Source organism: Vidua macroura, chromosome 15 (assembly GCF_024509145.1).
Source record: "Vidua macroura isolate BioBank_ID:100142 chromosome 15, ASM2450914v1, whole genome shotgun sequence".
In the NCBI taxonomy this organism is placed as follows: Eukaryota; Metazoa; Chordata; class Aves; order Passeriformes; family Viduidae; genus Vidua; species Vidua macroura.
The window spans coordinates 13,698,493-13,838,293 of NC_071585.1; the positions used below are offsets into that span (position 1 = coordinate 13,698,493).

The window sequence follows — 139,801 nt, forward strand, 5'->3', positions numbered from 1 at the left end:
TGCAGAGATGGCCAGGGCTGGCACATGAACTGCAGTGCCACGTGGAGCAGGATGGCTTGTGCCTGCTGGAGGCAGCATTTGGGAAAAACCCCATCCGGACCTCCTGGGAGGAGAAACAGGGCTGGATTTGGCAGGTGCAGGGAGGGAAAGATGTGTGTGCAGGGACACTGCCCTGGGTTTTCCCCTCTCTGGTGTCCTTGTCCCACTAGGCAGGAGAAAAAGTCCAAAGCAGCCACCAAGGTGGCTTTTGTGCAGTGTTGTCCTGGGGAGGTCTCCTGGCCCAGCAGCCTTAACCATCCCTGGCTGCTCTCCAGGCTCCAGCTGCCGTACTGCTCCAGGCTCTGGGCCACCATCACATGCTCCTCCCTGCTCAGATAAACTGCAGGGATGTTTTGGTTTGGCACGAGCCTTGGTTTTGCATCTTTAGGAGAGGAATTACAAAATAATAAGATAAGGCTGTAGACTGGAAGCAAGCTCAAGAAAAATCCCGTTTCAAGAGTAAAGATGTCTCTCCTGCTGGGTAGACTTAGGGGGTGAACTTGCTTTAGAACATAAATTGCTGTCAAGGTTTCTGGAGAGCAGGAAACACCACCTTGGGGTGGTCTTGTGCTGACCTTGTGCTGGCTCTACTGAAACAAAGGCAAGACTTCACAGTGAGAACAGGAGCTTAAGTAACTTGCCAGAGTGGAGAGGGGCAATATGTGCTTTTCTCCTTGTTCTTTTTCTGAGGAAGGAGAGGACCTGAAAGATGTCTCTCTCTCTCTGAAGAGGATAAACGCCTCTCTGGCTCCTTTTGTTTCCACTCTGAAGTCCTGGCCTTGCTTGCTGTCAGATGAAAATATGTTTAGGAACAAACAGTGTTAGCTGAAAAGCATGAAAATTGAACAAACTGAAATGCAGGCGAGAAATCCTGGCTCTGACTGCACATGGCTTCACTTTGCATTTATTTTGCTCATGATTGAACTTCAAAGTCCAACAACGAGCCTGGCAGGAGGACAGACTCCCTTACAGGTCAGCATTGTTCCTCTCACCAGACAAAGAAAAGCTCTTGTATCACTGCCAAATTGGGCAGCCAAAATATAACAAAATCCACCTGCAAATTCTGCACTTCTGGCCTGAGATTCTTTCACCAGCGTGGCTGGAGCTGGTCAGTCACTGTCACTCCTCCATCAATCTCCATCACCTAACATCCTCAGGACTTCTTCAATCACTGGATACAATTGATATTGCTTGATATAATTATAAAAATGAATGCATCGATGCAGAACCTGGCCACTGCATCCACAGATTTGCAGTTGAACTTCTCATCCCACGTTGATTTTCCCTGACAGCGTTGGAGACAGAGGATGTTTCAGGTCCCTGAGGTGGGTCTCTTTTCCCCTTGTTGCTTGTTCAGCTGTCAAGAACCTCAGGAGCTCATTGGGAAGTACAGGGGCAGAAGAGGCATAAAGTCATAAAGTCCAGTATCTTGAAGCCTGGGCTCCTGGTCCACTGGCTCTCTGTGGTCTGTGGACTCAGGATCCTCCTGGAAGCTTTACAAGAGTGTGTCCATGAGCATCCCATAGTCTTGCTTGCCCCCTGGAGTTGGGAAAGCAGACAAGCTATATCCTGGGGTTACTTAGAGATCCTCTGGTGAATGCCACTGCAGCTGCTGACTTCAATGACTCTTTCCTACATCAGCAGCTCTGGGCTGACTTTTTAAAACCACCGGTGGAACAATTCCTTTCCTTTGCTCCCATCTCCAGAACCAGGTGAGGTTCTCCAGCCCTCCTGAGGGCCACTACAGAGCCAGGGAGTTCCCTGCAACCTTCCAGGCACTACAGCATTATCTGCCATCCCCTGCCCGGCTCTCTGCAGGGAGGGGAGCTGGGGGACAGTCCCCTTGCCTGAGGCCAATCTCACTCTGCCATCCCCAGCCCCGTTCCTCCTCCGGCTGAGAGGACTGACACAGACACCGCATGTCCGTCCCTCCCCGACCCTTTCCCATCTCCAGCGACCTCCCTGGGGACAAAGCATGAACATGAGCCCTTTTAGCTGCTGTGTTTGTGTACACAGCCCACTGCTGACACAGATCTCTTAATCCCCCTGCCTGTGTCCCACAGGCTGTGCTTGTACAGCGGTGGCCAAGGCTGGCTGCTGGCACTGCACTTTGCTGAAGCCCTTTTACCTCTGACTCGCTGATCAGCTGCTGACAGCGTGTTATCAGGGGCCTGTGGTGGGTGCAGTGGCAATGCCAGCATCCTGGCTACTGGGGACTGTCCCCAGCTTGACTTGGTGGCACCAGGGCAGACTGCCAGGGGGTCAGGAGGACTGGTGTATGTTGCTCTACGCTTTGGCATTGCTTTGCTTCCAAGTTATCATCTCTCTCACTTCATGGGCTTCCGCTCAGAGGTGGAGGTGGCTCAGCTCACAACTCAGCTCACATCAGGTTTTTTTTTTTGCACCAGTAAAATATTTGGGAAAGCAAACACAAGGCTGGCGAGGCTGAGTGGGAGTTACAGCCAGAGGGCCTGGCTTGAGGCAGAGCACAAGTGAAGGGAAGAGATGCTTCCCATGTCCCCTCCATGCACCCTGGGTGCTGGCTGCATGGGACAGCTGTGCTGGCTGCTGGGGGAGCATCTGTGCAGGATGGAGCCTTCCCAAGTCATAGCATGGGGAGAAAAGGCAGGAAAACCTGTTCAGCACTGAAACTTCCCTGCAATGGAAGCAGGGATGGGAGCTCCATATGCAGTGGAGGAAGAACCTCGTGATACCAGGAGCACAACAGGCCCACACAGCACATCCCAAGGTTAAAGGAGCATCATTTAGTCATGCCTAGGGGTCAAGCAGAGTCAGGCATGGAGCTGCCCCTGCTCCAGCCCCTTTGTGCAGTGCAGCTCTTGGACACAGAGATGTGCTGTACCCTCCCGGGGTCCTTTGTCACTCACGGTGTGATGGCTGGTGCTCAGGGCAGGCAGCCAGGACCGGCTGGACAGGGAGTGGGTGTGTGCTGACCCTCTGCTGTGGGTCACAGGAGGAGACCTGAGCTCTGTGTGGGACAGCTGGCCAGGCAGCTCAGCTCCACCATTCCAGACTGGCTCGTGATGGGGTTCCTGCCTGGTTCCACCTCTGGTACCCCCATGAGGCCTGTTGGAGTCCAGGCTGCTGACTGCTCGTACCTGGCACCAGAGTCAACGTGGCTGCAAAAGTGGGAAGGAAAGCATTGGGGTAGGATGCCCAGTGCCCTCAAAAGTTGGGGGGGCAGAAATCTGAACTCTTGCACACAGAAGAGCAAAATTATTTTAACTTCTCACTATTTCTCAGTTCTCTGGCTATCCAAGGAGGAGAACAGCACCTGCTGGATCTGTACCTACTGGTGCAACACACAGATCCCAGCGTGCTGCCTGCCAGGGAAACACCCAGCAGTGCTGTGGGTCAGGCTAGGATTTGAATGGCAAAGCCCAGGGCTTTGCTTTGACTGCAGAGGGGTAAAACAAAATTTAAATAACTGCCAGCCACTGGAAGGAGCAGAAGTCCCAGGGGAAAAGAGAGAATTTGTGGCTGTGCGTGGCTGACGGCTTCATCGCGAATGTACAACCTGCAACGGGAGCGAGCGAAGCTGCTGGGAGCTGCCTCTGATTTAGTATTTCATAACTTTGGTGGTTGACTCCAAGCATTTTGGCTGTTAATTATCCTTAGGTGCTTAGAGGAAAATATCCCAGCAATTCCATCCATCAATCTTATTGATTCTCACCTTGAGTCTTTGGGAGCTTTTAGGGCACCTGCACAAGCTGCCAGTGCTGGAATTAATTGAGCTCTGTGGAGCAGCCGCTGGCTGGTGCCTCCCTGCACATCAGGCACAAGGCAGAAAGATGTATGACCCTGGCCAGTGCTGGTGCAAGGAGCTGATGGCAGGGAAACACAAATTCCTGGGAATCACAGCACATTGCCAGCATGCTTTGTTTCTCCATAGCAATGGCACATCCTTGGGTGGGCTGAGTCAGGGACCTCTGCCACTGCTGTGGGTGGTTGGGACCTGGGAAGGATGCAGGACATCTCATCTGAAGCATGTGGAGCTTAAGGCGTCTTGAACAAGGATAGTAGAGCTCTTATATCTCTTTTCTCTTTGTAGGAGGGTCTGAAATATTTCTGTTGAAATTCCTGATGGCAGAGGGGTGGCATGGAGGGTAAATATCCTTCAGAGAGAATATCAGGTTCAGTGGTCAACTTATGTCATGTTTTCACATGCTCCTGGAAATGGAAGTAGTTTAGGGGACGTAAGAAACCTTGGGTTAATATATCTCCAGCAAAATATACAAGGTGGGAAATTGTGTTCTAGAGGAGGTATTGCTTTCTAAAGCCCATGTCATCAATAACTAGGAAATGGGGGAATTTTTCTCAAGCAGTCGAGATTATTTACTGGCTTTGGGGGAGTCCTACAAGAACTGTGGCTTTTGGAGGGAAAAGCTGTGATGATAAAAGCAGTTATGTATCATTAGATATCCCCTCCTCCAACCCACTTATTAAAAACACGCAAAAGCTGCATAACAGGCTTCAGATTTTAATTACAGGATATTTGCTCACATTTCAATCTAACTTCCTAGCACCAGGAAAATCCATGGGGTGCACTCTCAGACATGAACACATCTGCAGCACCACTTCCCAGTGTGCAGAGCATGGGTGGAAGCAGCGAGGGGCTGGCAGCTTTGGGAGCTGGTTCCTACCCCAGGCATGGCAGAGTGCCCTGAGAGCACAGTGCCTTTGGCTGGGCTGCAGCACCAAACCACCAAGCCCCTGGGCTGTGGAGTCCTGCTAAGTGAAAGCACTTTTTAATGGGGATGTAATGGAACTCGCTAGTGTCTGCTGTTTTATTACGCAGGTTGAAAATTCCTTATTGGTGGGAATGCGCTCACTCTTCACGCTGATCCTTCATATGCTTTGCTGGAAGGGTCCAAGTGAATTAATCTCAGAGCCAGGGAGTGTCTTCCATCTCTCTGGATCACATGGCTGCAGATAGATATGGGACTGTCTGGGAGCACTCAGGGCACGCTCACCCCTGTGCCCTGGCAGCAGAAGTGCAGAAGCTGAGATAGCTGCTCTGGCTGTGCATTGTGCTTTAGTGCACGGTCCCCACTCCTGAGCAGGGGTGGAAGCTCTGGGGTTAAAAACATGAGGCAAGGAGAGGCTAAAATCTGGGTTAAACTGGGGGATGTTGGAGCTTTCTCTGGCAGAAACCTGCAGGAATAGGCACTGTCTTCTGGTTGTGAGCTAAAGCAGGTCGAAATGTGGATATTTTGAGTAGTAGAATAAAAGGTTTGGGTGTTTAATTTTAAAAGTACTCGAGTCCTTTGTGATGGCCACTATGTGCCATGCTGGTTGCAGGCACTTGCCATGGCAGGGTCACAGGGATTTGCTGGCAGCCTGCCCTCAGCCCCACTCACCAGTGGCACAGCAAATTGGGACTGGAATTTGGGCTTCCACTGTTTTGTGGGAAAGAATCTCACCCAGACTGAAAAGGTTGAGTCAGATTATCCTGATGAAGAACTTCAAGGCAAGCTGAGTATTTTTCTATGAGAAACTGTCAGGTTTTCTGAAATTAAAAATTCCCATTTCAATTTGAGGGTTGTAACTGTTGGCCCAGAGTCCTGAGAATGATTCTGCACCAGCATACCACCCTCTTCTCAGATCTTTCCTCTTCTAAGAATGTGCTGTGGGTGTCCTTTGGAAAGCTTTTCCCTGTGGGCACCAGCATTTGGATGGTCAGACTGCATTTGCAAGTCCATTGGGAGCAGGACTTTGACACCCCTTGGGGGCAGTTGGGTTTGCTGGAGGGCAGCATTGCAGGGCTGCTGCAGGAAAGTCAGCCCAACCTTGTGTGCATTGTCCCTGACAATGTTTCTGCCTGGCAGGGTTCACAGAGCAATAACAACCACATAAATAAATCAAAGCATATGACTCAGGATAGGAAGATTGGACTTTCCTGGAAAAATCCTCTTTTGCACAGCATTAAAGATGCCTGAGCCTTAATATTCTGCCATCCACGTGTAAAGCTTGGGCATCTCACCAGGGAACAGCGTGACCAGCACTGGCAGCAAGCAAACTGGTCTGGAGGTGCTGGGAAAAGAAAATTCCCTTGGGAAGCACACATCAAATCTGAGCTGACTGCGAGGTCTGCACAGCCCCTGGATGCAGGGAAAGGAGGTGTGATCAGGAGTGTGCTGCAGACACTGAGCTGCACTCAGGACCAGACTAGAGCAAAGGTGAAGCTGTAGGAAAGAAACACTTTTAACGGTGACCTTGTGGCCACAGCGCTGGACAAAATTAGGCAAGTGGAACCTGAGAAAGGAGCTGCACTACCAGCCAAACAGGATGGTGAAGTTAAGGAGCATATCAGTCACACTGGCTGCTTTGTGCTCCTTGCCATGCACAGGCCTTGCTCCAGGCCACTGAACTAAAGCTGTTCCCAAAGGGAAGGTTGGGCCCCTAGGTGAGCTTGCCAGACCAGCAGAAATGAAGCTGGGGATATTCCAGCCAAGCAAGACCCAGAGATGCTCAGAGACATTAATGGCCATCATCAAAGCATCTTTAAACCTCCAGGCCAGCACCAAAGCAGCCGGCTGTCTGTGATAAATATGCAAGCCACGCTTCAGTCGGGGAGAAATAAATAAGCTGTTGTACAGGGAGCAAGGGAGGTGGGGAGCTCCTGCCCAAATCACTGCTCAGCAGAGGAGTTTCCCTGGAGACTGCTTCCTCAGAGCCTGCGCAGGGCCAGCACAGGGCCAGGAGGCAGCACCCAGAGCTGCTTGATGTGGTCTGGGCAGGCACAGGGACACATCTGGGGTGAAGGATGAGGCAGAGAAGCAGGACTGGGGATGCTAGTCTGGTGCTTTTGTTGAATTTGGGGAAAGCAGAGATGGATTACTTCCCAGTGAATTGTGCTGCAGAAATGTGGAAACTCCTTGGCTGCTTCTCAGCAAGCTCCTGGAGGGAGGAGCAGAATATCCAAGTGGATGCTGGGCAGAGCAGGGGAAGATGGGTCCAGCAGAGGTGAGGACACCAAGGGAGGAGTGGAGCACACGGAGCTTGCTGGACATGGCCAGTGTGTTCACACCAGCTGGAGGTGGTGCACACCCAACTTCCCTTGCCATGAAGGATGGGTGCTTGAGAGCTGACCTGCCAAGGTGATGTTCCCTGTAGCTGATGCAAGAAGCTTGCAGGGCCACCTCTCTGTCCCCCACTCTTGCTCATGCATTTATTTTCTACCTCTGAAAACCTGCCAGGGTTTGGCCTGGCTGGGCACTGCGTGAGGGTGAGACTCGCCCAGCTCCCTCCTGCCTGGCAGCTCTGGAGCCAGGTTGGCTCTTGGCCACCGCGGGCTCGTTCCTGCTCACGTGGCAGCAGAGCAGCGTCCCAAAGAGCCCGAGCTGGAACGCTGCACCCTGGCTGGGGGACAGGTGAGGGACACCAACGGCCTGCAGGTCCCCTGGCTGCAGCCACCTTCCTCACCCAGCTGTGCTCCCCATGCCAGGACCTGCTCCTAGAGAGGGGTGTAGGTGGGAGACTGGCTGGGAGCTGTGCAGCTCCCAGGTCACACTCATGAGGAGCGCAGGGACCCCCCAGCACGTCAGGGACTGGGCACAGGAGCACAGGATGTGGCTTGGGTTACTGCAGCTCAGGTATTGAGCCAGCCAGGCCAGCAGACCTCTCCTCTGGAGTTATATTTAAACTTCCTTTTGGAATTTTACTGGCCAAATTCTTGAATGATTTGGGATAACTGCTGGTGATCCCTGAGGCTGTGGCACAGGAGGGTGTTCTCTGAGCCAAGAGCTTGGGCACACAATGAGCAGAGATGGTCTCAGTGGAGCATCCCTGACAGCCTGGGACTCCCTCTATGGATCCACCATGATGCTGTTGCCCTTCCAAATGTTGTGCTGAGCTCATGTTGTGTTTGTTTCTCACTTTCTTCTTTCCTTCCAACAGTGAAATCAGCTTTTCATCCTTCTCCATGCATCAGCAGCTGGCAGCTACATCTTCAGTGCCTTGTCATGCTGACGGGTCTCCTGCAGGGATTGCATAGATGTGTCCCTGGGGCTGCAGGACATGCTGGGACTTCCAGATGAACCTTTCCAGGCAGAAGCAGAGTGGTGAGCTCACTGTGATGAGGGAAGAGGCTGTGAGAGGCTTGCATTGAATAAAAAAAGGCATCATGTAAGGGCTGCTGTGAATTAGGCAGGTTGTGTTAAATGGTATCAGCAATGCAAGTTGCCTTTTAAATGTGTATAATTCATGTGCACATACACACACGGTCTGCAGTCGCTGTCTTGCTGGCTGCAAGAATTGAGGACAAATACCAGGAATATTAATGATGGTGATGAGCAAGTGACATGCTATCAGCTAGAGAGCAATTAAACATTTTAGCTTACTCAAACAAAGGTTTTGCTGGGCACAGGAGACGAGAGGTGGTCACACCCTCATCAATGTGTATAAATATCTAAAGGGGGAAGATGCAGATGGAGCAGGGCTCTTCTCGGTGGTGCTGAGCAATAGGACACAGGCAATGGGCAAAAATTGATGCACAGGATGTTCCACCTGAATATAAGGAAGAACTTGACTGTGCAGTGACCCACACTGGAACAGAGAGTAGAGAGGCTGCGGGTTCTCCCTCACTGGAGATATTCAAGAACCGTCTGGACGCAATCCCGCGCCATGTGCTCTGGGACAACCCTGTTTACACAGGGAGGTGGGACCAGACGGCCCAACCTGGCCGTTCCTGTGGTTCCGTGATCCCCCAGGACACGCACCGAGTCCCTTTCTCCACTTTCCAAGCACGTTATCCCCAGGCGCGGGTGACCGAGAACATCCCTATCCCTCGGCTCCTGGCTGATGCCGGCCGGGGAGACTCTGTCGAAGCCGGTTCGGGGACTCCGGGGCTGCACCGGTGCATTCGTTCCCGTAGTCCCCGAGCCGGCAGCGGTACCCCTGGCCGGAGCCCGGCCTCTCCCAGCCGGGCAGCGGGGCCGGGATGTCGGGAAGGGGCCGGGATGTCGGGAAGGGGCCGGTGCCCTTTAAACCCCCCCCGCTCCCGCCCCCCCCAGCTCAGCCGGGCGTTGCATCAGGCCCGTGCGCGCCGCCGGCCGCCCCGCGGGGGCGCGCCCCGCGCCGCCCCTCCCCTCGCCGGCGGCGCGCACGGGCGGGCGGTGCGCGCCCCCGCGGCAGTCGCGTGGTCCCCGCGCGGCTCCATATTGCGGCGGCACCGGGGTCGGGGGGTTCCCGGCGGGGCTCGGGGGCGCGCAGATGGCGACGCAGGTGGAGGCGCTGCTGCCCGGCACGGCCCCGCTGCTGCCCGCCGAGGAGCGCGCCCTGGTGCTGAAGCCGCCGCAGGACGGCGGCCGGGAGAAGGGCGAGCCGCCCATGGGCCCCGACGGCGGGCCGGCGGCGCCGAGGCCGCCCAGCGCCAAGCAGCAGAAGGAGGAGAGCAACAACCAGGAGAAGGAGAGCCTGCTGAGGGCCGGCGGCGAGGCGGAGGACGGCGGCGAGGCGGGCGGCGCGGGGCGCCGGGAGTTCATCGAGGCCCCGCCGCCCAAGGTGAACCCCTGGACGAAGAACGCGCCGGCCGTGAACGGGCAGTCGCCTCCCGGTGGGTGCTCGGGGGGTCGCTGGGAGCGGGGCGGGGGGGGCCGGGTGCGCCGCCGACCGCGCCCCGGGCGGCCGCGCCATGCGGCACACGCGGCGTGGGGCCGCGCCCGCGGCCTGCGGGGCCGCGGCGGGGCGGGGGGCGCGCTGGGAGCGGGGGGAGCGGCGGCGCCGGCCGCGGCCACGAGGCGGGGAGGGCAGCGCGGCCCGGCCATGCGGCGGAGGGCGCCGGGGGCCCGGCGGCGGCGGGCGGGCCCGGCGGCGGACACGCGGCCCCCCCCCCTCCTCCCCTCCCGCTCCCGGCATTCCGCCGCTGCAGCGCCGGCAACGTGGTCGGTCCCCGGCGTGCGGCTCCCCCGGGAGCGCGGCCCCGCCGCCCCCGCGGGGGCCCTTCCCCCGGGCCGCGGCCTGCGCTGCCCACGTGTGCGCGGCCGCGGCTCCCCCGCGCAGGCCGCGCCGCCTTTCTCTGCCGACTCATGGCGGCGGCGGGGCCGGGGGCCGCGGCCGAGCGCGGCTCTGCCCGGCGCGGTCGCTGCCGCGGGCTGGGGGCACGGCTGGGGAACGGGGGTCCCCGAAAAGGGAAGCGGAGGGGCTGCGCTGTCCAAATCGCGCTTGTAACCCGCTGCTGTCGTCAGCAAAGGCTGAAACGGCAGAACACCATTTCCTCGCCTGTCGGGATGGGTGTTGCGCTCCTCTCGTACCTGCTTCAAGTGAATCGGGAGTGGGAGAAAACCACAGAAGTTTGAACTAAGCGTCTTGTTTGGGAAAGACTTTTTCTACCTGTCTCTGTTAGCTCTGAAATCACGCTGCCAGATGTGCCATCAGATTCCCAATTACTGTACGTGCCGGTGTTTTGTAAGAACTGTTACTACCTAGCATGGCGATTCATCCGAGTTATTGATATTTGGGAGATGGACAGCTCTGCAATTTCCACCTGGAAAGCTGTCATCTTAATGGGAAGTATAGAGGACAAGTTAATCGTGCCGGGTAGAAGTCTGTGTTTGGATTGTTTGGTTTGTCACTGTAGTCATGGACATAAGCAAAGCTTAAGGAAATGCAGGACAGCGTCGCTGTCTGCATTCGCCTCATGCGTTATGACACAAAACTGGTCACATCGCTCCTTTGTGTGAAGGTTGCACTCTATTGTGATGCCTTCTCAGATAACGATCCCAAGAAATAAACCAAAAAATGCAAAACTGCAAGGTTGAGTGTTCCTGTTTGAGTGTCCAGATTCCTTACCAGCCTCATCCGTTGCAAAGGTGTGTGATTTGTCAGAGTCAGCACCAACGAGGCAGCTGCCCAACACAAGCAGGGGGCCCTTGCAACTCCTGGGACGATTATTTGAGGGAGAGAGTGAGGGTGTGTCATTAGCGTGTCCACGCAGTTGTAGGGTAAGGGAGTAATGCTGCAACACTCAGAATTGTCCTTGGGCCCAGCACAGTTGTCTCTGTATTCCCAAAGGCGTTTAAAAAATGGAATTTGTTAGTGGTGTGTTCTGGGACGCTTGGCAGCAGCGACTGGTTCCAGCAGTGCCCCCAGTGCTGCTGCCTGGCTCTCCTCTCTTGGGCCATTGATTCTTTTGCTTCGTGTTCATTACCAGAAGAGAAAATGTGTAAAATAAACACGGCTGGTGAGCTCCCACGAGAGGCAGGCTGGCAGCTGACCTTGCTTGGCAGCCCTGCACCCAGGTACCTTCTTGTAGATTTTGCAGGCTCATATTGTGTCTTCATTTCATTGGGTGGAGGATTTGTTTCGGCAGACACTTACCGAAAAAGATCTGGAGTGTGAATTTGTGTGAAAGAATCAGCTGGTGAGGTGAGTTGTCGTGTTGTGGTGTTGTAGTGACCTCCAGGAGGATGACCCAAGGAAAGCCACTCTTTTTCTATGCTTGAAGTGAATTGAGAGCTTCTGAACTCTGGAAAGTCACTGCTGTAAGTCTTTGGTTTCTCAGCAGAGCTTAACAAGGCCTTTGCTCATAATCCAGCAGTGTTCCCAGTGCAGTGCTTGTGTGCTGGAGATTCTAAATGTTTCCAGCCCTGATCTGCCAGAGGTAGTGAGGAGACCAGAGAGCGTAGTGCAGACAGCTCTCTGTAAAGATAAAGGGATCCCTCTATGACTTGTTTTACAGGCTTTGAAAGCCCTAATTTTTTTATAATGATTGTATTAATTATAGACCCACAGAGAAGATTTAATGGACAAGACCTTCTCCTTAGATGTCCATGCATTCTGTAATGGCCTGCGTTGGAATTGGTGCTTATAAAAGTAAAAGCACTGAGCTCAGGGAAAACAGCTGCCTGCAAGATCTTGGTGAGTTTCTGCTGTCCGTGTTGGAGTATGGATAGGGAAGAGTTTAACACCACTTCCAGGTGGTCAAAACACTAGCTTGTTTTGAGCTGTTTGACTCGCCATGGCTGGGCAAGTTGAGTGCGTTTGGGGCCTGACACAGGGACTGAAGAACAGGGTCGTTTTTTCATGGATTAGGATTTACCTTTAGAAGCTTGTGCCTTGCCTACCTGCTGCAGTATTTTTATGCTCAAAGTTGGCAGTAAAGCCTGTAATATAATAGGATGTTCGAGCAAACGTTTCTGCTTTTTCAGGAAGGAGGGCTCTTGAAGTGAAGCCTCTCCTTGCTTCTTAATCTGCCAAAAGCACAACGGCTTGGCAATAAGTGGGGCAACCATTAGGTCGAGTTAGACACCAGTGATACTGCTGATGCTGTGAGTGGAGGAGGCTGAGGCTCTTCTGGAACGTCACACCAGAAAATTTTCATGGTTTCTTGACAAGATGCACGTTACCTTTTTATTCATGTGTGTTTCTGTCAGAGGAGGGGGGGGATCCTTTGAGTCCTGAGTACACATGGTCCTGTCCCATGTGGCAAGGCTTGTCCTTGACACTGCTGACTGCTTGTGAGGAAGCTGCAGAGCTGTAATGATGCCTCGTTTTTACTCTCTAATGATCTAGTAGCAAGATCTGTGTGACCATGCCCTCGTTATTACATGTTCTCTTCTTATCATGTAAATAAATGCAGCCAGCAGCCTGACTGACACATGATGGTAGTGTATGTGTGTCTGTGGTAGTGAAGGAAACGTTTTCTGGCAAAACCAGCTTTGCACTACTGGCTATAAACCAAATTCAAAGTGTTTTCCTCAGTTCTTCTGTAGATGAGAAGTGTGGCTTGCAGTTAAAGCAGCTCGACCTTCTGGAACATGTTGTACTCCTCCGCTGTGCCCTGCACCAGGGCTGATGCTGATGCAAGCATTGGTGTGGACAGGTGTTAACAGCACCCCATTTTGAAAACCTGCTGGATGTATTTCAAGAAATGTTGCATCAAGGCACTTGGCACTTCTTTATTTTTAAAGCCATTTACATCTTGGAAGTAAGAACATGCAGGTTTTAATGACTGGTACTGCAATCGCTGAGCTTTGCCTGGGCTAACTTTTAAAATTCTCCTTGTAAGTGCTTGGCCAGGGAAAGCACTGTATTTCCTAGTGGAGATGCAGGAGATGCTTTGATTTCTTGAGGAGAGTTTCCTGCATGCTGTTTGGCAAACGTGCTGGGTGGATAAGCAGTACTTTCAAGAAGGCACACCTTAGTTGCTAGCAGCAGGCACCAGGGGTGAGCTGACTATTGTTGAGAGTGCGTGTTGCTTTATGCCTGAGCAGAGTCTGACTTGGCTACCGGTACTGAGGAGAAGGCAGGGGAAGATTCATTAGCATCTCACCCCTTGCTGACTAACTCCCCATAGGGCTTTCCTTGAAATCAGCCTTCAGTACAGGAGATAAGATGGATGGGAAGCCTGCTTTACCATTGGCATTTCTTCGTGTTCAGAGTAGGCACACACATCTGCTTGCTCAGGTATCCAGCTTGGTAGTCCTGCACACACCTATTTCCAAAGTGTTGGGCAATTCTCACTCTGTCGTGGCATGTAGTTGTGGAGCTCTTCTGGCTGTTGCAACAGAGCTGCTATCGCAGCAGGAGGCCTCCCCTCCACCGCCCCAAGTTTCCTCTCCAAACTCCTGTTTTCTTCCAATCCCACAACTCACGTTCGAGTAACTCTTCCCACCTTGTTGGGGAGGATGAGGGTAACTGGAACTTGTTGCTCCAAAAAAAAACCGCGAGGCTTAGTGTTTTCCCTCCCCCACATACCTTTGCCCTTTAGCTTTGTGCTGGACCTTTGCCCTGTTCTGCACTGTTTGTTTCGGGCAGAGAAGGCTGGGGAATGCAGCGCAGCTCCTGGGAGCTGACTCACTGGCCCTGGTTGCTGGGCTTCAGTGCCTGCTTCTGCTGCGACCTCCAGTTCCAGCTTGCCAGGTCCGAGGCGTCACTGAAGGATTCTCTCCAGCCATCTCCTTACCCTCACAGCTCTTCTTTTAAACTTTAATATTGCTCATTGTGCCATGGAGATTTCCACTGCGACTGGGGCAGCAGAAGGACTTCATTTGAATGTGAAGACAAATTGAGTCCAGAAAGCAGGACTGGAATTGGGGCACTGGGGCTGCAGTGCTCTGCTCTCCCTTCCAAATTATGACACCGGATCTTTTTACTGTGCTCGAACAGTGTGAAATTATCTTCAGGGCAATGCCAAATGCAGACTTGGATAGAGTTAGGTTGCTCTTTACATTCTCGAGACTATAATGAATCTCCAACACCATCTCTGTGGTTGTGCTTGTTTGCCAAAATAAGGAATGGGCGGGCATTTTAGTAGAAAGTTGTGCGTGCTGTTCAGGCCAGGCTGAATGTTTTAACCCTTACAGTTATTACAGGTGCTCTTTCCCTAGGTCCAGTTGGGTCAGAGGAGCTTTGTTCATTCCCAACTGCAATACACATTTACATTATGGTCTTTAATATGTTACTTATCCTTTGGTCATCTTAGCGTTATTGAAGCCTTTGTGACTTCCTACCAAGGGCCTGAGTCTCCACACTGCTGGCTCTGACAAATCCCTGGCTTGCTGTGTACACAGGGAAATTGGGGAAAGAGGTGATGCAACCTTGGTGATACCTGCTGAGCTCTCCCATGGTGATAGTGCTGTCTCGGTGGAGCTTTTCATGGCCAAGAAGTTGTCTCCAGGGGTTGGCTAAAGTTCTGGGTGGATCTCTGGATCCACTCTGTGGTCTCTGGCATGGCCAGCTCTGCATTTCTTCCTTTTCTCACTTGAAACTGGGCTTTGGTTCCACTTGTTCTGCAGATCCAGGTCCTTGTGAGGTCTGAATGGAGCTGGGAGACTTATCTCCTTGCATTGAAATAACTGGTTAATCTGAATATCGTGTATCAAATGATGCAGCTGCACGACTTGAGGTCAGAGGAAAAGGAAAATAAGGGTTTCAAAGAAGTTAGTGCAGTCCTGGGAGAACTTAAAGCTACTTGTGTATTTAGGTAATGCTAATGGGTGACCAGAACAAATGGCAATTTAATTTGGCCTTGAATAAATAAATTACAAGACTTCTGTGGGGGGAAAATTTTGGGTCAGGGTCGGTCTGGATTGCTTGGCAAACAGAGTACTGGGTGTGCACATTAATGTCACGCAGCTATGGAGCAAAAACTGGCACAAGGCATTTGGTGGAAATAGGTTTGCTGATAGCAATTCTAATGCTGTGCAAGATAAACTTTTGGTTTTGGGAAAGGTTGTGGAAACTGTGGTCAAGTGTCAACATGTTTCTAAAGGGAGGCTCATCCTGTAATTGGAGGTTCCCAGAAGATCCTCTTAATTGAACTTTAATCTATCAGAGCACACATTTGTACTGAAGTTTGGGGGGCCTCGTGGGTGGATTGCCTTTCCCGAGCAAACTGGTGTGTGATGTGTTGTGGCTCTGCTGGTTTCAGTGTTGCACAGGCTGATGGTGCTGATTGAGCTGCTGGAGCCATCCTTGGCAGATCATTTTGCCCAGCTTTGGTCTGACACTCGCTGTGGGTATTGCCAGGATCAAGAGCTCTTCCTGCAGCATTACAGCTACGTGTGCTGGGGGATGTTCTGCTGAGACGTGCAAGGAGAAGGGAGGAAGGGCTGGGAACTGGCTCATCTAATACCTGCTTTATCAGTGAGTTACCTTCACTGTCCTTCTGGAGCAAAGCTGACTTAGGAGCAGAAGCTTCCCTTCACACTTCCATGTGTTTCAGGGTTGTATGGGAACACGCAGCAGGGTTCAGTGCTCTACAGTGGTTGTGATTTTATTTTTTATTTTGTGGGTTTGAGTCCTTTGTTCCTTTGTGTGGTGACAAACCATAGGGTTTGGTAGAGCTCTCTGCTGCAGACTGATGGTGTGTTGGAGGTGACCATGGTGGCCCTGGCTGGGTTGGGTGCTCTGTCACAGCAGGCCAGGTGGAAACCTTAATTTCCTTTAGAAGTGGTCAGCGGGGTTGGTTGTTAGTGTGATGCCACTCAGTCTGATTGTGGTGACATTCAGAGGTGACACAAATGCCCTTTGCTCTTTTGATCTAGAAAATGTTTCTCTGGTTCCTCCAGAATACGTGTGACACTCTCAATGTGCTGACGGGCACGGCGTGCCCTGACCCGTGCTCCTGGGGAAGCGCGTTTGCTTCCTGCTGGACACCCCTTGAAGTGGCTGGGAACAGGTCTGCGACCTGCTGCTCTAGCAGGTGCTGCTCTCCACTCCCACTCGCTCCCCAGAGCAGCCCTGGCCGCTGATGGGGCCCAGGAGAGGCATCCCTGCCCCACGAGGGAGATGTTGGAGGAGAAGCATCTCTGGTGCTCCTCGGTGTCACTCGTTTGAGCTCTGTCAGGCTCTGCAGTGATCCCTTGGTGACCGTGGCAGCCGGGGGGCAACCGGGAGAAATGGGGGCTCAGCTGAGGCTTGTGAACCTCACACGTCCTTGACACACGAGGCAGAGTTAAAGCGCGATTGGGAAGCTGGAGAGGGGGCGGAAATGTGCTGTGTGTCCTTCCTGCTGGCCGGGAGGGCCTGCGGGAGCCCGAGGCGGGTCCGGCAGGTGGGACACGGGGGCTGCTCCGCTCTCCCGGCGCGGGTATGGGGGCACAGCTCGGGGCGGCGGAGCCTGTCCCGGGCACAGCGCTGAGCACAGCGCTGAGCACGTTTTTCCAGCTGAGCGGCGGCGTGTGCAGCTCCTGCAGAGTGACTCTGCAGTCTGCAGGGCACGGCTGCGCCGGAGGAGCCGCGGCCGGGCGCGGGGGGCTCCTATCGCTTCTCCTTTCCTGCTAGTCATTTGACTTCTTTGACTCGCCTGCAGCGTGAATGCATGGAGAGAACAGGGGGGTTTTCAGGGCTGGATAAGGTAGCTTTTAAAGAGTCTGAAAAAAACTGAGAGAAGAGGTGAGGTTTTTTTTTTTCCTGGCTAAATATGTGGGGAAACAAGTATGAAATTGGAAAAACCACAAAAATGAGGGAAGGGGTAGAGTTTTGTTGCTGGGAAAGTAAGAGAAAAGGTGTGTGGGGAGATTGATGTTTTACCTGCCTGGTAACTCAGAGGTGCTGCTAAATACTGAGCATTGTCTTTAAAGCAGATTATTTGTGATATATATTCAGCCTCCACACTAAATCACACAGTCTTTATTTTGTTTTTCTTTCTGACTGTGCTTTTGAAAGCATCTGGTCAGTGATGTAAATGAGTGATTATTTTACCAAGTCTTAGCTACCAAACTATCTGGTTTGCATATTTGCAGTTGATGAAGCTAGTGACAGAATAAAATAGTGAGAACTCACAGCTAATAAGCAACACTCAAATGTCTGATAAGCCAGCTTTCACTTAAACTACAGGAAATTAATTTCTTTGGATTCTCCAAGGTCACATCTTCCTTTTTTTTTTATTATATGCTGCTAAAGAAGCACTGAGTTTATTCCTGCAAGACCGTTGGGATTCTCTACAATTTTTGTGCCTTTGCTGTAACTGGAAAGGTTACACTTCCAAGTAGTAAAAAGTCTGTGTCAGCTCTCCTGACCTCACAGAACAAGCCTACTGAAAATAAAGACAACCACAATAACAAAAAGCAATTCTCTTGGCCTCATTCAGCACAAAAAGAGGCACCTAAAGGAGTGACTGAAGCACTTTACCATAGCTCTGTTACCTCCAGGTGGGCTCATGTTGGCAGGTCAGCTGCAAGGCTGTGCAGAGGGGAAAAACAGAATGAAGAATTAAGTAAGGAGAGACACCAGTGTGTGTGATGCTGAGAAATGATGTGTCTGTAGCAGCAGATACTGAAATGTGGAGAAGCACATCCCAAAAATGTGATCAGGAGGTTTTTACTGTGACTGAAACAGAAGAGTGATGGGATTTGTGCACAAGGTTCCACCCAGCAGTAGAGAAGAGCGAATCACGGAGGTGTCTCCACCATGTGCTCAGGTGACAAAGCATGAGACTTCACTGTAATCATATTGAATTTCACTTCCCAACTCCCAGCTCATCCTTGAGAGCTCGGGGGAATACTGGCTATGATCTGATGCATCTTCTGAGTGCTCAGAAATCCTCTGCCACTTCAGAGGGTCTTGCACTGAGCTGAAAAAAAAAGGGGACTTTTCTTTTGGTTTCCCAGTCTCAGGTGAGCTCTACAAGCTCACTGTTGCGAGTTTTTTGGGGGTTTTTATTTTTGGGGTTTTTTTTAACTGTGGAATGATGAATGTGACATTTGCATACTCTGTAGGGAGGAATTTGCTGTAAATGTGCCATGATTTTAAATTTTAAAATTAAACCTGTAAGGACAATTGTGGAGATGATTTGGAGGAGACATGGCAGGTTGCAGTAAGATAACCCTCTTAGCTTCAATTGGAGGTGAAATCTGAGTTGATGTAATTGTCAGCAGTGAGTGGAACCAAGCAAGCATGGAGTTTGGAGGGTGATTGGAATGGCTGTGCTTGATTAAAATCAAGCAGATAGCCTGGGCCAGAGGGAGGGAACACCTCAGACTGTGTCTGTGATGATTTTTAATTCAGTTAAGAGATTTAATTATGTTGTCTTCGCTGTGCTGCCTTGTGTATCCTACAGCCCCCTACAGAGGCTCTCTGCCTGCAGCCCAAAGGTGGAGAGAGCCTTGCAGTTTTCAGTTTCTGGGTTTTTCATAGGGATTTATGGTATCCTTGTCTGATGTTGTGGGGCTTTACCATGATACTGGTGCGTTTGAGGGGGTGGAGTGGGATCCTCTTTCATGGAGATGATGAATTTCTGGGTACATTAATGGATTCTCCTTTGTATGGAGATGTCCTGCCTGCTGCTTGCTAAGCTGTCCTGGAGTTTGGGTCTGTCCTTGATGTGCAAGCAGAAAAGTGTGTTGCAGCTCTGAGTGTGACAGCCCTGTCAGAGAGAAACACCATCCTGTATCAGTCTCCACAGTGTGGGATCCAGGTGGCTCCTGGGCCACACCAGAATGGCTCCTGTATTTAACCAAGAGTCTTTGAGGCGTGTATTTTACTTGATTGTGCCAGAAATTTTAGTGTCTGTTCAGTATCCAGTGGCTTAAAGAGCAGTTTGGGGAGGGTGACTGTGATCATTTGGACCAGAATCGTGTAGGGTTGCTCTCCTGGAAGGCCTAAGGCCTCCAGTGGTATCACTCCAGGCTTCCTGGTGATTAAAGGATATGACGCAGAGAGAGCTGGGTCACCAGCTGCTCCATGGGAAGAGTAATCAAGCACCTTTAAAGTTGCCTTGGACTTTCTCTGAAGCCCCTTGTTGAGTTCATGATTGGGAGTGTTGAGACTCATGCTCTGGAGCAGCAGCGCTTTGCTGCTTCTGCACTTTGGAGATGAGGGGAAGGGGTTAATGGGAGAGAGCACCCAGTGTTTGTTCTCCCCAGTGCAAGCACTGATAAGTGGATGGGAGAAACAGCAGCCTGTGACCTTCCAGTTATTCCTTGTGTGCCTGTGCATATGTGAGTGTTGAATTTGCAGGACTGTCTGTTTGGAGAGCTCTAATTCTTCTGGTCAGGTTTCCAAGAACCCCATTGGCATCTCTGGTACTTGGAGAAGAGACCTGGACCTTCTTCCATCCATGTGGATCTCTGAAAGGTGTTTTTGCCAGGCACAGTGCTGGTCCTGCTGGTGACTGTGTGTTCAGCTGGTTTCGAGGCCCTGCTGGGTCTGCACTGCTCCCTTTGGTCTGGAGGACACTGGACATCAGCACTGAGGTACTCATTTAGTGTGTGACGTGGAGTTAGTTAGGGACTTATCCCAGAAAACACTCTGATTTTGGAATAGGTGATTTTTTTTTCCCAGGGTTGTTCCTCTTGAAACTCTGTGATGCTGCAAGTCTTCATTACTTTTCAAGTACATGAAGATAGCAGGAGCACCACAGCTGAACTTCACCAAATGCACAGCTGTTTATACACTGAAAACCTATTTTGAGCATTTGTTTCTGTGTGGTTTGTGGGAAATTGATGTTAGAGCTCACACTGGCTGCAGCTCTTGAGCCAGTGTAGGTGATGGGGGTGCCTGAGAGTGAATCTAACCTTTCCTCTGGGCAGGGAACAGAAAACCCCTTAGCAGATACTGGTAAGTCTGGATACCCTTGCAGAGGAACTGATTTGGGATAAACTTTTTTGGTAGCTTTTTTCTCTTGCACAGGCCTTAGCAGTGTCTTGGGACCTAGCCAGCATCATGTTAGGATTGACCCATCTGTCTCATGCTTCAGGTTCTGTTTGGGGGGGGTAAATATCTTACAGTAAGTTGAGAGGCATGGGAGGTGTGTTAGCACGGACCTGGCAGCTGGAGAGGGCTGGAATGATCTGGGTGACTGAGAGGTGGACCCTCCCTGATCCTGCTCAGCAGGTAACAAAGGAGGGGAACAGGAAGCAAACAAGATCTCGGGAGGGATAAAATTGGCCATGCTAATCTTCGGGTTTAGGGTTTCTTGCTTTGCTGCTTTTCCCTAGCAGACCTCACCCCCTTCTCTGCTGAGTGTTGCTTTGAAGAGCCCTGTAACTGTCTCAGGAACCTGTGCAGGCACTGCCTTGGCCTGCGAGGGGGAGCCAGGTGACAGAGATGTGAACTGAAATGTTGCATAGGGCCAGAGAAGAGATTCAAGCAGCTCTGGTCTCTTTGCAGTATATGCTGGACTATGTAGTTTGGACCTTTTTCGTGCCTGGATCGTCCCTGCCGGGCAGCAGGTCAGGTTAGGAGGAGAGATACCAATCGATCCTGCCATCCGGCAGCACTTCCCTCCCCAGGCCCTCTCCTGGGCAGCCAGTGCAGCCCTGCAGCTTTCGAGCCATTGTGATCGAGTTCTGGTCACGTCCCTGCTGCGAGTCCCCCGTGACCTTGGCGAGGTCATTTTTTTTGCTGACATCCGAGTCTTTTGTCTGCAAAACGTGGAGGTTGATTTGGTTACAACTTCAGGGGTCGAAAGCCAGAACAAATCAGCTGGTGTCTTCCTGTGGCAGCGTGGATGAGCCCCATGTCCCACTGGGAGCCGCCGAGGAGCTGGCTGTCATCGCTGTGCTCGTACCTGTGTGTGCACAGCCCTCACCCAGAGCACACTGGCCAGCGTGCTCCACCAGTCAGTGCGCTTTGGTGTCTGGCAGGTGGCATAAAGCACTCTGAGGTCGTTTTTCCCCGTTGGGAGAGCAGAAGGGTAATAATGGGAGGTGGGGGCCAGCAGGGAGCTGGTTCCTGCTGGCACTCGGCCTGCGGCCGCGGCCCCTCGGCAGTTATGGCTGCAGGTTGCTGTAATAACGAGTCAGCGTTTCTCTTGCGTCAGGGATAATGAGCTGCTCTTCAGCCGCTGCCTCCCGGGCCCTGCAGGGAGGAAGCACTGTCCGTGCTGGAAAAGGGGGGCTGGGGACAGGCACTGCGTGGTGGAGGTCCCTTCCTGGCTCTAGCTCTGAGCTGGGAGAAGACAGGCTTCCTGTGCGGGTGTTTGGATTCAGCACTCCGAGTGTGGCTGGCAGAGGAGCGTGGTTGCTGTGTGTTTCCTCAGGGAGCAGCGGAGGGGAGATGGGGGCTCATAAATGGGGTGACTTTTTTGGACCTGTCCCAGATACCTGAATAGCAGCAGTAGCCAGATAGCCCATGGGAAAGTGGTATGTGTGTGGATGCATCAGCTTTTCTCTTTAAATGCCCCATTTTAATATACGGTCTTCTCCTTTGTGTAAAAATACCATCAGGCAAAAATTGAAATTGAGATCCACCCCCAGCACCACCTAAAATAAGGATGACTGCCCTCAATTTAGTTATATCTCCTGGGCTGTGTGCCACAGCTCTGGGTAGTGGTGCTCAGAGCAAGCACCCCTGTACCACATCTGCACCTTCACTTGATGGTCCTGAAAGGGATGCTCTGTGCCTGTCCCAATATCCTGCCAGCTGCCATGCACACCCCTGATCTCCTCCTCACTCTGTCCTCCACCCTGCTTTGCTGATAACAGGAAGATTCACAGAATGTGTTTTTCTGTTGAGATGTTGTAGGCTGCATGGATTCTGTACAGGGCTGAGAATGGTCAGGGGCTTGGGGAGTACCTGGTGCTGCAGTGAAGAGATCACTGGTTCCCGTGGTGACTGCGGGTCACTGGGTCCCTGTGATCAGACACCACTTCTTTCTGATTTTGGGTGCATGCTGAGAAACAAAAGTGTCTGTGTGCAAGGAGGAGGAAGTGTGAGACTGTAGGGTCCAAATCTCATTTGCATTGAGATACTGTTGTTTCTTGCTCCTTCCCACTGGGCTGCCTGGAGGGCAGGCTGGGCATGGCTGGTCGGGTGTTTGCAGGCAGGGGCAGGACTGCCTGGGTCCCGTGTAGGGATTGCCTGCTGCTGAGCAGGTGGCTGACAGGATGGTGGAGAGCTGCTGTGAAGCATTGTCCTGCAGCATCTGGCCAGTGCTGGGATACCTGGCATCAGGGTGCCTTGGGAGGTAGCAGGTGTGTGTGGTGGGAGGAATTGGTGGACCTGGTTTGCTGGCTTCACCTTTCTATGTTGGGAGTTCGAGCAAAAAACCCATCCCTGTGCCTCGTTCATTGTGTTTCAGTTTTAGCCTTGGGAGGGCTGGGGAGGGAGCTGACCTGGACAGGCAGCCTCAGTCCTGCAGCGTAGGAGATGGGCTCCTTGGAGAGCAGCCCAGGGTTTTACCTGCTGGCCACAGTCTTTCTGCCTGCTTCCCTACCATGGCTTTCTTGGGAAAAGAAAGTGCTGCCTGATTTAGACTTCTCTTGGGCACCTGAGGTGCTGCCCTTAATTGGCAGGCTAATTTTTAATTTAAGTCACTTGTGCTTGCAGGGGAAAAAGGTGTCCCAAAGGGTCGTTGTTCCTGCTGGTCCCTGACCAGCCCTGCCTCAGATGTATCCTCCCAGCAGCCCCATTTTTCAAAGCAAGTCCTACAGACTGCTCCGTGCTTGTTCGCAGCTCTGGGGAAAGCTGCCTGCAAGCCCAGTGTTCTCAGTGTGCTCTGGAGAGTTTGGAGTCAACTCTGTGTTAATTATAGGTGTGATGAATTGGACAAGGTCAGCCTCTCCCAGGCAAAGGGGCTGAGCCCTGGATGCAAGTGTCTTTCCGGGACAGGAGTTGCCCTGGCAAGCCTCTTCAGGTGAATGTGAGCTGTATCTGTCCTTAGCTGTCACACGTGGTCCTTGCTTTCTTCTGACCTCAGCCACTGAGTAGAGTCACTGCTTTTCTAGTAAAAGTAGTGACAAAGCTGCTCTAGAGTCGTGGCTGAGCTCAGGAGGAGCCAGGAGAGCCTTGCTGCACATCTAGAGCAGTGGGGAATACAGCAGTGAGCTGAGATGAGACCTTGAGGGAATGTTGAGTTTGGAGTTGTGGTGATGGCACATCTGATAAGAGATGTTGCTGAGGGGTCACCTGCAGCTGTGCCTGATTTGGTGGCATTAGAGCCTGGACCTGTTGTGAATGGCTGGTTCTGCTGTGGCATTTCTGATGAAGAGTTGGTGGGACAGCGTAGCAGGAATGCAGACTGGAGAACTGCATCCCTCAGGGTACAGCAAGGGGAACATATGCCAAAGCCTGGCTCTGCTAAATTCCTGGCTGGCACAAAGGAATTTATTTTATCAACCATTGTGGTGCTGTTATTTATTTTGGTTTTTGGTAGCATCTGGTACAGCTGATCCAAACAGGTGGGACACCAGTGTTACCACATTGTTCCTTTGCAGAGAAGCCCAAGTAGGGAAATAAATTATATCTTGTTTGAGATCTTAAAAGGTCTTTTCAAATCTTAACAATTGTATGTTTCTATGAAGTACAGGGTGCTTTGGCTTGCTAATGTAGAAGCCTCAGTGACCATACAGAAAGACAAAACTCCTCAGTGACCATACAGAAATACAAAATATTTAAATGCATTTGGGACATGGGCTGGTGGAGGATTGCAGTAGAACATGCAGCTTGCAAAGGATCAAAACTGTTGCTTGGAGGCTGTTCTGGATGTGATGGGCTGTCCTTGATATCATGCCTTCAAATGGCCACAGATCATAACTGTGTAATAATGGTAGAGAGAGTCTTGATTTAACTTCTGGGTATTTTTGCTCAGCTTGGCTCTTCCGGTTCCTATGTGGGATGAAAGCATCCCTGCCTGAGAATGCTTTGAACATGGTGCAAGTCAAAGGAAGAGAAATAGAAGTTATTCTGGCAGAGGAGTGTTTCTGCATGAGCCGAGCCCAGGCCAGAGAGCATTGCCCTGCCTGAGGGGTAGTCCTTGCTGTAACTCTTGTGACTTTCCAGCTGAATGTGTGTTTTGGGTAACTGATAAGCAGAAGCCAGGGGCCTGCCCCTGTCCCAGGAGGACCTTGCCTTGCTGGCAGTCTTCCTTCCCCCTCCTCTTCCAGGATCCTTGAAGAAAACAATGTATTGCTCTCTCAAAAGTACTGTTTTATATCTTCTGGGGAAGCCTTATCAACAGGGGTTTTCCACACACATTGTCCTGTGTGCTCCTTAAATTAGGTCTGGTCCTTCCAGCTGCTTAAATGAACATCTTCCCAGCAATACGTAAGGCCCTCCAAGAGAAGGGCTTGTACCTCTAACTGGAAAGAGCCTGGGGGCTGGGGAGGTTCAATAATCTGTTTTGGGGTCTGAACCCTCCAGACTCTGTCCTGTGCAGTGGCCTGTGCCTGCTGACAGAGACTCCTGAGCTGGGAAAGGGAAGGGGTTCTCCTGGTGTGATGGGTGATGTGCCAAGGCCCTCGGTGTCCTTTTGGTGATGGGGGTGTGTGTCTGGTGTAGATGCTGTGTTAGAGCCAGGCACAGCTGCTGATGTCTCTCATGGCTGCAAACAATCAGAAGAATGCTCACTTGGCTTTTGCCTTGGCTTCCACCTGTGCTCCTTGTTAGGTGTTCTCTGTAGACTTCCATCTGATGTTGCTGCACAGGGGAAGTGGGCTGCCACCAAGTAGCTCATTGTGTGGGTCTTTGTACATCTCAACAACCTTTTTTATTGCTCACTGCTGTCTGCTAGAAGCCAATACAGAAGGTTATTTATGAGAGCAGTACATTCAGGTAAACATAGACTCCTTCAAAATCTTTCTCACATCAAGTGGTTGAATTGAGGTGGGTTCCAAGCTGGATTGATGTTTAACTTGAGATTCTAAGAAAATACTTCCTCTGTTTAGCTAAAGCAAACAAATTGAGAGAGGAGACCTTTTAAATATGATTTGCACTCCAGCTGCAACCAATACTGATTTTTTTTTTTTTTCTTTTACAGATATATTTCCAACTGATGGCCAGTCTGGTATGTATTAAATAAAAATGAAGCTCTTCAAACTTCCTTCTCCCTTGCCTTCCCTGTACTTCTCTTCCTTCAGAGTCAGCGCTAACCAGATGTAGAAGACTGGTACATGCGATGTACAGTCTGGAATATGTAATGGACATTAATGTAAAAAAAACCAAAACCAAACCACAAACAAAACCCCAAAAAAACCCCACCCAAAAACCGAAGCAAAAGAACTTCCTAAACAAACTTCTAATATTTGGTCATTCCTGTATAGCAGTGACATCTTTTATGCTTTCATGTAGTGATGACTAAAGAGCTGGAAGGTTCTTTCCTCCCATACATTGTAGCATAGAAAATTTGGATGTCCAGGGTGAAGGAGTTTGGGAACTTGTAGGTCTTGCTCATCACACATAATTGAAAACACTGATGTGTCAAGATGCAAATGTAACTCAGATTGTTGTTGTTTATGTTACCTGAATACAGATGGATGTGTCTATGAACCTGAGGATGTATATTTGAATTTGCAGTACTTTGGGAAGACACAGACCTCCCCCGTGGCTTGTAGTCTGTGTGTTGCTGTTGAGTATTGCTGTTAAGGACAACCAAGTTGCTCACTGTGTTGCCATCCGTGCAAAGACAAAACTTCCTGGCCCCAGTCGTGTGTGCAGCCTTGCTGGGAGAGCAAGGTTGCTCTGGATGGAGGTTTCAAATCAGGAAAGTAATGTAGTTTTCAGAAGCAAATATTGATGATCTCAATTCCTGCCTTTCCCAAATTACCTTATCCAGGCTGATGTTGTGGAAGTGCCAAGACTGAAAGAAACATTTGTGTTTTAAGCAGTGATACCAGGATCAGTCAGTGAGAGCCTGTTGTTTCAGAGCTGTAGTGCCACGTGGGGATGTGCCATAGCAAAGGCACTGGGAAGGGAAGTCGGTGCCTGACTGGGCCTTGTGTCACCCCAGGCATGTCACTGTGTCCACCTCTGATGTCCGTCTTTGGCTTTGCATGGGATCCTATTTCACCAGTTCATGGATGGTGTGAGGATAAATCACTGTTGATGGTGGAGACACTGGAAGTATGGAAATCAGCTCTGGTGTCTTAAAGCTGATTTCAGGGAAAATAACTCACTGCTTTAGAGTGGTCTGGTGTGACACTGAAGTAATTCAGCCTGCTGAACTGAACAGAGGGGTGGAAGTTGTGGATGCATTTCCAGAGCTCTAGCCAGCTACCAATGCCATCGTGTAGAAATAGATGCACTGGATTGAGGCTTTGATTCCACATTTTTAAGTCCCTCATGATTTTCTTGCTTTCTTAACATGTAAGAATGAAATACTAGGGTTTTGAAGAGCAAAGATACATTCCCATCTGTTGAGTTTGTAGGAGGCTTTTCTCCACCTTGCTGAAGATATGTCTTCTTTGGGTATTGGGTTTTGTCTGCCTGTGCTGTGAACTCAGACATGTCCTTTGCTTGGCACTGCTCCATCCTCTGTTCTCCAGCTGGTTGGGGACCTTGCACAGCTGCCTCCAGGGTGGGGCATGAGTGTGTGTCTGCAGCAGATGATAGTGCTTCAGAAAGTGTTTGTTACATGTCAGCAGTGTTGCAGAAAACATTACCTACAGAGCTTGGGGCTTTTTTTTACAATTCTGTCTGTTTTTTAGAAGATAAGTTAAAGCTGAAACAGGATTCCTCTAAATGGTAGCTGCACAGGACACTGCAGTCTTTCTCATACCTTTCTCCAGAAATGCCTTAAAGTTGGTGCTGTGCTTTTCCTTCCCATGCACTAAGCTTATCTGGAAGCTGTGGTATCTCAAAACACAGCGAAGTGTAAATGCAGCAGGCAAAGGCAGAGTGTCACTGCTCCTACCACCAGAGCTGTTGTGCATTCCTGAGGCTTGGGTTTGACTCCCTCACCTCCTTTCCATTGCTGAGGTTATTGAATGAGTTAATTTACTCTGGTCACCAGAACTCCCACACATGTAATCAGGGGTCTGTTTTTTAAGTTTAATCTGCTGAAGTCAGTTGTGTCTGTATGGCTGGTTTCCCCTCTGGATGAGAAGTCTGTTGGTCCTCTCCCAAGGAGATGGTTAGCAGAGTGATGGAAGATGCTGAGTTGCAGTATCAGGGTTGGGAATTGCATAGGTGAGGGGTGCCTGAGCCAAAACTCAGCCATTTTGTAGGCACAGTAGCTGTAGTGCGCTCCAGAGCATGTTCCTGCTTGTTAGCATACGGATGCCGACGGCAGCCTGGATCCTGGGCCTGGATCCTCAGCCTGGATCATCTCCATGTCACGTGGGAGCACTGTGGAGGTGGAAGCACAGCAGTGTTTGCATCCCAGTTACCTAACAGTGTTTGCAAATAAGGCAGTTGTTGAAGAGAGGCCTCACTTTCCTTCTGTCTGGCACAGCAGTGCCTCAGTCCTCTCCTCTCCCGCATCCCACAACCAGGATTTGGCAGCTGTAGGGTGCTTTTCAGAAGGAGCCATTTCAAACCATGTGATCTGGAGTTCAGATGGAAAGCTGAGAGACTTCAACACCCCTAAGAGATGCAGAGTTGGGCTTGGTGGGCCGAGGGACACACTCTCACATTCCCACTGCTGCTGAGGAGGATGGGAGGGCACATTTGCAGCTGGATGTCTGTGGATGACTTTACTCTGAACACTAAACTCTTCTGCCAAGCAGCTGGTGCTGTTCAGCTCCAAGGACTTGCTACTATGTGAAATTTGCTGCCTGCTCTGGAAGGGAATACTTCTGCCACTTCAAGTGGATCTCCTGCTACTTAGTGTGCTGTGCCTGTGCCCTCCTGGCCTCCTGCATGCTGCAGCCAGCCCTCCTTCTCTCCATGGTGGAGGATCCCAGCCTTTTTAGTCTCACCTCTCAAGGAGCTGCCTCTGGGTGGTTTAATTGCTTTTCTTTGAGCAGCTGTAACAGCCCTGTGCCCTTGTTGAATTCCAGAGACCAGAGCTGACTGCGGGATGCAGTTGTGGATGCGCTGGTGTTCAACAGAGCAGCAAGCGATGCTCTGTCTTGGTTTCACCACTCCTGATGACTTTTTTTCATCTGCTGCACCCTGACCTGATCATTTTGTACAACTGTCAGCAGTGTCTGAGATATCTTTCTTGAGTTCATAAATGCCTTTTTGAATTAAACACTGTGAAGTTTTCCATAAAGAGATGAGGGTGATACTACCACTGCAAGGAAGTGGTTTTTAATCCTTTAGAAATAAAAGGAGGGGAGATGGATTTTTAAATTAGGAAACTGCTATGTTGCACTCTTTTGTAATTGGGTATTCCTGACTCCTTTGGGAAGACTTAGTCTGATTAGAGTGTTGTACTCTTTTATGTTATGTATTGACATGGGAGGCAGCCACCTGTAGCACAGGAATTAGCTTTATTAGAGAGAGTGGTTTATGCAGCAGGATTCATGTGATTGTGAACCCAGGAAGTTCAGAGTTACTATATCAGAGTTATTTAGAAAAACCTGGAATGTCTCTGCATCTTGCTTAATGTGGGGGGCATAAGTGAGGATGGTGTATCTTCTGCTTGTAAAAGCATGCCTTGAAATCAGCTCAGCTGAGGTGCAGTAATCCTGAAGTAGCACAAAAAGCAGCCCTTCTGCTTGCTCTCAAAGATCACAGGGATATTTGAGTGCCTTGTCATGATTTTAATGCTCTGGATTCACTAACAGGAGGAAGCCACCATACCTGTGCTCAGTTTAATCCAGGTGGTTATGAGACTGTAAGATTTCTTTAGCACATTTACAGAGACATCCTGCTTAGTGGGAGACCTAGGTATGACTTCCCTAAATTCCTGGGAAAGTTTGCTGCACCTGCTCCTACCACCAAATCACTGTTACTTTCCCCTGCCCCAGGAGCTGGATTTCTACTCGGTGCTGGCTTTGTGTTCCTTGACCTCACAAGCTGAGCTGCTGCTCAGTCTCTTCTTGTTCTGTGCAGTCAGGGAGGCGGGTTTGCAGCTGTGCAGGCTGAGGGTGAGGTTAAGTGGTCACTTAGCAGGTGGCCACTGCTCAGGGGACACTCTGGTTCTGCAGGGATGCCTCTGCCAAAGTAGCCAGGAAGGTCCAGGAATCACAGCGGGAGGAACTCAGAATGATGCTGTTTGAATTACATCACAGTCTCCTTTCTGGAAACCCATTCTGTTCTTTGAGATGACAGGTTTTCCAGAGGCATATTTTGTGCAGAGTTCACACTTTTGCCTTGTACAACCCCTCTCCCCCTCCACTGGCACAGTGGGAGCTGCACAGTCTCCTCCTAGACAGTGTGAACGCTTGGAGCTGGAGGGTCTCTGCAGGCACTTGGCTCTCAATTCCTGTCTTTTTGTTGTTAAATATTTACAGTGAGATGTACCAGATGCTTCCTAGGAAGGGTTTTGTCAGCTTCCAAGTCCCCAGATGCAGCTGCAGAAGAGGCTGACGGCCATGAAAGGGATGGTGTCAGCACGGGTTCGGCAGCGATGCAGTGACCTCCTGTCACTCGTGCCTCGGGTGCTGCTGGCTGAGCTGGCTCGTCGGCCACAGCAGGATCCAGGCAGAGAGGACCCTTCTGCTGATGTCAAGAGATTAATGATGTCTGTTCCTCAGGCTTTTTGGTTTTTTTCTGCTTTGAAGCTCTTTCCCTGCAGAGGGAGCAGGTGATGCTCTTGGATTTTGTTGTTGCACCTTTTTTCTAGGGCCATATCTCCGTGGCAGTGGTGGTGCCTTGGCTCTCATTCCGTTCTCAGCACACTGGTGTCTATCTTGGTCACCCAGGCCTGAGGAGAGAGGGGTAGACTGATCCAGGGGGTCAAACTCCTGTCACCAGCTCTGGGCATCACCAGCCCTGGGTATGGAGAAGCCAGCAGCTGGAGCGTTGCCGCTGAATGCGTCTCCTATGCTTGGTCACACTGGTCAGGTTCCCAGTGTGCCTCCTGCTTTCAAGATAAGGTCCAGGACCTTGGGCTAGGCCCCTGTTTGTTGCTCTTGGTGCTTATCAGCTTTTGCTGCTGACAAGGTGACCTGCTGCAGAGCACTGAGGATGGGGAGGGGGGGTCCCCCCAGCTGGGGCTGTGTGCTGGCCTGGCCCCTCTGCCCGGGATAGCCTGACGTGCACACAGGGCTTGCTCCCGTGCCAGGTGTCCCTGTTTTATGTATTACAACTCCTGCTGGATGAGGATCTTCCCGGGTGCCATGGAGGTAGGATACTGGGAGGTGGCAGGTTGGCCCCTCTGAGGGGGGGCCAGGGAGGAGCAGGCTCGCTAGGTCATCGTTTTTCCAACTAAATATAGTTGCCTGTGCTTTCATAAGGTCGGGATTTTTGCATCACGTGACTGCCTTATCCCTCCCAGCCGGCAGTCAGAGTAGGGGATCGTGTGTCTGAATGGGTAATAATTAACTGTTAACTAGCTTTTCATTAGAGCCTGGCAGAACAGGCAGAACGGTAGAGCAGAGGTAAACGGGAGCAGAGGAAACTGGGAAACTGTTCCTGATCCCTCCTGGAGGGTGGACACCCCCTTTTAATTTGCAAATCAGTTGTCCCCAGGTGAGTGGGCTGGGTTGGGTGTTTTTTTTTTTGTTGTTGTTTTGTTTTATAAGGAGTTGTGAGTCCTGCCTGGTGTCTGCCCTTGCTGTTCTGTAGTTCTTGTCCATGTCAGCCCTCCCTCTCCCCCACCACTGATTTTAGTTTTTAGGTCATGAACTATCAGCTGGTCTCTGAGCTGGCTGGGAGGAGGGCCTGACCCTCCATCTCCTCCACGATTTGGCTCACTTGCATACCCTGGGCCGCTGCAGCCTTGCCTCAGGTGGCCTCCTGTCCTAGCACTGAGGCGTCCTTGCTGTGCCTCGTGCCCAGAGCGGCAGCTGGATCAACTCGTGCCTTTTCTCAGGGGCCCAGACTGACACGGCATTTTCCCTGCAGCACCGCCGGCTTTTCCAGCCCCTGTCCCTGAACCATTTAACCTGACTGTGTTTGCAGGTGTCCTTGAAGGCTTTTCTGCCTTCCATGCTGGCAGGGGAATTACTGGTGACATGCTCTTCCAGCTGGAGATGTGTCTGCACCAGATGTACTGGGTCAGGCGCTGGTTCTGGAGTAGCTTTTCCTGCAGAGGTGGTGGGTACCTTTTCCCTGCTCAAAGAGAACAGGGTGGCTCAGCAGCTGTGGGGGCCTGAGCCAGCTCAGCTTCCTCTTTTTGAGAGTTTCTGAAGTCTGGTCAGCTGGTGACTTTGGCTGTGTTCCCTGTGCCATGCTTCTTGGTTTCTGGGAGCCATTGGTTTTTCCCTGGAGAGAATCCTTAGTTTAGGATTTTTTTTTTTTTTAGAAAACTGGGTGGGAGGTGCTTCATGTGCCATCTCATTCTGTGTGTGCCTGGCATTTCAGGGATCGTGTGCAGGGCTGTGAGCATGGATTGTATGTCAGGAGTTTCCTAGAAATCCTCTTCAGGGAAGAGGTTTGCTTGAAAAGGTGGTGGAAAGATGTCACTTGCCCTTGAGAGTGAGTTCATTTGCTACCTTTAATAGTAGCTGTCTGTGCCAGGAGGAATCCAGGCAGCCCTCACTGACAGTGTTAATGTTAGAAATGCTCGTCGGCGTTTCCTAACCCGCTCCTCCTGGAGTGTAGCTGGTCACAAGCTGAAGCGTTTCTGTCTTGGACTGAGAGGCTGCCGTGAAGATGATCGTGCATTTTTGGTAAGTCCAGACCCTTCCTGCCCCTTATTTGCTCTGGAAATAAATGTCAGACCCTGCAGATAATGCATGTGTGTAGAGCTTGTAGCAGCTTTGTGCATTTAAAGGAGCAATGCTGTTCCTCAGCTCCCTGAGGAGGGCTGTGGTCTGACTGAAGCCCCTGCTCACTGTGAGGATCTGTGCTGCCCGTTTGTGCTGTCAGCAGAGGTGGGCTCCGCACATGTCTTGAGCTGCTCCTCCTCTTCCGGGGCTTTCAGGACTATCAGTTGAGGGATGTGAGGGCTTGGAGAGCTGGGATTATAACTCAGATGCCCACACTCAGCCTGTGACAGTGCTGTCCTGGCTCTACCTCCCTGCACTCTTCCAGGTCAAACTCCTGAGCTCCTGGAGCTGCCTAGGACACCCTGGTGGGAGTGTTCTCATGCTCTCCATGGAGCTGTCAGATGCCCTTTTTGAAGTTATTTTTAGAGAGTGATCTTTGCAGCAGTTGCAGAGCTTACATTGCAGAGAGGTGTAGGCAGCTCCTTGCTTCCACTGCAGTTACAGTACGGCTTGTACAGTGGAGCTTCTGCTGAGGAGCTGTGGAAAATTGCTTGGAAGGCTTTGAGCCATGGTACCTGCAGTTTATCTCCTGCTTCAGCTGTGCTTTACAAGCCTGAATCTTGCTCAACCATCCACCTTAAGGATCCAGTCTTCTGCTTGGTCCTGACCTTGGCCAGTCTTCTGCAGTTTTTCTTGCACATACAGGAAACTTCTGATATTGCTGAGGTGTTGCAGATACTCCTCTTACCTTAGTAAGCAAGGCCAAGCACTGCCCACTGGGAGCTGTGAGACCACGTGCTGCGAGTGATGGGGCTGGCTGTGGTTCTCTGCAGTCCCCAGGAGCAGGTGGGAGCCCCTGTTGTGGAGGCACCAACCCATTTGTGCTGGGAGATGTCCTTGTGATAACATCTCATTTAAAGCTGTCAGAGAACTCCATCCAGTGCTCCCTTGTTTCCAGTGCTCCCTTGTTTCCCCCTCCATTCACTCATGTGCCACTGCGATTTGGTGGGAGGTAGAGCTGTAAAACATTGCAAACCTCCTAGAGGAGGTGCAGTCTGTGGGCTGAGCCTGTCCTGGACCTTTCTGGCTTTGTGTGCCTTCAGCAAAATGAGAGCATGCCAAGCAGTCAGGGCTATAAATCCCAGGCTTTTCCGCTCGCGTGTGGAGCTGCAGCGACAAGTGTTTCCCATCTCAGCTCTGGCACAAGGCTGAGGCCATGCTGGGAGCAGCTCCTTGGGAGGCAGAGCAGGGTGGATGTGCTGATTGGTCTCTATATCTGCACCTCTCTGCACACAGGGGTGCTACCAGATGGCTCCCTAGGGAGGCTGAGGTCCCCTCCCATCTGCTGATGCTTCCCAGTCCCTTTACAGTAAGGGTGTGTTGCCCACCACAGCCTCTTGCTAATGCAGAAATGGGTGCAGCACCCACAAAAGGGGCATAAAGTGTTTGCCCATCCCCCAAGGCTTCTCTGCCTGTAACTTCAGGGGGTGCTCTTTGGTATGGACTCAAAAAGAGCTTTGTCACTGTCTGCAAGAGGCAGGCTGCTGCTGGGAGCAGGGACTGTTGGCTTGCAGGTCACATCTGGCCTGCAGGACTGGTCCTAAAAATGTCCCTGTGTGCTGTTGGTGGACATGAAGCTCGCCAGCTGTGTCCTCTGATGGCTTGGGCAGGCTCAGACTGCAAGTCCTGCACTGAGTGCATGGACAGTGGTGAGTGCCACAGGAGAGTCTCCAAATCCATGTCATGCCCCTGCTGCTGTGCAGGTCAGGTCACCCTGGGAGAGAGATTCCTTGAGGCCTGGAGCAAGGACAGGGACAGGGTTGGTGGCCTGAGTTTCTTCTCATGTTGGGAAGGTGGGGATGCACCTTTGGAGCTGTTGTCTGTTGGCTCCCTAGGTATTCTTTTAGGCCAGGAATGGGATTCCTGCAGCCACAGTGGGGTCCTGGCCTGCCTGCCTGTGGCAGGTTGCCTGCTGGGTCTGTCTTACAGGAATTTCTTTGAGGGTTGGTGCTGTTTCACCACATCTTTCCTGTGTGTCAGCACCCCAGGAGGGACTCTCTTGCCCTCACAAAATGACTCTGAAGGAGCTATATGTCTCCTGGGAAAACAGATAATCCCACGCAGAAGCATTTTTAAGTATTTTTCTCAGCTCACCCTTGCCCAAGCTGCACTTGCTCTTTCTCACCTAAAAACCTCAATGCCAGAGCAGGTGTCCTGTTGTGTGGGTTATGACTTAGTCTTCACATGTGCCACGAGTGTTGTGTGGACTGTGGGAAGGAGGGAGGATTGTTTGGAGACTGAAGAGTGAAGTGGATCCTGGTGGACTGCTGAGCACGTGGCTGTCTGTCTCATACAGCACCCTCGAGCTCCTGCTAGGGCTCTGAGGAAACTGGGGATACTGGTTTGGCTCCTGCAGCCCCATCAGGACCTGCATCACAGAGCATGCTCCCCTGCCTCAGCCTCTTCAGCACAAAGTCCAGGCTCTTGGCTTGGAACCACCTTTATCAGCAGTTTCTGGTAGGTGCCAGGCTGTGGAGCAGGATGGCTCCGTTCTGTCGACCTGGCTGCTGGGTAAGGAGGAGATGCTGTGTCAGGGACAGTGTGCCAGAGCTGAGGACTCTGCATTCCTGCTGGGAGCCTGGGCTGCCTTCTGAGGCTGTCCACCTGCTGCTGGAGCCCTTGTCTGCTTTGCACATGAGTGGTACACCTGGAGCAGCCATCACAGCATTCTTGATATAGGTACAAGTATTTCTCCAGTAATGTCAGGTCTCTGCCCAGCACTGCAGATTTATTCCCTCTCTTCATTGACCTTATCTAAAATTCCATTAGAAATTCCATTGGATGCAAGGAAAGGTAGAAAATCAGTTGCTGGGTGTTTGGTTTCATTTTCCCAGATAAGGTAGTAGATATGTCTCCTTGGCTGAGTTCAGTGGTTCTACATCAGATGTCCCTGTAGAGGTGGAGGGACATTTAACTGTGGATCTGCTGTCACTCTGGCTATCTGGTCCTTGTGCAAGGATAAGAGGCATTTGCTCACCGGGATGCATGCCCCTGTGAGCTTCCCACCCCAGGGCTCTGTGCCCCAGCCAGGTGTGGCTGCAGGAAAGCACGAGGTGTCTGCACAGCTCTGCCCTTGGTGTTTGTCAGGTGCATTTGGGAGTGAGTGTCCACAGCCGGCGAGTACTCTGGCTGTGGCACAGCCTCGGGAAGGGTTTGGCTGTGATAGCTGCTGTGGGTGCTCCCACCTGTGCCTCGTCCCCTTGGTTGCTAAGAAATAATCTCCTCGTGGCTGGGCAACCCCTTGGCTGGACAAATGATCAGGTTCTGGCTGCAGGCAGCAGATCAAAACTCAAGACCTGGTTTTCTGTTCTTGGCTGTGCCGGCATCTGCTCTGTGGCCACAGGCAAAGCTGCTCCTTGCTTCCCTGCCCGCTGTCCCCGTGCCAGCCTCACACCACTAAAGCCCTGGCTCCTGCTGCAGCTGTTTTGTCTGTCCCCTGACACAGAGAGGCCCTGTTCCTCAGGAGGTGGTCAGGCACTGCTAGTGCAACTGAAATTACTTACTGCCACCAAACAGAGGCAGGAGGAGGGTTGTGAGACTCCCGCAGGTCTGAGACATCTGTCAGCAGCTTTTAAAGGCTCGGCTGTGAACCAAGGCAGTATCCAGTGTCCCTCACTGCTCGTGCTGAGCTCCTGCGTGGGATGAGCAGCACTCACTTGCTCTCCCCTTGCCCAGCTGATGCCATGAGGTTTTCCTGCAGGGGGTCTTCTCAGCTGAAGACCACAAGATGCGTTGCTGGTGCCTTTGGTTATGTTGCTGTGCCCTGGAGGGTGCCAGGCATGCATGGCCTCTGCCAGCCCTGATCTTGGCTCAGCAAATGCTGTGTCTGGCCACGTGTCCACCAGCACAGTCACACCCTCTCCATCTCCTAGTTTGGTCTCCATGAATTGCTGGATCTCGGCTCCATCCATGCTCCACAGCCTCCCTCCCTGCTGGACTGCAGCCCTTTGCTTTGTGTTTTGTCTTCCCCAGTGCTCTGCAAATGCTAATTAGTCTTCTCAGCACCTCAGCGAGATAAGGGATCCCTGTTCATATCTTGCAGATAAGGAAAGCAGCAGAACTTGTTTCAAACAATCTCCTCCCTCTCCCACAGAGATGATGGAGTCTGCAGCACCTGCCCCTGCAGCCCGTGCCCCTTCGTTCTCTTTCACTGCTGCTTGTGAGGCCCCTCTCTTTGACTGGTTCCCAAAAAAAGCACAAGAACATCTATGGCCTTGAGGGCTCCTGAGGTGAAGCAGCTGGAGGAAAGGGCTGGATGCCTTTGCTGTGAGCACTGGGGCTGTGCTGTGGAGGGAGCAGGCACCTGGGTGGGATCCTTGCAGGGAGAGAGCTGTCCCTGCTGTCCCCCAGCCCCAGGGATCAGCCTGATCAGGCTGTGCCAGTCCCATCAGTACTGTTGGAGCAGGCAGGGTGCTCTGTGTCTGTGGAAAACCGGGCTGGCTGTGGGTTTGTGTTGTAGCTCCTGGTGCTTTTTGAAGCTATATTTAGTTGGTGACATCTGTGGGTGTTGAGTGGAGGATTTTGGAGGCTGTTTTAAAAGCGGTGGCTCTTCCTACACTGGCTTCCTAGCAGGGAAGTTTAAAAGCCCTGTGGCAAGCTTTGTGCCGTGGAGCCAGGATTCTCAATGAAGTGCACATGGAGTAAATGAGGGACACGTGGGACTGCTGCTGCTCATGAAGGGAGGCACTGCAGGTGGGTTGGGGAGGTCCTGGGGGAAAAGGGGAGGGTTCAGGGATCCAGCTGAGAGCTTGGACTCTTCTGGACTTGAAATCCCCATGCAGGAGCCATGGAGATAGGAATTGGGGAAGGAGAGTGCACATGGCTCTGTCCTGCCATGTCTGACTCTGCCTTATTGACACTTCAAAGCCTCCAGCTCTGAGCAAGGCCAGGATGAATCACTGGTTTCGAGGCTCAGAAGGGGACCGGTTTTGATCATCCAGGCAAAGTTGTCCAGCCTTGTGAAGAAGATCAAAGGCAGCTTTGAGCAGAGCTGAATAGGCTACTCAGGGTGTTTCCCGGGGCATCCCCAGATAGCCTGTGCTCCCACCCTCACCCTACCCCAGTCAGGGCTGCTTTTCTTCTAAACAAAGCCAGTGAGTCAGCAGAAATCCTTGCTGCAGGAGCCTGGCACAGGCTGCCATTTGGGGCAGAGCCCAATGGGCTCTGCTCCCCTGTGGAGCACCAGTGTCCTGGAGGAGACCCTCATCCGTGTGGGGCTGGTTTGTGTTGGGCAGAGTTGTGCTGCTCTGTTGCTCAGACTCTGTGTGCCCTGTGTGAGCCTGATCAGAGACCTTGCAGCCAGACCTGAGGGACAAAGCAAGTTGAATTCCTTTTTCTGCTTGTAAGAAGGTGGTGTGTGAGCTGGAGCCAAGATGGGCCATGGTGAGGTTGAGATCTTGACTTGCTGTGAGGTCTGTGGTGGTGTGAACCCCAACAGTCTCACTCTGATGTGCTAAAACACCCCACAGGTGCTTCAGTGCCTAAATACTTTCAGCTGTAGCAGATTTAGGAGCTTGATGTGTCTGGCTCATTCTCTCTGTACATTTCCTCCTTGAACTTACTGTCCCTGCTGGGATACCTGACTTCAAACCAGGATTCAGCAGCCACAGACTTTTGCATCTCTCTGTCAGAGCCCTGCTCTGCTCCCTGGGAATACCGGCCTCACGGTGCCGTGATGGGTCTTGACTTTTCAAGGGCACGTTTGTTTTGCTGTTCTGTGGGTGCTTTGCTGTTCTGTGGGAGCTGAGCTCCTTGCCAACCCTGCTCCCTGGCTAGGGAGGGCAGAGCTAAGGCAGGGACTGCCATCCTGCAGCAGGATGGGTTAAAAGTCCATCTCTGGGCCACCTGGATTGGTCAGGAGTTTTCTGATCTTCATGTGGCAGTTCTGAGACTCGAGTCAGAAGCTGGCTGGTTTCTGTTTACCTTTTCCTGTTAGCCCTCCTTTGCTCAAGGGGGAGCTGCTTTGCTTCCTACCCACTTCTCTCCAGAGCCAACACTCCCACTCACAGCCCTCAGCTGTGTTTTAACACTTTTGTTGTCCTTCTCTTGCAGAACTTACAACTCCAGCGAAAGTGGTGAGGGCTGCCAACCCGAGGCAGAGGAAAGGAAGCAAGGTAAGGCTGTGCCTGCTCTCCTCGCTGGCCCCCAGTTTCTGGTGTAGTTGTCAGTGCTGCATGAACCTCTCGAGGGTCTGGGGAGCAGAGCTCTTCCTTCACAAGCTTGGTTGTGGAGAGGCTGATGTGCTGGCCTTGTTCTCGATCTCCTCTTCAACATTTTAGGGGTCTTGCATGCTGCTGTGACTGGTTTTCTGCCCAGCTAGGTCAGGGGAGACCTTCTCACCTCCCCTCTAACAGGGAGGCACCTGGAGGAGTCCTGGATGTGGAAAACCTCTCACCCTGCTCTGAGGGCATCCCAAATTCCTTGTGGGCCCAGCCCTGCAGTGCAGGCAGGGTGTGACAGTGGTGTGTCTGCAGCTCTGTCTTTCCTTGTGCAGTCTGTTCCTCCCTGGCACACAGAGAGCCAGGGAAATTGTCACACAAAGCAACTCCTCTGGAGGAACCAGGGCAGTTTGTTCCAGGGACTCAGTGGTGATGGAGGGACAGTTTCTTCTGGGGCACAGCTGGGGACAGGGGCTGTTGGTGTTGGCACCCAGCAGCAGTAGAGATGTATCTGCAACTTGATAGGACTTCTCTGTTCCATTTTGGAGAAAGGAAGGCCTTGGGATGGTTGGTGCTCCTCTCTGTGAAACAGGCATGGCCCTGCGCTGGAATTGGTTTTCCCAGGAAACTTGCCTCCTGGGCAGAGGAGCATGGCACCTGCATGTAAAGATGTGATCTCCTGAGGGATAAAAAAATTCCTTTGACTCCAAATTAATTCAGAAATACCAATCCCACAAGGACAAGGAGGAGTTTCTGTGCCCAGATAAACTCAAGTGACCAGCCATGATTCTTTTGGTGCCTGGACAGTTGTTTGGCTTCTTTCCTGTGTCCTGCAGGTCCTCTGAAACCTGAAAGAGATAGAAACGATGGTAGTGAGCAGGTCACTTATTCAGCAGGGAAGTGGTTGATGTTCCCCGGTGTGCCCATGGGTGACTGGAAAGAGGGAGTTCTCTTTACGTGCTTGAATTTTCTCACCCACTCTGAGACCATGCCCTTGCTTTGTTGGCAGCACATGGTGGTTGTAGTTGGGCACTTGACTGGGGCTGTGCCTGGCTGTGGCTGCCACTAGCTGGAAGGGCTTCTTCAGTGGAATGCAGTTGCATCAGGTGTATTTAGAATGCTGTAAGCTGAGTGCTTTCCCTGTCCAGGGTGCCTGTAATTGAGTCAGTTACTCTGGGCAACTTGCTGCCAAATGCTGCTGCTGCTGGGGCAGAATATTTAGTGAGAGGCTGGGAGCTTGCAGCTTGCAGGAGTGGTGGCAGCCTCATTACAATGTCTGATGGACATAAACTTGTCTGCAGCTATTTGGAATTAGTTCAGGGTTCCTGCTTTGGTGGGGAGAGGGGTGGTATATGTGCAGTGTGGGTGTCCCCCTCCAGCCTCCTGGGGACAGCTGTTTGTGGGACAGTGGTGGGTGGAAAGCGTTCGTCCCTGCTGCAGGGAACACCTGCAGCTTCGTGCACTAACAGGACCTTTCTCTTTGGTACAAGGTTGGTGACTTTGGTGATGCCACAAATTGGCCAACACCTGGAGAAATAGCCCACAAGAGCGTCCAGGTAAGAGCACAGAACCATTGTGATGGGCAGGATATGGCCCTTGCAGACCTCCCTAGCCCTCTGGAAGCACTGGCTGAGCCAGGCCATTTGGGGTGCTGAGTGTCAGTGCGGAGGCAGCCAGGAGTAGCGTGCAGGGAATTTCCTTTTAGGGCTGCCTCCCTCCCTCAGTGCTATTCTGGGAACCTGGAGCCCATTCTAAAGCCTGGGCTGGCTGAAGCAGGTAGGCCTGCTCTCCTCAGGGCTGCTCTGTGCAGGAAGGGACTTGGCCAAGGTCAGGAGTTCCACAGGAGGAACTGAAAATGCATGAGAAAGGTTTGGTGTGCTGAAGGGGCTCAGCCCTTCCTCCCTACTGAGGACATGGGTGTCATTGAAACCTTTCTATTTTTGGATGCTGCTCTGCTAGCTCCTGGCTGTCTGTCAGGTCAAGGTGGTCACTCACCCTTTTGTCACTGGGGCAGTCTGGTCCTTTACAGGACAAACCCGTCCATGAGCACGAGGTCTCCCTGTCAGCCCATCTTGGTGTCTCAATGAGCCCTTGTCCTGCTCAGCCACAAGCCCTTCCCTAGGAGCAGGACAGCTCTGGGAGGTACAGAGCAGGGATGCACCCAGCCTAGAGTCTTCCTGTTCCTGTTCCTGCTGGGACAGCTGGGCTCTGCCTCTAGCTCCTCACTACTCCCACCTCTCACATTTTCCTGCACTGGTGTGTCCCCAGCAGCCGCACAAAGCACCCTCCCTTCGGAAGCTGCCTGTCAAGAAAGACATGAAAGAGCAGGAAAAGGGGGATGGGAGTGATGGCAAAGAGAGCCTGAAAACCAAATCGGATGAGTCTGGGGAGGAGAAGAATGGTGATGATGACAACCAGAAGTCAGCCCAGAAGAAGAAAGGTAAGGCAGGAGCTGGTGGGGACAATCCTCCAGGCTCAGCTTGTCTTCCCCTTCCCAACCCCCAGGCAGCTGGAAGCATCCTCTGCCTTCCTGGGGGCCTTGCTGCAGGACATGATCCCAGTGCAGGGACAGCTGTGGGAAAAGGTGTTTGCAGGTTTCAGGTATCATTTTGGTGGGAGCAGGTGGAGCAGGGCCCAACTAGGGGCAGGGCAGGAGCCTGCCTTCCTGTGTGGTCAGTGGTGGCACAGAACAGCCCCTTGCTGTGGGTTGTATCAGCTGTGGTTGACATGTGGGCTCAGTCTGGCCTGAGCCTGGGCAGGCAGAAAGGGGCAGAGGAAGGACAAGTGCTGTGACAGTTGCCACAGGCAAGTTCTGACTCATGTCCCTCCATGTCTCAGAGTCCTGGTCAGAGCTTTTCTGCATCCAGTGAGGCCTTGAGGGATGTCAGAGGACAGTCTGTCCAAAAGGCCCTGCTGCTTTCTCCCCTCCACGTGTGGGGGCTGTGGGGGAGGAAGCAGACTTGCTCTGAACCTGTGTCACCCCCAAACCCTGTCCTTTTGCAGGCAACAAACACAAGTGGGTCCCTCTGCAGATAGACATGAAGTCAGAGGTGCCTAGGGACAAAACGGCCTCTCGGAACAACCGGCAGAACGAGCAGCACAGGCACCCCTCCAACAACCGCAGCGAGCTCAAAGGTGGGGGCTCGGGCTGGGGAGCCGCTCCCGGCCCGGCCGCGGGGCAGAGCAAGCCCTGGTGCCCAACTGTCCTGCACTCAGAGGGCTCAGAGTGCAGCAGGCTTGCCCCAGGAGCTGCTGCCATGCCCTAACTCCCCTCCTGCCTCTCCTTCCCCTGCTGCAGGCTGGCACCCCGACAACAAGCACGAGCGCAGCTGGCAGGACCACGATGAGACCTCCAGCGTGAAGAGCGAGGGAGGGGCCGTGCGAGGAACCTTCCGGGGCCGAGGCCGCGGCCGGGGCAGGGGCCGTGGCCGTGGCAGAGGAGGTGATCATCGTGTGTGTGCCCGTGTGACTGCAGGGAGAGTGACACAGCAGGCAGAGCTCTGTGTCTGTGTGCCTGAGAGATATGGGGCTCTGAAGTGGGCTGGGGAGGGCAGAGCACTCCAGGGATACAGGGGAGTATTGTGGCTGGTCATTCCAGCTGGTAAGTTGAGCTGCTGTTAACAAAGCAAATAATTCATACCAGTATTTTTATAAAAGCAGATGTCTTCCTGCTACTCAGGCTAAGCTCTTTTTCATGTTTTCTGCCCCTTGCAATAGCTCTGTGAGCAGGAATTGAAGCATGTTGATAGTCTGTGAAGGCTTTATGCTATTTGAGAGCCAAGCAGGGTCATGGATTGGGTGAGAAAGAGCACCTGCCCTGGCATTTGGCTGGGCAGCGTCCGTGCTAGCACTATGCAGCTTCACTGTAGGGCCTTTGTGTGTCAGCTGGGCTGCCCAGTTACCCTTGGGTAAGAGGGTTCCTGGCCTCTTGTGTGGCACAGGCAGAGAGCAGGAGGATGAGGGATGTGGGTGTGGGCTTTCAGGGGTTCCTCAGGAAGAGGGAAGTATTTGTGCAGGAGTCCACCCCAGTCTGGCAGGGTAGACTCCAGGGGCTCTGTGCTGACCCTGGTGTCCCCCAGGGCACTTTGACTACCAGTATGGATACCGGAAATTTGAGGGCTCGGACGGCTCCCGCACCCAGAAGTACGCCAGCAACATCACCTACTACTTCGACAACATCAGCAGTGCTGAGCTCTACAGCGTGGACCAGGAGCTACTCAAGGACTACATCAAGAGGCAGATGTAAGTACTACCCCCTGTCCTTGTTGGGTGGTGGGGACTGCAGCCAATCCCATGGGAAGGGTTAGAGCTGAGGTGTTGACTGTGCTTTGCTTCCAGCACCAGGCACGTCTGTGCTCCCCAGGCTTGCTCCCCTCAGTGTGTGGGGGGGTTATTTCTTTGGGGGTGCTCAGAGAATGGTGGTTTGGGGCTTCCTCTCACTGACACATTGTCCATGCAGAGAATATTACTTCAGCGTGGACAACCTGGAACGGGACTTCTTCCTGCGGCGCAAGATGGACTCGGACGGCTTCCTGCCCATCACGCTGATCGCCAGCTTCCACCGCGTGCAGGCGCTGACCACCGACATCAGCCTCATCATCAAGGTGAGGGCAAGGAAGGGTGACCTTTCCTCCTTGTTCTGCTTCTCATCGCCCCTGTGCAGTGCCTGCTCACTCTGGATGAGGTGCAAGTGGAGCCTTCCCTTGTCCTTGACTTGCTCCTGCCTCCTATTAGTCCTCCCAGGGAGGAATGGCTTGGGCTGAGCCCCTCAGTATGCCAAAGCAAGGCCCTAAGTTGACCAAATACTGCTTGGTTCCAGGCTCTGAAGGACAGCAAGGTGGTGGAAATCGTGGATGAGAAGATAAGGAGAAAAGAGCAGCCAGAAAAATGGGCTCTGCCTGGCCCTCCTATGGCAGACTACACACAGACAGACTTCTCACAGTTCATCAATTGCCCTGAGTTTGTGCCCCGGCAGAGCTTCCAGAAGGAGACTGGTGAGCACTGGGGGAATGTGGAGGGAGGTGTGGGATGCAGTGCTGGGACTGCAGCATGACTGAGACCCTGAGAGTCAGGAGTGTTCCCAGGGCAGGGTTCTGCCAGTGGCTTTCTGCTTGGTGGTGGGAGCTGGTGTGGGCTCTGTCCTTGGACCCCCAGAATGCTGCTGCCTTCAGACATGGGGTAATGTGAGAGACTGCATGTAGCTTGTCCTCTGTTAGGGCTGAAGGGATTCAGAGAGAGTCAGTTCTGCTGAAAGTCTCTTGGCATGCCTGGAAATAGTCTACAACTGCTGGGCAGAGCAGAGGATGCTTGTGAATCCAGCCTTCCGTTACTGGTTGAGGAAGATACTGGGCACAAAGTGGGCAGCAGATGTGAAGCTGTCAACCAAGTGCTGCAGAAGGGTCTTCTGTCCTTCATGGGCTTCCCATGCTCTTGTCACTTCATCCCACGGGGGCTGGCAGGAGCCCAGGCCTGGGCCTGAGAGCCCACGTGAAGGATCTCGGTGCTGCTGTAAGAGTTTTGACAGAAGATCTGGCTCCAGACTCTCTCAGGAAGGTTTCCCAGAGAGCAGCAGAGCACCTGCTTTAGGGCTTTGTATGTCTGAGAAGCTGTCACCTGCAAAGCTCTGTGGCCACCCCTGGCATCATAGCTTTAACTGAAGATTCCCACTCTAGCACCTGTGGGCACTCTGCTGGTTAACTGTGGCCACTGTATGCCAGTTAGTTCTGCAGGCTGTGCCATGCTGCCAGAATGGTTGTGTAATTTGTAACTACACCTCTGGGTTCCCTCCCCTCCTCTAAAGCAGTTTGTGGTTCTTGTTGGCTCCAGAGTCCGCTCCAGGCTCCCCACGTCCTGCCAGCCCAGTCCCCACCAAAACAGAGGAAGTCAGTAACCTGAAGACAATGCCCAAGGGCCTGTCCACAAGTCTGCCAGACCTGGATTCAGAGACATGGATTGAAGTGAAGAAGAGACCCCGACCTTCCCCTGCCAGGCCCAAGGTAAGTGATGTAGGAGCTGTTGGATTGGGAGTCTCTCGGTGATTGGGGTGACTTGGATCATACATGGGCAGGCTTCAGTCAAGTAGGGTCTGTTGGGAGTGATGTGCCAGTCTCTCCTGTGTCCATCTGAGCCCCTTTGGAGCTGCTCCTCAGTGGTGTAAATGAAGTGTTCTCCCCTGATGGGCTGGGGTAAAGAAATAAGGGGCAAGACCTGGGTCTTGTGTCGCTGCGTGGTCTTTACCCTCTGTCGCGCTTGCTCCCCTACCTGCAGAAACCAGAGGAGTCAAAGACACCGCAGCAGCAGAAGCAAAAGGACCAAGATGAACCTGAGGAGCTCGACTTCCTCTTCGATGAGGAGATGGAGCAGATGGATGGCCGCAAGAACACCTTCACCGACTGGTCAGACGAGGACTCCGATTACGAGATCGACGACCGCGACGTGAACAAGATCCTCATCGTGACGCAGACCCCTCCGTACCTGCGCCGCCATCCCGGCGGGGACCGGACTGGCAACCACACCTCCAGGGCTAAAATGAGCTCGGAGCTGGCCAAGGTGATCAATGATGGGCTGTACTACTACGAGCAGGACCTGTGGACAGAGCAGTTTGAGCCAGAGTATTCGCAGATCAAGGTGAGAGCGGCTGATCCGAGGATGGCAGGGATCCGTGTGGCCGGTGGGGAGCCTTGTGTGCAGCAGTCGGGCTGGGGTGAAAAGGGCAGTGCAGTGGGTTACAGCCTACTCGTGGGGTAGAGCTAAGCTGGGATTAGTCCTCTTGAAGTGTTTGGGATTCTTGGCTCCTAGCATCATGTTTGGCCATACCAGGAATAAACACAGCGCAGTAACCAGACGTGAGGCTACAGCCATGTAAATAAAGTGCCAGTAGTGAGGTGACCTGGAACGTGGGGCCCATTGTTCTGCTGGCTGCCAGGATCTCAGCTGGCAGGGCCAGATCTGTGAGGGGAACTGGGCGTCTCTGCACTGCCCATAGTGCCCTGTGCTTTGGGCACAGCCTGTTGGAGACTACATGTGTTGGGGACGGATTCATAGGTGGCTGGACTGCTCTTGGCCTGTGCTCTTCTCCATTTTGGTGTCAGTTTGCATAGACACGGGCTTTTTATAGAAAGCCCATCTGCTGTTTTGAAATGTTTGGGTCCCAACTTGGTGACTCTCTCTTCTGGGGACTTGCCTAGACTCATTCAGTGACAGAAATCATGGCTGTGAGGTGGGATGACTTATTGGAGCTCCCAGATGGGCTCAGTGCTTCTAAGTTTGATACCTGGCCCATTGCTGAAGCAGTACTGCTCTCGGGTGACAGAAGCTGAGGGTGACAGGGACAGTGTGTTGGGATGTGGGTCCTTCAGATCCATGGGGAGTGCTGTGGCTGGTTCAGCGTGGCTGTGAGGATGTGGGGAGGGGTGCTCTAGGGACACAGAAGGGGTGGCAGAGGGTCCTGGCCAAAAATGGGTCACTGAGCTCATGTTGAGCTCACTGCACTGGCTCTGACCTGGCTGGTAAAAGCCTGAAAGAAGCAGGTGCTGGTTAGTGAAGCTGCCTTGTGGGATCCTGAAAGCGTGGCAGCATCCATGGCCCAGATGTGGCTTGTGCAGAGCCCAGTTTTCTGTCTGCTGCATCTCCCCTTCCTGTGCAGGCAGTGCCCTCTGGGCACTCAGGCCCTGTGACTGCCCTTGGGGCCCAGTGTTGTGGCTGTTGCTCAGGCAGAGCCATGGTTGTGAGTAGTTTCTTCACCATCTTCCTCCTCCAATGCAGCAAGAGGTGGAGAACTTCAAGAAGGTGAATATGATCAGCAGGGAGCAGTTTGACACCCTGACCCCAGAGCCTCCCGTGGATCCAAACCAGGAAGTCCCTCCTGGTCCCCCCAGATTCCAGCAAGGTAAGAGATGGGGCATGAATGGATGGGACCAAATTTGTGCAGGCTTCTCATGCTGAGAGGTTCTTGGAGGCTGGCTAGCAGTTGGGGAGAAGGAACTGGGCTCACAGGTGTAGTAGATTGTCTAGTTCACAGAATATTCTGAGTTGCATCTTTCCCAGATTAATGCTCCCAGCTCTGTGGGGCTCTGGAAGAGGAGCCCAAAAGCAGGGGTGTCCCAGTGGAGTGAGGAAACCGTGGCAGACTCAGATGTAGTTCCTGGGATTTGGCTTTCCTCTTGGACCCTATCTGAGTACTTGGAAGGCAGCTGCCTGCTGGACCTTGTTTGCCTGTGTGACACCAGGGCTGTGTCCTTGGGGACAGGGATTTGTTGCTGCTGTTAACCACTAGGAAGCAGATACCTTGTGGGGAGCTCTTTGCATCTGCTGCTAGCATTTGGGCTTTCTGGCCAAACTGGATTTCGGGCTGCTTGTGTGGGAGAGCTGGGATGTGTCCCTGCATTCCTGCCCCTGCTGCTTCCCATCTGCGGCTGGTAGTGACGCTCGGTGCCCGGAGCCCAGCGTGACGGGGCGGGGGTTTCTCCCTGCAGTACCTACAGACGCTTTGGCCAACAAGCTCTTCGGAGTCCCTGAGCCTTCCACCATCGCCCGCTCTTTGCCCACGACTGTCCCAGAATCGCCCAACTACCGCAACGCCAGGACCCCCCGCACGCCGCGCACGCCGCAGCTCAAGGACCCGACGCAGACGCCCCGGTTCTACCCAGTGGTGAAAGAGGGCAGGACGATAGATGCCAAGGTGGGACCAGGCTGGGCTGGGGGACAGGAGCTGGGGCTCCCAGCTGGGGCCTGAGGAGGAAGGGAGCACAACTGTGATGCACCGTGTCTTGCAGACTCCACGGAAGAGGAAGACGAGGCACAGTTCGAACCCTCCGATGGAGTGCCACGTGGGCTGGGTTATGGACTCCAGGGAGCACAGGCCCCGGACTGCCTCCATCAGGTACCAGAGACAGGCGGGCAGGATCGTGGAGGAGACAGAAATGGGAAAGGGAGGGAGTGTGCAAAGGAAGGGGAAAGCAGCATTTGATCTTGCAGGGGAGGTCTCATGTTAGGTGACTGCAGAAAGGACAGGGATCAAACCTGCCCTTCCTGGAAAGGCTTGGGGGAAATCTATGGCCTTGGAGAGCAGCAAGATGAGACTTGATTAGAAACATTGGTCACCTTCCTAGTAGACTGCTCCATGGCTCATGTCCCAAACCCAGGATAGTGACAGGGCATGGGTGGGACCAACAGACAGGTGGGATGGAGTGTGACCCACCCCCCCCCCCTCCTGGGGAGGGGTGCCAAGGAAGGGTGCTGACAGGAGTCTCTCACACTCAGCTCCAGCCCCTCGGAGGGGACCCCGGCTGTCGGGAGCTATGGCTGCACCCCGCAGTCCCTGCCCAAGTTCCAGCATCCCTCGCACGAGCTGCTCAAGGAGAACGGCTTCACACAACACGTCTACCACAAGTACCGGCGGCGCTGCCTTAACGGTAGGGACCCTGCACTGAGGGGTGTCTGTGCTGCCGTGCTGGGGACAGGAATGAGGCAGGGATGGACACAGGCAGGGTTCTTCAGGACAGCCCTGCTGGCAGCTGCTGTGTCCCCACGGTTTGTGAGGAGCATGGGCTGCACTCATGGTGTCCACTGCTGGGGCTGGGTGTCATCACAGTGCGACGGGGCCCTCCTGCACATGAGCCCCTGACTCCCTGGGAGAGGATTGGCTTTGTAATCATCCCCTCTTCCCCAAACAGAGCGAAAACGACTGGGCATTGGTCAGTCCCAGGAGATGAACACGCTTTTCCGCTTCTGGTCCTTCTTCCTCCGAGATCACTTCAACAAGAAAATGTATGAGGAGTTCAAGCAACTGGCTGTGGAGGATGGGAAGGAGGGATACAGGTAAGAGGGGAGTCATAGAGTACAGGTCTTTTCTAAGGGTTTGGCCTTTTGCAAATTCAGGCAGTGCCTCTGCCTTGCTTGAAGGTGGGTCTGGGGTTGTTCTCAGCCTCCTGCTGCTGCCCTGTGTTGTGTGCAGCAGTGTCTGAACTGCACATGCTGCTCCCTTCCTAGGTACGGTCTGGAGTGCCTTTTCAGATACTACAGCTACGGGCTGGAGAAGAAATTCCGGCCAGACATATTTAAGGACTTCCAAGAGGAGACCATCAAGGATTATGAAGCTGGTAGGTGCCTCCTTTGGCTCCCCTGGGATTGGCTTTGATAGAGCTCAGCTGCATGGTCCTTCTGAGCCTCTACTTGTCATTTTGAGGAAGCCACCTAGTGCTGTAAGTTGAGGACTGGGGTGTCCTGTTGCTCAGTTCACAGGAGAGGGTTGAGTATCACCATTGTAAAGATTGCTGGGGCTTGGAGGAGGGCAGTGGGAGGCTGCAGCTCTGCCAGAGCATTCCTGTAGAGGCACCATTTCCTGTGGGATTTCTCAAGGCCCTGCAGTGGCTGAGCCTTGTCACCACCACCAAGTCAGCTGAGCCTGGGGACATCCCAAGTTGGGGGCTGCCCAGGACTGATGTAGGTTGCTTCCCTCCAGGTGTCCCATTTTGCCTAGGCTGTGCACACCAGCAGGACAGTAGGGTTTGTGGGGAAGCCTGGAGGAAAAGTGTCTTGTTTGGTTTTTGTGTTGCTTACATCTGGATTGTTTTGGGGTTTTTTTCCCTCCAGGGCAGCTCTATGGGCTGGAAAAGTTCTGGGCCTTCTTAAAATATTCCAAAGCCAAAAATCTGGACATTAACAGCAAACTGCAAGAATACCTCAGCAAGTTCAAGCGCCTCGAGGACTTCCGAGTAGATGTGAGTAGACACAATTCCTGCACCACACTGATGGCCCCTGCAGACAGTCCTCTGAGGATGGAGGATTTTGGGGGTCCCCAAGTGGCAGGAGGGGGGGCAGTGACACCTACTGTCACTCCCAGTCATTGCAACCAGGCCGGGAGCAAACTGCGGGATTGGAATATGGCAAACCCGCTCAGTGTGGGGTAAGGGAGCTGGGTGAGCCTGTCCTCCCCGGTGAGGAGGAGGAAGGAGGACAAAAGAGAGATTTGATGGTTTGAGTAGAGCCAGCATTGTGTGGAGCTTTGGCTCCCAAACTTCTGGACTGTGCCTCTGTGTGGGAAGCAGGTGACTTAAGAGCAAGTTGTCACCACTGTGGTCAGTTTGTGGAAGTCAGTCAGTTTTTCTGTCAAACCTGGCAGCAGGAAATTTGGACAGGGAAGCCAAGTGCTTGGGGTGAATGTGTGTGTTCCTTGTGGGCCAGGGACAGAAGTTGCAATTGGAGGCTTGCAGGAAGGCTGTTTCCTGATCCCGGGGCAGGGGGGCACCTGCATTTGGAGGAGGCTGTACTGATACTGGGGTGCTTCTCTTCCAGCCACCCATGGGGGAAGAAGGTGGACACAAGAGATACCCTACGACGTCAGGGGCAGATGGCAGGAAGCGCTACCCATCCCAGTCTTCCAGCAAAACGGTCAGCCAGTGCCCATCCAGCCAAGCCCACGCCTCACCCAGCCAGCCTGCACAAGAGGATGCCAAAAACCTGAGCCAGCAATCCCCTGCCCCATCAGCTGCAGAGTCGCAGACAGTGGGGAAGTAGAGAGGCTGCAGCGTCTGCTTCCTGCCGGGGGGTGGGGTGGGTTGGTGGGGAATGGCTCAGAGAAGGGCAGACATGAGGGGGTGGGACAGGAAGGGAGCTGGAAGGTGGGTTCCCAGGAATAGGCTGCTTGGGAGAAACTTCAACGCACACGATTTTCTTCTCTTGTGGCTGGAAAGCAAAGACGATCTGCATCCAAAACACCATTTTGCTATTACTACCCTGACCAGAGCCAGACCCGCTCCCAGCAGACCCAACCTTTCCCTTCTCTCTCCTCCTGTGCACACACTCATGTCTTAGCGTCTCTTCAAAAAAATGTGTTCTGGCTGGGTTGGAAAGGGGAGATTTTTTTATTATTATATATATATATCAAGTTTTAAATTATTGCTAGAAGTTCGTCTGGATTTACCAAAACAAGTCTGCTCTGTGTGGCCCCAACGAGTCCCCTCTGTGTCCCCCTCGGATGGCGGGGCAGCCGCTCAGGAAGCTCGGAGGAGCGAGGTTCCCCAGTGGGGGACCGAAGCCACAGCGTGTGACGATGCTGCGGAGCCTCTGATCTCTGACCCGGCTGGCGTCTCCCATTCCACGTACGGCGGTGCCTCTCCAACACCGACCTCTGACAGGAGCATCGCCCTGTTCGTTCTCCCCGCTCCCTTCTCCCCAACGTCTTCACCTTCCCGAGGGTCTGGCTCTCCCTCTGTCCACCTCTCCCTTCTGTCACGGACAATTTGGAAGTCAACCAAAGGACCTTTGCCAAGGATAGGCTTGTTCTGACTCCTTCCTGCGAGGATGGCTGGTTGGGAGGCTGGCAGGCACCTGGACTCGAGCCTGTGTGGACGGTGTACCCGCTGCCCCAGGAATGCCCATCACTTGCAAAGACAGGACTTTGCTGAAGGAGCTTTTCTCTTCCTTTTCCCTTGGAAAAAATGACATAACAAAAAGAAAAAAAAAAACCCACAAACCCCTCTAAAACAACAACAGAAAAACTCTTTAAAAAAAGACACATCCCCCTTTGCTTTCTTCCTTGGAAATATTACTGAAGAAAAAAAAGAAAAAAAAAAACAAACAAAAAACCCCAAAAACACACAAAAAAAAGTTGCCTTATGGTGGAGCTGGAGCGGGGAGGCTTGTTTGCTTCCTGCACCCTGGGGTGCACTGGGCTCTTGGCTCCCCCCAGGCCCAGAGACTCCTCACGGCATTGCTGCCGAGCTGATCTTCCCTGCGGCCTTTCCTCTGACCCCGCAGCTCGCTCGGATGCCTCCCCCGTCACGGAGCCTCCCTGCCAGGCCCGAGTCTCCTGGGCAGGGGCTGAGGGCAGTCACAGCCAAGACTCGTGCTCACGCTGTAGTCACAGCCTTGTCCACAGTGCCACAGCGACTGTTCCTGTCATGGCCTTGCTCACACCCCCAGCCCTCCCTGGGCGGGAGGTGGCTCTGCTCCTGTCTGTGCTTCCAGCCTGGCTGGGGAGTGAGCAGGGAGATTGTCACAGCAGCTGGGGGGACTGGTCCTGGCTGTGAGCGAGAGCTGCTTCTGCTGTAGCCTGACAGGGAGTGAGGCAGCCCTGGGAAAGCTGTCCCAGAGCAGTCACTGGCTCAGGGCTGCTGGTGGGATTTGTGCAGGGGTGAGCAAGACCTGCCTGGCACAGGGATAGCTCTTGCCTGGGTTTCCTTGTATGTTGTGTTGTGGCAGGCGCCTGCATGGAGTCTCCCACTCAGGGCACAGTCCCTGTGCATTTCCAAGGGCTGAGATGACACCATGTAGCTCCTTACTCAGCTGAGGCAGGGGGTGACTGCAGAGCTGCTGTGGCATTTACTTGCTTCATCCTTACACCCAGCACCAGGTGGACTTCGGTGGGCAGACCCTCCCCAGGCTGTGCGCTGGATCCTTTGTGAGGGGCATGTGTCAGGTGTGAGATCTCGGAGATGTCCAGTGCTACGTCTGGAGATGCTCCAGAGGTAGCACTGGAAAGTTGTGTTCCTTTCCAGTCAGACCTGCTTGCCTTGCTGCCACCGTGCTCCTTCTGCTGGGTCCCTGGGATAGCAGGCTTGGCTGTGGCTCGGGCTCAATCCCTGTGAGCTCCAGAGCTGTGCTCCTGTGTGGAGTGGGCACGTGATGCACCACTCAAAGGGTGCAGATCCTTGTGTTGCCCTTTCTACAAAGTCCCAAGCTGGTACTGAACAGTGTTTTCCCGAGGGATCCAGCTGATCCAGAGCTGTGTCTCTTAGCTGGGAGGAGTCATCATCTCTCCAGGGCTGTCCCTGTGTGGCTGCAGGGTGGGTGGGTGGGAGCAGCCAGGAACTGAGAGCAGGAGCAAGAGGGGAAGCATGGCCAAGCTGTCCATCAGCAGTGGCTGTGGGTGCTTGTGGGGTCCTGGCTGAGGCCATCGCTTCCCAAACTGACCCTGCCTCCAGGATGCCGCCTTTGTGTTGGCTGGTGGGCTGGTCTGACTGAAGTGGCTTCATGAACTGCTGCTAGAATCGAAAGCACAGCTGGGTTTGAGAGGCTGGGGAGCTGCTACTTGGCTGTTTCCTGGTGGTGTGATCCTGCCCTGGTCCGTCCACCCCTGCCATGTCACCCTGCAGCTGGTACCACTCACAGGCCTGATTGCAGCAGGCGAGCCCATCCAAGGCCGTGGATCTCCGTTATGGCAGCAGTGCTCTGGGGTTGTGGGGTGGGAATTGGGCAAGACGGGCAAAAGTAACACTTGTACAGTGCTGTGGCCGTGACTGTTATCTCTGGATTTCCCCTCTTGTGAGCTGGAGTCAGATCTCTGAGGTTACGTTTAGAGGCGGGTTTGTCCCACATTTGGGAAGGAGGAGGCTGGAGAGTCAATCAAGGGCATTGTAGATGTGTTGCTGGTTGTTTGCAAGTGGAGGCAGGTCTGGATGTGCCACACGTGATCATTGCTGCTGTGTCTGTGCTCCTTTCGTTGGTGTGTGTGCGTGGCTCTCTTGAAGCCAATTGTCTGTGTTTCAGCAACAAATTCATAGGAAATGGGGAGGGATGAGCTGCTGCTATGGAGTTGTTGCTTGTAGAGCAGACTGTGGAATTGCTTGGGTTGTAGAAGAGGTAGGACATTTCCCAGAGAATTTCCGAAAATACTGATTTTAAATAATTTTTAATTTCTGATCCTGAGGCTCTAGTCTTGGCATGGAAATGTTTTCCCTTCCCCCTCTGCCAAGTCAGTGGTTTGTCACACTAATGTGTGCTCCCAGGGGAAGGTGGGTCAGAAGAGCAATCCCAGTGGTCCCAGCGCCCTCCAGGTTTGTGGACCGTGTGCCTTGTTTAGCTGTCCATGGGACAGCAGTGGGCAGGACAGAGCAAAGATGGACGTGACAGTCCGAGGCAGCTGCTGCTGGCTCACACCTGTCTTCCTGCAGGGAAGGGAGCACAGAACTGTTCCCTCCCACTCCGTGCCAGGGTGCGTGCTGGCAGAGGGCAGGGAGCTCCCAGGTGCGTGGTCTGTGCCCAGCTGGGTCACGAGTGGCTGCAGCGAGGCTCATGTCCCCACTGGATAAAGGGACAGCTGTCCAGAGGGGGTTTGTGTTTGAGGAAGCTCTTGCCCTTCTGCAGAGGAGGGAGTTAGGCCTTGCTTTTAGTCTGGATGCCTCACCTCCACCATGTGTTGTGCTTTTCTGAATTTTAGAGGACTGAGTGGTTGCACACATGCTCCTGTGAGTGCTGATTGTCCCACAGCCCGCGAGGGCTGCTCAGTGCTGGTGTCCAGCCACTGGCAGAGCCTGGGGGGAGCCCCAGCTGCTTCTGGAAGGGCTGAGGGAGGCTGAGTCAGGGGAGCATTCCTCATCCTGCCCCTCTTCTCAGGAGGTCCTCCTTGCTGAGGTTAACTTGTCTTTAGAATGCAGGTGGCTGCAACAGGTACAGAGCTGTGGTGTGAGGTCAGAGTGGAGGTGGAAAGTGTGTTTTTGAGGAGGCTTTGTTGCTTTGCCGTGCTCATTTTGGGGGGAAAAATTTTAAAAGTAATGATGCTGCTGCTCTAGTTTTGCCTATCCATCTCTTCTGCTGCCCCCCCCGGCACCTCTGGTGGCACCTTCTCACTGTAGCCCTTGGGGTCCCTGAGTTTCAGCACCTGCTGGGGACTGATTGTTGTACTGTAACAAACTGATGTGTTTAACCTCAGTGTCCTGCCACGTTCCACGTGGCAGTGCAGAGGGGGCCTTCTAGCTGTTAATGCCTTCCCAGTTATTTTATCAAAAGGAAAAAAAAAAAAAAAAAGGAAAACTGTAAATGTAGCAAGCTGTGTTTGCAGTGCTTATTGTCTCCTGTCTCTGAGGCTGGTTATGTCACTTGTAACTGTTTGAAATGGATGCTGGGCTCTTCTTGAGAGGGTTGTTACACTTGATGTTAAATGCCTCACTGACTTTTTTTAAAAGATTCCAATACAGGTAACAGATAAAAGAATTCCTTTCATTTTTCTTTTTCTAAACAAACGTTCATCTCGGTGTTGTGGAGCGGGTGGCTGGAGGGCAGCATTTCCAGGAGTAGTTTACAGTTTCACTTTCTACAGACACTTGAACATAGGACCGATGTATCTGTGACAAGCACATCCCCTTGGTGGGAAGCTCCAGAGGAGCAGGGAGTGCCCTGGGTGCCAGCTGGCCCCTGTGGAGTGTGCTGGGGTCCCTCCAGTTCCCCACGCTGTCCTCCTGCTCTCTCCCCAGGTGTCAGCCCTGCACCAGGGTGGCTTGTGCCAGTGGTGCCCCTCGTGGGGGGGGGTGCTTGGCACCACTTGGTCCCTCAAGCCTCCCTGCTGCAGCCCTGCTCCCTGTCTTCCCCCCCCAGCCTGCCCTGGTCCCACTGGGCTTGGAAAGCTTTGGGTCTGTGGCTCAGAGACACCCACTGAGCTGCATCCCAGCGAGTGCAGCCTTCTGCTTGCTCGCCTGGAGCTAAAGGGGTGATGGTTCGATGTGCTGGCCCTTCTCAAACCCTTTGTGTCCAACCTCAGCCTTCTGTTTCCCAAAACTAGAGAGTGTGTGCAACCTTCTTCAGCTGCATTTATAGTAGAGACAAACTTAAAATGACTCATCACAGACCATGTATCACTTGGGAGGAAAATCTTGTTAATACGGCCTGCTGTACATGATCCATCTCTGTCGATAGTACATAATCTTTGACCCATGTGCTAGGATCATCATCACGTATAAAAGGAAAAGAGAAAAATGTAAAATACTTGAATGAGAGCTTGTATTATAACATTAATATTATTCAGAGTATCTGCTTTCTAGGCTGATGTGATTCATTATTCTAGTAATGCTTTAGTCCTTTGTAATTTGTGGTAATTATGCTTTTTCCTTTTTAATACAAAAAAAATGTATAAAAATAAAAAGTTCAAAAGACAGTGGTGCCTGGGTTTTCTGTTCTGCTGACTTGCCCTCCCTAGGGAACTGTAGGTGGATGACTGGGTTCATCCTGGTGCAGTTGTGGGGACCAGAGAGCACTGGGGAAGTGACTTTGGCTCCACAGGTAGGGCTGGGCTGACCAATGGTCATTGCAGCACAGGTCAGTCCTGTGTGCCTGTTCCTCGAGGGGTTGCTCTAGCACTGGGGGAAATGTGTTTTTCTTCCAAGCCCCCAGGCAGGACTGAGACTTAGGAAGATCCTTGAGAGAATTTACAGTGTCTTGGATGGTCTGTGGGTACCTGTGCATATTGTTCTGGGGGCTGCTTTCTTGGGTCCTTTCTTAGAGGGGTTCCTTAATCTCCACACAGCTTAGGACAGCAGGGACTCTGCTTTCCTTGGAAAATCTCTAGAATTTATTAGAATTTCGGTTGTATCTCGGAGCAAGGTGAGACTCAGCAGGAGGAGGTGATGCCATGAAGCACATCAGCTCCCAGCCCTCCTTCCATGTCCCACAAGGGGAAACTCCCTTTGCAGCTGTCTGTGGATCAGTGATGAGGCTGTGGCAGACCCAGTTCAGCCCTCTACTACCTCCTGTGCATAACTGCTCACAGGAAGTCAGGCCCTTGTTGCATGTGCAGGGGGGTGTTTCTAAAGCTGTGGCCCCAGGGATTTTCAATGGAGCTGCATCATGTGTCCCAGGTGCTCAGTCACAAAAGCTGGTTTAATTGTATCACACATAGATGGAGTGACTTTGATGTTTCCATAGAGTGCTGACAAGAGAGGCCAAATAATCACCTGTGGAGTCTGGTGCTAAAACCTTAATAATGAGAACCCCTGAGCCATGTGGTCCAGAACACTCCTGGCTCATACACAGGCAGCTGGAACCAAGGGACAGTACAAGTAACAGAGAAACGAAGCATTACATTTCAAAAATAGATTTCTAGAGCAGGTTGTTTTGTGAATGTCTTAGAAAACAATGGCAGCTAAAGTGCAGTCGTTCCAAAGCAGCATATTTAACTTCAGCTTCATGATTTGTTATGTGTGGACAAGAATTTGTTTCCTGATTAAAATACTATTTGACATAAATAATTGTCTCCCACTCTGCTCATCACCAGGCTGGGCAAGAGCTGCTGGGCTGGTTCACTCGTCTTTTTTGGGTGGCTCTGGGATGCTTTCAGAGAGTGGTGTGAGGCTGAGCAGGACCTTGTGTCTCTCAAAGGCTTTGGTCTGTCTGAACATTTTGTCCGTGCCGTGCAGAAAATCCAACACTCCCAGCACTCCATAGCACTGGTTGAACCTGAGAACCAAACACAGATAAACATCACTGGAAGTTACTGAGGTTACCTTGCCCTTTCCATTCCTTTCTGAGCCCAGATAATGTCCATGGGATTTTTGCCCCTGCACCAGTCTTCCTGGCAGCTTTGTCAAAGCCTGAGTGAACCTTGTGCAGCTTCTCTCTGGTGCCATCATTGCCCAGAAATGGTGGCACTGAGCAGCAGCTGTTTCTCCTGGGCAACTCAGAGCTGTGGGAGCATTGGACACCCACGTTACCATGCCCCACGTGCTCTCAAGACCTGGCTGTCCTGGGATATGGAGCAGATGTGCTTCCAGCTGGCACAGCTGTTCCACCCACAGTGTCTCAGCTCTGCAGTGATCCGTGTCCTGGCATGTGGTGACTGAAGTGTCCCCTGGGCTGGTTCTGCAGCAGGGGCAGACTTCTCTGGGCAGCATGTCTGAATGCAGTGCACACTGGGAGATGGGAATGTTTCTCCACTGCTTGGGTATGTATCCTCAAACAGTCTGCTGCAACTGCTCTCTCTCCAGCATAGGAGGCTGACAATCTCTGTCAGGAAGGGTTAATGGTGATTGTCTGGGCAAAGTGTAATCTGATCAGTGTTACTGATCCCAGTGTATGGGAGAGGGACAGACAGGCAGGCTCACTTATTTTACCTGTGTGACCTTGCCCTGCCTCTGTCTTTAGATCACATGAACTGTATTCTGAATTTCTAGGAAGAACCTTGCAGAGAACTGTCCTTAACAGGGATGGAATCCCCTGAAGTCCCAGTTTAACTGCTCTAAGAACTGGCAGCACTCAGCCTGCTCTCAGGTGAACTGGAGAGCTGCTCTGCTGGTGCATGAGTTAGGCAAACCCACTCGACCCTCAGAAAGGAGCTTTCCCTGCCAGTGGTGCCAGCAGAGAGGCAGGAGAATGGAAAGCTGAGCAGTGCTCAGACATACTTGAGGTGGTGGAAGTCGTGGAACTCTGGAGATGGCAGGAGGGGCAGGTGGTAGCCACAGTGAGAAATGCTTGTTGTTACAAGAGCAATGGAGAACCATGCTGAGATTGAAACAATATGAGATCCCATGATCATTGGGCCAGTCATGACAGGCAGAGTGTTGGAGACCTGGAAATGAGAAGAAAGTACCTCATTAATGGGTCCACTACAAGCAGACTCTCCTCTAGGAGCTGAATTGTCACCTGGTGATCCATCACACTGGTTTGTTTTGTGCAAACAATGTAAAGGGGAGAAGATTTCTCTGCAAACACCTTAACTAAAGTTACATAATCATCCAAAAAGTAATAACATAGACAAGAGAGTTCTACTACTGCAAACCATTGTCATAGCCCAAACTCCATAAGCCTGCAGTAGAAGTTAGACATGACTCCAAACCCTGGGTGAGTACAGCATGATTCCAGTAAGTCACCCTGGAGTCTGAGGTGTGAATTTCAGCTTCACCTTGGAATAATGCTGAATCTGCTCTTGGGAAACCTCACTGTGAAAGGGCATGGCCTGCAGACACACACAGCAATGTGACAAACCCTGTTGCATCTCTTCACTGTGTTCTGCCTGTGGCACAAATGGCTCTGCCTGCCCAGACCCAGCTGCATGCCCCATCACAGCTCAGCTGGGCTCCTCAATCATTATGCTGTCCAAAGACTGTCAGCTGGGGAGACCCTCAGAGCAGCCCAGGACTATTGGTAACAGGAGACAGAATTTTTAAGTGGAATCTTTTGAAGGTGGGATGTGTTTTCCTGAGAAGTCTCAGCTGGAGGGGTGTTGGGATACATTCCTTGCAAACACTGATCCCAGCAACCACCACAAAAATCCTGACAGATTTCCAAGTCCACACGATCCTTCAGGCAGTGTCTCATATCTCTTGCTGAAAGCACTGTCTGTGCTCCCAGTCCTCTTGGGGCTCATGGGAAGCCCTGTCCAGGCAGTTCCTTATCTACTGGAGGCCCTTGGATCTGTGCTCTGAAAGCTACTGGAGTCCAGTATAAACAATTACTGCAAGCCTCCAAGAGCCAAGCTTCTTGGCAATGCAGCTCAGCTTCCTCTTCCTAAGGAAGAAGCCCCTAAGGGCATGTTTTCTTCTCTTCTCTTACCATTCCACCTCATCCCATGGAAATCACACTCCACACAGCAACTGGAGGGTGACCATGGAAGAATCCACTTACTATGTGCTCTATTGGGTGAGCATAAATGGAGACCACACCGATGGGGGCTGTCCACTCGTGGTGCTTCTTGTGAATGTGCTTATACAGCACTGGGTGGTGAACAAGCCTAGGCAGAGGAAACAGAAAGGCAGGTTTTGAACTCGGCAAAAAAGGAGTAACAGAACACAGAATTTCTGCAGGGGACTTGCTTGTGTCTCCTCGAACATAAAGATTTCAGAGCAGCTGGCAAGAAGAGTGTAGGACTCCTTGCTTCCTTTGCTCTCTTTGTATTGAGCCCTTATTCAATTAATGTGTCTGTTGGCTTATGATAAACTCAGGCCAGATAAATCCCATAAATCAAAGTCCCTGAATTACTTATTTACTCAAATCTGGGAGTACTATTAGGGGAATACTCACTTTATGCTTGCACTGTTTTGACTTTTTCTACTGGCAACTGTCAAAGAATCAGAATTTTCAGTTCCATGGGTCCTTGGTAAAAAACTGCATTTACCTTTTTTTGGGTGCATTTGTCCTAAAGGGAAACCTACAGATTTCTGAGAGTACTCAGAAATCTTGTGCTTGCTTCTGCTTCTACTGTGCTTGCTTCTGTTCTTTTGTCTTCCTTGCTCTAGTTCTGTCCTCTAATGATGGTGTCAGTGTTTGGAAATCCTGCAGTGTTGGAAGTCAGGCCCTGATTTGTAGGTGCTGTACAAGGGAACAGAGATCAGTCACTGACCCTTGATATTTTTGTCTTTCAGGATAGTCAGTCTTGTTCTTTTCAAAGAATGCTGGGTTACAGCTTCTGTGAAAAACTGCCTGTTCTGTTTCTTCCTTAGCATTTAAGCTGTTCCACCTTTAAAATTCTACCCATTTTTGTTTACTACAATCACTGGCAGCACCAAGGCCTCATGTTGTGAGGGTGGATTTCAGGACCTGTAAGGTTTCCCATATAAATACAAGATTGGTGGAACAGAGGGACGAGGATTATTGCTGTTGTAGGGTATGAGTATAATCTTAAAGGCATGGAGGAAAATCAAGCACCTGTTCCTGTGTTCAGCTCACCTGTGTGTATAATAGAAGAGAATTTCCTCTACTACAGTAAAAATGCTTAGCTCCACAAGAAACCATTGGAAGGTTGGTAATTCCTTGCTGAAGGTGTTTTCCCACCATTTCATGATGTAGAACATGGGCACAAGCATGGGATAGGAGACAAAGAACTGATTACCCAGCGCTGTGTAGATGGCTTTCCACAGTTTCTTTCTGTCCACCTGCAAAAGAGAAGTCAGGACTTGAGACTAAGAAAGAAGCAATGCAGTTTTAATTGGAAGGATGAAAAGGCAGTTAGTTTTGGGATCAGCTCTTTAAGAAGCAGTCAATCAGGAGCCTCATACCACAACTGCCTTCCTCCCTGCAGTGGGTATACAAGATTTGACTTGATCCTCCTGGAATCCTATCTGGTTGCAAGAGAAAGCATAACAGGTTCTTCTCCCCATTCCTGGCCTAAGAGACTGCAGGAAGTGTTTAGCCAGCAGAAAAGGCAGAGCGAGAAGTACTTACAGGATCATTCTTGCCCAGCTGAATGCGATAGCGAGTAATGAAAGTTGGCTTTCCTGTTATATCAGCCACCAGAAGGATTCCATTGAAGCCCCAGAAAGCAAGTGCAGGCACCAATGCAGCCCCTGTGGCATGAGGAAAGGGCAGAGATGTGTGAATGAATTGGGAACTATGGCTAAATCAGAAACAAAATACACTGGCACTGTACCCAGTTGCTGGGACCCAGATGTGCCAGGTGTGTGTCCCCTGCCCCAACATGCTTTGAAGTGGAATATGGGTAAATTCTGACATCCAGGTAAGATCAAAGAATGGGAAGGAGGTTAGAGCAGACAAATGTCTCAGAGGTTGAAACTTGACATAATTGAAGCCAAGAAAAGGCTTTTCTAGGTGGCTGGGAGGCCTGTGTTGCTTTTAAACCCAAGTAGGATAAGGTTGACTTGCTCTAGAACCTTGCAAGGTCCCTACCAGTTCTGTTCACCAGCTGCTAATCACAGAAAAGAGTTTTGTAAGTACTACAGCAAGAGTAGAATTCACTAAATTTACTTATATTTTTAGTAATTAGTTCTACTGAGTCATTCAGTTCTCAAGGAGCAAAGTGTCTTCACAGGGAAGCCATTTCAGAAGCAGGAAAAAGATCAGATTTTTAATCTGCACAGGGTCCTGATGGTGACCCCATCCAAAAGCAGAACAGCTGCACCACATCACCTGTGGGTACCTTCCAAGCCAGTGCTTGTCAGAGGGAGGATTAGTGAGTTTGGGAAGCTTGTCCATGTCTCCCTTTTATATGTAACACATGGATGATTTCTCTTGAGAAGCATTGTTAAAACTCACCAACGAGGAAGATTGTCCACTCATCTCCCTCCATATGGTCATAGAACTCCAACCATGCTGTTTGCCAGAAATTGCCTAAAGTTATATTCTGCATAAACCTGTGGGAATAACAGTGGTTGGTTGCCCATCTATTCATCCACTTTTCCCTCTTTCCACAGAAAAGTTTCTCCTCAAGCTGCTTTGCTTGAACAATCTTACCAAGAAGCAGTGTTCACTAAGGCAGTGAACATGAGCAGGCCGGTACTGAAGACATAGGCAGTGATTCTCAAGGCATCCGAGAGCTTCTTTCCCTGTGAGAAGCAACAAGAGTAAGCACGTGCTGCTGTGTTCTGCCCTGGCATTTTTGGTATTTGAAATGATGAAGGCAGTCCTGTGATGGCCTGTTTTGCTTCACACACACTCTGAAGAACACAATAACAAAGCTGTTGTGGGATATTGTGTATAATCATCCATCTGTCATGCTTACAGAGATCTGGTGCATGACTGATGTGGAATTTCATTGGAGTAACCAAAGGGAGAGAAAGGACCACTGATTTTTTTCCCTCTCTATTTGGCATATTGCTCAGTACCTGGAGGGCTACAGTGTTAGGTTCTGGATAACTCAGAGCAGTGGGAAAGGAACACTGAGCAATAAGGAATGTGCTCCATCTCAGCACCTCCTTCCCTCAGTATTTTCTCCCTCCCAGGATGCAGTGTTTTCTCCCCACAGCAGTCAAGAACTGCTGTGCTCAGATGACCTGGTTAACAGGAATAAGTATATTCAAAAACCAGTATTCAATATATTTGAATATTTAAATATTCAAAACAAAGATGTTTAGCAAATAAAACACAAATTTATAATTAATGATCTGTCTTTTGGAGTAGTCCAAGTTGGAATTGGTTCTGGAGCGCAATTAATTTGATTTTCGTGAGTGAATATGAATTATATCTATCTGCAATGTAAATGTTTTTAAAAAAATCAATGCAATAGTATAATAACCAGCTATTGTCTTCTTCATTCCTCTTCCTTCCTGTTTTTTAACTGTGGTGTTGTGTGGCACAAACAGACTGGAGTGAAAACAGTGTGATTCATAGCTGCTGTCCTGCTCACCTCCTGTCAGAGAGGACAAACAAGAGAGGCAGCTCTGAGAAATGCCAAATGCAGGTGATTTAAGGTAATGCAAGATGAAGGAATCCTCTTTACATGGCTTTTAGATTTTGTAACAGCTACAGAACATTATATGTGGCCCAGGACTTATAAGCAATATTTATTTGTCCCAGGACAGAACTTTGCTTTAGCACTGAAACATTCACTATTAAAACAAACAACCAACTAGTTCCTCCTATCACCTCCTTTTTTTTTTTTTTTTTTTTTTTTTTAATCGAAAAAGCAGATAGGGAGGAAGAAACTGACAGGACTCTTGCCCTACAGTTTGATATTTGTGAACCCTATGGGTTTATATGAGAGCAGTGCAATCAGCTGCCACTGTTATTACTGGGGGTACTGAAGGGCAAATGCCAGGCTGGCAAAAGCCTCTCCTCCAGCATCAGATAGTGCCTGCTGGATCCTGGACCAGAGATTTGCTCTCTTAGCAGTTTCATAATTCCAGCTGCATCCATGTTATGCCCCATGTATGCTGATGTAAGACTTTTTTAATCTTTAGACCCCAGACCATCACTTACATATTCTTTAGAAAAAAAAAAAAAAAGTTACAGAAGTTTTAGAAAGCTTTGAGCTTTTTAACAGACTCGTATCCTATAAATCCTTTTTCTCCTGGGATGAAGAGCATACCAAACAAAAATTCTGTCTTACAAATGTTAGAATTTCCAGTTAGCTCAAATAAGGTTTCAGTTGCTTTAACATCCTCCAGCTCAAGAGTTTCAAACCTTTGTGACTCCTAATAGTCACAGACACTGTGCATGTCCTGCTTTGAGACAGGACAGAGAGGAGCTAAAGTTCAGCACTTCAGCTATTTTAACAGCCCTTTGGCTAGAAACTGTCTTGTTTTAAGGCTGTGTTTTTATTGCGTATGATGAAGTGATTACATTAATCCCACACACTATAATTACATGAGATGTAGAAGTAGAGAAGTTTACATAGAAAAAAAATCTTGTTCATCAAGTCCAAGTGCTTAATACCCTGTTTCTCCTCATGCCAACAGCTACAGCACAGTAGTTTCCAAACTAATTCATGGATTCTTGCTCTTAAAGTGCTTGTAGAAGTTGGCAAATTCCTTAAGTGCAGAACAGGGCTGCTGCTGGCAAGGTAAAGAGACTGGGGCATATCAGCTGGCCATAAGAGTTTAGCAGGACCACTCTGAGGACCAGGCCCAGTGAGGTAGCACAGCTTCTGTTTATGGGGGACTGTGGTGGGTTCTTGCCAGGAACGCATAGATAGCAGGTCCTTCCCCACTTGCTGCTGCAGCTGCAGTACACTGGAAGGGAAAAATGCTGGGGAAGTGTTGCTTTCGTGATAAGAGATGAGCTCCTAATTATGCAAAAATGTTCGGAATGAGGATGTGTCTGTCACTTCTCTTAGAAGATGATTCAACACATTCAACCTTACAAAGCACCTGCATGACAAACGATGAGCTTGAGCCTTTACCTGCTTCTGCAGCTCAGTGGTGGAGGAATATCCAGAGTCTGTTTCCATCTGAAATAAAAGGTGATCTAAGTAAGTGAACCTTGGCCAGCTGGAGAGTCACAGAATATGATGCAGACAACAGCAAATCACCTCCACTTGCTGTTCAGTGCTAAAAGTGTAAAATATTTGCTCTCTGTGCCATGTCCTGTCCTACTCCATCCTTCGTGTGTTGGTCACGGAGAAAGGCTGAGTTCTTGAGAAGAAAAATGCCCTTATTTCTTGAGGAGTTAGTAGTGTCCCAGAAGATTAACAGGGATGCAAGGAAAACAAGGAAAAATGGGAGAACAGCCAAAACCAAAGTTTTGCTTGTGTCAGTGGTGTGTTGTGGTAAGTCTTCCTCCCTTGATCTGGCCCAGGAATACACTGCAGCACCCAGTAGCTACTCCAGCCCTTCCCAGGCTGTAAGGAAATGATAAAAATGTGGGACATATGTTCTTCCATAATTACAACATGCAATTAAACAAACAGGGATGAAAACAAATTGAGTTTGGGCCACAGAGAGTTAACACAATAGAGCCCCACAGCCTTCACTCAAACTGAGTTATAGTTTAAGAACATGATAAGTAAGAAAATAATCTTTGCTTCAAGTCCTGCTATGGTCACGTAGAGAGTTAAAGTCCTAAATGGGCATGTGGCTGTCTCATAATGAATCTCCCTGCATTTGGCTCTGGCTTGACCCTTTGTTGATGGTTTTGTTAAAAGAAATTTTAAAAATATATCAAACCCAAGGTTTGAGTAGCTGCTGGGACTTCACTGCTGGCCATAGCCATAAAGGGATCTGCATTTCAGGCCATGTTCTGGCTGCCCTAGGGATTATTGCATAGTTGTTTTTATATTTCTGCAGTCTTATAATCAAATATAATTAGCAAAAGTTAACAAAACATTCCTTAATATTTTCTTGGTTTCACATGGTCTTTAAGAACAAACACACAACTTCTAGTAACATGACAGCCAGATTACTGAGGATTGCAGAACTGAATCCATTTTGCTTTCCCTACTCAGCAGAATATTCAAGCACAGGCAAACTGTTATTACCTAAAATACAAAGGCACAGAGAAGGTTCAAACATTCTTTTCTAGGATACAAACAGTTGGAAAATTACTCATTAGGAAGATGATATTCTATTACCTTGATGATGGAGGGAAGCCTCTTGGGAGGCTTGCAGCGTTTCAGAAAGGAGGAATAAACTGTCAAAAAGAAATCCTGTATTAGTCAGGAGTTTTAGATTTGAAATTATAGCCTTTTGGGTATGTTCTTACAAATACAACTCTGTTTATTGACAGGTATTCCCAGCTCTGTTACTTTACATATTAGTATGCAGGTCAAAGGGCATGAGATAGTAAAATTAGACACCTTCCTGCTTACTCACAGACAAAAAAGAGCAAGACCAGCCCACCACAGCACACACTTTAGTGGAAGAAACTGATGTTAGACAGTTCTGAGAAGGAAAAAAGAAAAATAAGGCAAAAAGGGATTTGAAACTTGAAACTCTGAGGCCAACTCCCAACTCTGTATTTCAATACTAGGGCTGGAGGTACTCCTATGGGAAATGCTAAGTTTTGGTAGCAGTCTTAAAAAGAAACCAAATCCAATTTCACTTTGTGTCCCTTGGCCAAAAAAGGTAGTGTGAGAGGTGCCCTAAAATGCTATTGCTTAAAATGAGAATGTACTGGGGAATCTGCAGTGTCCCAGGGCTTCCTGTCCTTCCCCAGACACAGAGCTCCTCACTACTGCACTTCGTGAGCTACCACAGCCAGTCTGTGGGATTTGCTTTTCTTCTCATACATTGCTTGCCAATCACAACTTTATTGATAAAATACAGCTGAACTCTAATATATCTGATGAAGAATACACATAAGAAACAACCAAAAAGAGAACAGCATAAAGAACAGGCCACAGGCCAAATTTAAATCGATCTTAATTTTTAAAAGACCTTGTAATCACGTCTGTTACATAACATCCACTACATGCACATCTTGTCCCACAGGTCCTCTCAGGGCAGGTGTGCCCACTGCCTCCAAGAAAACACTACTAAAACTTGAAATATGTCAGGCTTGAATAATCCATTCCTTTGAGGCTTTGCTCCATTCCAGCTTTCTTAACAGGTTGTTCAGAGCTTTGAACAGCTCTGTGTCTGCACAGAGGGAGATTTCACAGCTTCTCTGGGAAATCAGTTCCAGTATTTGACAGCCTTCACTGTAAGTTTTTTCCACATGGAATTTTTTTTTATTATAACTCCTATTATTTGCTCTTAGGCTGTGCACATCCCCATCTTTACAACCACCCAGTAGGGAGCTGAAAAGAGCAATATCCAATTATTCTGCTGGGACAGTAAAGTAAATAGTGCTGGCCATAGTTTTCTGTGGTTAAAGAGATTATTCTGCTCTGACGACTTTGTAGCAGACAACATTAGATTAGGAGAGGCAGATGTGAAAGGGGAACTTCACTGAGCTGGAAGGCTGATCCTCCAGAGGTTCCTCCATCCAGCAGAGCTGACTCAAACCTGCTGAACCTTTGCATGTGAAGAGTTCCAGAGCACAGCACTATAGAAAATGTGACTCTGCTTTGAGTTTTTAGAAGGAGCTATTACTTGATTGAGTCACATATTATGTGCATTTAGGAAAGAGTCAAAATTACAATCACATTTCTAGTACCCTTTTAAAAATAATCAATTTATGACAGAAGGCTGGCTTGGGCAAAGACTTCTACTTCAAAGCAGTGCTGCCACATCTGCTTACCCTCTGTTTCAGAACACTGCCTTTATTAAGCCTCTTTTCAGGATAAAATTTTACATTATTTACATTAAACCCAGAAAAAATTGGATAGAGTAGGTTTTCCCCAACATCTCATTACCTACTCTTTTTTTATTGTGTAATGTCTCCCCTGATTCAGAATACACCAAATACATTTAAAAACCATTAATGTAACCATGGCTGTTTCAGCAAACAAAAAAGTCATTCAGCTGCTTGGCACTGCTCTCATGTTGGCATATTTTACAGCCCCAAATCAACCACTGAAGCTCTCAGCTGCCTGCAGCTATTTCCAAATATCAGCTAGAACCACTACTGCTTAAAAAAAAAAGTTCCTTTACAGTTATTTTGAATTAGATAACACAAAATTTGATCCAAAGCAAATTCTCAACCCTAGAGTAAAAGTAATTGCTTTTCCAATCAGTCTCTTGACATTAAAGGGGAAACATACACTAGTCAAACAAGAATTCTAATACATTTTTTAATATTATTATTTCAATGTGTAACTTAATTTGCTCAAAAACTGTTCATTAAGTCACAGATCTTGTTTTCATTGAATTTTTCACTTCTGGTACTGAAAAAAAAGCTAGCTTGTCTAAGTCATGTTTTAAAATGCTCAATATAATACATAATATAATGTTCAATACAATCTGAGTATAATCTGAAAAAAAACCCTGCTGCATTTTTTTACTTTTTCTTTCTTACATGTGAATTATTATTTATGCTCCATGCCTGCTGTTCTCTTCTACTTCTGGTGCCCAGACAGCCTCAAGCTGAGGCAGCACAGGTGCCCCTTCCCTGTACTGCACCCACTGCACTGCATCCTTCTGCCACCAGCCACAGACCTGCACGGCAGGCACAGCTCAGAACAGCTCCATGTGCTGTGATGGACTGGCTGCCCACCCCAGCTCCTTGGGATTCCTCGTGCCTTCCTCCTGAAGCCTCTGGTGTAGGTCTTACTTCACTGAAATCAACCTTTATATGGCACAGACAGTGGAAAACTGCTCCTGGGAGAGCAAAGGCTGTGAAAGTACAGAACATACAGAACAAAAAACACAGGACCACTTACCTGGTCACCTGAACAGCTGCATATCAGCCACTCTGTGTGGACAGACACAGGACCAGCCGTGGTGTTTGAAGTCCTACCAAGCACTGCACGGTTTTAGGGGAACCCCTGTTCCTAGAAAAGCTGACAGTGGACTTCACACAGACATGACATTGCCTTTTAATGACTTCCTCAAAGACTCCATCATATCTTTTCAAGCACCCTTGAACTCTGGCTGCCTGTTCTTTGCTCACCAGCTGCTGATGGTAGCCTAGGAGAGGTCTTTTTGTCTGTTCAGAGCAGAGTTCAACTCCTCACTTTTCACAACTGCTGTCGAAACTTTATGAGGCTTTAGGCAAGGGCAATGGGGGTGTGTTTCCAAGCAGGAGCTGCCTGTCCCCTCCCAGACAAGTCATGTGAAGCCAGTGCCATGTCACTGTTAGTGCTGGCAGTGTTCCCCGTGTGTATGTGCATGCTGTTACTCAGTTAAGCACGTGGAATACATTGATTCTGCAGGTAAGTTTTTCATCGTTGTACCTGAGAATAAAAAAGCCACCAACACCCTAAAGGTAAGTAGTTTTTATAATTCACTAACTCATGGTTGGAGCACAAAGTAGCTACTGCCAGTGCAACTGAATGGGTCAAAGGTGTATTTGTTAAAAGCAATAAGGGTTACTGTGGAATTTGGCAAAAACCCAGCAGTCCAGTTTTAATCCTGTTGTACTAAATCTAAAAATTACTCCAACTCTGTTGCTACACAGTGCCTTCAACCAGAAACAGGCTTTGCTTGCATGGGTAAGATGAAGACACACATAGGTTAGCATGTGCTTGGGCTCAGTTGTCTTTAAACATGATGTTTACAGACCATACAGTGTGTAATTATGGTATTGCAGAGAGCAAGATGTAATTTACAGCAGCATCGATCTTTCTTATGCAAATGTGGCCCCAATCTGTTACTTAGCCCATAAATAGTGCCCTGTTAAAAACTAAGCTCTGAGAACTGAAGGTGTTACTATCACAACTTTCCAGATCTCTTTTTCCACAGGAGGAAAAACAAGGAATACTACTTCTGCCTCACAGTTAGCCTTGTTTGCCCTTCACAGGTGAAGCAACACACACTCTTCCTCTGTAACACCTCGTGCCAGCAGAGCTGGAACTGCAGAGAGCTCTGCAAGAGTGAACAGCGTTTAACACTGTTACTGTTTCCATCGTCACTTTCTCTTGACTAATTCCAACTATTCCCCGGTAGGGACAGAAGTTGTAGTTCTTAGCTGCTGCTACTAACTGGTATTTATCAGACAGAGCAGGCTCAACAGAGAGGAACGTGATTCCTTCAAACTATTTACTCACGTGCAGAGGAGGAAGTGGAAATGAGCATCTCAAGAGAGGGGTGCCATAAGGATAATGTCCTCAGCTGATCTTTAGATTTGAGCTTGCAGGGGGAGGGCTGTTCATCCAACAGCCAATAGTATTTGATAAGAGTGAATTTCAGCCATCAGTGTTCCTTTTGAACCACTGCTCAGTTCCAACATGGGTGATCTCTGAAATATTCATACCCATAGGGACAACTCAGCACATTAGTCATAGGGTTGTAAATGCCATTTAACTTCTGCTGCAATTTTGTGTCTAGCACAGGTTGTCACGAATCAAACTGCTGCTTCTGCCTGCTGGCTGCCCTGTGCTGGTGTCTCCACCACAGACACTCCAATGCTGCTGCAATCTTTGCTGAGCCATGCAAGAAGTCTGATTTCTTCTCAGCAAAAAAAGCTTTTTGATCAGACACTTCCTAACACAACTTCGTTCACTCCCCAGAGTTTTTTTAACAGTCACTGGTTGTGTCATTGTTTGAGAGGAACAGGGGAAAATCTGTGAAGTATCTTTCAGGGCACTGGACAAGCCCATACTGGTAGCTGCTCTAAGGCTGAAGAGGAATCTGAACTTGGCACACATCACCCACTGCCTAATTCCCTGCATTCTGAACCAGACTTCTCACCCTCTGCCAGGGTACGTGTGCCACCACCTAGCACTGCAGCGGCTGCTTTGGGAGCACCTGTGGAACAACAGAAGGGTGAGGAAAACATAAATTCACCTTTCAGGATTCCCACAAGTACGTTTTCTTGTGGCACTGTGAGCAAGCTCTAAAGAAAACGCACGACAGGACATGCAGCTCAAGCTGCCCAGTGTGAAAATGTTGAGCTAAAGACCTTTATTCCACCTTATAATGCAGCTCTACTCTCATGTGTAGATGTGAGGACTCTTCAAGACTTGCTTTGGAGTGCTGGAGCTGGAGGCAACCTTGGTAACCTCCAAATACAGAAATGATGGGACTTTTTAAAGAGCAGGGTGCCTCTTCCAGCTATTCTGAATCTTTATTAGCCATGTCATGTTTGAAAAAAATTCTAATCTCATCAAGCAAAACGCGTCTCCAGTGCTTGCAAACATCCTTGAACAGCTTTTTTTTACAGACAAATTTTTACACACTACAAATGTAATTTATCACAGGTGATTATTGCCTGCAACACATTTTTATTACAGTACCAAGGCACAGATATTTACAGTGGCCTGAGGAGATGCATCCTCCCTTTCCCCCTGGATTCAACATCCCTTCGAGTGCCGGGTTTACGAGCAAGAAAAATGACTCTGAACTCTTTTGGGAAATAAAAATTTCACCTTATATTTACAGGGTGCTGTAATCCAGCCTGCTGAATTTCCCTGCTAACAACACAGATTTCCTTGAACAAAACCCCAGACTCGACTGACCACAGGAAGAAAGGTGGTTACTTTCTGGCAGTGTAGCATATTGCATGTTGCATAAATTGCACAACACCAGAGACCGCAGAGATAAGGCAAAACAGTAACTCTCTACCATCCCTGAAGATAAACTCTGAATCAAAATAATGCTCAATAAAGGGAATGTACCAAGATGCTGACAGCAGCAAGGTCACTCAACACAGCAACACTTGAAACACCCTCTTCTTTTCTAAAGGCAACATTTCTGCTGAGGCATGAACATTAAACCTGAGACACTGAAAGATACCAATATCTGCTTTTGCAGATACTTTGATCAAAATGCTGGGCAAGTAGCCGAGATTCAGGGAAAGTCTCCCATATGGTGGGCAGACAATCCAGTACCAGAACATATATATTTATAGAGACACATATTTTATAGATATTTTATAGATGCATAGATATTTTACAACAGATGCAACCCCGTCCAGAAGGATGGTAGTCTAAAATAAAGGAAATACGATCTAAGTTTAATTAGTAGACGAGCTTCCAAATGAATTGCCTATCTGCCATCAGCATGAGCCAGCAAAGCAAGTGTTGGCAGCCGTGTTACACAAGCAGTAGCTGCTGTACCAGCTACAACCTTCTGTTGCTAACGTAATTTAAATTCCATTCCTGGAACAGGAGAAGCCAGACTAAAAGTCTGCAGGTGAAGTAGGGACTTAAATGACTTCTAAACTCCTGCAGGAAGAAGCAGAACTTGCTCCATTAATGCGCTTGATACGCACTACACCGTAGGAGCAACGCGTGCCAGGACAGCAGCGTTTGCTCTCTGGGCTTTAGGAAATCCCCCTTGGAAAACAAACCCTCATCCCACTCCCACCCTGCGCGCCCGCGGCCTGGGAGCCCGGGGGGGCTCGGGCCTAACCCCGACCCGGGGACCCCCTCACCTCCCCTTGGTGAGGGAGGGGCGGCCGCTGCTTCTTTCGGGGACGCTCAGCCAGGGCCCGGCGCAGCCCGTGTCCCAAGGGATCGGGGTGCTGGGGGCTCCCCATGCTGGAAGCCCACCCCAGCCCCGGTGGGCGTTATGGCGACGCCTCCCTCAGGGAGCGGCGGCACCCAGCTTCCCCCCCCGCCCGCGGAGTTTGGACTCGCCCACCGCTGGCAGCGCGGGGAGCCCGGGCGAGCCCAATAGCTGCATTGCGGGGGGCGCAGGAGGAGGAGAAGCACCAGCCGGCCAGGGCTGGGCGCATGCGCGGCGCGGGCACGGCGGCCGCGCGCACTAACGTACCCGCCCCCTCCCCCGCCCCGTCGCGCGCCGCCGCCGGCTCCGCCACCTCTCGCTCTCTCTCTCGCGAGAGCCAAAGCGGCGCGAGAGCCGGAAGCGCCGCCCCTCGCGGCGGGGGGCACTCGGAGCCATCGCGGGGGCGCGGGGCGAGAGCGGCGCGTCCCGGCCGCGGCTGCCGGGAGGTACCGGGGAGCGGAGCGGGGCGGGGCGGGGCGGGCGGCGGGACCTGCGGCCGCAGGGCTGCGCCTGGGGCTGGGCTTGAACGGGCGGCGGCGCGGACAGCGGCCCTCCCGCTTCCCGGCCGCGGTGAGCCGCGTCCGGCCGCCTCCAGGCTGTGAGGGGGGCCCTGAGGTGACCCCGGGCCGGGCTGCGGCGGTGCGCTCGTCCCTCCGGTAACTGGTGGCGCAGGGCCCGGCCGGGCTGAGACGCCTGGCAGCGGTTCGCCCGTGTTGTTGCCGGTGGCTCGCCCGAGCTGTAGCTGCCGGTGGTTCCAGCTGAAACAGCCCGCCGCAGTGTGTCCCGAGTTCCATCCGAGAGGGACAGAATCCCAGAATGGGCTGGGAGGGACCACAGTGGGTTACCTGGTCCAACCTCCCTGCTCAAGCAGGGTCATCCCAGAGCATGTGGCACAGGATTGTGTCCAGGCGGCTCTGGAATATCTCCCTTGAGGCAGGCTCCAAAGCATCTCTGGGCAATCTGTTCCCGTGCCCGGTCCCTGCACCGTTTTTGCTCATGTTCTTCCTCGTGTTCAGGGGAAACTTCCTGTGCGTCACTTTCTCCTCGTTGACTCTTGTCCTGTCGCTTGGCATCACGAAGATGAGCCTGGCTCCATCTTGGCACCCCCCTTTAGATATTCCTACCCATTGAAACTCGTGCCAATGAGTGTTCTCTCTAATGTGTTCTGTTATTGTGCTTAATCAATTGTCTTCATCATAGAATCACAGAGGGGTTTGGATTGGAGAGGACCTTCAAGATCATCTCATTCCACCCCCTCCCTGCTGTGGGCAGGGACACCTTCCACTAGACCAGGGTGCTCAGAGCTCCATCCAGCCTGGCCCTGAACACTTCCAGGGATGGGGAAATATCCCAAATATCTGAGGGTTGCAGATGGGGATTCACTGCCTGTGCCCAATGTGTCAAAGGTTATGCCAGGAAAAGGAAGATAGGAATAATGCATCTTTACATGAATAACTGGACTGTTGCTTGTGCATCTGCTCTTACATTGTGAACAGATGCTCTTGATTTCATTCAGCACGTTTACAGAAAGTGATAAAGCAAGAAAACTTGGTGTAAACTTTAAATGGGTTATTTGAAGGTGAAAATGGTAGTGTGACTGACTCCTACAGAGCATTTTTTCACATCATTCTTCCTTCACTTAAAGCATTATTTATTTATCTCTTTAATGCAGCACTGATAAGATTGCACAGCTTGTGATCCTGCACTGTCATTTGAGTTCAGCATCAGCTGCCTTTTTTCTGGTCCCTGCAAGATGCCAGCAGCCCTTGCAGAGAACAGCCAGGTTATCTGTGAAGTATGGGCCAACAACCTGGAGGAAGAGATGAGGAAAATTCGAGAGATTGTTCTGAGTTACAGCTACATTGCCATGGTAAATGTTTTATACTTGACCTAATTGCCTTAGTCAAGGGATTTTTTGGGGTTGTTGACTAAGTTGATTCTTGAGTGAGAAATGATTTCTCCCTACCCCCAGTCAAACTGAACTAGAAGAGCTGAAAAAATAAAAAGCTGTTCGGTAGCTTTCCAGAATTTAATACAAACAGTGCTGAGTATGGGTTGATTGAAAGAAGGGGAAGAGGGAGACCAACTTAAAAACATGAATTTATTTAATATTTAGCTATTCATAGTGTATTCATTTGTGCAACAGGAAAATGAAACAAGTAACAACTGCGTTAAAATCCTTATTTTTCCACCAGTGTGTTTGTCCTTTGAATGTTTCTCCATTTGATTATAGAAGATGCCATGGGACTGGAGGTCAAAAGGCCTGCAAGTCACTGCTAGCCAGCTGGGCTGTCTCCTTTCAAATGAGGGCAGATGTTGATTCTTAGGGAAGAAAAATATTCTGGCTGTAGATAAGACAATATGTTCAGAAAGCTTTATTTAGGAAAAGCATAATCTCCTCCAGGTGGGAGGAATCCCCTCCTGCTCTTACAAGTCTGTATCTGCTTGGCAGCACCCCAGTGTGTTAGATAAAGAACTGGTTTTAGCTGTGATACTGTAAGTTCTGCCAGCTTTGCTTAAGAGCACTGAACCTCAAGATATGAAAAGTCCTCATTGAAAGTGGCAAAAGACAGGTGCCTTTGCAGAATGTGGGGAATTTTGGTGTCAAATTCAGCTGTGGAAGTGAATATGATTTTTTTGTTAACATTTGTCAATGGGAAATGAACTTTTTGCTACTTTTCAGTCTCACTGAAAGTGTTCGTAGGGTTTGTGTGAGTGACTGTGCTGTAAGAGTAGACAGATAAACCTCTTGGGCAAGGGAGAGATTGTGTCAGGTGCACAGCACTGGCTTCATTGTGAAAGATTCCGTGTGTAGTCAGTAGCAGCTCAGTGACCCAACCTGAGGGTAGAAACAGTTTGGCAGTTCGGTGTTCAGCAGAGACAGCACACAGTCACTGGCTGAGTAAGAGGTTTTTCACCTGACAGATGGTTTTTATCTAATAGATGGCTGCTGTTGTTGAGGTGTGTTTGACTGACAGTAGTTTTTGTTAATGTAGGCATTGACTGTTCCTCAGAAGCTGTGAAGGTTTTCACTGTCTGGGCTGTCCTAACAGAGTGCTAATAGTGACTCCTAATGGAATCCATGTGAAACTCAGTTTCCCTTCTGTGGCAGGACACGGAGTTCCCCGGAGTCGTCGTCAGGCCGATCGGTGAATTCCGCAGCTCCATAGATTATCAGTACCAGCTCCTTCGCTGTAACGTTGACCTGCTGAAAATCATCCAGCTGGGCCTGACTTTCACAAATGAGAAGGGGGAATATCCTTCTGGCATTAACACCTGGCAGTTCAACTTCAAATTCAACCTCACGTGAGTCTTTGGGCTTGGCATTAATTTCCTCTTCCTTCTGCTGGAGTGATGCTTTCCTTTGGCAAATACCGGTGTCCATGTGCTCATCACTGCTGGCTGCTTCTGAGCAATGAGGATTCAGATTCCAGTACAGACTGTGTGGGAACCTACTTTGGAGTGCCAGGAGTTAACAGTGTATCTGGAAGTCAAAGCCATACTAAAATTCTATCCTTACTATCCTTTCTCTTAATAATTTTGTGTGTCTTTTTTTTTTCTGGAACAATGTTTGAAACTTCATATATATATATATATATATCAATGTAAAACTCCGTCCCTTTCTGCTAAAAATAAATGGATGTGCTGGTCTCATCAAAAAGAAAAAGACCTCTTTACAGATCCATGCTTAAGTATAAGCTGGGATCTAAAAACATGTTGGTGTAATCATCACATCTGTTCAGGAGAATGAATCTTGTTAAATGGAGTGTGGCAGTTCTTGTCTCCTCCATACTGTAATATCCTGGGCTGCAGCTGAAACAAGTTTCATTATCCCTTCCCCTGTAATTATAAAGATAAACTCTGCATAATTACCACTAGAGCTGTCTGGAAATAAAGAAAGGGTTTATCTGGCAAAACCACATATGTAGAGGAAATCAATCTATTTTTATGAAACTGTCATTGGAAAGAATTACAAAACTTTGTAGTTACTCTGTGCAGATCATCCAGTTCTTGACCCCAAAAGTTGTACTTTTTACTCCACAAATTTGTGAGCCTCTTACAAGTATTGAAATCGGAGTGAAGTGGTTTTTGCTCTGTCATCACTTCATTTAAATGAGTTATCATATTGATAGATATTGGCTTTATGTGTTTTCTCTCCCTCAAATGACAAAAACCAGTAAAAAAGGTTCTTGCTCAGCTCTCCACCAAGCACATGATTCTTGTCCTTCTTGAGTCAAGGATGATGCAATTCTGTTTACTCCCAGAGATGGAAGTGGAAGTGCTGATAAGGTGGTACATGCTGTGGAGTGAAAAGGAAAAATGTAGACAGGAATGATGGCCAATGCTTTAGAGCTGCACATCTTCCTGTTTGGGAGAACCCCCCTTTCCTCTGGGCCTCATCTGTGGTGCTTTCTTTCACCTTGCAGAAGGGACATTGTTCAAAACAGTCAGTTTCAGTCCTGTGGAGGTGGAATCTTTGGAATTTGCACTAGCAATGGAAGTGTTAACTAGTTATGATCACAGAACAGCTTGTTATGGATGTAGGAGGCTGCAGTAGTAGTATTGAAACTGAGCCAGTTTGAATTTTCTAGAGAGACAAACTAGAACCCAGAGTGTCCTACTGGTTAGTCCAATTCTTGACATAGTGTGGGGAGAATTTTTCCAAAATGAGCTTGTCTCGCAGCACCCTGAGTGCAAACTTGCCTTTTTTTTTTTTTTTTTTTTCCTTCAGAGAAGACATGTACTCTCAGGATTCCATAGACCTCCTTGCCAGCTCTGGGCTGCAGTTCCAGAAGCATGAAGAAGAAGGGATTGATACCCTGCATTTTGCTGAGTTGCTGATGACGTCGGGGGTCGTCCTTAGTGACAGTGTGAAATGGCTGTCCTTCCACAGGTGGGTCCAGGGTGCTCACTGACCCTGTTAAATCTCTTCTTAATTCTCTGCATTTTTCCATGGAGATTGACAGATTTTAAGGAGAAAAATTAGCAGTCTTGCAGTTCTTAAAATAAGCTTCAAGATATGAAGGCCAAGTTGAAGGAGTAAGGGCACTTCATGGTCTGACTTCCTGACTGCTTGTGAATCCTTTTGCTGTTGCAGTCTCCTTCTCTTGAAGAAGCTACTAACAAGTTGAAATGTGATTCCTGCACTTAGTAAATGCATTGTAGAGGATTTTGTTTCTTCTTCCTTACCATGTTGGTGGTGCTCTGAACTTCTACTTGTGTGGTTAAGATACCTTTCTTGTAGCATTTCAGCCAACTTGATCAGGAAGCCTCTGGTTCAACATGGTATCACAAATGAAAGGACTTGCCACCACCTCCTTCTATTTCAACAGATATTTGCAGGGTGTCCTTTTCTGTATTGCCCTTAGCTACAGAAATATACAGAGGTGGGAATAAATGTGTATTCTTCCCAATGGCTTAGCTGTTCCACAAAAGGCTAGTGAGGGCACTCTGGGGAGCATCCCAAAGTCCTGTGTTGACATAGAAAATCAGGATGACTTCTGGCTGAGATCTAGAGTTCTCTGAATGTCAGAAAATGTTAAGGCTTGAAAGGCACAGTAAGTAAAATTCTGTTGAAAAAGAAGGTACTAGTACCTTGGGTTATAGGTCCTGCCTGCTTACCTGGTTTCTCTGTGGTTTTGTTTTCAGTGGTTATGACTTTGGCTACATGGTGAAGTTGTTGACAGATTCCAGGTTACCAGAAGAGGAACATGAATTTTTCCATATCTTAAACCTTTTCTTCCCATCTATCTATGATGTGAAGTACTTAATGAAAAGCTGCAAAAACCTCAAGGTACTTTTATCTCCCCAGCAAGCAGATGATGGGTATCAGCACTGTGCATGTATAGGAATACAAGTGGAAGAACTGCTGCATATGTTGTTTTAAAATGGAATGTGTATAAAAGTCAGTAATAACACAGAAGCACCTGAGACACAGTTTGTGTTAATGGATACTGCCCTCCCCAGTTTCAGACTTAGCAATGTGTTTATTGTAAAGGGGACATTGCCACAGCCTACTGGTGTGTGTATCAGATGCTAATTATAATTCAGCATATTTATGTTTCCTGTGCAAGGGTATATCTTTTACATGAAATACTCCATGACTTGATTAACTGGTAAGAGGGTTGAAAGTAATTTATCTACTGAATCACAGCCTTGAGTAAAGGGGGAGGGAAAGGCCCAGCATGTGTAACCTATGAATGTACCCACAGTTATCTCAAGTATGCTACAGGAAAAGAAGGCACCTAAATTTGAGAAGAGTTATTTGTGCACTCTTGAACACCATTTCCCACTGTTTCACTCAGAGCTGGTGTGTACTGCTGGGATCTGCATTGGTTCATCATACCCCGTTTGCCCTCATGTTTTGGAGAAATGTGGCAATTTTGGCAAGAGATGAATCTTAGAAACTAAAACCTCTTTTGTTCTCTTTGCAGGGTGGCCTTCAGGAAGTGGCAGATCAACTGGATTTGCAGCGAATTGGACGACAACACCAGGCAGGATCAGACTCTCTTCTCACAGGAATGGCATTTTTCAGAATGAAAGAGGTACTGCAGTGTTCTTCCTTCTCCACTTTCTGTCCATACATGTCAACATGTATAACGTGCTGTTTGTTTTGATGTGGGATTTTTGAAGCCATCACACTTCAAACTATCAGGAATAGGAATTGCTGATACTGGCACAGACTTGTTCTGTTTACTTGCCTTTCATGTGCTTATTTTAATTTGTACACTCCATCTTGGAGGTGACAGATTTCAAATGAGCTGTTAATTAACATTGGATGTTTTCTGATTTAGAGCCACAATTAAACTTTTCTCTTTTTTTTTTCTGCAGTTATTTTTTGAGGATACAATTGATGATGCAAAGTATTGCGGACGACTGTATGGCCTTGGCACAGGAGTGGCTCAGAAACAAAATGAAGATGTGGACTCGGCCCAAGAGAAAATGAGCATTTTGGCCATTATCAACAACATGCAGCCGTGATGAGCGGTGCCCCTCAGCAGAACATGTTTACCATATTGGCAGCTGCTGTCCTCAACCATTTTCCCTAAACAGTGTCTCAAACAAAAAGCATCTCCAGTACACAGGCTGCACCAAGCCTTGCAGTTTTGCTGAAGAGCTGCATTTTCCTTTGAAACCCAGAAGAGTTGACTGAATTCCTAATGCCAGCATTTGTGGTTTGCTATATTTTTAATACCAAGGGCAAAGGACAGAATCTATTGTGTATACCTCTGGTTTTTTTCCTCTTTTTACTGTACAGAATCTGCAAGGAAGATTTACCTGTAGAATATTGGGTAGAGCTGAGGGTTGGGAAATGCAGTGAAAATGGACACAGACACGCACGCAAATTTGCCATTTGTGTTTTATAAAGCTTGTTTTAAAACTTCTGCATGTTGTGAGGGTGACAACTTCACCTCAAGTGTTGCTTATTTTATCTCTGTCTGTGGAAATTGCTCCCTTTGATCACTGCAGAGGTTTGGGAACAGATGACATTAAAAATGATCCTTGCAGCTAAAAATACTCAGAGATTTGCTTTACCAGCAGAGGGAATGGAGATTAATGGAGCTGATTTGATCAGCACTCCTTAGTTTCTAATTCTCTGTGTTACTGCTTTGACCCATGCTAAGCCTCAGCTTTGTTCTTACGGGTATTAAGGAACTGTTCTGGAAATACATTCAGAGGCCCAAAAGTTCACTTTTGACAGGGATTGGACCAATACTATGACTTCAGTTTTCTTCATCTTAAATTTTATTCTTCTCATGCAACACAACTAGATCAGCATGGATAAATATTTGCTCCTCTTCTCCCCCCTGCTTCTACAGCCCCTAATTTTACAATATGCTTAACAGGTAAAACAGAGTTTCTGATTTTTTTTTTCCCTGAGTTTCTGGGTTTTTTTGCATTACACCCGAAAAGTAGTTAAGAGGATGAAGAACTTGGGATTCTGACTTTGAAAAACATTCTATAGTATTTTTTAACAGCTCTGTAATGACATTTCTTAAAAGAACAAACCGTTTTGGACACGTCAAAAATTTTTAAGACTTCGTCTGGCATTTTGAACAAGCGTAATCCAATATTAAAGAGTTGAGGTTTAGAGCTGGTATTTGAAATGTTTGTAAAGACTAGTTTTTATTTTTTGTAAAATAAATTTTTTTAAACCAGGCTTTGTTTTGGATTTTCCATCAAGCACTAGACTTTTCACAGCTGAGGCTTTGGAATCTGAATTTGGGAGATACATGCCTGAAGATGCTCAAGTTTGTTTCCTTTACCATTTATGATGTGCTCCTGGGGTAGCTCTTAGTAAAATGTCTTTTGAGCTTATTGTACAGTAGCTGAGGCAAGCTGAGCTGAAGAGCTCTGGCAGAGTTGTATTCTCTCCCTGCTGGTCTCTCAGCACAGCTCACAGTCTGGTGCAGTATTCCTGCACTGCAGAGTGGCCACTTAAAGGGACAAACTTGTGTGTGAAGTTTTCTGCTCCATCTAAACTCCAGCGGCTGCTGCTGTAAGTGCAGGAAGGCAGTTTGGTTAAGCACTGGCTCCCCCGCCTGGTTTTCAGATGCTTTGTACAGAATTTAGCAAATGCAAATTGGTGGCAACACTTCACTGATTGAACACATCTACAGCAGGATCTTGTTTCAGTCTAACCCCTGGCTTTCACCTGCTGCTCTTGAAGTTGTTCTGAGGCTTTACTCAGCTTGAAGAAGGAAAATCTATCAAGATTGAGTTTGCATTTTGGCTGCAAGAATGTGGAACAGCTTTTGATATTAAAAATCCATCCTTTTAATTCTTAAGCATTAATCTTTACCATACTTGAAACTTTCTCAATTCATGATGCATACCTTCCCCCATCAACATTTTTTGCTACATTTAAAACCTTGCTTTAAAAATGACTAAGACAGATGCTGTGTTCACTAAGGCTTATGCACGCTTGTGCTTTTCACAGAAGTTACTTTTCCTAACAAAGCCTCTAAGTAAGCTGTAAGACTGGTCAAAATACTGCACGTTCAAGACTGCAAAATCCAGGACTGGTTCTGGCACTTGCTACAACAGCACCGTTCTGAAGAACTTATTTCTATAAATCAAATTAAATACCAATTCATGGTGGTAGAAGACTTTATTTAAAGGAGAGAAAATAAACTCACAATGCTTTTTAGAACAATACTGGCCTAAGGGTCAGTTTGCTTACAGAAACCATTGATTTTCCTGAGCTATTCTTCCTCCTCTGCTGAAAGACTACACAGCTGCTCAAAACTTTCTCTTGCATGTAAATAGCAAGAGCTTTCATTAGCATAGTGTCCAACAAATAAAAAACTATACAAAAATCACTTTTAACAGTTCACTCTACAGCTTTTTGGTTTTCTAACAGTCTCCTTAAATAAGTATCAGTGGATGAGCACAAGTGGATGTGCATGAACTTGACATTTTGTATCAGTAACAGCCACAGCCATCAAAAGAAGCCTTCACTTGAAGAAAGAGCAGCCTTAGTGTTAAGTAGCTGGAGGCAGCTCAAGGGAGACAGTTTGGTCTCCCAATGTCATGTCAAGAAGCTCCTGCCAGCCTTTTTGTAAACACCAGCATCACCGTGTTTCCTAAGGAGAGCCAGAGCCTCTTCCTGCAGCCCAGGAGGACACTGGGATCCAAGGTGAAGGAGCACAAGGCAGCACTCCAGCACGTCAGGGAATGGGAAGACCTGCAAAAAAGGGATCACGAGGTGATGTCTACAGTTTATATTTCAGCTGTTCAGTATAATCAGGCACCTCTGTAAAGATACTGCTTTGTAGCATTCTCAGAACAGATGCATTTTCTACTCACATTTACCCAGGTTTGCCCCCTCTTGCCCAATCACCATGGTTACATGTGTTTGAATGTGTGATGTGTACTTTCTACAGTTCCTAATCTATAAAGGCCATTTTATAGATTAAATCTTTGATTTCACTGTTTATAATTTTTTTTTTTCGTACATAAGTAGCAAGGGATTACTTTTAAAATGCATGGGATGATCCATGCAGGATATCTCATTGAGTTCTCCCACACAGTAGCTTTAGCTATGCTTTCCAATTGCATGGGGAAAATGATACTTGAAAGAAAACCACCATCCTGCTGCCATGTGTCAGTTCTCTCTCAAAACTGCCACAGGATCACAAGGAACGCCACTGATCCTTTCTGTTTGAAAGGGATTCTGTGATAAGGCTGCCCTTAAAGAATGACTTTTTTCAGAACTGCAATGGCTCTTCTGAAAACTTACCTTTAAATTGTCTGGGAATTCAGCTAATTTCTGCTTCGCTTTCAGAAGCTGCTTTGTGAGCTCAGGGAGTGTAACCGGTTGCTTTGCTTCATCTTTGCTGTCAAGAGAAGAGCAGGTGTCATGAGTAACTCTTGTTAGGTGACTGTAGCCTCCCCCCTGGACAAGGAGCACAGAGAACTGGCTGAGTGTTTTATGCTCTAGCTCATTCTTGCCAAAGTCCCAAACCAATGTTCAACAAAGAAAACCCTTAGATCATGCTTAGCCTTTTCAACCCTCCCTTTTTCAAGCTGCCCTGTTTATTTACTGTAACAACACCTCATGCATCACGGAACTATTCAGCTGCACTGAGCTTATGCATGTGGTGGTTCAGCCCAGGGGAAATGCAAGATTTCTGAGCTGTATATTCAAGAGTTCCTGGGTGATGGGCTGGAGATTAGAGGCAGTCTAGGCAAAACAAGAAATTTCCTGCACAAACACACAAAAAAGCAACACTTTTCAACACACTCATTCCTGTGCCGAGTCTTACCCATTCATGTGGTTGCTGTCAGAGCATGGTTTGTCTGATTCAGTCTCTGAACTCTGTTCCAGGTTGCTTCCCTGGGTGTTTCCATTTGTGTTTTCCTGGAGCTTGTTCCTCTGCTGCTGATGCTGGCGGATCATTTCTGCTAAAGTCTCCTGGACCTCAGCTATGTCCCTCTGGGTGTTCTGCAAGGCAGCCATCTCTTCTGAAAGGAGCACTTGGCAACCCTTCAGTTTTGACTGTCTGTCTGCCACATCAACTGGATCAGTTCTTGAGTCACTCTGTGTCTCACTCTTAGGAACTTCAGTTGTACTGCAGAGGTTTTCACCCATCTCAGCTGCAGTTTGAACCGTTTCCTCAGGGGATGGGTCACCTGAAATACAGCTCTCCTCAAGAGCTGTCTGCTCACTGGGACATGGCACAGCACCCAACACAGCCTTCTGCAGGCCAAGGGAGTCTTTGGGTGGGTTCCACCACAGGTCATAGAGCAGTCTGTAAGCCACAAAGCCCTCCAGACTCCTGCAGGCATCCATGCTCTGAGAATTTGTGCTGTCCAGTTTGTCTCTCAGGTCATCACAGCCTAATAATGAGAAAAGGATTACAAATAGTTCATGGAACTTTCCAAAGACAATGAGCAGATCTGGTAAATGAACCAGGAAACCCTGGAAACCCAAATCGGGGATTTACTCAGATGCTGGCAGAGCAGTGCACAAACTATGAAAGTAAAAACATCTTTGGCATCTTTGTGAACAAATACTCTGTTCTAGCTAAAATGTTCTTATCAGCTACAGCAAATTTCCTTGGTCTCAAGCTGTAAAACACATCACATAATCACAAGCCACAAACTAAATGCCCTGCATAACCTAAAGAGAATGGAGGACAAGTTGGAGTATGTGTTGCTGTGAAATGAACACAGCATTCTAATGTCTCCCTCACAGAAGAGAATTCATTCTGTTTCCTACATCACTCACACCAAGTGACACAGCTGAGCTTCCTTCCATGGTCAGGAATTTTCATTGCCCAGTGGCCTTTGCACTAGCCAAATTCCACAAGTTTCCACAGCTATGCCTATGTCTTGCTGCTTCCAAACATTATTTAGCCTAGGAACATTAATGGACACAGCTGTGCTGTCAGTGCCAGAAGAGACATAAGGAAAGACTCACCCTCAGGAAGGATGATACTGCAAATCTCCTGCATCAGAGTGAAATTCCCAGCATCAAAACTGCGGGTCACAGCCCCAAGAATACTTTTCACTGCCTCATCCCACGTACCCAAGTGACAGCTCAGGGCTGCCAGGGCCAGGTCATGGGAGATATGGAAAAGCACCTAAAGGGAGCACCAGAGAGCACAGTTAATAGTTTTACAGTAAAGTGTGAGTTTATGACAACTGTGGAAGAGCCCAGAAGCACATGACTTGAACAAAAGCAATTTTAGTGACAATGCAATTTATACAGTCTCCTTCATGCAGGGGATAGAGCATTTCTACATCACTTGGAGCTGTAAAATCAGCCACTGTGCTTGCCTGTGTCTACTACAGATGAGAAGTGGGAGCAGTGACTCCCTGTGGTCACAGAGAAGAGCTGCAGGAGCATCAGTCTATGGCAGATCTTGCAAACTAATTTGACAACAAGCAGCCCTAACAGTCCAGTACAAACTCCTGAATCAGTGCTGAGATTACTCAGCTCTGTCCATCACATCTCAGTAACCTCAGAGCTGACCCCCAACACCCTATGTCAGTTTTTACCCTGCACAGAAACAAACTAGTGGCTACACAAAGCTGTCTCAGTAGCTGATCATCTCTCTCCCAGACTAAAACTCCATCCTGCAGCAGGGTGCAGACATCAGGTCCCTGGGAATGGCTGCTGCAACACCACAGAGTGGCTGGGCTTACTGTCCATCCCCAAGTAAGGATTTGTGCCTGCACAGATCAAAATCCATTTACCTGCTTTGGGTGTGTGTTGCTGGTTGAAGGAGGATGCTCAATCCTGCGAAGCTGCTCCTGTGCACATGTGGCTTTTTCAGTGGTGTCCATGCCCAGCACATTCTGCCACACTTCTGTCACCATGTCAAAAAATGGGGCCTCTCTGTTCAGCTCCCAGCTGTGGTAACAGGGGGGCACGGGGCTCTTTCGCTCACTGGGATTCCTCTCACTGAGGCAGCTGCAGAGCAGTTCATTCAGGCAGAAAACCAGTCTTTGTCCCTTTAACAAGGAGGAAAAAAAAAAAGCACTGAGCTGTTGCAACAAGAAAAACAATCCCTTGCTGACCCCAGCAGGTACAGTGACTTCAGAACATCATGCCTGGTAGCACCTGCTTGGTGACAGAGCCTAAGGGAAGTCAGAAGGAAACCTCAGAGCAAGCCAAGGTAGCCACCTGCTTCTCAGTCCACAAAAAGATTTCAAATTCAAACCTCCAGCAGCTGGACTTCCAGTTGGCTCATTTGTTCGTTTAATGTAAACAGCAAATACTTATTTCTTCTTATGATCAGGATTACAATTAAAAGAAGAATCCCACTTTTCTCTACAACCTCCCATATAACAACAAGCACAGAGTCTACACGCCTCCCCACCATGACCATTCCATAGGGCCATTCCAATATACTCCTAGAAAAATATTGAGGCAAAATCAGCCCAAAAGACCACTAGTGGGCTATTAAAAAATGGGATGTGGTGCCAAATTATGTCAATCTGGAGAGAGACAGCACTGAAGAAGGTGGAAAGGAAAGGACCAGACTCACAAATAAGGTTTTATGCTGCTGAAGGACTTCCTGAGCTCCCACCCAGTTCCTGGATAACAGCAGGTCTTGGGCACATCTCAAAGACAAAGTTGCTGACAACTCCTCCTCCCCAGATATCAGAGCAAGCTCAGCAGCAGTTTTAAGAGATGCCACATCCCCCTTTTTTGACAACACTTTGACTGCATCATAGGGTGAGGAAGCTCCCAAATAACTGAAAAAGATAAAAGCAAAACAAGTTGATTGGTACTAAAATAGAGCTTTTAAATTTTACTGCAACACAGTAGCACAAATACACAAATTAAGATGAGCCTGGATTTTCCACAGGTTCTCAGAGCTCTCTCCACTTTTTCTTATCAAAGTTTACTACAGACATATGGTGAACAATCTGATGCAAAGCCACAAAGGGGAAGCCACAAAGCCTTAAAGTCAGGACTGAAATCTCTGGTGATCTGCATGCCACACATGGCTTGGATGAGCAATAAAACGAAACAGATTCAGGAGACAAAGGTTATATGCAGCTGTTTGTCCCTGCTGGGGGACAAACCCCTACTGGGTTTCATTCAAATCCTTTCACAAGTGTGATACCCACAAAAATGCCAGAACAAATATCAGCATCAAGCAGAGGACACTACTCCAGACAAAATATTTCAAGAGGTATTGGTAATTTTGGTAGTCACAAAGTTAAAACACTCCAGGTGGAGCAGGACAACCAAATGACCAGGATATTAGCTAAGGCTTCAAGAAACTCAAGATGAACTGCTGCACTGAATGTTTTCAGTGGAAAAGTTGGAAATCTCACATAGTCTTTTTGTAGACAACCTAATCTTAGACTTGCTAAACTAGCTTTCAAAAACTTCCAGTAATGTCTGTGGAACGAGATGGCTCTACTGTAACATGGCACTTGGACTTTCTGCTCTGAACTGCTCTCTGGAGCTTCTCTTCCCACCTACATTAGAGGAAATTTAGTGAGATCAGGCTCAGAAAGCACCTCAGACAACCAACGACCAGGCCACTTAACAGATTTCAACTGATACAAAACCAAGAACCTTCTTTGTTTGAGGCATGGAACCAATTCTGTCTTTTCCTCAGCAGCACTCACCATTTGGCAGCCATGGAATAATGACCATCTTTCTCCAGCAGAGCTGCCCAGCTGCTGTACAGGTCCTTCAGAACTGGATCTTCTGGTCGCAGCCTGGCCTTAGCCATTACAATTGCTTCCCTAATGCACATAAGGGAAAGCAGACAGAAAAGTTAATCTGTGTGCAGAGTGAACCAAAATGCTCAATCTACCCCACAACAAAACCAAGATAAAGTGCTAAACATAAATATACAGCAACCTGTAAAAATTGTTCACTTTCAGGAGCTCAATAGCCTCATAGACTTTATGGATGGACAGGAGGTGGGAGGCAGCCTTCACATATTGCTCCTGAAAACACAGCTGCTTGGCAAAGGCTTCCACTGTCCAAACCCAGGCCTGGTAGCCAACTGCAAAAGAAAACAACACTATTGGAGGCAGTTTTGTAACTGGAATAATTCCTGTGTGATACTGGTTTCTTCAACATGTATCTCTGTGCTCCAGGTTAGTTTCTATTTCTTAACCATCCTAACACAAATCAGTGAAGCAGGGCAAAACTAAGGCTTGAACATGACTACAGGACTTCACTGCCAGTAAAGTAACTTAGAAGTATATTTAAACCAGCAGCAAGCTGTAAGGACTGCTAATCATACCACAAAGGATTGATTCCTGAGTTTCTGTCCAGAATCACCAGAATGAGGGGACCCTTGGCAGCCAATCCCAGTTCATGTGGTGCAAGAGCAAACATACCCATGGGTGACATGGCTACCAGCTGGTCTGTGAGCTCCCCTCTCTCAGCAGCTGCCTGGAGGACACCCTTCATGTCTCCTTTCCACAGCATGAGCTGCTGGAAGAGCTCTGCATGCCCATTCTCCAAGTGCTGCTTTCCTGTTGGAAGCAAACACACTTCCCATCAGCAGGAGTGCAACAGCATCATCTGTCACAGGAAAATAGCTTGGCAAAAGGGAAATCATTCAAGCTTAAGATAAGGCAGGTTTGCATCTGAAAGGTGTAAAAACCATCTGGGAAAAAGATGTATATTCTTCTCACAGACAGCTGCATTCTTAATCCTAGACTGAAATCCACAATAAAGAAAACTCAAGCATTTTTCCCAATCTGTTTTCTACTTGAATATAACAGTTACAGTGGACATATTCTTTTTGCCATGTACCTTCCATATCAATCATCTTGTGCAGAGAATCCCTGTCTGTGAACAGCCCCAGGTGGATGCAATCCTTGAGGTCAGGGGACACATCTTCGTTATTATCTAAACCAGATAAGAAGAATGAATATTTAGGATTTAACACAAAACTGGGAACTGGAATGTGCCAAGTCACTGTACCACTCAAGTGCTGGCAAATACTTCTGTCTTCTACTTTCTTTCCTGTACAGCAGATTTAATAATTTGCTGGTCAACACTCAGATCTAAGTTTGATATCACACCAAGTCACACTCTTTGACAAAAGTGAGGATTTAAAAAAATGTGCTGTGGTTGAAGTCAAGTCCCTGGACACTTGATTTTGATTACCTGACTCTAAGTATTTTAAATTTTATACTGATACCTTTAGTTTTCAGGCATGCAGCCAGCCTCAAGCAGTCCTGATGCAATTCTTCTTTTGATCTGTGATCCATTAATGTGCTGAAGGGCAGAATAGAACGAGGCTTCCTCTTCTTCAGAGAGGCATCAGGAGCTGAAAAATCAGACACATTTTAGTCACTGCTGCTGCAGTTACAGCAGAACCCCTCAAATTATTTCAAAAGCTCCCTTTTCCTTCTCTGGCATTAATTTGGTGTCACATTAGGAAGGGAAGCTGCAGTCAAACAAGTCTAGAATGGGGAACTCTGCCTTGATACAGGACTGTTAAAAATCCCAGAAACAAACTAACTTGGTTTCTCTTTAGGTGGATCCTTTCTCACAGGCACAGCTTTCTGGGTCACAAAAGGCTTTGGCAAGCTGAATGAAGAATAATCACATGCAGATGAAGATGTATCCCTGGACACTGCGATTTAAAAAAAGGAAAAGCAATGAATGGAAACGCACACAGAATAATTCACATTCTGTTACATTAATTTTGAAATAGACAGAAAACAAGCTTTGCTTTGCCATAGAACTTAACAGCTTTTTAGGGATAGGAAATATCAAGAAAACAAAGAACTGTCAGAAGGCTAAATGAGATGCCAAAAGACACCAATGAGGATCCATCAGTATTTTAAGATTTATCAATGCTGATCAAAAATGACATTGTTTCAAGCCGAACACAGTAACTCTGACCATGAGGCCAGCATCTTGTTATCTAAAGAAAGTTAGTCCCAAACTAGTTTAGAAAATTATAAAAGGCATTCTAGAGCCTTTTTGCTTCAAGTGGACAATTTCAATAAAACCAAACAATGAGAAAATCTGCATGAAAATTAAACTTGGTGATGCTCTGAGGGCTGAAGAGTCTGGGAAACATTGAACTAACATGATCTGATTATTACCAGTCACAGAGACTTTATCAGCCAACTCTGCCTCCTGAGCTTCTTTTTCTCCTTCGTGGTCTGACACTCCATTTTCCTCCAGCAGCATTTCCTTCATGCTGTCATCTCCATTCATGGCATCATTTGCATCCTGCTTGCCTGGGCTCTTGCCTACAGGCTTTTTCTTCTTCTTGGCTTTGACTTTTGGCTGTATACTTCTTTTCTTCTCTAATTCTATACTCTTTTTGCCTGTAAAAGGTGCAAGTTTTAGTGTATTAACTGCCCATATCTCAGGATCAACATTTAGTTTCCAAATAAGCACACTCAATTTAAACCTATTTATTATAAACACAGTTTATTCCTGAAGAGGAAGAGGCAGGTTTGGAATTCAAGTGGACATCATTTCAACGTGGCAACTCCCCATTTCCCAGCTCCAACATCACCTTCAGGGAAGATCTTCTGTTAGAACACACTCACCCTGAGGAGGCCGTGTGTGCTCCTGCTTGGAGATGTGCCACTTGTGAACAGAGAAATCATCTGCTCCTGTATAAACACAATCTGGCTCCACTGGTGACCACTGCACACTCAGCAGGCGGCCCTGGTGCCCTCGGTAGTTGCAGAGTGGCTCTTCCTTCATCACATCCCACACCTTGGCAAGAAAGAAATGCAATCACTCAAAGTCACTTCTGCACCTAATACTCTTCATTTTCTCATGATTGCACAGGTAGGAACTTCTCTTTTGGGATTTTGCAGGGGTATTTAAAACACCAACATGCAAATGGAGAAAATGCAGGGCTTCCTTTGTTTGCACTGATACAGCTGCACAACATCTTTCTTTTCTAAGGATGCAAAAATGCTAATATGAAAACCTTAATGACTGGACTTACAAATCAATTCACAAATCACAATAATCTGCATATCAGGTATCCAGAACGAGCAGATGGTTAGCAAGGGTAAAATTGAAGTGCTTCAACAGTTTATCTCACAAAACCAAGTTTTGCTCTTTGATCAGCTGTGGAATGGATGATCTGAAATACAATTCTGAGGTGCTTTGGACAATACCTCTGCAGTGCCATCATAGCAAGCAGACACCAATCTTCCCTCGTGGTGGGGGCTCCAAGAAAGACTTGTGATTTTAGCTGTGTGCCCAGCCAGAGTTCGAAAAGGCTCTGTTATTGTCAAAGGATTTTCTGAAGAGTTCTCTGCAAGAAAAAAGAAACATTATTAAGGACAGCCAGAAAGACAAAACAGAAAAAAAAAAAAAAAAAAAAAAAAAAAAAAAAGCCAAGATTTGGAATATAATCTGCAAACTGTTACCTACAACACTCTTCAGATTATGCACATAAATGGTGGCATTGATGGAGCCTGAAGCTATCAAGTAACTCAGCTCTGGCTGGGTCCCGTGCTCATGGTGCCAACGAATGGCATTGATCAGTTTGTGATGCTGCTGGATTGTGCAGAGCAACTTCAAGTTTGGTGCCTGAAATATTTCAATTGAGCTGAAATGTAAGAACAACAGTGTAAGAATTTCAGTAGTTGGTGAAAATGGGAACATTTTTGCTTTCTTGCACGAGCAGAATTGAAGCATGTGAATTAGAATAACTGAGTTTGTGCCTTCTGGATTCAACTCAAACCCTGGTTTCACTGATCAGCAAAAGTGCATTTCTACCATGAGTGGATCCTTGAAACAGAATTTAATGGGATAATGAGGATCCTCCATGCCAAGAGCAGCTACAACAAATAACAGCAGGGAATTCTATATTATCATATGTATGATTGAATCATATTGTATGATTCAAATACATCAGCAGTGAAAGAACAGAGACAAACCAGGAAACAAAAAGTACTTTTGCTCCACCACAGTGACTGCAGTCAAGATCAGCGCAGACACCACCTTAACCCACAAGTGGGACATACCCATCCTCATTGCCAAGAGCCAGGAGTTTGCCATCTGGTTTCCAGCTGACCTCTGTACGTGCAGGCAGCTTGTGCTGCAGAAAGAAGACACAGTTATTGCCAAAAACTCTTAAATCTCTCTCACATTTAACAGAGCAAGGCTGGCAACTGGACAGAGCTGCAATTAGTCTGCAAAATGAAGTCATAAAAGTGTCCATTGCTTTTGTGACATAATCCTGAGCAATCAAGACTGAAATAACTGATGCAAGAACCAATGATTTGTTTAGTTCTGAGAAATATTTTGAAGTTTTGTCTGGATTCCAATAGGGCATTGATGTTTCATATCCTTACACTCCTTGGAAAGCACCAGACACTGCAAGCAAGTTCTTTCACACTTCAAAGGAAACCAAAGTTTACATTTAATTATCCCTTTTCATTTGAATTCAGACAAAAGCAACTTAAAATTTACAACTCAGATGCCTCAATATGATCATTTCAATGCCTCTGACATTACTCTCTTAACCCCCAGAGAGTCTTAACTCAAGGAAGAAGCCAAAACCCAGCTGACAAAAATCAATACCCTTGGACTGAGTTCAGCTGACTTGAAAGAACTGAAGATCCAACCCACTTCACTTATTTTGTACTTTCAACTAAGAAATGACTGATCACACTTGAGAAGGTACTCAGTGATCACCAACCACTCTGCACTGGCTGCAGTATCAATGGAAACAGCCTCCTGCAAAATCATGATTGTTTTTAATGAAAAATTTGTTTTAAGAAGTTCATGGTCGAAGCAAGGGAATTAAAGGAATTGAGGTAAATAACTCATGCATGCCTACCACATGACCTAAGCCAGGATATATTCAGGATATCATTTCAAGTGCTTTGAATCTGGAAATCTCTTACTATTTGAAACAGTCACACACAGTTTTAAACACAAACTCTATCCTCCATTTACCTTTCCCAAGTAAATCACAGTGTAGAAAATTAAGCAACTGATGCCAGAAAAAAATGTGCCATGTTGACACAGGAGAAAAAAAAAAACAACCACCTTCTTCAGACACAAATATATAAACTCTTTACACAGTTGGAGTCAGTGTTGCTGAAGTTCACCTGTGGACACTGAGGGGTTCAAGTTTTTTGTTACAGATACATCAAAAAGCAAAATCAGAAACTTACAACTACAAGGCCGTGGAAACTTTGGCGTGGTTACTATGAATCCATAAAACCCCTCAAATTCGTACTCACTTTGATTGAATTGGTGTCTCTGATGACTTTGTTGATGTCATTTGCTTCTCCATTAAGCTTCCAGGGATTGTGTTGAAAAACAATTCCTTCTCCAGCACAACTATATAAAGTTACAGAGGGCTGTTCACTTTCTTCTCCTATCCAACAGAGAAAAAGAGCTAATTACACTCTGTTCTTCATTACTCTTCACAGAACTAATCTCTCCCAATATAAATCAAAGCATTAATTCAAAAAGCAATATACATCCTTCAATTGCCTGTGGTCCAGCAGCAGGAAATTCTCACAGTACAACCCTCTAAAAGGAGCTCTCATTCCTACCAACAGATCCCTCATAACACAAAAACAATAAAATCCCTTTAAATTTTGGTCCTTAAAAGAAAAAATTCCAGGTTATGTAAGAAGGGCTAAAGTTCAAATGGCAGAAATTCTGCAACCAGGATTTGATTTGATGCAATTGCTGCAGGAAGCCTGTGAAGTTCCTGGCCTGTAACACCCTGAAGCAATCCCAGAGGTGTGGGGCACTACTCAAACCTATTTGCTAAAGGTACCAGAATTCAAAAACCACAGGAGTATGTGCCCTTGCAAAACTGTTAGCAGCTCCTCCAGCAGAACACATTCTTAGCTGCTCCAAAGGACTGCCACCAAGCAAATGGGGCTCCTTCTCCTAAGAAGGGAGGGAAGAGCAGCTTCCTGGCATCTGTGTGCTCTGCATGGACATTCTGCTTTGTCACAAGGTGCTGGAAGACTCACCAGAAATCAGAGGAGGAGTTGGAGGACCCCAGGCTAATGTGTACACTGTCTTCTTGTGGTAAGTGCTGGAGATCTGAGGTGGCTTGTTCTTAGCACTGGGCAGGGAGATAAGGAAGCAGGGGCAGTCAGATTTCAGCAAATGGAAATGAAAAGAAGATAAAATCAAAGCAACATACTTGGGACAACAGGTGCTCTAACATTCTAAAGCCATGGCTCAGCCAAGCTTTCTGTAACATCTCCTGTAGGACACTACTAAAATTGTAACATAATTGTCCTGGTGACCTTCCCCTCCCTGCTGCTCCTCCTTCCCAGAAAATGTAAAGTCATCCTGAACTGATGTCCTCCCACAGGTGGTCTCTGGTCACGCCATTTTAAGTTTACCTTAAAGCCAGTTCACCTTAGGAGATTACAGACATGATGGAAATGAAAAAATGCACTGAAAATCCAACTGTTTGACTAATTTGAATTTAATCTAACTCATCTAACAGCAAAGATATCCCTTAGGAAAGGCCACACCACCCCAGAGTGGTAACACACCACCAGGATCTGACACTAATGAATTCAAAAGCTACTTTTTCACCTGCTGGACAAGGTGTCAAATATGCCAACTTTTCCATCATCTGTTCCAAAAGCCAAGGAGCCTTCCTTAGTTGGATGCCAGGATAACTGCAGGAAAAATATAAAGAGACACAAGATGACCTAAGTTACAAACACTTTATTGCTAAATAATAAACAAAAGGAAAATGCTGAAACTGAGGAGCAAGGACTTTATACCACCCTCCCAACCACAGCCACTTGATTCGATCACTCTGCTCTGAGTATCAAAGGCTTTCTCCCTTCCAGTTATGATGGGATAAGATGCAAGGGACTAAAATCATTAAAATGCTATTTGATACTTACATTACAAAACAAAAATAGCTGCTAGCTATTTCACCAAGCAGTAGCTTTTGACCAACCAGTGGTTAAACCCCAACTGAATACACCTATTTTGGTTGTATTGGCTTTTTGTACCTGTCAAACTTCCTAGAAGACCAAGGGCAACCATGGGTGAAGCAAGAAAGAATCATGAAGGAGGATAAAAGTGAAAAAGTAACATAACAGCCAGCTGGACTTCAGCTTATTTCCACTAGATGTAAATGCAAGCTTCTAGGATTGTAAATAGGTGTAAAAACTTGTTGCCAGATTCTAAAATGTACTGTATACAGAAAGAACTGAGTATAAAATGAACAGCGTGGCTTAATCTCATTTTAGTTGGGACAAACCTTCAGAGTGAAAGAGAGAGAAAAACATACTTGAAAAAAAAGAGATAAGGGGGCAAAAAAAAAGGAATCCAAAGCACACTTACTGCTGTAACCTTGGACTTTATGCTTTGCCAGAAGGTTTTAACATCATAAATGTTGTTGATGGACAAGGTATTCCACACTCGGATCATGCTGTCCCCAACCCCGATGGCGAGGCAGCCTGTGTCCACGGGGGAGAAGGCAAGGCTGTAGACAAACCCTCCAAGGGAGGGCATGGTCCAGCTGCAGTCCAGAGTTGACAGATCCCAGCATTTCACCTGAAGAATATTTGAGGAACAAGGAATAGTTAAATACAGAGTGATTGACAAGACAAGAAAAAACAAAGCAGAAGTGAAATGAAGAATCAAAGGGTCAAATGCAAAGCTTGGCAGGATGTGACTTGCACCCAGAGGATTCCATGTCACAGGGTGGCAGTAGCTGCAAGACTGGAATGGACATAATGAATATATTTAACTAAACTTCTCTTCCAATTTCAAAACAGGAAACACTCTGCTGCCTGTAAAAGACCAAAGACTGAAAAAAAGACCCCCCAAAAAAAATAGATGCATTAATTTGTACAATCAAATTAATTTAAGAAGGAAAACCAGGCCTTTTAAAAGTGAAATATAGAGGAAAAGAAGTGGAAAACTCCTTTCATTAAATGCTTACTATTCAAGTCCACAATGTCATAAGCATTCACCCCACCGTGGTAAGAGATTGAGTTTATAAACTAACAGAAACATACCCAACCTGTGCTCAGAACAAATGGCAAGAAGTGATGTTATAAAGTGCTAAAAATAAACCCACTTCTAGAGAAAAGCTGTGGCCCTAAAAGGGTTAGTCTCACTCAGTCAAACTGCATTGTAGAGCCATTCCTATGCTAATTTTTAAATGGTTCTTACATCTCTGTCCATTGAAATGGAAAAAAGGAGCTCTCTGTCTTGGTGCTTCACAGAACTGAGATTGAACACAATTCTGGAGTGGTTTTGTCCTTCTGAAGATCCCAGAAGAGTCCACTTGCGTTTGCCAGGCTGGGTCAAATTCCAAAGGAGCAGTTCTCCTCTGCAAAATTGAAATTTATTTAACTTTTTCACTTCAGAAGAACACCACAGGCCCTATATAGACTATATGACAAATTTACTGCAAGTATACAGGAGTAATAGATTCTGCAGACACCTGTGAAAAGCTACACACCCAAACTCCACCTGAAAACTGCCATTTCTTCCCAGTAGATGGGCAAAACCACAATTAGTGCTATTAGCAGCCAATACTCAGATTGTTAAGACAAATTATGTGACAAATAGTGATTTTCTCCATCTGAACTCTAACTCTTGGCCTGTTTTCTCCTGTAACATTGGAAAGGAAGGAAGAAGGGGGTGTCTTTTCTACTCAGCTCTTCCTTCAGTAGGAACAAATGACTCTACAGCTGCTGCTGGGTGCCCCACTTACCCAAAGCCACTGGACACGAGGTCTGAGGGGTGGCCAGCAGGCCAGTGGACAGTCAGCCAGATGCGCTCCTTGACCGCCGGGTCCACGGCTCCACCTCTCCTCTTGGTGGGAGGCAGCTTCAGAGTCATCACACCTGCAGGAGCAGGAGGCATCACTGCACCTCACACATCCAAATTCTCACACAGAGGAGTCCTGGGAATCTGCAGCTTTAATTGCACTCCCCATGCTTTCAGCACACACAAAGGTTGAACTGAGTTTTCCAAAATAATCAGCTTTGGGCAGGCACTTGACATGGAAAAATTTCAGCCTAAACTTTCTGAGTTCAACAACATTATAAAGCAAGGAAAAGAAAAGCAAGGTCTTATCATGGGAATATGGGAAGCAGCCAGATGGTGCTCCCAATCCCACCTGTGACACAGGCATGTGACAGCTGACATCATTATTATCTATCTTACCACTGGTTATCAAGTAATTTCCATGATAATACATTAACCTCATAAAATATTGGTATTTTGGGCCAAAGTCTTCCATGCTTAGTATTTGGCGAAAGGCAATCTGCAGTTCAGGAGCTATTCCACACCTTGTTAGTGTTTATCTCTTACTTACTCCTGCCTCTGGTACAGCTCCATATTCGTATGGTTTGATCCTTGCTTCCAGAGGCCAGGTAACAACCTTTCCTCGTGGCTGTGTCCTGTGTCAGCTCCCCATTTGGAACCTTGCCTTCTTCTGAAGGAGCTGCTAAATAGCATTGAAATCATGTTATTATGCTTTAAAAATCAAAAGTTCATAAAAATGAGCTGAAAATTATGTTGATTTGTATCAGAACATATTTTATTGAACTTATCAGTTTCTTAGCTAATTACTAACCTTCTGTAAAAAATTCAGTCCTCCAGAAGGACACTTACATGAACTAAAAATTACTCCACAAGTTGTTAATCATGTTCACATACCCTGGAGCTCATCCTGCCAAGCAGGTAACCTCTCTTCCCCAGGCACAGGGCACCAGGCCAGACAATGGATTTCATCCTCGTGGCCCCTCAGCCGGTGCACAACTTCTCTCTTCCTGCTGATATCAATTACCACCACCATGCCATCCTTGTAGCTGAAAGCAGAGATTTAATTTAATGAGGGGATTCTTGGATGCTTGTGGAATAATATCAAGGTGATTTACAGGCTCTTTCCAGGGTCACTATCACCCTATTACGGAGAAGCCAGGCTGGACCATTACATTTTTACAGATTTCTTTGCCTTTGCAGGTTTATCAAATCTAAATGTTATTTCTAATTTGTTTTACTCCAAAACTAAAAGAACAGCCACCAAGACCTCTTAAAATTTACTTTTCAATCATGCACCAAAACCTCACAATTAAATTCTTGCAGAAGAAGAGTGAAAAACAAAACATAAGGAAAACAAAACATTAAGTAATGAGCATTTACCCAATGGCCACCAGGTTTTCATGATGAGGAGAACAGGTGAGGCAGAAAACTGTCCTGGGCTCTGGGAAGAACTGCTGGCTGTCACTTCTGTTGTGCCAGTAACAAACAATGACACCTTTCTCATCACCAGACACAATCAGATCTTTCACAAGAGGGGACCAGTGCAGTGCTGAGATGGCGTTCTGAAGAAAGAGCATTGGGAAGGTTTAAAGCTGTTTTACTGTCACCTAACACAGAGAAACAGGCAGGACATCATCTGTGAGCAGTGCCCAGCAGCACTGTGCTTCCTCCCTGAGTGCCTCCTTCATTCAGGCTTTAGAGGATGGGTGTAGCTGCTGATGGGCACTCCTGAGCCACAGGAACTCTTTAAATACACATTTAGTCTGTCCTGTGGCCACAGCAATTTACTGAGATCATTTCAGGCGAGCTGGGACCATGTACAAATCACCAACAGGACAGGACTGCTGAGGAACATGCCTCGAGCTGTTTATTTTCCAGCATCACTCTCATTACATGGCTATGACAATGGGAAGTTGCCAGCAGCTCACATCCCCGGCAGCACACAAAGAATTTAATGTTACAACTTCCTTTAAAAGCTTTTTGACCAATCACACAAAGCAAAAGCATATTGACAGTAGTTCTGTCCAACTATAAGCACACGTACCTTTGGCTAAAACAGTGCTTGCTTATTTCCAATACAATACCTGCTTGTAAGCCTTAAGATACAATGCACAGAGCTCCATTATTAAGCTTAAAGCTTCCTAATATCTCGCTAAACATACTTTTCTATAACTTAGGGAGTTATTGTAGCCAAGCATTAATACACTGACCATTGTTCTATTTGTCCTTACTTTCTACTTCTCTTATAATTTTTTCTCCTGACAAATCCTATGTCAGCTGCTTAGCTCTAATCGCAGTTCTGCTACCTCTGATGCCTGCCTTTTGCAACTTGTCCAAAACCTTCCAATTTTCAGAATGCCCACAGGGTTAAGCGGCAGCGAGCCCAAAGCACGCAGCAGCTAATGACGGGGATGAGCAGCGCTGCAGGCCACGAACAAAGAGCCGGCCGGGAGCGCCGAACAGGTTCAGCCGCCCCTGTCTGAAGTTCACTTTCGGGCAAAGCAGCCTGGCCGTGCTCTGAGTGCGAGCCCTGCAGCAGCGCGGCCGCCCCGCGACTCCCGAGTCCCCACCTGGTGCAGGCTGTACTCCAGCACCGCCGACAGTGTCCCGCTGTCCCAGATTTTGACGCTTCCGTCATCCGAGCTGCTGGCGCAGAGGCTGCTCTGCCCGGGGCAGTGGCAAAAGGCGAAGCCCGAGATCCTGTCCGTGTGCCCGATGAGCTCCCCTGCCAGCGAGGGGAAGGAGGAATGGTCACGGGGCACCCGGGGCCTGCCGAAGCCTCCCGCAGCCCGCCTGCCCACCCTGGGCTCCCGGCGGCGGGGAGGCCCCGCAGGCCCTGCACAGTGCGGGGGCCAGGGGAGGCTCTGACGGTACCGTAAAACGCGGGCGCGGCGCCGGCGACATCCAGCAGGCAGACGCGGTGCCTCGCCGCGAAGCCGAAGAGGCGGCCGTCGCTGCTGGCATCGCTGCAGCGGCTGCTGTACCAGTTGGGGGAGGCGGGCAGCGCCCGCACCCCCATCCCTGTCCCCGTCCCCATCCCTGTCCCCGTCCCCGTTCCCGCCGCCATCGCCCCGGGTCCCCCCGCGCCGCCCCACGTGCCCCGGGCGTTGCCGCCGAGCGCCGCGCACGCCGCCGCAAACTGTCGCAAACCGCGCCCCTGCCCGCGCGCCCGCCCGGGGCGCTGCCGCAAAGCGAGGCCGGGAAGATGGCGGCGCGCTGGGCGCTGAGCGCGGGTGAGGCTGAGGGGACGCGGCGCTGCTCTGGGAGGCTCTCGCTGGAGAGGAGGCCGCCGGGTTGATCGGAGGGGTGGAGCGGCTCTCGCATGAGGAAAAGCTGGGAGAATGGGGGTTGTTCAGCCTGGAGAAGAGAGGCTTCGGGGTCACCAAGTTGCAGCCTTACAGTGTCTGAAGGGAGCGTCCAGGAATGATGGAGTGAGAGTGTTTACAAGCGCCTGGAGAGACAGGATGAGTGGGATGGCTTCAAACTCGCAGCGAGCGGGTTTAGGTTAGATATTATGAAGAAATTCTTCCCTGTGAGGGTGGGCAGGCCCTGGCACGGGTTTCCCAGAGCAGCTGTGGCTGCCCCTCATCCCTGCAAGCGTCCAAGGCCAGGCTGGCTGGGGCTCGGAGCAATCTGGGATCGTGGGTGGTGTCCCTGCCCTGGCAGGGGGTGGGACTGGGTGGTCTTCAAGGTCCCTTCCAACCCAAACCATGCTGTGATTTTATCATTCTGTTCATGCCTCCCTCACTTTCCCTTCCCTTCAGGTGCTGCCTGGGCACGGGGTCTCCTCAGCTGGGCACGGCCAGAGAGGTGAGTCTGGCTCTGCCACCCGTGCCCCGGGCAGTGGGACAGGCATTGCCCTGCTGGGCTACCTGGGGCTGGGCTCTGGGGTCCCCTGGCTCACCCAGCCCTGGAGCTGTGGGTCACTCTCTGTCCCTGTGGTGTTTCTGTGTATTCAGAGCTTGTGCCATGATGGAGGTGTCTCTCTCCTCACTTCTTTCTGTCGGACATCCATATTCTCTCTGACTTCACAGTTCAGGTCACAGTAACGTGGTGTCTGAGCTGTCCCCAGTCACTGCTTTCCTTACTTGCTGAAGTTTCCCCTCATTCAGGAGCAATCCCATAGCTGTGCTGTAGGAGCACTGGAACTGCCAGCTGCATCCCTGCAAATACCTGAAAAAATATTCCATGACATTGAAATACGTATATTATGCTAATTTCTGCTCACATATTACTGTGAACAATGCTGTACACTGCCCTTTTGGCATGCTTTGTTTGCCTGTTGTTTTTAAGATGCTTTGCACAGGTTGGCCACACACACAAAGATGTTCAAGGCTCAGGAAAACTCACAGTGTTTGGTCTTGAACTCATCTGTTTCTTGTAGTCACTGGTGGCTGCCCACTGCTGCTTTATCCAGGCACCAGGGGGCAAAATGTAGCTTGGTTTTTCAGAATTTGAGCTGAGCAAACTGCCTGAAAATTGATTTTATTGCTCTCAGCTGTCTGGTTTTTGGATTGACTTGATTGTGTTTTTGGAAGTAGTTTAGAACACCTCTCTTCTCAAATGTCACAGTGTTTATAAACCTCTAATGCTCTGAGATATTCAGCCCCTTGAAAACTAGAAATTTTCACTGCTAAATATGTTGTTGGTAAAAATTAAACAAGTATGGAAAGTATAAATGGTTTGTGTGAGTCCTGAACCCCACAAGAGCATCAGAACAGAGGTGGCTGTGACTGTGTGACAGTCTGAGGACACTTAATGTGGAATCTCACACCAACATTCATGGTTTGCTTTAGGAAGCTTGAGTCTTCTTGCTGAATTAAAAAGCCCTTTCAGCAGAAACTATAAAGGATTTAACAGTTTGGTTTTTTGAGTATATAAATGTGCTGGTTCTCTTTTTCAAGACAGCAAGTTCACAGTTTTCCAGATAAACTGGGCAGGGACAAAGAACTCCTGTGTTCAGCAGCTGAAGCTGTGGTCTTGCCTTGCAGGTGGCTGGCACCTGGCAGCCTTTTTCCTCTGTCATGCATCCACACCAGCACATCTCTGCAGAAAATTGGGAAGTGGGAGAAGAAGAACAGGATTGTTTACCCTCCCCAGCTGCCTGGAGAGCCTCGCAGACCAGCTGTAAGGATGCACCTGTGAATGTCCTCACCTGAGAATGTTTAGCAATTTCTGAGCAGATTGTCACTGTCTGCACAGGGTGACTGCACAGGGCACTGATTTGAAAGTTTCTTTGCTCATTATTTAGGATTTTTGGCTGTGTTGTAGAAGTTGATATCACTTGGAATGCTTTCCATCTCTAAATTATATTGGAGCCTTGAGTTCCTGGGAGCTGATCACCTGTTCAGTGTGTGGCTCAAGCTCTAAGGGGCCCATCCTCTGCAGAAGTTTCTGAACTAGAAGGAGGTAGAAATTATACTGTCAAGAACTGATATTCTGGAATTGCATTGTTAGCATTTTTCTTCATTAGGAATGAATATGTTGTGGCTTCGTTAGACACACTGCTCAGCAAAGTAAAAGCATTTACATCTGAAAAGAAATGGGTTTTTTTTAAGCAAGTGTTTTGTGGGCCATGAGCATTTTTTGGTTGCTTTTGTGAACATTGTGGCCTAGGACATAGAACTCCCTGCTGTGGAGTGATGCAGTGTGTGTGAAAATGCAGCTATTGACAGTGTTTTACCTGTTTATCAAGAGTTCCATCTCTTTCAAATTTGCATTGATGTTAGATTCTACCAGCTGGTGCTGGTCCCTGTTAGCAGTAATGTTAAATGGGTCTGTGGAGGCAGCTCTTTGTGTTAATCAAACTTGAAACCCTCTTCACTTCTCAAGGGCTAATTAAGTTCATTCTGGTAATATTGTTTATTTGCTCTCCCAGTAAGTTGAGTTGACAGCAGGGTTATATTTTTAAGGCTGAATGGGTGTGTCAATCTTTGCTTCTAAAGTGGGGAGAATGAGAGGAAAAGATGGTGATAAACCTTCTGATTATCCTTTTCAGGGACTTCTGCTTATAAGCTAAGTGTCATAAGATTAAATTAAACTTTCCTGTGTGCCAGCACCTTTTTTTAGTGCTTTCAGTTTCAAATGTCAAAGCTATGCCTGATGTGCTGTTCTTATAGCAGGCAGAGCCATTCCTATTTTATTCCTAGTAAGAAAATAGATTGTGGAGCAGACATGGATGCTCCATTCCTGTTTTCACAGCAAAATTACTCATCCTTTAACTTTTTTTTTGCCCCTAGGAAATATATCACTGTAGGAGGGAAATAAAATACAGCAAAGATAAGATGTGGTATCTGGCAAAACTGGTAAGCAAAGAGTACTTTGTGCTGTACTTGAGAGAATGCAAAATTTAATTGCTGCATTTGTCTTAAGAGCCTCATTCAATCACAGTTTAATCAGCATCTTTATAGCAGAGTCCTGGGGATGAGCATGGATCTGGACAGGGAATGGCTGTTTGTTTGGTTTAGCTGTAAGGTATTACACTGAAGAAGTGGTAATTAAGGAAATGACGGTATTTTTGTTTTTATAATAGCAGTGTAATTTAAATGTTGTCTTCTGAATAAGAGAAAGGAAATACCTGTAAATGCAGAAGTTAATTTTACCACTTTGATTGCAGATAAAAGGAATGTCCATTGATCAGGCTCTTGCTCAGCTGGAATTCAGTGACAAAAAGGGAGCAAAGGTGATCAAAGAGGTAAATAGCAGTATTCTTTAACACTCCTGGTTTCCAGAAAACTTGAAAATCAGTATCTGTCACCAGAAGTTTGGAGGCATTTCTACTTCAGTGGGTTTTTGTGTTTCAAGTAAGCCTGTTGGGAGCACATTCTAACAACATGTTTTTGTTGTAGTCAGGTGATGTTGTGACTTACGAATATGTTGGGGTCACTTGTGCTCAGTGTTCTAACTTGTCATGGTGATAAATTCCATGTGGGTGTCCTCTCTGCTTGGTGTTAAGTTCATGGTAAAAGGTGCAGAATCCTGGTCACTAATGGCTGCTACATCTGTGTGCTTTGGTTCTTAAACTGTAAGAGATGAAGGACATTATTAAGGAGAGGACTAAATTCTGTAAAGGCACAAAAGCTTTGAATACACTGTGGTAGTTTGGATTCTCAAATTACTCATTGTCTCGGCTGAAGTGTTGATTTCTGGTATAATTATGGCAAAGAAATGTCCTGTATTAGCTGAAAATATTGAATAGACCAAATTAATTTTGCCCACCTTGGTATTTATTTCTAGTCAGATGTCTAATTACACAAAGATCTGTGGAGGGAAGGCTGACAAATGCTGGTGGAAACTATCTTTTCCACTCCCTTTCCTCCCCAAAAATGTAATAAAATTGTCCTGAGGCTTTTTCATTCTATGCAGGGAACTTCCTTATGTAAAAGATGCTTGTCTTTTAACAGTTTTTATCTTTATAAAATACTTTTTCTATAACTGACTTAAATCTGCAATTTCTTTCACGTTATCTAGAGATAAGAAATAGCATTCTTTAAATTCCTCCTCAGTTTTTCCATTTCTTTTCCTTTTGTTACAGGTTCTGTTAGAAGCACAGGAAATGGCTGTAAGAAAGCACAATGTGGAATTCAAATCAAACTTACACATAGGTACAATTTTTAAATTTAGTGCATTACAAAAATGTCATCCTACTCTATCCTACCCTGTGGAAATGTGTTATATTTAATAAGATTTTGATGCTTGAAATCACCAGAAGTGAATAGAGGACAGTTTCTGCTAAACTTAACTTTACCAAAACATGAATGGCACATGTTTGCAGCATTTCTAAGATAGATGTATCCATCTGAGAGTGGAATTTTTGCTCCCTGTTGAACAGAACGTCCTGAAGAGGAAGATGCTTGCAACAAATCTCAAAGATTGAACAACAAGAAGCAAATGGTTTCTAGTTTTTAATGTTGCCAGTCAGAGATGCTGGAAGCTTTGTCTGTGGCTGGTACAACTTGATTTGCAGGATCAAAGTTAAACTTCCATCAGACACAGTATAAAAGTAAATGGGTAATGACAGCAAACTTCTTAATAAAAAGACTTGTCTGTAGATGGTTTGCAGGATTAGCTTGTAATAACTAAAGTGCTTTTTAGCCTAGAAAATGTTAGAGAAATGTTTTTTCTTTGGGCCTCAAAACACCTAAGAGTAAAAATTATCATTTTGTCTAATAGGGGATAAATTTTACTCAACTGACCTCATAAGCTTAAAGTCACCTGGACTATAGAGAGATTTGATGAGAATTCTTTGGAGCCTTCCAGGCCTCTGCCACAAGAAGGCTCAGCTGTAGTGCAGGACTGGATGTGCAGATAATGAAAATACCTGTGATGAATGCAATAAAGGGAGAAAGGAGGGAAAATGAAGTCTGTAAGGCTTTACAGGAATTCATGAGACAAACTACTGAAAGGCAGTGAAACACATACCACCTTCAGAAGAGCTGTATAATCTAGTAATTGCTCAGTGTGATTTGTCCTTCACCACATATTTATCTTTGTGTGCCTGCTTTCTAAATTCCCCTTTTTGGCGCTCCTGCAGAGCGTTAATGCAGCTCACGGGTTCCTCTGTAGCAGTGATCTGCTAAATGTAACAGAAGAAAGATGGAGGGGAGAATCCCGAGTAGAATTAACTTTCTGGAAGCAGCCATGAAAAATATCCTGGCAAGACAGGTGTTTTATTGCAGCTGTAGCAGTTTGTTCTTGACTGAATAATCTTCTCTCCCCTATCCTTTTTCCTTCAGCGGAGTCGCAGACGGGCAGGGGCCGTTACGTGAAGCGGCTGCGGTGCCACGGCAAGGGCATGTTTGGCATGATGAAAATCAGCAGGTGCCACTACTTTGTGAAGCTGGTGGAAGGTCCTCCTCCTCCCCCAGAGCCACCAAGGACTGGCTATGACCAAGCAAAGGAATATGTGCAGCAGCTGCGAAACAGAACCCTTGTTCACACGCTGTGATACACTTTAGTGGCTGTATAGGTATCTCGTGTTGGGCAATGTAATTATATAAAGGATTAATTAAAGTCATGGTTTAGTTACATCTTTGATGCTGCTGGAGCTGGATGATGTGAGAAAAATCATGGGTTTTTCCTTATTTGTCAAGTCAAGGGTATGGAAAAATCTTGGAGCAGCAGATGTTACTTTTTCTGAGTTATTTGGACCACAGCATTCAAGCTCAACTCTGGACTGTCAAATCTAAAACATATGGTGCTGTTATAAAGCTTGGTGTCTCTTGCTATGTATGGTGGGCCTTTTATTGTAAAACTGTGTGCTTGACAGTCATGCTGCAAGATCAAACCTCAGACTAAAATTTGACATCTTAAAATAGTTACAACATTGGAAGAGAACAAGTAACAGTGGACAAAACCAAGTAACAATAATATTTCAGAATATCTGACATCAATTTTTTTGTTTATCTGGGCTGTAACAGCCTTCATTGTGTGTCTTGGGCATTGTGTCTGGGAGAGGGAAATTAAAAAATCCTTGGAAGTTCAGGCTTTGGCAGTCAGTAGGTGGCAATATTTAGTTTGTCAGAGAGGAGGTAGCAGTGAAAACTTCCAGAATGGTCAAACTCTTTTGGATTTTGCCCGTGGCATTAATAATCTGATACAGGCATGGGAGTTCAGGCTGTTCTCTCTGGAAATTCATTGTGGGTAACAGGCAAAATATGGAGAAAAGCTTTTTTGGTAAAGAGTGAACTAATTCTGCATTGTCTGGAAACAAATTGCTTTTGTAACATTGAGGAAAGTGAAACCCTCCATGGATTTAATATAGAATGGCTTGTTGCATATACAAATCAGGCTTTCAGTTCTCTGAAAACAATCTCATTTTTATCATTACTTCTTTGAAGAGAAGAAGACAGATTGATAGGAGGAATCTCATTTTGCTCAGTCAGATTTTCAAACCAAGATGGTCAGAGTTGAACATCAGCATAGAAACAGAATGAGCAGCTGCTTGTACATGCACATGTCTGATGTTTAGACCTTTCTTTTCCATTCTGGGAACATTGGAGTGGGAGCTTGCTCACCTCACTTGGGTCTTTTTACTGCAACAATTCATGGTAGCTTTTCTTACATGTGTTTACTTTGATCAGTATTGGATGATGGGGAAGGGACAGTTCCTGTAAGGAAACACATTATTTTTATTGTCATAACAAAGGTTGCTAGAGAGTGGTTTCTTTTGGCTATTGAAGAAAGGGTTTCATGATGTTTAGAGTGTTAGGGGACAGTGAAGTTACACAAGAAGCACATTGAGAGCTCAGTTCCATTAATGGGAGTCTATTGCAATCTGGTTCTCTGCAGTGCACTTTCAAACACATTTCTTGCTGTAAAGCCACGATTTAGTAACTTGCCTGAAAGGTGTGTTCTGATAAAACTCTCTATCTCTGCAGTCCCTGATGTGTGTTTGAAGAACTGTTTCTGTTGTACTGTGATAAACAGCTGTGCTGGGCTCTGCCAGCTGCCCTTACACTCCGCTGTCAGAGTGAATCTCTTACAAGTTGTAGCAAACTTAAATTGTTTATAATCTTTTTGGGGATCACTGATCTGGGAGAAGACTAAAAAATTGCAAAATAATCCAAATTTAATAAGCACTCACATATATTACACTTAGACACATGTAAATATCTAAACCCTGGCTCCTAGGTATTTTATTCCAGTACCTATTTCTCCTGCATGCTGTAGATTTTGCTTCAGATCATTTCTGGAGCTCCAGAGAAGGCTGCATCCTTAGAGATATCATTACTCTGGTTATGAATCCACAGACAGAGAGAGAAGTGAGGATGTGACTTCCAACTTCTTTATGATTTGCAGGTGGTCCTGAAAGTCCTTTAAGCAAACAGACCTGGGCTTTAAAAAGTTTTTCAGTTAAAAAGCAAGGTTGTTGCTTGTTCTTGTTTTCTTCCTCAAGACAGTAAGTGGGAAAACTCATTTTTGGCATGTTTCTAGTATTCTCCTGTGCCTTGGTGGCATTTTCTGCTGTCTTAAACATGCATAACCCAGAACTGATCTTTATGGTGCTGGCTAAGGAAGCTCCACAGCTGTGTCTGACAGGAGTGATGGGAGATTGGGTGAGGTGAGGAACTGGCTTGGTCCCTGCCTTTCCCTGGTAGGGTGGTAAGAATGTCTGGAGTGGTTTCTGTGGTAGGTCCATCAGAATGCTGGGAACCTGAACCTTTTCCATTTCAGTAAGATCTAGTGACACAGCTTTATACTGGTAATTTCTATATATAATTGTATATTTATAAATTTTAGAGGTTTGATTCTACTGTGCTTTCACGGTAATTATAGTACATCTGCACCTCAGGTGTTTGGTACAGATTCAGACACAAAATTCCATGCTAACTGCAATAAGCCTTTAGCAGATCATTTATTATAAAAGAATGTTTTAAAATGAACTGCCACCAGAAGGGATGGAGAGGCAGTGAGGCCTCTACTTGGTGCTGATTTCATGAGTAACATCTGGGGGCACTGTAAACTCACCACTGGTGTGTGTTTGTGCTGGTGGTACAGAAACAGCAGAAGGAGCAAGTACTTGTGAAGGTGTAGTGAGGTTTCAGGGAAATCTGGAGAGCAGAACTGTGAGCTCTGCTCAGCAATGTGAGATTTAACTGAGGAGAAACTTGTAAACCTGCTGTTGGGCTTGTTCATAAACATTTTGAAGTATCCACTGAGAAAGTAGTACTTTAGTCAGGCAGCCTGATATCTTTATGGGTGTGTGTGGTTATTTGTTTGTTTTTTCCTTTTTAAGACTTCTGGGCAGTTGTTAATGAAGTGGTTCATCAAAAGCAGAGTAAGAAAGACTCGTGATTGTAGTTATAAAATGATCATCATCCTTTTTTAAACATGGAAGATAAATGAGAGTGTGAGAGTCAGTGACTGGAGAGTTGGGTACTGCTGGTTCTGCCCAGGTGTGTGCTGGGAACTGCTCCGGTGGGGTTGCATGAGGGCTCAGCTGGTACCTGGGCACTGACAGGTGTGTTCTGCCCAGTGCTTCAGCTGTGTTGCTGTACCTGGTGTGAACTTGGCTCGAGCAAGGTTGTGCAGTACAAATCCTGTGATTCCCTGTTGGCACAAACAGGAGCTGTGTGACAGTCCTGTCTCTGCAATGCGCTGTCACTTGGGAAATCCTTCAGTCACTGGAGTGAAGGAACAACAGGAGTCACTGCTTCCTCCCAGTCCCTCTGAGAATCCACTGCTGGGATGCTGGAAAGTAATTTGCAAACACAATTCTGCTTTGAATAGAAATAAGGTTACTCCTAATGTCCTCAGTGAACCACAGAAACAGTGTGAAATTCCCCAGCATGAGCTACAGTCCTGCTGAAAAGGCCCCTAGTTCAGGCTCTTCAAGGAACAAGCCTTTATTGCTGAATGACATCTATCCAGCAGCACTTCAGCCATGTAATTTAAAATAATTAAAAGCTGAACAAAGTAAGAGACTGTAATGGCAGAAATAATCACTCAAATTGCTGTTTGCTGGAGCCTTACATGGCAAAAATAACTTGAGGAGAAAGTTTCAGGGTCTGACTTTTGAATACTTAGACTGAAGTAAGGAGCAAGATATCTCTTGAGAATAGTCAGTGAATGCAGAGTTCATTTTGTATTTACTCTGTAACATCAACACTCTCTGCTTGTTTCAAGGAAGTTGTAAATTAGTACAGAGGGCAGGCTGCCATTGAAGGGAACGAGCCAAGGAGAGCCTAACTCTTCCTTGGGCAAATTAGACATTCACCTCAAGAATATGAGCTGAGGAAATTAACCTAAAAGTTTGCACTTGAAAATGACCAAAAATGTGGGGCAGAGCATCTGAATAACTTCTGGATCTGTGGGTGGTGCTTGTGTGTATTGCACAGCAGTGCAGCCATCAAGGCTGTGGCACCCATGATCCAGCTCTCAGTGCTTTCCTGTTTACATTCCTTTACTGCTAGGAATTTGTCTGTTATGTGGGTGACAATTTTCTCTCCTAATAGAAAAGTTGCAAACCAGTTTTCTGTCTTCTGTTATTAATCAAACTCTGATGCCAGCTAAGAGTAGAGTAAAGGCATTTGTACATGCTGTTGTGGGAAGCTCCATCCATGTGTGCAGCTAATAAGCTGGGAAATGTGTCTACAGCTCTCCTATTGATTATTACCTTCAGAGCAAGATAAACATGGGTCCTTACTGTATGCTGGCTGTGTAAATTAAAACTTTATTTAAACGGAAGCAGAGTGAGATGCACTGCACTGGACCAGTACAGGGTTGCTGTTCAAAACCAGCTCCTCTAGATGCTCAATTCCTTCCCTTCTTTTTTTCCCCACTTAAGATTCCCAAGAGTGCATTAAGATGAACTCAGTAGTTAGTAAATTTTCTCCTGTGTAGTTTACAAGCTCAAGGTTATGGGCTAGAACAAGTAGTGTCATGCTATAAATCAGGTGTAGTGAAACAGCTTGGGAGAGTGCACAGGAGTCCTGCCCCTCACACTGTTTGTCCAAAAACTCTGAAGGGAGAGCTGGCATGAGCCCAGAAACCCCCACAAGTGGCTGATTAAGTAATTAATAATAAGCCTCGTGCTGCTGCCCTCTCTCTTGACAGGTGAATGTGGCAAGACAATTTTCATTTTCTAGACCAAGGTCTATCTGGAGAAATTTGAGTGTGAAACAACCAGAACTGAGGTGCCCTTAGGAAGGGAAGGTGGATTCTAAAATCAGCAAAGGGAAGAGGCAAAATTATTTGAAACTTGGATTTACTTTGGGCTGACTGGAGTCAAGAGCAAGAATCAGAAGTCTGGTGCAGTTACACCTCTCTTACCTCCAAAAGTCAGAGGAAATTTCTAAGATCAAGGCCATACCAACTAAACTATTGGCTGAGTAGCCAGAAGTGTCTGCATTTGTCTCTAGTATGTCACACTTCATAGCAGAAATTCCCAGCTGTTCTCATCAAGTCCAAGGTGTTTCAGAGATACTCTTTATTTTTCTTTTACTCTTATTATCTGTCTCTTTAGGGGGCCTGTACTCACTGCTTTTGTGGGGATGGATACTCGGAAAGCAATTATTGTTCATCTCCTCCATCTGTTCTGATGCTGGATATGCCTGTCTTTTTGAAGGCTTTCAGAGTCTGTGCTGGGAATGCATTTCTCTTCCTAGTGTTGAGAGATTTGTATTTTTAATGGGTATTTGTTTTATCTGTCACATGCTAGATTTATTCACTTGATAATCTCTCAGCAACACGGGCAATCTTCTCGTGTCCTGATCTAGTATGCAGGGATTGCAGGGATTTTATTCATTTAACAGTTTGGCTTTGGGCTGAGATAGCCATGAGAGGCAAAGCCTGCTGTGTGCTGAGTGTGCTCACCATCCCCAGAGCAGCAAGGACTTGCAGGGAGCTGCAGCTGCTCTCAGGGTGGTGCTCTTAGAAGCTTTCTTTACACATGGAATGTACGAGTAAGTTACTGTGTGGTGCATGTCTTTCCTTCCCAGACCATGCCCTTCTTTAATATGATTTCTTGCTGATAAGGGAGGCTTCTGGATGGTATTTTTGCAATGATTGCCCGTGTTCAGTTAACCACTTCTGGGTATCTTAGGAGTTCTTTTTTACATCCATCTGCTTTGATACAAAACAAAGGCATCCTTCCTTCTTCAAATTGTGTTTTGTTAAAGTTAGTTGGAAAATGAGGTGGAAAAACAAAAAAACTGCTTTAATAAAGTGACATTTCTGCCCCACTCCAGCACACTCCTGGAATAAACTCAGTATCATTTTGCCTGAATGTAAGATATTAACATTTCTTTCTATCTACAGCAGGGAAAAACAACAGGTCTTTTGTTCTCTGACACAGAAGCTTCCAACTTATTACTCACTTAAAAAAAAAACCCTCCACAAACTTAATTCAGATCCTTTATCACACAGCATCCTATCTTTATTTTTCAGAGATATTTTCAGATGTTATGGTTGTTCCTGATTGCAATCATGGGGGCCAAAATCCTAGGTTTCAGAAGGAGGCTGATAATAAATCTTTCTGATATGGTTCTTGGGAAAGCAGGGCAATGGGGGCGATGGCTCAGGGGTGCATCATATACCCACAAGGTGAAAAGCAACAGCAGCCCCCGTGGTTGACAGTTCCTTGGCACAGCTGTGACTTTGGCAAGTCAATACCCTCATGGCACTGACAGCATAAACATTTTGTGGCAACTGTGCAAAGCAGGCAGCCAATTATTTTACTAATGATTTCTTCTCGCTTCTCTCCTCCTCCTCCATCTGCCCTAGAGAGAAAAACTTTTTCCCCTGTACTTTGCCCTTGTGGATAATGGCAATAATATTTTCTTTCTGTAAAAATGTGGTGCTAATATTGCAGAAACCTGTGCTGTGTGGGACTTGGCTGTGTGATTACAGTCCTCCTCTAAGTTCCCCCCTATTGTAAATGCAGGTGAACCCGATGGGAAGAAATGCTGATGTCTGACTCCAGTTCAGAAGGCTGAATGATTTCTTTATTATAACTATTCTGTAATATATTATTATACTATTTAAAGGAGATACTAAAACTACATACCTACTTTTTCTAACTACTATATCTAACTCCCAACCTGTGACCCTCTGGTGAGAGTCCAGCCACAGGTGGATTGGATTGGCCATCAGGCTCAAACAATCCTCACCAGAATCCAATCAAGCAATCACCCCAGGTAAACAGTTCTCCAAACACATTCCACATGGGAAAAACATGGAGCAGAAATAGAAATTGTTTTCTCTTTCTTTCCTCTGTGCTCCTCTATTAAATAATCCTGAGATACAGAAGAATGTGCCTGCCACACCCCCTGTTTTCCAGACACTTCCAGATCCTGTCTGTGACTGTGGTAGCTGTAACTGGGATAGTCTGAGTTTGCATCCCCAGTGAATCCTCTCTGAGCTCCATCCTGCAGGTACCACATTTCTACCAGCCTCTGAGCTACCTGGGTTAAAGGAAGGGGAAGCCTTCAGCAGTGAAAAAGTAACTTCAGATACTCCTCCTCCATTGATTTTAAAAGGAGAGGGGTGCAGCTTCCCAATTTGAAGACTGTCCTCTGCCTCACCACTCCTGTCAGCTATGGAATCCAATACAGCACTTTCATCCAGAGACAGTGATGAAGTGGTTATTAAATGCAGTAGAAATCATTCAGGGCCCTTTTGATTAAAAGTTTCACTCTTCTCTTTCTGGCTTTCTATGTTTTTCAAAAAGAGCTCAGCAGAGACACAGAGCCAAGGAGGGAAACACTTCCCTGCTTTGTTGTTTTGAGGGGATGGGGCTTCCAAGCACACAAAGGTAGTGTTTGCCTCTAAAACAAATGTTTGATATATTGAGATAAAAATCTTAACCTTGAGACACTGGGGACCCTTTCCTACCCAGCCTGGGCATTTGAGCAGTGATCCAAGTGCATTAAACAGTGTGGAAATGTTATCTTCCGGGTACTCATCATGGAATAAAGCACCAAACATTTAAGAAATCACCATTACTTTGCATATAACGCATGCCACAGAAAGAGTGTGAAAAAAATGTCAGCACCCTTCTATCAGTCAGCTCTTTTGAATAAAAACATAAAATATTAATTTAAATCAACTGAAAGGCATTAAAAACTTGATGTTCTCCTTGCCCCAGAAGTACTCTGCTGATAAGAAACAAATTAAAAATGCAGTGTTTTCAAATAGCAAAAATGCTGCGTATTTTAAATGAAGTTGGTCTTTTTATGTATAGTATTTTGGACTAAAAAATAATATTAAATGCACATAAAAATGATTACTGTAAATGGTGAAGACATCAAAGTTTGGCACCAAAGTTAACTGAAAGCGCTTGGAAGTCTGTTTGTTTGATCTGTACATAAATAAGCTTTAAAAGAAGCCAGGGCACTCTTAACAGCTGGAACTGGGTAGCCAGTTCAACTTCCTCTGCATCCCAGATTCCCAAAGTAGGTTAGATCCAAACATGGTCAGTATTTTTGTTGGGATTTTTGTGCCCGGTGTGCTTCTCTGCCAGTGCACCAGGGAAAATGAGTTGGCAGAAAACACAAAGTTAAAACATAGGCTCTTATAAAACACAGAGTGAATGAACTCCAGGACAATGAAATAAATGCCTCTTTTCTCTTCTGATTTTGGCATGAGGGTTATCAAAATGAAGGTGAAAGATGAGTCCTTGACCTTGTTGAAGCCAAGGCTCTTGTTAACTATACTCCTCCTGGCTGTGTTTCACTCCCCATTCCTGGGTTGGCAAGAAGTGTGAATGAGGAATATGGGTCAGAGCTCTGTTAATTTATATCAGCTAAAGATCTGCTACAGAACTAAGCCACACTAATGTTCAGTTCATTTTAGTTTGCTCTTAGAGAAAAAAAAAAACCAACAAACTTGAGGTGTGGGATGTGCAGGAAAACATGGGACTTAGTGCCTTTCGCCAGAAGACCCCACTGTGCTTTAGAGGGATGAACTCCTGCAGGAACCTGCACGGTGCAGAGCAATGACTGAGCTCTGGGAGCTCTTTGGGTATGGTGCAAATGTGACACCTTTATCTACAGAGAGCCAAACTGCAGCTCATTTAGTTTGAGGAATGCAAGTTGTAAGCAACTAGAAGCAAGACTTCAAAGAAAACCTCCTTGGCGCCTGTGACTTTTGTTTGGCAGCCCAGACCTTTGGGATCAACAGACTTTCAGCATTTAAGGGTGCATGGCAATCAGTAAAACTTGTTCTTAAAACCTCTACAAATTTACCCTGCTTCATTTGGCTTCTAATCAGGGCTCCTCTATCACAAACCTTTCCCCAGAACCCTAAGCTGGAGCTGCCTGTGGCTCTGTGGTCCAAAGGAAGATGTTCTGCTTTGAAGAGCAGCTTGAAAGGCCATGTGTGACCTGACACAGGAGAACACACTGCTCCTTCACCTGGCCTGTGTTTGTAGCCCTGGAGTTAAATGTGCATCCTGCTCGGGAGGCACCTCCCAGCCTGTGCCTTTGGAGATGGTGACTTCAAGGCTCCTACAGGGGCTGCTGCATGAGGTCACTGCAGGGCAGCCAGTGAGGAAAGTCTTAGTTGAGGACTTGCCCTTCAAAAATTCAGCTACAGCCTCAGGGTGTGTGTGCCTCTGATTTGGAAATGTTTTATTTTTCCCTGTTGAGAAAGTCAACATTTTCCTATCCCCATGTTCTCTTCCATTCAAGAGTTCCACAACATATGTCCCCCAAAACAATTAATTATCTTGTTAAAGCAGGGTTTCTTTTTCCTCCTGAAAATCTCCCCTGTCAAGAGCTAGAAGGAGAAACCTAAAGTCTCTGGATCACTTTCCATTTTCTTGCTGTGAGTGGGAGTGTGGGAAAGATGCTTTTTATGAAAATAACTATTTTTAAGTGAGAGAAATAAAAAAAAAACCCTTCCCTTGAATGAAAACACAGCCTACATCCTCCCAGAGGGGTGGCAGCTGAGGTGGCAGGCTGCAATTTGGCACTGTGCTCTGCTCTTAGGGGGACACGCTGCTTTTTATTTGGTGAGCCCAAATTTCACTGGAGCCCTGTGAGAAGGTGATTGGGTCAAGGGTGGGAGGTCAGGATGTGCTCACTGCTTGTAGCAGCACGATGCTGAGGCTGCTGGGCTTACCTGCTCTGAGGGTGTCAGCTTTTCAACCTGCTTTCCTGGCTCTTGCAGGTGTTTTTATTGTAGTTGCCACTTAGCAGCATCTGGTTTATTTTAGTTTTGTGTAGTATTCTCTGTTGCTTCCATTTAGTGCAGGTGGAATTTCACAGGGACCTGCAATGCATCCCGAGGGAGGGCTGAAGGCAGGAGGCTGCAGGAACAGGCGGTGCTGATAACAGGCTCTCAGTGCATGGCAAGCTGGTTTTCAGGGATGAAATTAGCTCAGAAATCCTCATGGTTTTGCTTTGTGGACAAGAGGAAAAACCAGGAGGACTCAGTGTTATCACCTGCATCTCCCTTGCCTGGGAGAGCTTCTCTGCAAGTGCAATAAATCTGTTTTCCTGTGAATGCAAGAGAGCTCTTGAAATAATCTCATTCCAATCCCTCTTGTTATTTTTAATGGATTCCAGGATGTGCTGGTTGCTATGAGTAGCTTCTTTACATAAAAATTTGGGTTTGAACCCAGCTGAATATTCAGTCCCATTAAAGGCAAAGTCTTTGCTAAAACAGAGGCAAGGGGAACAGTGGGGAAGTCTTTCATGCAAATGAACAAAACAATGAAAACAGGAGGACTGAATGTTTGTTATTCATACATATTCTTACAGGTAATTATTGTGATTTCATTCCTAAAAAGTGCTCGCTTTAAGAAGTTATTTTATTCTAATAAGTACTTGTTTATTAAACTTCCAGTGACTGAAGTTGAATATGAATTATTAAAATGTCTGTGAGGTGCAGGGTTGTTTTTCTTTTGCCAGGTGTCTGTGAAAAATAAAAACAACAGGAAAACACACAGCAGGAGAAGCAAAATGCAAGGCAAGGACTGGCCCTGGATCAATGGTCCCAGTCCTGCTGGCCACGATCCAGGATCCCCAAAGTGTGCCAGCAAAGCCAGAGCTCTGTCCCCTGCAGGACAGGGGTGGGGAAGGGTCTGCACTGCCCAAGGAAGGCAGCTGAGAGTTTCCTGCTCTCACAGACCTGTGCAAGGCTGAGGCATATATTTCTCTTGAGAAATGAGAAGAAATTTGGGTGGGGATGAGAATACCAGGAGTGCAAAGGTAAGAGCAGGTGTGTTGCAGCACATGACAAAAGAAAAGGGGGAAGGGGGTGGTCTGTGAGGACAAGTGGCATCTGTCTGTTTGTAAAAGGCATGGGGTACCCCTCAGTTTCCAAGTGCCAAAAGGATTTAGACCTGGAAGTAATAAGAGAGCAAGGGAAGCCTGGAGAACCCGATAGATTTATTCTTGTAAGAGGTTAATAGCTTAGCCCTTAAAATGTACCAGAAAATGCAAGGAGGTTTATGTGATGGCTTTGACACATTCTGGCAATAAATGCAATGTGAAGATGTTCCCTCCATTTGCCTTAAGCCTTTGACTTTACTTTGCCACTGTAGGAAACTCATTGGACATAAGAAAAAAGTGCAGATGTGAATTTCTGTTGCAAAATTGTGTTTTTCTTTAGCATAGCTCACTCCAGGAAGGAAGATCTTGCCTTCATACTCTGAACCTCCCAGGCTTCCCAGCAGTGTCAGGAGCTGCTCAGCAGGTTTAAGGACAAGTGTGAAAGAGATTGAAATTTATAGAAATCAGTAACAGGAAGAGGGGAGATCCTGGAGGTGCCTGAAAAAGAAAAGCTGTGATGCCTTCCAGAAAAGGCAGCTTATCCTGGTCCTACTCCAGGAAAACTCCCACCTTCCTAAAGCACGAAGTCCATCAGTCACTTGACACAAGCCAGTAGAAAATTAAACTACTTATTTTCTTTTTTTTCTTTTTTTTTTTTTCTTTCTTTTTTTTTTTTTTTTTTGCTAATGTGGGTGAATTCTGGAGAACTATGGAACCAAAATGTCCTCAACAGGTGATCCTCCTGATCTTGACCAGCACCTGTGCAATTTCAGGCTTTAATTTCCCCTGATTCCTGGGAGTTTGCTGCGTGGTTGTACAGTTTTGTCTGAGAGAAATGCAAGCCCAAAGATTCTTCTTTAAGCCCAGCAACCTGCTGGGTGACAGAACACAGGTACAGACACATCCATATCTTTGATTTCTGGTTATTCATGAGGTGCTGCAGGCATCTGTGCCTTTTCAGCTGAGTTCCCTGCTGGGTAGTCCTGCTTCTGTCAGTCTCCCAGCAAAAAACCACACTTTGGCCCACTGCAGTTTTCTTCATTGTGCTCATATTCTGAACATTTATAATTCAAAGGTCTACAGAAAGAAGTAACAGTTTCTCTTCTACAAAATAAAGATCATAATGACTTGTGTTAATTATTCCTCCTCGCTTACTCACTTACCAGCTCCAAGGCTTTTAGTGCCTTGGGCCAAAAAGGGTCATTGCAACTCACAGCCTAATAGCCTGACCAAAAAAATGTAAGTGAGGGAGAACCAAGTCCTGAGTCCTCCACTGAACTCTCTGGAGTCATTTATGGATGCCTTGGGAATTCTACAAAGGAACAGCTTGGAAAACAAACAGAATTGTTCAGTGTTGAGTATTGCTCCCGTGACATCTATGCTATTACAAAGATTTACAGCTGGAATAATTCGATCTGGGTTTTTCTCTTCCCTCCATTGGCTCACATTTTGGAAAGCAGTCAGGCCCTGAGAGTTGGGTTTTGCATAATTGAAGCACCAGAACATATTAAGTGGAACAACTAATGGGGACGAATTTTTCCTTTCCTTCCAGACTGGGTTATCAATTATGAATTAGTGGCAATCTAAGATCAAAGGGGTTCCATTTTTGCAGCTGAATTTTGGAACTGAAGAGATGAAATGCAGCTAATGACTCATTTCAGGAAGGCTGAGGCAGGAGATAACTGATGGGTGGAGTTAAGTGTTTGCTTTGATATGTTTCTGACCATGGACATACATCCTCAGATGTAAAACTGGACACTGAGATCAAGTAAATCATATAAAATGATGCTGTGAGTTCCTCTTGTGGGGCATGGTAGACAGCAATTTGATCTGCAGCATTTTTTTCTTAATGCTGAACATGACCTAGTTATTGAGACATACAGAAACATGTTAAGGTTACCTTGCATTTGTTATACAGAAGGCTTTGCATCAATACAAGTTCCATTACTGCTGAGAAAATGCACCTCTCCAGCAAGAACAGTTCAACACATGCTAAAACAACAACAACAAAAAAAAAAAATTGTGAGGGTTTTAAATTAAAAGTGGCTACAACCCAATGGAGGGACAGTGAAAAGAGCAGCCCAAGGCAAGGCTCAGGTGTGTGCTGCTCCCTGAAGTGGCAAACAATAACACAGTTTATGATTCAAGATAGTAGGTGGTGAGACAAAGGTCTGGGAGCCTTAGGGGACAAACAATAATCTGCTGTGCTTTCTGCAAGGAGAGTGCAGGAACACTGGACAAAGCAGGCAGGAGCATCAGGTGCCTTGGCTTTAAGAGTATTTTCTCCTTGAAATACTCTGTTCCTGAGTGAGTGACCCAGGTCAGACCAGGTGAAAAGGGTTTGTGGTTAAGTGCTGAGAGCTTCTCCCCACAGCTGTTGCTGGGGGTTTTGGGGGTGTGGAGCTGCCCAGGTGAGGCTGTGGTTACCTGCTGGGGCTGGCAGCAGGAAACACCACCCGTGGAGCTTCCAGAAGCTCCAGGTTAAGAAACTCCAGAGCAGGAGTTTCTTAACCTGGAGATTTGGAGGTAGCAGAAGAAGCTTCCTACGGAGTCCTGGCTGTCCTGGCAAAAGTGAATTTCTTACTGGTGTAATAAATCTCTGAATTCCTAAAGGAAGGTTACTGGGGAGGGTGAGACAGCCTGGATGAGAGGAGGGGTCTTGGGTGGGCTGCTGGGATCTGCCCTGGGGGTGTAAAGCCCCTGTGGCTGCTCAGCATGTCTGATTTAGCACTAGTGCTGGCTATCTTTTGTGCTTCAACAGCACAGCAGAAAAAGTCAATTATCTTGTGTGCTTTTATGTAAAATATTTTCTTTGGCCTCAAAGTTATCACTTTTAATAGGATGTTAGATAAATTTCATGCTACATATTACTTGTTTTGTTTGGATAATGCTTTCTAAATAGGAGTTTAGATAAATTTATTTTTAATTGTTTCTTATTTTGTTTGGATAATGCCTCATAGTAGGACTTTTGAAATTAATGTGAATCTATTACTAAATTATAATGGAGCAATTATGAAAATAATGAATTTATGATCACAACTGCTGTTGGAATAAAAAGAAAGGAAATTCTAATGACCTGACTCACCTTTGCTGATGTATCAGAGAGAAAATGAGGCTGGGAGTACTAAATGTTATATTCAAGCAGTTTAATGTATGGAGAGAAACTTTCAGAACTTCACACTTACATGAAATGGGAAATGAGAATTTATTTTGGAATAAAAAACCACTTCTAACTGCAGAAGCCAAATAGAAAAAAATTTATTCAGCTTTCATTAAGAAATTGGTTTGTTCCCCCCTTTTTAACTTAAAACACCTTTTTTGAGGCTCTCTAGTGAAAAATGTTTTTCCCCTTCATAAATTGTTTTTATTAGAGTTCTGGTGGGCAAGGTGTGTTCTGATGCTCTGAGTTGCAGGAAACTTTATTGTTACCTGGCTGTAACAAGGGGCACCTGGAGATGAGAATGTCTCCCTCTACAAACCAGTAAAGAATCTGTTCAAATCAGTGGCTTAAAAGTTTCTTTTTCTTTCTCTGGATCAGTGTCTACATTTGTCCACCTTCAAGTGTTCCTCTACTTCCTGATACTAATTTTATTTAGGTATCTGCTAACTTATAAATCTTTGTCAGACACAATAGAAGGCATGACCTGGGCATGGTCTTTTAGAAAATAAACCAGTTACTATAGGGAAAATACTCAGCTTCTGATTAAGACTCTGAGATAGATTTGGTGATGACTTTCTCTTCAGACCACAGTATAAAGGGTTTTTTTTTTCCTCAAAAGGATTTTCTTATGGCTGCAGAGCCATAAGAAGTTACTGCTCTGTCCTCTTCAGTGGTTTTTGGGCTTTGAAGCTCGATGCAGGCTCTGTGCACAGGGGCAGCCCTGGGAGCCTCTGTGCTGCTGTGTTTGCCCAGCCTGGGCTCATTATAGATCCTGATCCAGGGGCTCCCCGAGGTGAAAGCATGTCACAGCAAAGCTGTCGTGCTCGGTGAGCTGCTGGGCTGAGGTGTTAAACCACTTTCCTTATCTCTGCATGGCTCTGCATCCTCCCTGGTGCTGCCAGGACTTGCAGCAGTTTCTTTCCCTGGTTTGTGCTGGTGATGGGATTGAGAATCTCCTATCCCCTCTGTTTGCTGTTTGTTTTATTGGAGGTGTTGTTAACCTTTACTCAGTGCACTTATTTACTTCAGGTTTTAATAGTGTGATAAGGTCACTACAAATTTAGTGGGAGGCATTTTAAGCACTTGCAGCCATAAATCACAGTGCACATCACCCTTGTGCAGTTTATCCAGAACCAGAGAAATCCATTTTGGTCCATAATATGAAGGCCAAGTAAAGGCAGGTATCATAGTGAGACAGCTTTGACGTATGGCTCTGAAGGAACCTGCACACTTCTCCTCTGTAAATTAACAGCTATTTTGCAGAGCTGACAAGTAGCTGATATTCTTGGAACTGATCCTATTCGTGGCTTTTTCCCTCTCCGCTCTTCAATTCTAGTCTCTTGATCTTTCCCTTTAGAAAATCCAAAGAGTAGAAAAAGCAGTCTGTTCTCTAAAGTAAGTTCTAAAACACTGGAGGTATGGACCCATGTCATGAGTCTGGTGAACTTGCTGGTAGTGCATGAAACCCTAAAACCTCAGGGACTCATCTCTGCAGGAATATGTTCTTATCTATTCCTTCATACATTTTTTTTTTTTTTTTTTTCTTCTTCTTAGACAAGACAGCCTTTTCAGGTAGGATCAAACCAGACTGCAGGTCATCCTAAGAGCTGCAAAGTCCAAGTGACCAGAAAGGGACAGCAGCAAGCTCTGTTCAAGAGCTGTAGATAAAGGGGATGTGTTGTGGGCCACTGAACTGCACTGGCCAGGAAATGGGCTCAGTAACCTGGCATGGATATCCTACTTTAATTCCTGTTGGTTTATGGTCCCTGCAGTACTCCAGGAGCCTAGTCTTACCCCTGCCTTTAGTCCAGCAAAATTCAAAGGGTGTTTGAGAGAGGGAGGAAGGGATTAGTTGCCAGCAGTGGTGTTGGACTCCTGAACTCTCTAAATGACCCAAGAGGAGATTGATTTCACCTGTAAAGCCCAGCAACCTCCTGGGTTTTAAGCTAGCATTAAAAATTAAATGCCAGTTTGTGTGTTATTAAAGGTGGAATAAAATTGCTTCATCCTACCACATTCAGAGCAAGAAAAAGATGGAGACTTTGTAGAACTCAGCAACACTGCTACCGTGAAGTGCAAAAGTGGTGTGAGGAGGAAGGATGACTGTCTCCTCGAGTTTCTCCTTCATCTGAGTAGTGAGAGAAGAAAAAACACTCTCTCTGAGTGAGAGACAGTGCTGTGATGTCTGCCAAACTTGCCAGAGAGCAGAGTCTGGCTGGGCTGTGTGCACAGCACACCTGATGGATGCTCAAACACAGCCTCTGTGAAAACAGGCAAGTCAGGTTTTGCCAGGCACTGCTGCCTCTCACTCAGTGTCAAATGCTCCCTGCAAGAGCAGCTCCCTGAGTGATAGATTAAAAAGCAGCAAGAGCTCATCAAAGTCCGGATACATCTCTTTTAGGTAAATAAAACCTTGTCACTTTGGAAAACCGCAGGGACTGGATGAATTTTTCCAAGGCCTGAGGGTGAGGCAGTTTCCCCCTCACCATTATGGATGTGTTTTGGGTGCACATAACCATTGCTGGCTCTGCCATTTTAATTTTAAGTCCTTGCCTGATGTTTTTCTGAAGAATTGCAGCTCCTGGAAATGTCTGATTTGTTTGTTTTCAAAGGTACAAAACTCTTACCATCATGTGCATAGGTGTATCATGAATCTCTGACCTGTCTGCATCAGGCTGGGAGAAAAGCCAGACCTTTTTGGTCATCAAACCCTAGGACTTTGATAAAAGCACACATATTTTTGGAGCAATGGGGCTGAGAATAGGTGATGCACAGGACCTGTGGAACCTGATGGAGGTGCCTATGACAGGACATGAAAGTGGTTGGTCTGTGTCATCAAATTCAGGGAGCAGGGGCCAGAGGTTGGAATAAACTGGATGTGCCCTTGCTGCAACCTGCCAGATGTGCAAACCACAGCTGTCAGTGGCAAAAAAACAGACTGGGCAAAGGGACACTCACCTTTGAACAGGGTCTGTGCCTCTGCTCAAGGCATGATCATCACCATGCACTGAAATCTGCAGCTCCACAGCATTTTCTGTGCCGGGCAATGTCTCTCAAGGTCTTGAATGCCTAACTATTCTCAAAATAATCCTTTAATTTTTTCCTGGCTAACTACATCTATAACTTCTTTTCTTTAGTAAAAGTCTGCTTAATACAGAGCCATGCTGTAAAGTCAAGCTGCAGTTCCAATGTGCCCCATCCTAAAAAATAAATTTGTTCAAAAAAAAAAAAAAATCCATTTCTCAGGGAAATTTGCTTTGATTTGCAAAACAGAAAACCTGTTCATTTAACTGCACCATACCTTTGACATGTCACTATTTCACCCTTTTTGTGCAGCTGAAGTTTATTTTTAATAAGTTTATTGCTTTTTGGTCATCTGTTTCCAAAAACCTCACTTCAGTGCTACGGCTCTGATCTGGAGTACAGAAAATTAATTCTTTTTACAGTAGCCTACTCCTTTCACAAGTCCTCATTTTAAGTGTAGCTCAGCTGTATTACAAATACAAGTATGTGGTCCTAGAGGGACTACCAAGCCTCTAATTTAATATTGTACTGGAGGCCTGATAACGTCAGCGCTGCCGGGTCGAGGTTTTCTCTTTCGAGCCCTCCTCTGTCCCAAGGGGGGTCACGAGGTACCAGCCTGGCTGCTCTCAGTGTGTGTGGATGCTGCTGGGTGTGTGTGCTTGCTCTGCTGCCTTTGGATTTTTCAGGCTCTGAGCGTCATTAGTAGAAATGAATGTCCAGGGTGAAAGCTTATCTCAAGAATTTGGGTGTGGGGAGGGCTTGAACTAGATGGCTTTTAAAGGTCCCTCCCCATCCCAACTGCTGGGGCTCACCCCCAGATTGGGGTGAAAATGAGAGGTGGAAAAGTCTCTCCTCTAACTCATGTTTTTAAAGAAAGACTTAGTAGTCTTTAGTTGTCCGGTCTCAAGGTAGTTTGTTGTATGTTATCTAAAAGATTTTCTTCTTGAACTGCTGCGGTCTATTCAGCAGGTCAGACAAAGGCACACACACACACTCTGACAGGCTCTTTGACACTCTTTGACTGCCCAGGGGGCTGGTGCTATCTTTTATATCATATATTACGTGTTAAATGTTTATAGTTTTTTCTTAATGCTTATTACCTATATTGAATGGTGACTTTCTACTCTAAACTAATCTGTGAGTATCAACATTACTAAGAACATGGAGGATGAGAAGGAGAAAGGAGGAGGATAGGGCATGCCTAAATCTTTCTATCTTAGAACTTCTGACCCCCATGTACAAAACTCAGACCCCTCTGTACAAGGCCTAAAACCGCCCTGTACAGCACTCAAAGATTCTTCTTTTCACTTTGTGACTACTTCTACTATAATATCTAAACTTTTGTGATTTCTTGTTGTTCCTGCAAGGTTGGTAAATTGTGCCATGGATCAGATTCAAAGCTACAGAGGTTTCTGGCTGCATTCCAGCGTCTCAAATGTTTTTGACCTGGGCCCAGAACATCCAAGAATGTCCAAGGGACGTTCTGGGTTCCGACACCCAACCATTCTGTGACTCTGTAATAAATAGGAGAACTGTGTGTGAAAAGGATCTTTCACTGCCAGGGTTTCATGGTGAGAGCCTCTGCTGTGGAGGCACCAAACCCCATGGAGAGATCCTCAACTCCCTCTGCTGCTGTGCGTGCAGTCCTTGGCAGATCACAGGGCCTCAGGACAGGGCACCTGAGTTTCCAAGGCATGGGCATGGTTCTGTGTGTGCCATTTGCTTTCTGTCAACTCCTTTCTTCAGTGCTTTGAGAGAGTCTGAGGGATAAAACCTTACAAATTGTGGTTTTGCCCCTGTAGAATAGATATTTAAATGGAAATAATAGTTTTGTAAGTTAGGATAGAAAATAATCCACATTTAGGAGAGGAGTTAAGACCACTCAGCATCTCACAGTACCACTAAAACCCACCATTTTCTTCATCTGTAGGATGATTCAGAGCTCTGGAGAGATTATTCTTACCTCCTCATTTTTTGCAAAACTATTCTACCTTCACTTCCGAATTTCCTCCTCCTCCTCCTCTGCCTAATTTTCTCTGGGGAAGTTTTCTGCTCACAGCTGACAGATGATGACCTAGATCTTGTGCATCTTTTCTGGAGAAAGCAGCTGAGCTGATGGTCCTTATTCTCTGTGCTGTTTAAAGCTGGGCATCGTTCAGCAGAACTCAAACACTTTACCCTTGAGAGTAAATCTCAAATTCCAAGATGCATCTTAAGCATTGTGTTTCATGCTCTGCAGGCTGAGGTGCCTGTCAGGATTTCCTGTGAGCTGTGGGGATGAGTTGATACTCTCCACCTCTCTTCTGCCTGCTGACAGGGCACTTACCATGAAATGCTGATTGGCTCAATTTCATTTTGCTCGTGTCATGCTGGCATCTCAATCCCTGTGAAATCAGAAAATCAGAGACCTTGCTCCTTTTGCAGGACTGGATTCTGTGTGTACTTAGAGTGAGCAGTGGTTGGACCTGTAGGAAGAAGTGATCTGGGCAGCCAAGAAACAAAAATATTTTCCCTTTTCCATGGGGAATTTAAGGAATTTAAGGAGAGGAGCAGCCTTCCCTAGAAGCTTGCTAGAAGCCCTAGCAATGACTTTGAGGCTGCTCTGGATGTTGGTGGCAGCAAAAGAAGCACATGTGGTGCTCTTGGGTGGAGGTCTGTGACTCTTCCCTTGCCTGGGGATGAGTGGAAAATGGGATTTAATTGTCTGAACAGCACAGGATACTTTTGAAACAACTGTTTATTGTCATTTTCTGTGGTGCTATTTCTGCATTGTCAGCACTCAATCCCCAGACTTTTGATATGGGATGAGAACCCTTGTGTGGGGTTGGCAGGGTCCAGTGGGAGCACATGGAACTGGAGTGACAGAGGGAAAGGGCACAAACTCAGGATGCCATTTATAAACATGCTTCTAATTGCTACCTTGCTTTGAAAGACTTTGGAAAAGTGTGGACATATGGACTCCCTAAGCATTCAGTTGTTTTCAAGAGGCATATTGTGAGTGGGTGAGTGTTTGATAGGATGGAAATAAGGAAAATAGAATTTTCCCAAATGGTGAATCACTTCTGGCTCTCCCATTAACAGAAGGTCTCCTTCTCAAGGTGACTTTTTTAATTGGGCCTTTTATCATCTCTTGCATCACAGAGGAACATGAAAAGATATCAGCAACTGTGTGTGGCCCTGCAGACAGCTACCGTCTGCAAAATCATGCACTTTCCATCAAAAAGTAATTAAATTAGCCCAGATTCCATGAGTAATACAACTGGATCTCCCTGGCACCTCCCAAGAGAAACGTGCTTGAAGTCAAATGCATTCAGAGACCATATTTGTAACTGAAACAGTTATTAGTGTAATTCAGTCATCAAATTAATTTTACAGAAGCAGGAAATGCCAATCACCAGAGGAGGTGGCAGCAGAATGAAGCTCCCACCTGCTCAGGCTCCAACAAGACTGATGGATGCAGAGAGAGGATGGACAGACTGACCACGCTGTCTGACCACTGGTGGTGTCCAGACCACCCAGAGCCAGGAGCAGCCCATTACTCTGTTCTCTCCTTGCTTTTCTAGATGGAATTTTTATTTTATTTTATACAGTGGCACTGAAGATACATGACCAAAGGGCAGCTCCCTTGGCTGCCACAGCTGTTTATTCCCATCAGCTGCAGGGAGCACAGAGAGGTTAAGGCCAGGAACAAGCCAGGGCTCCTCTTTGTGCATCAGGCACTGAAGAGAAGTAGTCATGACATCTAAATTAGAGCCTGGTAGGACTGTAGTCAAACCACATCCTGAGCATTGCCATGAAGTGCAGTAAGTGGCCTGTCACTTGCAGTTTGCTGGTTTGCTCATCCCCTGCCCTGGAGACGACCGTGTGCACAAGGAGCAGTTTGCAGCAGCAGGAATTCTCCCCATGACCATACACCTTCCTGCCTGCTGGAGAAAGCAAGCTGGGACGTGGAGATAGTTACAGCAGAGGGGGCAGTGAAGGCCCTTTCAGACAGCCCTTGGAAACTCTTTGATAGGGACAGAAAAACATGGATGCAGAACCTTTTCCTTTTGTTTCTTTTTCCTGGCTTGTTCTGCATCAGTCTTTTCTAGGAGTCAGGACTGGGGTTAGGTATCTCCATCTCAGTGTCCCTACCAGCTGCACTGCTTTCCTGACAGGGTGTCTTTTCTAGGCTCTTTGGGAGTGCTCATTTTTCCTTGCACCAGTGATGTGCTTGTTCCATCTATACTCAGCTTGTCCTAAACTTGATTGATTTCTAGAGTTCCCTTACCTGCTGATGCAGGGCTGTCTCTATTTGGTGCCTAAATTTTTCACAGTTCCTTTCCTAAAGGCATTCTGTTTTCTGCCCAGCACATTTTAGCATTGGGATTAGATTCAAGTACTGGTAATATTCTATTTTGATCTGTCCAGTGTTGATTTTTTTTTTTTGCCACATAAATTATTGCCTTGACTGATCTTCACTCTCCTTGTATTTATGCCTCTATGCAGGTTTCTCTGTATGGTTTGGTTGGTGGGTTAACTACTTGAAATGTGACATTTGACAGTTGAGGAAAATTTCTTTTTGTTGGTACACATGGACGCTTCAGGCAAAATGACTTGAGATCTTGGATTGACAGATGAAAATAAACTTCTTATTGTGAATTTTTAAAATTGGCTTATGAAACCCAGCACCATATGATTTCCTTCAGTGTTTCATGCAGTAAAGAACGCTTAGACCCAGGCATGTAGTCAGAGTTGTGATACCTTGGTGTGGTTGAAACTTTGGGTTTGGTAACCTTTCTGGTCCAGCTTTGATCCAGACTTGAAGTGAAATAAGGCAGGGGGGAGCCCTTGGAGGTAAATACTGAGTGCTCTGTGTGGGGAGTTTAGCCATCCACATGGCTGCTATTAATTGTAATGATGGTTGTGCATGTACATTCTCATGGATCAGGTTGCACAATTACCCCTTTGGTGCCATTAGAGCACCTCTTGAGGTTCCCTCTTCTCTTTTTGCTATCAGCCAGAGCACCTGTCTCCCCTCCAGAGTCCCCCATGGGATCCACTTCACCATTCTCCTCTAACAGTTCTCATTATCTGGGGTATTTCATCAGTATCTACCTCAAGGAGAGCTAAATAATCCTGCCAAGGCACAGTAACAAAACTGGGACAGTATAAAGTTGGCACCAACACACAGAGAACAATGATCTGTGTAATTCCCTCCCACCCTTCCCACGGGGCAGAGCCAGATCCCTGTCAGACATCCTGGTCCAGAGGGATGTGCTGCATCCAGAGCTTGCACCACAAGCACCATCCATTTCAGCACGAGAGTTTCTGTGCTGTTACAGAAGTGTCCTTCAGTTTGGCTCTAGCTGTGATGGGGCAGAGATGGTCTACAGGAAACTGGCAGTGGGGCTTTGGCCTGGAGATCCCAAAAGCTTCCTGCTGGCCATGCTCTGCTTCACAGCACTGGGGCTGGACCATCCCTGGTGCAATCTGCAAATCCTGCTGGTGGCCCTCCACGGAGGGATCTGACCTCAGCTGCAGTTTCCTTGCCCACTTAAGCGTGTTTATTTAGCTTTGCCAAAAAGGTGATGTGTGAAAATTGCTTTTATTACCAGAAAAAGAAGTTTGCAATAAAACCTGTCTCCTTCGGTGCACTAATTCTATTTTACAAAGAAAGAACATATTGTTTTAATTAATCATATGAAAGCAAAATTAGCATGATTATGTGAAAGGTGCTGTAAATCATTCTGATCCACATCATTGAACAAAGAGCACTTAGTTATTCCAGAGTTGTTAAAGATTTTATCTACCCAAGTGAAAATTCAATTAGCACAAACCAGTCTCATATAAAACTAAGGATTCTGACTGCAGGAAAAACTTTGTATGTGAATACTACCTTGTGCCAGTTTGATAGATTACTGTAATTAACTGTATCCCACGCAAGCTAAACAAAATTTACAGAAATGTTGTTGTACAAAAGGAATATCTTCTCTCTCATTCTTGGCTAGAAATTTGAATAGTCTCCATAATATTGTTCTGATGATCCTAATCTGTGTCAAAGTAAAAAAAAAAAAAAAAATGCTGCCAACAAATGCAGAGGGCTCTAACATTCATTGTTTGGGGTTTTTTTTTCCCCTTCCTGCTGCATCAGAAACAGGCACTGCACTTAACATGTCTCAACTTGAATTCAATTAGTTAACTTAACTCAAGATGTTTCAATTAAGCAACTTGAATTCAATTAGTTAACCCAAGACATTAGTAGAGAAAGACAAACCAAGAAATAAATGAGATTGCTTAGAAAAAACCATATTCTTACTCTTGGCCTTCCTGGGAGACTGGCAGAGTGCTAGAGGGACAGAAATGGAGGGCATGGAAAGTTATGCCAGAATGTATCATCCTAGTGTAAAAATAACCATACAAATAAACATGTTTGTTCTTGGACGTGTCTCTCCTCACCTGTTAATTGTATTTGTCAGGCTTTGGCTGAGTTCTCCTCCTGCAAGGAGGAACTGCTGTCGGTGTGTGCAGGGTCAGGCTCTTGCTGCTCCATGTGTGCAGAGACATATTGATACTGCTCTTGGGCTGAGGGTGGCTTTTTTGTTGCTGTCACCCTGTGGTGCTCTTGGTTTGCCTTGCAAAACACTTTATTAAGCAAATAGTAGTGGCCTGTGCTAGTGAGAGTGGTCAGGTAGAGAGGAGCTGGCAGTTCTGTTTTAGTATCCCAGGTTAAGCAGAATGTGCCCTGTCCCTTATCCAGGCATAACTGAGGAAGGTTTGGGGTGTCTTTCCTGTGAAGAAGTAGGAAAAACCACAATAAAATTGTTCAATTTGAAGGAAGAAAGGGAGAATGAGAAATCCACTTCTCTTTGGATGCTTGGGTGTAAAATGTGACCAGTCTCTTGTGTCAGTTGTTTGCTTTGATTGGATTTTTTGTGTAGCTTGAGCTTCCTTTCAAATTTAACCAATTTGGAGGTGAAGATGGCTCTGTTTGCCAGAAGTGGCACATATTGAGGGTCATGGCCCTTGCAGCAGTACCACACCAGACTGTCTGACTTATGGGGTCTCTCTTGCTTTTTGGGCTGAAAAAAAAAAAAAGCCCCAGGAATGTAAGCAAGCCTTGAATTGTAAAATGGGCTGGTGCATGTTCCTGGACTCCTCAGCCTGCAACTAAACCTTGTGGCAGATCTTGGCATGCTTGATAATCAAAAGATTGCCTGGATGAGCTCTCTGTGTGCCCTACCCATTGCACTGATCATCTGTTTGATTCAGATGGGGGGAAAAATCCTTAAAAATTGCAGAATTGCTGCCACTGCTTTCTGCAGCACCTGAAAGCGTCTTGGACTTCTCCCAAACATGTAATGGCCTGGTCTGATTCTATTTCTATTACAGCTCAAGCACTGGAAGTCCTGGGGTCAGATCCTCAGCTGGAATAAATGAGGATTGCTCTGATTGCAGGCAAAGATCTCTGGAAGGAGGCATCAGCAGATGGGGCTGCCTTCTTTTTTTTAAGGGAAAAAGTGGGCAAATGGAACTGGTAGCAAAGAGGATACAAATGTCTGTGGATATAGGCAAAGAAAGTAAGAGTGTGGCGGGAGAAGTGAGGGGGAGAAGATGGGAGCAAACACTTGAAGCAGCTGTCACAGAATCATAAAATCGTTTAGGTTGGAAAAGACCTTTAAGATCATCGAGTCCAACGTTGCTGTCACTGCAGTTTAAGTGAAAACATTTACCTGCAGCACAAGTGAAAGGTCTGTCTGTGTGGCTAAAGTTATGTTTGAGCTTGTTCCCTTGGAGGTCAACAGGCAGAGAATTCATTTTTGTACTTAGAAAAAAGCAAGTGTAAACCCCCAGAAATTAACATCCTGTGCTGCTGTGGGCATCAGTGGGGTATGACAGCTACACCCTCTGTACAGCCCCCCATCCCACAGCAGCTCTCTATCTCTTTCCAGAGCAAATCTCTCTTTCTCAGCAGTTTACCTTCCCTGCCAGTTTAATTTCAATACAGTTGGATTTCAGGCTTCCTCCTCTTAATCCCCACTTATTTCTTTAAACAGAAATGGTCAACCATTTTGGGGCAAGGTGGATTAGTGGAAATGTTGGCAAAGAGCAATCTCTGTGTGGGAAAACCCTCAGCATGTTTCCTCCAGTGCCAGATTAGCTCGGCTGGCCCCTGCTGAGTGAGGAAATGGGTCATTGCTAATGTTGTTTAATTTTGCTTTTCTGAGATGGGCTCTGCCTGCCTTAGCTCTGCATAGCTCGGCTCTGTTTCATTTGCCACTCACAAGCCTCTGTGCCTTTCAGTAGCAGGATGGCAGTGGTGACACTTTTACAGAGCTAAAGTGATTCACTAGTGGGGTTTTTTTTGCCCTCAAATTTTGCACTGGTTTAAAGCCAATCATTCATTGAGTAATTTCTTCATCCTTTTCTCTTTGGCCCCCTTACACTCTCTTGTTGCTGACCGAACAGTAACTCATAATACTACAGCTGTCACAATGTGGAGTTTATTTGCCTAGTCACTTTTTGTTTTGCAAAATTAATTAGATAAGGATAGATTTAAGTGACTGTGGAAGTTGGCGATGAAACATTACGTTCTCATTAGCTGGAATAATTCAGTTGCTCTGCTGCAATCTGCAGAATCTCCACAGAGTCAACAAGATGGATGTGAGTGAGAGGAGGGGGAGTTTTGCAGCGACCTCTTGCCCGGGGGGTGGTGGTGGGATGGTTCCTTGCAATCAATATCCCTCCCTTGGAAAGGGCATCCTTGCTGGTCCAAGCCATGGAGCATGACCAGGAGGCTGCTCCTGTTTTTTCAGGAGCAGAGTCAGCACTTCTGGTGTATCTCCAAGGCACTTGGCTGTCAGCCCCTTCCCACTGCTGAAGGGTCCCTTCCCCACCCTGTCACTGCAGATTTCCTGCTTGGAAAGGCAAAAATGGTTTCTTCTTTTATAAATAGAGAGGAAAGGGAAGAGAAAAGGTAGAGAAGACTAGAGAGGAAAGGGAAGAGGAAAGGTGATAGAGAAAACCAAGTCAGACAGAAGTCTGTGTAGCAAATGGGATAGAGTTTTGGTTTTGGGCTCATATGCCCAAGCATGTGTGATTTGAGCACGTTGAGTTGCTTTTTGTCATCACAAATGCTACCATGATATAGGTAATAAAAAAACAACAGGGCTTTCTATTGGGATGAATAAAGAGCCAACTTTTATATCACAGTAAAATAGGATTTCAATGTTGTTCTAGATTTGCTAGCCTGAAAAAGTAGATTTTTGAGGACCCCTGTTTTAGAATTAATGCTTCCATGTGCAAATGGCTGTCGTGGAGGCTAAATGGAAATCTTCCATGCTTCCATGTGGGAGGATGGAGCTCTGCTCCTGCAGAGAGGATGAGCTGTCAGGAATGTTGAGCTGCAGCCTGTGCGCAGAAAAGTGATGGAATTCCTGGGAGACAAACAGCTGGAGCTGCACTGCCATGAGGCTGGGGGCACAGATCTGGGGCTGGATGAGTCCCTTCTATAAATAATTGCTCAGTAATTACAGCAGTTGGGATGCTAAGGACAGAAAACAATGCCAGGGACAAAAATGCACAGCTAGGGAATACTCTGAGAGACTGGAATGAATCACAGAGTGAAAAACAAGCCAGACCAGGGGAAGGTTCTGGGGTTACAGAAAATAATGATGCACCTCTGCTGCAAAGAGCCTTCGAATGAAAGGCACTTGGTGAAAGTGCTTTATAAGCTGTAAACTGGATTGAATTCCCACTGAGGCCAATGGAATTGCTCCCATTTATTTTTTTAATGAGTTGATTTGGGCCTCAGTGGCCATGTTTTGATCCCCTGTGCTTTGTGGATGCTTTCTTACTCTACTGGACAAATATATCAGTTGGTTTCAGCTGGACAGTTCGAGCACTAAGACTGTTAATTGAGAATTAGGTTATTCCTGTTGTTGTTTAGGATCATGAGCTGTCATGGGATCAAGAACCTCTTTCCCTACCAGAGCTTTAAAAAGCATTTCTGCTCTGGACACAGGTAATGTTCTGGTGCTGGCGGGGCTGTAGTACTTCAAGGAAAGATAGAGAGCCAGAAAATAGAACTTATTTGCAACTGTGGGGAGAACTTGTCAGATTGTTTTAGCTGAGAAATCAAGACTGGTGGTGGGAGCTTGTCAAATCAAGGCTCTTTTTCTTCAAACCAGCATAAGAAATTCACCTGGATTAGATGCATGACCCAAGTGAAATTAATTCTTTAATCTCCTAATGATACCAAGCAATTAGCTTGTCAGGTATTTGTAGCTGACTCAAAAATATTTATATCTTTTTGGACTTGAAATGGAAAAGACCATTTTGCCCTAATGTTTTTAAAACTGCCAGACATTCAGCTGACAGCAGCAGGAATCAGAGGAGCAGAATGCCCTTAGTGGGGGCCACACAGGGGTCAGGTTCAGATCCCCATCTCCAAAGCTCTGCTGGCCCTCCCAGACCTTCTGGTTAGGGTAGTGCCAGGACACTGACACCTCTTTGCTTTTTCCTTCTTTCCCTCTAAATTACTCTAAATTACTCATCACATCTATCTCTGTTTATTTTGAAGTTTGCTGTGACCACCTACCACATAACTGTAGATCTGAGTGTAAATCGGGAAAGGCACCTGGGGCTTGAGTTTTATTGTCAATAAATCATCAGGACAATCTGGGAGCTGCAGCAGGGTGAGGTGTACCTGTAGGCCAAAGGGGTAGGACGCTGTAAGTGCAGTGAAGCAGGGGAGAGGAGAAAAAATAACTAATTAATGCTTATTGAATAAAACTATTCTGCTCTTTATCTGTGGGAATTAGATTTAGAAAGAATTAGATTTAGAAGAGGCTCGAGCAAGCTGATTCAGTGACATGGATTTTGGTGTAGCACTGAGGCCAGAATTGTTTGCAGAAGCAGACACCAAGGTCGTGTCTTTGAACTACACATGTGTTTGATGGGAATAAAAATGAAAGACATTTGTGGTGTCTTTGAACCGGTATCAAAAACAAGAGCTGGAGGTCACAAAGTGACAGTGAAGGAGAAGATGCACCCAAAATATTCATGACAAAAATTTCTTCAGCTGGGTAGAGCTTGGTACTGCACAAGAACTTGGCTGCATAAAAATACCCTGCAAGAAAAGGCTGGAAGGGAGCAGAATGGGTCTGCTTTGGGAAAACACTGCTGTAGCCTGTAAATCAAATTGTTTGGAGTGATGGTTGGGACAGTGCCTCAAAATCTGCTGTGGAGAGCAGCAGCAGCCAGGGACCAAAACAGGACCTGGTTCCTAAAAGGTACCTCCACACCTTTGGTGGGGGACAGATGTTCCTCTCTGCAGCTGGTGTGGTACAAAGGACTGGCAAGTTGGTGGGTGAGGTGAGAGAGGCAATGGGAGTTTAGTGCTGGTTTCTATTTTCCCCTGCTCTCTTGCAGCTCTTCCTGCAGGTTTCCCCCCTGCAGATATCTTGGTTCCCTGCAGTACAGCTGCTGCTTGATACAGCAGCATCCCTCTGTGCTGTGACATGATGGGCATGTCCAGCTGCATGGGGAAGGACAGGTGTTCCCAGCACAGCCATGCCACTGGCAGGGCTCCTTCCCGGGTGGTTTCTTGGTTTTTGGTGAGTGCACCATGTCTGCAGCCGTGGAGCTGGAGCCAAGAGTGTCCCTGAGACAAAGGCAACACAAGGAGGGTGTTTGAGGTGGGGAAGGCTGAGCCAAGTCTCTTGAAACAGGTTATAAGAGCCTAAAGTGCCCCACAGTTTTTTCCTTATGGACAGTACATGGCTGCAGCAGGACCCTGCTGAGACCCCTGAGTCACCTCTCCAGCTCTCCCCACCCTGTGTGTCACAACTCAGCTGATGCAGAGCCCCTTGGAACTCAACTGAGCTTAAGGAAAAAAGTTTGCCTTGACTGTGTATCTGTTGTTGGTTTATTCCCTCTTACTGACCTTTCCTGGCTGCTTCCTCACCCTTCCCTGTGATGATGCCTTCCTCCTGCCTGGGATTGTGTCAGCCTTATCCATCCATCGAGGAGGAGTGTCCTTAGGAAGGGCTGTCACTCTTGATGATTGACAAAAGGAAGGGCATTTGTCCTTTTGTCTATCAGTGTGATAAGCAAATCCAGTGCCAGTCATTTGCATGCAGGGAGGACGGTTTCATTAAGAATTTCATTAAGATGGTAATGTTTAATGTTTCCTGGAAAAAATGAGTTTTTAGGTTGCTCAATTATATAATTAAAGTCAGAGAATTAGGGAAGATTGCAAGCTGCTTGCATAATGTGGGCAAGTTTAATGGTAAAACTTGTAAATAAGTTCAAAGGAAATGAGCTTTCTTTATGTTACTTGCCTTGAATGGAGTTTGTCTCCTGCAAGGGTGAGGGATATGGAGAAGGGCAGCTGGGCACTTAACAGGCTCTGACAGAGGAATTAATTAACAGACGGATGTCAGTTTTCCCTGAGTTTGAGCAACAGGAGATGGGTCAAATGCCTGGTCAAATGCAGAAAGTGCTGCCAGGCTGGACCAGGCTGCTCCGTGAGCTGTACCAAGGCTGGGATTTCAGAGCACTTCTTCCACTTTATTTAGCACAGCACTGCCTTTGGCCTGGTGTTTTGCAAGGTGTTTTTTTTTTTTTCCCCCTCTGTCCCCACATGAGTGGGGTTGAGATGCTGCACGCAGGTTCTGCTAGAACTGCCTGCTCCATGTGTGGCTTCCCAGAGCTCAAGAGAATCTGGACCTGGAATTCATTTGTGTCCCAATGGCTCCTGAGACTCCCTGACTCCTGTCCTGCACCAAAACCACTGATGTGTAAGTGGGGATGTCCCAGGAAGCTGCTGTGCTCCTGCCTGCTGAGGGTTACCAGCTCCACGGAGTTATTCCAGAAGATCTCCAAATCTTTTCATAGCATCCCTCAAATGTCAGTCCTGAAAAGTGACATATAAAGGAAATTTATTAGGGAGAATTCCCAGCAGAAGCTCAAGCACTATAGCACCTTAAAAAGAAAATGGTGACCTGACAGAGCTGCAACAGTGCCATGTATTATGTGCCTCTCCTTTAGTACTTTATATAGGTTATTTTAAGGAAATAACTGTTTTGGATGCACCATTATTCTTTATAAAGAAGATCTATATTTGAGTGATTTCAGAATGACAACTGGTTCCTCCTTGCTTATTTTTCCTGTTTTTCACAGTATTCCAGTTCATTTTATTGCAGGCTTTTATTTTGTTTAGTTCGTGACTTTTGATTGCTGTCCAGCATATTAATATTTCATATGGAAAATAATTTATATTAATTAATCCAGTACTCTTCTACTCATTCATCTTGTGAAATATATTAAAAAAACCCCTTTAATTTATTAAATTCCATCATTTATGCTCCAACTCAATATACATTTTATAACCACCGTGAGATAGTTTAGAGCATTTCTTTTGGGGCATGTGGTGATGTAGCATTTTTGGACACAAGATCAGGCTGTGTATTTTCCAGTGCTAATAGTCTGGTCTTGGTGGAAGAGTCCCTTTATCCCCTCAGTGAGCTTTTGCCTCAATATCTGTTCTCACAGATGAACACTTTTGATTTTTTTTTCTTCCCCCCCAGCCTTTGTGCATTCAGCAAATCTTCTCAGCACATCGACAAGAATGATGCATAGGTCTTTCATTATTATTTATCTGCAATGTTTTATGCATCAATGAATCCCATATTTGCCTTCTGCCTGATAAATACTTGGCTGCAGGGAGAAATGTGCCCACCTGGTCATTAGCAGTCAAAGAATGGTGCGTCCTAGGAGAATACTGCTGGGTCAATAAAATTGTGTCTAGGCATTATGCTGGACAAAAGGGGATTACTGGGGTATTGAATGGGAGGTGAGTGATTATTGATTGAAGTATTTGTGTTTTGAAATAGCTCTGAATAAAAACATACCTCACGTGTTGTCACTTGCCAAACTTCTGGTTTTTCTCTGTGCTAATGGGAAGAGTCTTTTTGTGCTGCTCATTTCCAGTGACGTTATTCCCCTGCTCAGTTGTGGAGCCTGCCCTGTACAGCGTTTCAGACTTGATTTGTAGTTCTGAGTTGTTGCCAGTGCAGCTGGGACCATTGGGACTCACAAGGTCCAAAATGCACCGTGTGGGTTTGCCCCTGACCCGTGGGTCCAGCCAGGGCCAGCCCTTGCCCCACGGCCCCGTCTGGCAATAACGATGTTGTCTGGAGTAACTCTCTGCTTTAGCACCACTCTCCATTTAACATTTCCATATTTCCTGTCATCAAAGCATTGAGAGGACTGGGAATGTATTTTGCTTCCCAAATTCCCCGGAGGGATCGGATTTCTTACTGCAAAGTAGTTAAGAATGCTGCATAGATGGGGAAGATTGATGAGCAGTAAGTAAAATATTTAAAGACGTGTGTAAGACAAGCTTTGCATGGTATCCATTTATCATCTTGAGTAGATTTCATCTCCAAGCTGAGTTCAGACTTTTAAAGGAGAAAACCAGAGCCTCTGCTCATGGAGCTGCAGTTTCAAAGAACTTCAAGGAGCAGCAGCCCCTGCAGAACAAGGCTGTCTGTGGATCTTTATTGAACTGTTACTCACCCCACATCTATTGCTGCAGAGCCTTGGTTGCTGCTGATGGCAAGAGGGACACAATCAGACATTTCAACAGTGTAATTAGTCTGGTGTGGAGGCAACAAAGTTGTTCCAAGGTCGTGTTGTCACATCAGAGCAGGCTGTTTCCTGCATCTCATTTTTATGCCCACACACAAAGAGACACTTTTCTGGCTGATATTTATAGAGAAGTCCTACAGTCATTTTAATTATGCACAACATACTGATGCCTGCTTCACTGATCATAATTGCAGCTCTGACCTGTTTTATTTTGTGATTTAGATGCTTTCTCTTAAGCATTGCTCTGGGCTATGATTTACAGCAGCAGGTACTGGAAGTGAGGAGACAGCCATTGATAACACAGCTTTGGCTGGTGGAGGCTGAGACGAGCTGTGGGCTGTCACTGAAAGGCTCCCACATGTCTTGAGCAGTCTTGCCTTGTCTCAAACCCCTGGGAGGGAAGAAACCAGGTGTTTGAAACATGGCCTGTCCCATTCTGCTCCAATGGCCTGTCTTGTCCACCCTCTCTAACTTTGTTTCTCCTCCTAGCACTTTCCAGCATGGAAAGTTCACAGCCAAAACCTTCACACTCTGTCTATTCCTTCTCAAAAGGATTTTATTTCTGATCTGAATGATTGGTCATGCAAAGGAAAGTCCAGGAGCAAGGGGAATGCCCTACCACAGGCAGCCTTGTACATGGTGGTGTCAAAAAAAAAAACCATCCCAGCACTACTGCAGTGCCCCTTCATTTTGTCACATTAAAGTTTCACTAAGAGGAGAAATCCATTTCTTGTAAAACAAGGAAATGTGGGAATGTGGCATCTCACGAGCAGCAGTGCTGCCAGTCTGCATGTTGTAGCAAAAGCACCCCCAGGGAGTGTCTGGGGAAACTTAATTTTTTAAATCCCTTGTCATGTTGTTGTGCCACTCGCTCGCTTACCAGCAGAGGTGTCAGAAGACAAGTTCCATGGGGCCTCTGTAATGCTTGGCAACAAAACATTTGTCACCTAATGCTTTTAAGTGGTTCCCCAGGGCAGGAAAGATGTGAGTGTTTGGGAGAGAAGATGACCCATTTCCATCTTTCAGAAGTCTTCCTCATCGGAAGGTTTGCGAGGAGGGATTTCTGTTGATGGAGGAAACACAGGATGCAACAAGCCCTTTGGAGAGTTGTCTGTCCATGGAGTGTGGGTTACAGAGCCTTGTTTTGATCACTTTAGCCCCATTAATAGGTCAGGGCTTGCATCTGTCCTGTCACATTCAAATGCACTCTAACCAGCACATCATACGTGATCCCTCTGCACACAGACCTTGTGCTGGATCTCCTGAGCTGAGTCTGGAATCATGAACCCTAAAACTAATCCCATGTCCTGGGGCTCCCAATGAGACCATTCTGGCTGCAGCAAAGCCTTGGGGTATTGCACAGGATGAAAGGATCCTGGTTGCTGGGTCAGTGAAGTCACCAGGCCTCCCCTCTCACCTGGCAGTACAGAGGAACTGGGGAACTGCTGAGGGAACTGGGAGCAGTTCTGCTCTTGCTATGCATATTCTTTATTATTTTTTTTAAACAAATTTAGTATTTCCCCTGAATTCTTCTTTGTTTTAAAGCAACTGGTGGTGGTTGGATGGACTGGAGAGCCACATCCACAAATGACAGACAGAAGTTTAATCCAGAATTAGTGATCAGGAAGGTGGCTTGCTGCTTGCTCTGCTTCTGCCCTGCAGTCAGTCTGACTGTATTCCCCTCCAAGGATGGAGTCTTCCTTTTTTAAATATTTTTTTTTGGTGTGTCTTTCTGTGGCATTTTAAAGAAACATGACACAGCATAACTCTTGCAGGAGAATATTGTGTGTTCCATAACATGACACTTTAATGGCTGTGGGACTGCTCAGCACAGGGCAGCTATCAGCCCTCTGCAATGGACTGTGGCTTTTCTCACCTCCAGGGTAATGGTTTGCAGTGCAGTTATCTGCTCTGGAACGGGTTTCATGTCACTTGCTGAATCTAGTTTGGAGAAGAAGCCTTAGTAAGAGAGGAAATGTTGAGATGTATTTCAATAGGGGTTCTTTTTTTCTTTTTGTATTTTTATTTTTTTCTGAGGGTAAAATAAATGCAGGAAGTGTTGGACTTATTCTGTAGCATTTGCAGGCTATTTCTGCTAATTCTTTTAGCAGAAGCTGCAACAAAAATTCTCCTTGTCTCTGTGTATCTCAGCAATGCCTCTTCATCCCAGGTTCATTGCACTGGTGTGAGAGACCTGGGAGCAGCCATTCACTCCATGATGACCTGAGGTGTGAAATTCATTTTATCTAAGCTACTGAGTTGCTGTGATTGTTCCTTATTGTGTGAGAATAAACAGTATGGGAATACTCTGGGCTCCCTCACCTTCTCTAGATGCATCACATCATCTGCTCTACAAAGCCTGGCAGAAGGTGTAAACTTGTACAGGAATTTCAGAGTGGTGTGGGGTTGGTTTGTTTGGATTTGGTTTTGTTGTTGTTTTGGTTTTGTTTGTTTTCATTAAAAAAGGGGCAAAAAGGAAAAACACACAGCCCACTGACGTACTGAATATTGACAATTTAACTTATAGCAGAGGGGTGATTTCAAGCATGGTGCTGGTCTCAGTTAAGAATAAAAACCTCTGGAGCCCAAAGCAAATAAGTAGCAGATTTGGACTGGTGTTTCCTCTGCCTGTCTCAGAGCTGCATCCTCAGGCACAGAGCTCGTGCTGTTGTTTCATCCAGACTGCTTCGCAGGCTCTGCTGCTCCACCTGGCTCTTCCTGACATGGTCACTCTTTGTGGTGCCTGGACCTGTTCTCAGTGGGTAAAATAAAACCAACCTGCACTGCCCCAGCTGCTTATCTCCTTTTCATTGGGCTCTTTCCCCAAAGTTCTGCAATTTCCAGAAGCAAATGCCTCAGTCAGTCTCAGACCAGTCTCCAAGTGGCAGGACCTCGAAGCAGATGTGACAGCTGCAATTGGGTTTGTCACCCAGCTGGTGCCATCACAGCCAGTGACAGCCACAGCAGAGGCCCTGCCAGAGGCAGAGGAGCCCCTGAGAGCTCCTCAGCACAAACCAGCTCATGAACGATTGACCACCAGGGTGTGGGCACTGCACAACCTGCTGGGACTGGGGATCTGCTGCTCCTCTGACCAGCACTGCAGGGAGATGGGAACTGCTTTACCCCTAAAGGGGGCTATTGCTGACTGCCTTCCTGGAGAGGGGTTGTAGGATCCTGCCTGTTTCAGAGCTTAAACCTACTCCTTGGAGCATGGAGCATGCATTGTTCCTGGGTGCATCTCTGAACCTTGCAAAGGAGGCTCAGGCTCTGCCTGTCTGTCCTTGCAGGGAGCTCATTTCAGATGGTTTCTCTGCTGGGTGCTCATGCCACCTCTAGAGCACAGCTGGTGAAAACAAACTAGATGAGATGGATTATGTAGGTTCTGACTGATGATCTATCTTGAGGAGATAAAGCCTGAAAGTTTTTCTTTTTTTTTTTTTTTTTTTCTTTTGTTTGTTTGTTTGTTTGTTTTGGTATCCATTGTGTTCCTGCTTCCTTGCTTGAGTCAAGTGGAAGTTGTTTGGAAGTTATGAGTTAAATGGATTTAGGTACTTGGCTCATTCAATGCTAAACCCCTTGATGTCCCTTTTCTTTCTGTCCTTACAATCTCAAGGTGTCAGTGAGTGATTTCTTCTGTCCTTCTGCGTGATGGAAAGAAGTCTGACAGTGTGGATAGATGTCATTTGCTATCAGGAGCAGATATGAAATGGCCGAGAAAAGCATAATGAAATCTTAAGTAATTTCCTTTGCTGTCTTCTGAAACTGGGAGGATATTTTATTTTGATGTGTGGTTCCTTCTTTTACCAAAAGGCATTTCTCCTTCATTCTTAACCTTTGGTATTATCAGGTCAAATGCGCTTGGCAGGGCACAAGCAGAAAGGAGCCTCTGAACCCTGCAGCATGAGCACCACAGACCTGTACTGGGGGAAGCAAAGCTCTCCTGCCACAGGCTCCAGCTTGGTCCTGACTCAGATTCATGTGGACACTGGTTTTGTAAGCATAAAGCTTTCTGGAATATGCCTCCCTCACTTAGGAGTTGCAGCTTTTATGCTGGCACGTGGTTATTGGAAATCACCGAAACGTTGCCTGTTTGCATGTCATTAAAACCATCACTGTCAGCCTCCTAATTCCAGAGCACAGCAATGTGCTGACAGCAAAGACTGAGGAGAGTGGTAATGACATCAGCAGGACAAGCAAGGGAGCTGTGAGGGGTTGTGTTTGCCCCAAGAGAGCCTTCCCCAGCGAGCAGCAATTGCACAGCTCACCTTCCTGTTCCAACCTGGCAGTAATGCACCATCAGCTGAAAGCCAGGAGCTGTTTATTGATTATTACACACCATCATTAACCTGCACATGCTGAACAGAGGCATTGAAGTAGAGAGTGAAAATCTGGCTTTCAGCTCCTGGGACTGATTTTCCAGAGAGGTGAAAGCAAACCTGTGACAGTCAACAAACTGGGAAATTCCTGATATGTCACACATCACTGCCAGCCTGTGGAGCAGCTCACGAGGATCTGATGCAGAAATATGAGCCATTAACAGACCTCATA

At 47.2% G+C, this 139,801-nt stretch overlaps 5 protein-coding genes across 9 annotated transcripts; 3 read left to right on the forward strand and 2 right to left on the reverse strand.

Annotated features, from left to right (window-relative positions):
• The first annotated feature begins 9,212 nt into the window (after positions 1-9,212).
• On the forward strand, positions 9,213-55,013 carry LARP1 (La ribonucleoprotein 1, translational regulator). Of its 2 annotated transcripts, none has more exons than XM_053990760.1 (20): positions 9,213-9,616; positions 25,205-25,231; positions 38,037-38,098; positions 39,634-39,699; positions 40,412-40,583; positions 41,147-41,278; positions 41,442-41,585; positions 42,223-42,385; positions 42,603-42,747; positions 42,963-43,137; positions 43,970-44,139; positions 44,411-44,770; positions 45,908-46,031; positions 46,618-46,823; positions 46,918-47,024; positions 47,405-47,556; positions 47,818-47,962; positions 48,134-48,243; positions 48,737-48,864; positions 49,439-55,013. In XM_053990760.1, the coding sequence occupies exons 1-20, from the start codon at positions 9,274-9,276 to the stop codon at positions 49,658-49,660; spliced, it is 3,153 nt and encodes a 1,050-aa protein (XP_053846735.1). In that variant the 5' UTR covers positions 9,213-9,273; the 3' UTR covers positions 49,661-55,013. The 2 variants fall into 2 exon arrangements, with proteins under 2 accessions (XP_053846735.1, XP_053846736.1); XM_053990761.1 differs by having other exon boundaries at positions 40,415-40,583.
• On the reverse strand, positions 54,715-71,225 carry FAXDC2 (fatty acid hydroxylase domain containing 2). Of its 3 annotated transcripts, none has more exons than XM_053990764.1 (11): positions 70,934-71,225; positions 67,281-67,411; positions 64,590-64,648; positions 63,423-63,470; positions 61,037-61,128; positions 60,839-60,936; positions 60,011-60,132; positions 59,516-59,721; positions 58,475-58,580; positions 57,253-57,419; positions 54,715-56,311 (listed from the first exon to the last, which is right to left on the reverse strand). In XM_053990764.1, the coding sequence occupies exons 4-11, from the start codon at positions 63,468-63,470 to the stop codon at positions 56,155-56,157; spliced, it is 996 nt and encodes a 331-aa protein (XP_053846739.1). In that variant the 5' UTR covers positions 64,590-64,648; positions 67,281-67,411; positions 70,934-71,225; the 3' UTR covers positions 54,715-56,154. The 3 variants fall into 3 exon arrangements, with proteins under 3 accessions (XP_053846739.1, XP_053846738.1, XP_053846737.1); XM_053990763.1 differs by having other exon boundaries at positions 67,281-68,424; XM_053990762.1 differs by lacking the exons at positions 63,423-63,470; positions 64,590-64,648; positions 67,281-67,411; positions 70,934-71,225 and having other exon boundaries at positions 61,037-61,395.
• Positions 71,226-71,341: 116 nt separating this feature from the next.
• CNOT8 (CCR4-NOT transcription complex subunit 8) lies at positions 71,342-79,167 on the forward strand. The gene is made up of 7 exons (XM_053990839.1): positions 71,342-71,453; positions 72,680-72,877; positions 74,120-74,313; positions 75,740-75,901; positions 76,657-76,801; positions 77,442-77,552; positions 77,839-79,167. The coding sequence occupies exons 2-7, from the start codon at positions 72,761-72,763 to the stop codon at positions 77,986-77,988; spliced, it is 879 nt and encodes a 292-aa protein (XP_053846814.1). The 5' UTR covers positions 71,342-71,453; positions 72,680-72,760; the 3' UTR covers positions 77,989-79,167.
• Positions 79,168-80,100: 933 nt separating this feature from the next.
• Positions 80,101-97,745, reverse strand: GEMIN5 (gem nuclear organelle associated protein 5). Of its 2 annotated transcripts, none has more exons than XM_053990837.1 (28): positions 97,592-97,745; positions 97,288-97,442; positions 96,098-96,279; positions 95,612-95,763; positions 95,268-95,396; positions 94,662-94,794; positions 94,115-94,274; positions 93,278-93,490; positions 92,513-92,598; positions 91,933-92,027; positions 91,183-91,319; positions 89,956-90,029; positions 89,356-89,537; positions 89,101-89,240; positions 88,516-88,687; positions 88,060-88,287; positions 87,468-87,581; positions 87,144-87,272; positions 86,753-86,848; positions 86,332-86,469; positions 85,844-85,991; positions 85,606-85,725; positions 84,507-84,717; positions 83,713-83,970; positions 82,934-83,096; positions 81,777-82,350; positions 81,251-81,347; positions 80,101-80,695 (listed from the first exon to the last, which is right to left on the reverse strand). In XM_053990837.1, exons 1-28 carry the CDS (start codon positions 97,734-97,736, stop codon positions 80,540-80,542), a joined length of 4,587 nt encoding a protein of 1,528 aa, XP_053846812.1. In that variant the 5' UTR covers positions 97,737-97,745; the 3' UTR covers positions 80,101-80,539. The 2 variants fall into 2 exon arrangements, with proteins under 2 accessions (XP_053846812.1, XP_053846811.1); XM_053990836.1 differs by having other exon boundaries at positions 95,268-95,399.
• A 120-nt stretch (positions 97,746-97,865) lies between these two features.
• Positions 97,866-103,751, forward strand: MRPL22 (mitochondrial ribosomal protein L22; the record flags this gene model as incomplete). Its single annotated transcript, XM_053991494.1, has 7 exons — positions 97,866-97,950; positions 98,482-98,527; positions 99,709-99,844; positions 100,957-101,022; positions 101,334-101,411; positions 102,252-102,321; positions 103,453-103,751. Coding segments are annotated over 7 exons (693 nt in total), but the record flags the coding sequence as incomplete, so codon positions are not given.
• Positions 103,752-139,801: the final 36,050 nt, after the last annotated feature.

Excerpts from the sequence above, each read along its gene's own strand:
- LARP1 (XM_053990760.1), top strand. The coding sequence starts at position 9,274 with ATGGCGACGCAGGTGGAGGCGCTGCTGCCCGGCACGGCCCCGCTGCTG. Across the intron at positions 47,025-47,404 it reads CCCCGGACTGCCTCCATCAG|CTCCAGCCCCTCGGAGGGGA; the intron begins GTACCAGAGACA and ends TCTCACACTCAG. Across the intron at positions 47,557-47,817 it reads CCGGCGGCGCTGCCTTAACG|AGCGAAAACGACTGGGCATT; the intron begins GTAGGGACCCTG and ends TTCCCCAAACAG.
- FAXDC2 (XM_053990762.1), bottom strand. The coding sequence starts at position 61,395 with ATGCCAAATAGAGAGGGAAAAAAATCAGTGGTCCTTTCTCTCCCTTTG. Across the intron at positions 60,937-61,036 it reads TTAGTGAACACTGCTTCTTG|GTTTATGCAGAATATAACTT; the intron begins GTAAGATTGTTC and ends TTATTCCCACAG. Across the intron at positions 60,133-60,838 it reads GTGGACAATCTTCCTCGTTG|GGGCTGCATTGGTGCCTGCA; the intron begins GTGAGTTTTAAC and ends CTCATGCCACAG.
- CNOT8 (XM_053990839.1), top strand. The coding sequence starts at position 72,761 with ATGCCAGCAGCCCTTGCAGAGAACAGCCAGGTTATCTGTGAAGTATGG. Across the intron at positions 74,314-75,739 it reads AACTTCAAATTCAACCTCAC|AGAAGACATGTACTCTCAGG; the intron begins GTGAGTCTTTGG and ends TTTTTCCTTCAG. Across the intron at positions 75,902-76,656 it reads AAATGGCTGTCCTTCCACAG|TGGTTATGACTTTGGCTACA; the intron begins GTGGGTCCAGGG and ends TTTTGTTTTCAG.
- GEMIN5 (XM_053990836.1), bottom strand. The coding sequence starts at position 97,736 with ATGGGGGTGCGGGCGCTGCCCGCCTCCCCCAACTGGTACAGCAGCCGC. Across the intron at positions 94,275-94,661 it reads CTCGTGTCCAGTGGCTTTGG|AGGAGAACTGCTCCTTTGGA; the intron begins GTAAGTGGGGCA and ends TCAATTTTGCAG. Across the intron at positions 88,288-88,515 it reads GCACACACGGCCTCCTCAGG|GCAAAAAGAGTATAGAATTA; the intron begins GTGAGTGTGTTC and ends CACCTTTTACAG.